General features: G+C 37.0%; 21 protein-coding genes and 2 non-coding genes across 29 annotated transcripts; 13 read left to right on the plus strand and 10 right to left on the minus strand.

Annotated features, from left to right (window-relative positions):
* The first annotated feature begins 3,798 nt into the window (after positions 1–3,798).
* LOC106374248 (counting factor 45-1-like) lies at positions 3,799–4,483 on the plus strand. Its single transcript, XM_013814320.3, has one exon. It carries the CDS (start codon positions 3,945–3,947, stop codon positions 4,269–4,271), a length of 327 nt encoding a protein of 108 aa, XP_013669774.1. The 5' UTR covers positions 3,799–3,944; the 3' UTR covers positions 4,272–4,483.
* Positions 4,484–11,261: 6,778 nt separating this feature from the next.
* On the minus strand, positions 11,262–12,091 carry LOC125580889 (uncharacterized protein At4g04775-like). The gene is made up of 3 exons (XM_048746143.1): positions 11,485–12,091; positions 11,351–11,405; positions 11,262–11,267 (listed from the first exon to the last, which is right to left on the minus strand). Exons 1-3 carry the CDS (start codon positions 11,973–11,975, stop codon positions 11,262–11,264), a joined length of 552 nt encoding a protein of 183 aa, XP_048602100.1. The 5' UTR covers positions 11,976–12,091.
* Positions 12,092–12,883: 792 nt separating this feature from the next.
* On the plus strand, positions 12,884–14,534 carry LOC106375449 (UDP-glucuronate 4-epimerase 1). Its single transcript, XM_013815360.3, has one exon. The coding sequence runs from the start codon at positions 13,183–13,185 to the stop codon at positions 14,470–14,472; it is 1,290 nt and encodes a 429-aa protein (XP_013670814.2). The 5' UTR covers positions 12,884–13,182; the 3' UTR covers positions 14,473–14,534.
* Positions 14,535–22,616: 8,082 nt separating this feature from the next.
* On the plus strand, positions 22,617–22,689 carry TRNAA-UGC. Its single transcript has one exon. It is a non-coding gene; the product is annotated as a tRNA-Ala (tRNA).
* Positions 22,690–28,679: 5,990 nt separating this feature from the next.
* On the plus strand, positions 28,680–31,475 carry LOC106372851 (tetraspanin-9-like). Its single transcript, XM_013813119.3, has 2 exons — positions 28,680–29,339; positions 30,994–31,475. The coding sequence occupies exons 1-2, from the start codon at positions 28,830–28,832 to the stop codon at positions 31,291–31,293; spliced, it is 810 nt and encodes a 269-aa protein (XP_013668573.2). The 5' UTR covers positions 28,680–28,829; the 3' UTR covers positions 31,294–31,475.
* On the minus strand, positions 31,383–33,074 carry LOC106374246 (WAT1-related protein At4g30420-like). The gene is made up of 7 exons (XM_048746144.1): positions 32,896–33,074; positions 32,729–32,797; positions 32,525–32,641; positions 32,244–32,431; positions 31,945–32,024; positions 31,684–31,835; positions 31,383–31,605 (listed from the first exon to the last, which is right to left on the minus strand). The coding sequence occupies exons 1-7, from the start codon at positions 33,072–33,074 to the stop codon at positions 31,383–31,385; spliced, it is 1,008 nt and encodes a 335-aa protein (XP_048602101.1).
* Positions 33,075–33,610: 536 nt separating this feature from the next.
* Positions 33,611–35,692, minus strand: LOC106372850. The gene is made up of 3 exons (XM_013813118.1): positions 35,513–35,692; positions 34,679–35,449; positions 33,611–34,621 (listed from the first exon to the last, which is right to left on the minus strand). Exons 1-3 carry the CDS (start codon positions 35,690–35,692, stop codon positions 33,611–33,613), a joined length of 1,962 nt encoding a protein of 653 aa, XP_013668572.1.
* A 5,585-nt stretch (positions 35,693–41,277) lies between these two features.
* LOC106374245 (transcription factor IBH1-like 1) lies at positions 41,278–42,688 on the plus strand. 2 transcript variants are annotated; one of them, XM_048745322.1, is made up of 3 exons: positions 41,278–41,632; positions 41,844–42,390; positions 42,473–42,688. In XM_048745322.1, exons 2-3 carry the CDS (start codon positions 41,852–41,854, stop codon positions 42,519–42,521), a joined length of 588 nt encoding a protein of 195 aa, XP_048601279.1. In that variant the 5' UTR covers positions 41,278–41,632; positions 41,844–41,851; the 3' UTR covers positions 42,522–42,688. The 2 variants fall into 2 exon arrangements, with proteins under 2 accessions (XP_048601279.1, XP_022550255.2); XM_022694534.2 differs by having other exon boundaries at positions 41,293–41,632; positions 41,844–42,688.
* A 1,792-nt stretch (positions 42,689–44,480) lies between these two features.
* Positions 44,481–46,322, minus strand: LOC106375447 (RING-H2 finger protein ATL13-like). Its single transcript, XM_013815357.3, has one exon. It carries the CDS (start codon positions 46,056–46,058, stop codon positions 44,637–44,639), a length of 1,422 nt encoding a protein of 473 aa, XP_013670811.2. The 5' UTR covers positions 46,059–46,322; the 3' UTR covers positions 44,481–44,636.
* A 4,512-nt stretch (positions 46,323–50,834) lies between these two features.
* LOC106375169 (putative EG45-like domain containing protein 1) lies at positions 50,835–51,681 on the minus strand. Its single transcript, XM_013815042.3, has 3 exons — positions 51,506–51,681; positions 51,056–51,329; positions 50,835–50,962 (listed from the first exon to the last, which is right to left on the minus strand). The coding sequence occupies exons 1-3, from the start codon at positions 51,603–51,605 to the stop codon at positions 50,956–50,958; spliced, it is 381 nt and encodes a 126-aa protein (XP_013670496.3). The 5' UTR covers positions 51,606–51,681; the 3' UTR covers positions 50,835–50,955.
* A 1,523-nt stretch (positions 51,682–53,204) lies between these two features.
* Positions 53,205–54,052, plus strand: LOC106374244 (RING-H2 finger protein ATL14). The gene has a single exon (XM_013814317.3). It carries the CDS (start codon positions 53,366–53,368, stop codon positions 53,843–53,845), a length of 480 nt encoding a protein of 159 aa, XP_013669771.2. The 5' UTR covers positions 53,205–53,365; the 3' UTR covers positions 53,846–54,052.
* A 797-nt stretch (positions 54,053–54,849) lies between these two features.
* Positions 54,850–59,157, plus strand: LOC106375446 (cyclic nucleotide-gated ion channel 17-like). Its single transcript, XM_013815356.3, has 6 exons — positions 54,850–55,125; positions 55,368–56,130; positions 56,762–57,063; positions 57,148–57,259; positions 57,331–57,567; positions 58,119–59,157. Exons 1-6 carry the CDS (start codon positions 55,097–55,099, stop codon positions 58,854–58,856), a joined length of 2,181 nt encoding a protein of 726 aa, XP_013670810.2. The 5' UTR covers positions 54,850–55,096; the 3' UTR covers positions 58,857–59,157.
* Positions 59,158–63,313: 4,156 nt separating this feature from the next.
* Positions 63,314–63,395, plus strand: LOC125581188. Its single transcript, XR_007318895.1, has one exon. It is a non-coding gene; the product is annotated as a small nucleolar RNA snoR28 (small nucleolar RNA).
* A 666-nt stretch (positions 63,396–64,061) lies between these two features.
* Positions 64,062–65,276, minus strand: LOC125580890. Its single transcript, XM_048746146.1, has 3 exons — positions 64,715–65,276; positions 64,448–64,576; positions 64,062–64,396 (listed from the first exon to the last, which is right to left on the minus strand). Exons 1-3 carry the CDS (start codon positions 65,274–65,276, stop codon positions 64,062–64,064), a joined length of 1,026 nt encoding a protein of 341 aa, XP_048602103.1.
* Positions 65,277–70,726: 5,450 nt separating this feature from the next.
* LOC111213131 (protein SMAX1-LIKE 2-like) lies at positions 70,727–74,191 on the minus strand. Of its 2 annotated transcripts, none has more exons than XM_022714799.2 (3): positions 72,672–74,191; positions 72,350–72,593; positions 70,727–72,259 (listed from the first exon to the last, which is right to left on the minus strand). In XM_022714799.2, exons 1-3 carry the CDS (start codon positions 73,826–73,828, stop codon positions 70,931–70,933), a joined length of 2,730 nt encoding a protein of 909 aa, XP_022570520.2. In that variant the 5' UTR covers positions 73,829–74,191; the 3' UTR covers positions 70,727–70,930. The 2 variants fall into 2 exon arrangements, with proteins under 2 accessions (XP_022570520.2, XP_022570521.2); XM_022714800.2 differs by having other exon boundaries at positions 72,368–72,593; positions 72,672–74,106.
* A 20,369-nt stretch (positions 74,192–94,560) lies between these two features.
* LOC106388809 (diacylglycerol kinase 7) lies at positions 94,561–97,692 on the plus strand. Its single transcript, XM_013828959.3, has 10 exons — positions 94,561–95,134; positions 95,644–95,766; positions 95,855–95,992; positions 96,063–96,312; positions 96,386–96,468; positions 96,552–96,622; positions 96,709–96,786; positions 96,869–96,956; positions 97,055–97,171; positions 97,252–97,692. The coding sequence occupies exons 1-10, from the start codon at positions 94,769–94,771 to the stop codon at positions 97,408–97,410; spliced, it is 1,473 nt and encodes a 490-aa protein (XP_013684413.3). The 5' UTR covers positions 94,561–94,768; the 3' UTR covers positions 97,411–97,692.
* Positions 97,693–97,850: 158 nt separating this feature from the next.
* Positions 97,851–98,579, minus strand: LOC125580891. The gene has a single exon (XM_048746147.1). It carries the CDS (start codon positions 98,577–98,579, stop codon positions 97,851–97,853), a length of 729 nt encoding a protein of 242 aa, XP_048602104.1.
* A 13,310-nt stretch (positions 98,580–111,889) lies between these two features.
* Positions 111,890–115,297, plus strand: LOC106404728. Of its 5 annotated transcripts, XM_048745326.1 has the most exons (4): positions 111,890–112,450; positions 113,338–113,511; positions 113,588–114,159; positions 114,240–115,297. In XM_048745326.1, the coding sequence occupies exons 3-4, from the start codon at positions 113,665–113,667 to the stop codon at positions 115,056–115,058; spliced, it is 1,314 nt and encodes a 437-aa protein (XP_048601283.1). In that variant the 5' UTR covers positions 111,890–112,450; positions 113,338–113,511; positions 113,588–113,664; the 3' UTR covers positions 115,059–115,297. The 5 variants fall into 5 exon arrangements, with proteins under 5 accessions (XP_048601283.1, XP_048601282.1, XP_048601284.1 ...); XM_048745325.1 differs by having other exon boundaries at positions 113,338–114,159; XM_048745327.1 differs by lacking the exon at positions 111,890–112,450 and having other exon boundaries at positions 113,110–114,159; positions 114,240–114,879; positions 114,961–115,297.
* Positions 115,298–115,831: 534 nt separating this feature from the next.
* On the minus strand, positions 115,832–119,822 carry LOC106446250. Its single transcript, XM_013887948.3, has one exon. The coding sequence runs from the start codon at positions 119,820–119,822 to the stop codon at positions 116,142–116,144; it is 3,681 nt and encodes a 1,226-aa protein (XP_013743402.2). The 3' UTR covers positions 115,832–116,141.
* A 3,224-nt stretch (positions 119,823–123,046) lies between these two features.
* Positions 123,047–124,166, minus strand: LOC106386486 (pathogenesis-related protein PR-1). The gene has a single exon (XM_013826324.3). The coding sequence runs from the start codon at positions 123,954–123,956 to the stop codon at positions 123,450–123,452; it is 507 nt and encodes a 168-aa protein (XP_013681778.1). The 5' UTR covers positions 123,957–124,166; the 3' UTR covers positions 123,047–123,449.
* A 342-nt stretch (positions 124,167–124,508) lies between these two features.
* Positions 124,509–127,650, plus strand: LOC106384162 (F-box/kelch-repeat protein At5g39560-like). Its single transcript, XM_013824170.3, has one exon. It carries the CDS (start codon positions 126,001–126,003, stop codon positions 127,186–127,188), a length of 1,188 nt encoding a protein of 395 aa, XP_013679624.2. The 5' UTR covers positions 124,509–126,000; the 3' UTR covers positions 127,189–127,650.
* Positions 127,651–128,315: 665 nt separating this feature from the next.
* On the plus strand, positions 128,316–129,738 carry LOC106385619 (probable xyloglucan endotransglucosylase/hydrolase protein 17). The gene is made up of 3 exons (XM_013825531.3): positions 128,316–128,793; positions 128,896–129,089; positions 129,186–129,738. The coding sequence occupies exons 1-3, from the start codon at positions 128,401–128,403 to the stop codon at positions 129,556–129,558; spliced, it is 960 nt and encodes a 319-aa protein (XP_013680985.2). The 5' UTR covers positions 128,316–128,400; the 3' UTR covers positions 129,559–129,738.
* Positions 129,739–130,674: 936 nt separating this feature from the next.
* LOC106394469 (probable xyloglucan endotransglucosylase/hydrolase protein 18) lies at positions 130,675–132,207 on the plus strand. The gene is made up of 3 exons (XM_013835040.3): positions 130,675–131,182; positions 131,286–131,479; positions 131,658–132,207. Exons 1-3 carry the CDS (start codon positions 130,901–130,903, stop codon positions 132,028–132,030), a joined length of 849 nt encoding a protein of 282 aa, XP_013690494.2. The 5' UTR covers positions 130,675–130,900; the 3' UTR covers positions 132,031–132,207.
* The last annotated feature ends 7,881 nt before the right edge of the window (positions 132,208–140,088 follow it).

The following is a 140,088-nucleotide window of genomic DNA, read 5'->3' on the forward strand; positions in this document are numbered from 1 at the left end:
AGCCAGCCATTTTTTTTTCTTTTACGTTTTTTGTTGTTGATGTGTTTAAAATGATGTTCAAACATCCATATTTATAGGAAATTTTGAATCTGGTAATTGTAATTTTCCTATGAATTTACGACGAAAATTAATTAGGTGCAAAAAAAAACGTGTAACACCTACAAAGTTGGTGGATTCAAAATTTCCTCGCTAAATCCACGTAAATAGTTTCCTCGTAAATAACACGCGAAGTTTACGTCCACTTTACGAGGAATGTACGTGAAAAATAATATCATCGTTATTTCCTCGTAAATGACACGTCACGTTACATCGACTTTACGACGAATGGTTTTTGTCGTTAGTTTATGAGGAAATAACGATGATACTGTTATTCACGTAAATTCCTCGTAAAGTTGACGTAAACTTACGAGGTTTGTTTTTCTTCTTTAATCTTCCTCGTTAAGCTTGAGTTTTCTTGTAGTGTATATGATACATAATTTAGATATGTAACAAAAAAAACATAATAATAAGAAAAGACCTCTTTATAAATTTGCTTCAAAGTCAAACCTAAGATTTACAAGTGGTTTATCAATAATGTATTTAACACTAAGAAAATGTTTTCTATAGATTTAATTTTGTCTTCGTGTTGGTATTGATTTAGATTATAGCTCATAAGAAAATTACGACTACCTTTAGAATTAATCTAGATCCAAAGAATTAAACACCTGTCATCATACAAAAATTAAGAATACAGCATGTAGTTTCTTAAGAATATAGCATGAAAAGATCATTACCGTGATAAGAATACTACAAAAGACTTAGAGTATCTGCATTAGTGAACCTCTTCTTGGAGTTCATAAAAAAAATTTAATATTTTTTTGGTGAGACCATAAATAGTATTGAACCTCTATTTATTGTGTTCTTGCATTAGTGAATCTCAAAAAAGGATTCATAGAAATAAAATATTATTATTTAAATTTTTTTAAACTTTCAATTAATTAACGATACATGAATAAAATATAATAATCTTTTATAATTTTTTAAAAAAATTTATTCATTACATTAAGAATAGATAACATAAAAATGACATAAAAATTTTATTCAATACATTGAATATTCTAGAACATACAAAGATTATTCATACAATAATTGGCATTATTAAAAATTAAAAAAATATATAAAATATAAAAATACAAATTTATATTAAATTTTTTATATATTGAAATTGGTTACATAGTTATATTAAATTAGTTATTATCAAACTTAACTAATTTTTTTAAAAACAATTAAACCTACACCTAAAATTCTAAACCCAAAGTTCTATCTCCAACGTCACCGTCTTCTAGTCACATACCAAAGCTTGGACCTTCTCCACTCTAAACACCTAATGTCCTCGCCACTAATGACTCACCCCTTTTGCCACCTTCTCCTCCATCAAGCTTCTCTGCCTTGTCTACCTTCCTGTAACACAATACACAAACTACAGAATATATATTATATAGAACGCAAAGAGTCAGAGGCAGATGTGCATGGTAAATCGGACGACTTGTCTCAGGCATTAAACATCATCTCCAACAATGGAAGACAAAAAAGACAGCATATTACCTTGTGTAGTTGCATGATTCTATCTCTCCCAACCGTAAGTGCACGCCTTGACACTTCGATCAAATGAACCAGAGTAGAGCTCTGCAGTTCTGTGTCTGAAACATAGGGAAAAAACAGTGTTCCTGTGACCTGTAAATGCCTGTAGACACATAATCATAAAAGCTGAGACAAATTGGACCTTATGAACATGGCGGTCAACTTCTCTAGTCGTCAAGTAACGACCATCAGAGTTAACAGCTAAAGCATCTACAATTACAACAAACAGCAATCATGAATACAAAATGAAATCTTAAGAGCGTTCGAGAATTTGGAAGTACCACTCTGAGCAATGGTTCCAAGACAGACAGTCTATAAGTTCTTCCTTTGTCACCACCATCTCCAAGCAAAGCAGACTCTGTCACACTCAAGAACCTCAGCTTATCAAAGCATCACTTGCATTACTGTAAACATATACAAAATACACATTCAATCAATTCTTGTGACTATATAAGCTATGAACTATCAAATCCAACAATCTGCTCACCTGCCAGTGATAAAGTCTCAAACTTTCACATTCAAATCAAGTTCCCATGACTAAAAATCAAAACTTTAGTAGAAACGAACCTCAGCTTGGCACTCGAACTTCTCACCGGACCCTTCACCGCGAACCAATTACATATCTTCTCGAGGTCCCAACTACATGAAGCGCCGGTTCTCAGACCACCACCACTGCGAGGAAGAAACACACAAGTAGATATATTGATTTCAATAAACATACACAAGGAATAAGGTCCAATTTGTCAGACCACCACCATTCTCCTCTGATTGTTACAAAAGAGAAATAAAAAACAGAGAAGAATTGAGATGAAAGGAGAAAGAATTGAATCTGATGAAATGAGGAGAGAGGAGAGAAGGGGACGAACAATGGAAGGAGATGGAGAGAGAGTGGAGGAAGCTAAAGCTAGACTTATTACCGAACTCCAGCTTCTGTAAGAGACGAGGAGAGGATGTGGAGAAGGAAAGAGAAGGCAGTGACTGATTGACACGTGGTCTGAACCGCTTCATACGAGTTCACTACTAAGGATCGGTTCAATGAATTAAAGTCATTTTTCATTTTTTTAAATCAATTCGGGCCTAGGAACTTGAACCCATGAACCCCATTACATCTTCTAATGTGCCTGCTCTTATAAATGGTTGAATCCTTAAAATGCAATGATTATAGTCTTACATTTGGAGTTCAGCATAGTTCAAAATATTTTTTTCTTAAATATGAAATCATACAATATTTTAAGAAAATAGTGTTTTAAAAGTTTTTTTTCATAGTGAGAACCATATAATTAATACTCACAGAGGGATTAGCTTCTGTGCTTAAAATAATCTTATTTTTATAATAAACTGATAGTGGTTCAGAATCGAAAACAGAGTTTTTATGTTAAAACTAATCAAATAAGTATTGGTCTAAAAAAAAGTATTGGTCAAAAAATATGCTTCTGTAGGGTAATAGGCGCCTGATTGAGAAAAAAAAAATGTCATTCATAGTAATAAAAACATAACCATTGTGAACGATCTTTCTCGAGCAATGATTTAAGCACGTGCATGTGCCTTCAACAATAATTCATAGTGGGGACTGGGGACTATAGATTAGTGACCATTAATAAATATGGGGGATTAGTTTCTGCGTGTATAAACCATTACCACTCCACTAAGCTCAGTGGACTGTCGACTCTCTGGTGGGTTGGTGGCAGCAAACGATAATGGCACACATCACATGCATCCGTACTTAAATTATGTGCACTAATTAACCATTTCTATTTAATTTATCGTTTCGTTGGGACTAAATTTTGGTAATAATAACCTCGCTATGCATTTTGGATGATCATGATATGGACTTGTGACTGAAACTGTGAATAGTAACGATGATGTGAGACCACAACAATCTTTGGTTCTTTGAACGTCTTATACCCCCACGGGTGAAAAACCTCACGAATTAACTCGGGTTAAGTTCGTTTCTTTTTATATAATTTCAAATCATTTTGCATGTATTGCCGATCAAAGATTGTTTTTTTTTTGAGCAAAGATTATATTTAGTCAGACTACCATGTGTTTGATTACTTTAAAACATGTGTTTAATTGGTACTCGTGGCTCTTTAGTTGAGAGTATGATCGTAAACTATGAATACAAAATGATAAAGTAGTGGAAATATATTTGGTGATGAACACGTAATAGCTCACTCTATCGCAAAGCTTCTATACATACCCGAACATGTTATTCTCTCTTGTATCCAACTAAGTTACACTACAAGTCTACAAACTCAATACACATTGACTGGCAAGTCCACAGACTATTTTTTTAAAAGGTTTCACACACGAAGAATTCCAAAATGGCTAGGGTCCAAGGTTTAGCTCTTCTTGGTTTATTAGTGATTTCAAGTTTGGTTATGTTAACCGAGAGCCGAGTCGCAAGAAAAGACTTGGGGCTTGACCTAGGTGGGATTGGGGTCGGTCTGGGCGTTGGATTGGGGATTGGTATTGGCGGCGGTTCAGGCTCTGGTGCTGGTGCTGGTGCAGGTTCAGGATCAGGTTCATCATCTAGTTCTAGCTCTAGCTCGTCATCAAGTTCGAGTTCTAGTGGTTCGGGTCGATCAGGAGCCGGATCATCTGCTGGTTCATTTGCTGGATCTAGAGCTGGATCAGGATCTGGTAACTAAATAATAAGTAACGATGTATTTCCTACTTAAAGTATGAACCAAAAAGTGTGTGTTTATGTTGTTGGTTTGTCGTGTGTATATACGAAGTTGGATGAATAAAATGTCGTCATAAGTTATGTTTGTTTGAGTCTGTATGTTTTTTTGGGTGCAATTTGAGTCTGTATGTTCCATACAAGTCTAAATTGTTATATAATCTCTTTAAATTTGGATCAGTGCATGTGCAATCGTAATTAGGTAATTCGAATTTGGAACCAAAGAAAACAAGCTTCAAACGATATCAATAAATCAAATCATATGATCACAAATTATAGTTCTTTTACTTCAAATGGTTAAACTCTTAAATTTCAAAGAATCAGTGCAGTGGTCTGTCACTTATGAAAGAGTTTCGTATTTTGTTAATCCTAAATCTCTAAATTGAATATTACTGTATATTTAATCGAGTTAGTCCACCTACCTTATGATAGTACATAATATTAACTTTATTTTTTCCATAATTGTGTCTGTATTAGACACTATTAATAGACAAAGTTGATGTGTTCCTTGTAATCCCAAGTTTTGAATATGGATGAATACGTTCAATTTTGATGAACCATTCCGAATATAATGATCAAAATTTTGACACTAAATCGCAACTGTAATTAAATCATTTATTTCTATATGTATCAAAACAATCGACACAAAACTCATACAAAACGTTGTAATATTGGCGTCTCCAGGTACATCTTGTTAACCTAATACATTGATTAAATTTTTAAAGGATCCTAGTTTTTGCTAATTATTGTTAATATAGTTTCAAATTTACGAAAAGTAAATGAACCAATGTATAAGATTTAAGCATGTTACGTCGCTTCTAGACAAAGACTCTAATAATAGCTAACTAGTGCTGTGAAAAGTCCTAAAAACTTTGTCTACCATAATCGCTTACTCCATTATTTTAAAAATAAATATATAATTTGAGATTCTAGCAGGATTTCGCAAATCTTTTCTTTCTCAAATTCAATCTTAGTCTGGATTCAAAGAATCCTCCCAAAAACTATGAATAGGCTTGAAGTAAGTGATATGTTTAAAAAAATGTAGTAAGAGGTGGTCCCCCATGCCTTCTCTTTTATGGTGAAACCGTGACTTGTGGAAGCGGTAGTGCTAGAGAAACATGGAAGCGGCACGCAGTTATTATTGCCATTCTCTTATCGCTTTCCCAAAACAGCCAGTGGTGAATGCTATGGTCAGCACGTCCTCTCTCTGCATTATCCTGTTTGAAAAAGTAGAGTTTTATTCTCTCAAATTATAAAAACTTTGTTATATGATTATAACATATTTTCATTGGTTCCAAATTATAGCAAAACTGATAAATGCACTCACACGTCTTTGTGCTAAAATTTGACTCAGTGCGGGCCAGTGCCAGTCAGTCGGGTTAATCATATAAAGAGCAGTAATTAGTAGTTCTAAATTTACTTTGCTAATTGAGTAATTACAATATCAAGAGAAAATTTATTATGTTCTTTTGCTATCTGGAATCCGAAGCCACACTCCTCTGAATGCATTCACCATTTACATATCACAAGATTTACAACTTATGGAGCTCTTTTTAGTGCTGATCGTATACGAATTGGATACGTTATCAAATTGTAACTATAATCGATTAACTAAGTATTTTTAATATGCGAATAAGGCATTAAAGAAAAACTATACTTTTTTTGCACGGACCACGTCTTGCGAACCAGAATTGATCTATTAGAAGATTCTACAAAACAAACCATACACAATGACCTAAGCATGTGGTCTTTTGAAGTTTATACAACATTAATTGTAAGTTGGTGGCACGTTCTTGTTTTCAGTTTTTTACGAATAACATGTGCTAATTGTTGAATAAGTGAAACTGATGAATTATTAGCTAGGAGATCTTAAGACTCTTCCACAGACAAGTATTTTTAAAGTGATGATCAAACTACCAACTAACATTTGTTCATGTCTTCTTTTTCTTCTTCTTGCTTGTCAGTGATAGATATGAGGAACACTTGTCTTATTACACAGCAGATGCATTCAGAAACATTAAGAAAAACTACACTTGTAAAACATGGGTTTGATCAAAAGAAAGGGCTTACACTTGCCAGGATGTAAACTAGTGGCAATATATGTGCGATCTAGAACAAAGATGAAAGAAGCAGCCACAAAGATAAGCATTGTCAGAAAAAATCATGTTGTTTGACAATACATCATCTATTACTCTACAAGAAAGTAAAAATTGAACCCGATTTTGAAACTAGATATCCTTTGCAATGTGTTTAGCAAATGAACTAACTAACAACTAACTTGGTTCATAGACCAAAATGTGGGTGCACTAGCGATACTAATCAAAAGAACAATATATCAATGATACTAAATCAACTGAAATATGTGTTCACATACAGTTGTGTAGTAAACATGTTAAACATGATAACTCATGATTGACAATTAGTATACACCAAGATATAACAACACGCTTCTCACACAAGACCGAAGAAACTATATAAAATTTCTCTAGATTTTTCAAATATGAATCTCAAATGAACTCTTTCAATTTAAATAGACATAATATTCTCGCATATTTATACTAAAAACAGTCGATGCTAATTTACCATGGCATAGTGGAATTAAAATGGCTGAAGATAAGTTAGATAACCCACAAGGCCACAATTATTGCAGTGATGAGTCCACTATTGTTTTGCTAGTTTACCCAAATAAATCGTTTATCTATATTTAGAGCATCCACAATGGTGATACCCATTGTGGAGTCCTTAGGAATAAATTATCTTTTTTTTTTAATAGTTACGGATTTTTGTGAAAAATGTGTGTACAATGGTGAACCCGAAATTGGAATCCTTAGGAATAAAAAAATATTATTTTTTTTTGTTTAGTGAAATATAATTTTTATATATTGAATGATTAAATAGAATAACTTAATATAAAATACTAGAAATAAACTTAAAAAATAATAATTAAACATATAAATATAACAATTAAAAATAAAAACAATAATTAAACATAAAGATAGAAAAATTCCTAAATAAAAACATGATTAAATATAAAGATTACACATAAGAGTGTACATAAGATGATTGAATATTAAAATCCAACATGATCATAAATGACCACCTAATGAAGACTCGCCACTCGTTCTGGTCAAGTATTTGCTCAGTATTTCAGAGCACTCTTTTCTTTCCGGACATACACACATCAATGGAGTAGTTTTCCCATCTCCAACCACATTGAACGCAAATAAGTCTCCTATCTCGCATCTGTTATCGAGACAGAACTTTCTCCAACCTCTTGTGATGTAATACTTGCCGGCTGATTCGCTAAATTGCAAACTTACATTCCATGAATTTCCCTCTTTGTTCACCAGTATCGTCTCTTTGCATTGTTTGTGCAAAGCAGTAGAACACGTAGCTCCCACAGGAAGATACTGCAAACAAATAATGTAAAGACACATAATAGATTAAACTATTTATTTTACTAACTAAATTGACTCACAAGTTTGTCTTCTTTTAGATTAGAAGCAGTGACCTCAGCCAAAAAACAGTAGTCAAATGAGAAAGAAGACATTGCCCCGATTCGTCCTGAAATAAAAGAAACAATTTCCCACAAAACAATCTCACAAAATTAATCCTTAAGAATATTATAGTAATTTTTTATAAATTGAAATTGAAATTTTATTAATTTCATGATACAAAAAAAGATACAATGATAAATATAAAGAAATCAAGAAACACTAATTATTAATCTTCATCACCAAATTTATTCCAAATATTTTCGATTAAATCATTTTTCAACCGTTCATGAATATGCTCATCCCGAAGATCATTACGATTGGGAAACATATTATTCAGATTTGTAGGCATGTTGGTTTCCACCTGTGAACTTCTCGTGACGTCTCTTTCTTCAAATTCAGATATATCGTACCGCATGTATCGATCTCGTTCATTTTCAACTATCATATTGTGTAGTATGATACATGCTTTCATAATCATCCCTATCTTTTCTTTGTTCAATGTACGAACCGGGTTTTTGACAATCACAAATCGAGCTTGCAATACTCCAAAAGCCCGCTCCACATCTTTTCGGGCTGCTTCTTGAGCTTTAGCAAATAACTCTTGTTTTGGAGATTGAGGGAGTTTGATAGATTGGATAAATGTTGACCATTTTAGATATATACCGTCTGTTAGATAGTATGCCAACTTATACATGTGTCCGTTGACCATGTACCTTACCCTGGGAGCTCGACCTTCAAAAATGTCATCAAACACAGGAGACCGATCGAGGACATTGATATCATTTAAGGTACCTGGAGGACCAAAAAAAGCGTGTCATATCCAAAGATCTTGTGAAGCAACAGCCTCCAAGACAATTGTCAGTTTTCCTGATCCTCGTGCGTATTGTCCTTTCCAAGCGGTCGAGCAATTTTTCCACTCCCAATGCATACAATCAATGCTCCCGACCATCCCAGGAAACCCTCGTTTTTCTCCAATATCGAGTAGTCGTTGAAGATCCTCCGGTGTGGGTCGTCGTAGATAGTCATTTCCGAATAACTGTATTATTCCGTCAGTGAAATTATGTAAACAGGAAAGTGCAGTGGTCTCACCAAGTCGGAGATATTCGTCAACCGTGTCAGCCGCAGAACCGTAAACAAGCATACGAATTGCTGCCGTACATTTTTGTAGTGCAGAAAGACCGAACCTCCCGGTTGCATCTCTTCTGTGCTGAAAGAATGGAAAGTTCTCGGATAGCCCATAGACAATACGCAAGAATAAATCCTTATTCATGCGAAAGCGGCGTCTGAATATTTGTGACGAGAATGTCGCATCTTCGCTGAAGTAGTCATTCCATAAGCGGTCTTGTCCTCCTTCACGGTTTCGTTCAATATAAGCAAGGCTCCTTTGGTTACTGGTTTGGGCCTCGACTATGTTGGTGAATGTATCTTCGGAGATTTCTTCGAAAACTTCGTTAAATCTTTCTTCGAAAACTTCGTCAGATGAAGATGCCGACATTTTCCTATAAAGTATAAATTTTATTTTTTTTAAAAAATATATAAGTTAAATTTAGTATAACTTTTTTTTTTTAACTTTTTTTAAAGCTATAAGTTCAAAGAAGGAATAAGTTTTAATTTTCCTATAAAAATGTGTATAACTTTTTTTTTTTAAGTATAACTTTTAGTTTTTAATATGGTTTCTATAAGTTTTATAAGTGTGATACAAGTTTTAAAACTATAAGTTTAACACACTAATTTATTTATAAGTTACAGGTTGATTTGGGTTGGTCATACATTTATAAGTGTGATACTTGTTGATTTATCAGTGTGATACAAGAATGACCAACTACTCGACCTACGCCTAGTTGATTTATATGTATGATCAGCTATAAGTTCAACAACAAGCAAGATCAACTACATGTAACTAAGAGTTACCGAGTTTATATGTATGATCAGCTACAAGCATTATCAACTACAACCATGATCAACTACAAGCATATAAGGAAAGCAGTACTTGTTGATTAAAAAGAGTTGCATATAAGAGAAGCATGAGGATTTCATTACAAGTTACCGAATTTAGAGAAGCAGTAGTAGTTGCTGGAGATAATAAGAGCATCCGCAACTTCTGAGTTACAGCAAAAGAGATTACAACTCCGACTGGTGGAAACTAAGCAAAAGAGATAGCTACCTAAAGACATGATAGAAGGGAAACTTATAGTACATTTCTTAGAATTACCCGTGACTTGGATTCACTTCAGCCAACCGACAAAACACTTTCAGAACCCGTGACTGGGTTCACATGTCGAACAGCTACACCTGAAAGAAAACAAAAGACACTTTCAGAACCCGTGACTAGCAAATAAATAAAGTAATACGACATGTGATACAAATAGAAACTACATCTAACTACATGTAACTAACCTAATACCTTAAATATCATCACAACATCTCAGTCATGAGTTTCAATTTAAGAGATTCTTCCATCTCGGAGAGAGGATCTTTTTTGGCAAGTAAACGTTCTAGAATCTTTTGTTTAGAGAGCTTTTCTTTCATTTCCATGATGGACTGAAGCTGTGACATCTCTTATTCCTTGCCACTCTTCTTCCTCTTACCAGCTGCTTTAGCAGCTTTCACACCAATTGGTCTGCTTTCAGGTTCGGTAACATCATCTTCTGTATCAACGTCCACCACTGGTTTGCGCTTCTCCTTCCCACCATCTTTAACCATATAGGTGGTGCACCATTTCTGGTCATGCCTCAGCTCCCTCCACGCATGTTCGAGGCTGAACTTGTGCTCATAAATGTTGAAGAATGAGTCGAGGGCAGCTTTCATCACATCGTCTTCATTCTGACCACTTCTCTGCCCCCTCAACGCCGCCTCATAGCATCCAACGAACTTACAAACCTACTCGTTAATCCTAGCCCACCGCTGCTTCGCTGGACCAAGCTCTCTAGGTACTGTCCCAACCAGTTGAGGGCTTGCGTTGTAGTAGTCAACAATTCTCTTCCATAAACGTTCAGCTTTCTGGTCACAACTGACAACGGGGTCTTTGCTGGTGTTAAGCCAAGCACCAATGAGGATTTTATCCTCATTAGGAGACTATTTCCTCCTCTCTTTGTTAGCAGACTCGACAATAGGCTGCACAGCAGATTGGACAGCAGGTTGGAAAGAAGACTCGACACCAGGGTGGAAAACAAACTCATCAGGACCTTGGGACCCGAACCAAGCTGGTTCGGGTGACTCAAGATCAACTGAAGATTGACTATACATTAGATTAACAAAGCCAGTTGTGGTATTCATGTTTAGATTATAGGTTTCTGTTACTCTAATAGCAACACAAACCCTTAAGTAACCAATAGAAAGTACGTTCGCATTTAGTTTCGGAGTTGTTAGGCAGATAGAAAGCAAACAAGCATTTACCACCACTCTAATCATACTAATAAGTTCTACACTAGCTACACTTAAACCTAACAAGTACGATTCTATCAAATCTAGCATTAAAAACAATTAAAGCATGAAGAGATAAGTTTTTTTTTTATTACTGAAACTAGTAAGTAAGCGTGAAACAAGTTACCTGCCAACCCCTTCTCGAGTTCGGACACTGATGTTTAAAACCTCCGAAGCTCTTCCTTGAATGACATAAGATAAAACAGTTAAATTTTCAAATTTTAAATCAAATTAATTATCTAAATAAGGTATGAAACTTACCAGCCCATAACGATGACCAGTATCACCAACACCAGTACACTAACTCCCTTTGCCAAACCATAGTTAATCACTGATGTCTTCTTAGTTAACACACCCACGATCTTGTCAAGCTTAGCCACCTTCTGGTCACTCTCAAAGAATTGATCCTTCACCATCCTAAGTTGTGTCTGCGTTTCACGAAGCTCTTCTTGAATCGCCACATCCCACCATTTCCAGATGTGGGAGTCTCCATCGTCAACGTTGTTGCAGGAGAAGTACCTCCTTCCTGGATCTTTACGAGTGTACGAGGTTTCAACAACAACCTCACTACCGCAATAGCATGTCCTCGGTATTCCTTCATCAGCCTCAGGTTCTGGTGGGTACTGATCCGCCTCTGCAATTATGTAGCTACTCTGAGCTTCATCCCCGTAGAGAGCAGCTTCTGCTTCAAGTAAAGAGTTGATGTCGAACTCCTCTGATGAAGGCTGCGTGTAGCTATAGTCTTGTCCCATGTTCGTTGGCCTGCACAAAAAACCAGAAACTATGTTAAGAACACATTCACTAGGGAGTTTAAGAACACATTAACTTAGATATATGATCAACTAAACAGTTTACTAGCTACACATTAAGCTAACAGAAAACCGTACAAATATGTTTTGAAACCAGAAAAATATAAGCCACAGGAAACCATACAGATACGTTTTGAAACCAAAAACGAATTGAAACCCTAACTACATCGATTGAAACCGAAAACGAAAACCAAATTGAAACCAAAAACAACTGATGAGTTTTTCAGCTAACTAAATCGATTGAAACCCTAACTACAAACCAAAAGATCCCCAATTGAAAACGATTTGAAAACGATTTGATAACAATTTCAAAACCCAGAAATTTTTGAAACCCTAAATGGAGAAAATCCCCAAATCGATTCAAAGGAAATACGAAGCATAGAGGGAGACGAGAACAACATGGAAGCTAACATATCCTTAAATCTACCACATAATTAGTTTATTTACCTTTGACGATGGAAGATCGACGATGGAGAGAAATCGAAGATGGAGAGAAATCGCCTTTCCTCGAGAGCTCTGATTTTTTTTTCTAACCTTCGGTCGCGAATGTTTTTTTTTCTCGACATAACCCAACACAACATATCGCCGGGCCAACCATCAGACGCCACGTGCAGTAAGGACTTGATCCTTCGAAGCCTTATTTACGGGCTGATCCATACCGATCCGTCTAAAGCTAAGTCCAATTCACATTTTTTTTATTGTAAAAATGCTAAGGATTTGGGCCACGGACCCGTGACGGACCTCCGTTGCGGTTGCTATTACTTCATCTACCTTGCTGTATTTTAAGACTCCTCCGTAAATCGCGGTAAATTGGTGAAAAATAGAGATTACGGTAGATCCTCACTAGATTTAAACACTAATCCAGATCATTTAATAAAAAAACTATTAGCGATATCGTTTTTTTCTTCTGTAAACAAATAATAACGAGTTAAAAAAGAAAATGCCAATCTGTAAATCAGAATTAACGCGGCTCCTTGTCCCCTGAGTCATCTGTATATATACTCCTCCGTCTCTTCCTCTCCTCCTTAGCAGATGCTTTTGGAAAATAACCAAAAAAACAAAAATCTGCATCTGTCTTCTCTCTTTTAAAATTTTAAAATCTTTTTCGTTTTTTCAATTCGATAAATCTTCCGTCAAAACGCCGTTAACCATGCCTTCTATCGAAGATGAGCTGTTTCCGTCAACTCCGGGTAAATTCAAAATCGACCGTTCAAACCGTCAGCTCCACCGCTGCTTCGCCTCCACGAGCACCATGTTCCTCTGGGCTCTCTTCCTCATCGCCCTCACCGCCTCCTACCTGAGCTTCCAGAGCTTCGTCGACTCCGGCAGCCGCTACCTCACCGCCTCGTGGGGCGGCATCCAGTGGGAGAAACAAGTCCGAACCTCCGCTCAGATCCACCGCTCCGGCGGAATCTCCGTCCTCGTCACCGGCGCCACCGGATTCGTCGGCAGCCACGTGTCACTAGCCCTGAGGAAGCGAGGAGACGGCGTCGTCGGGCTCGATAACTTCAACAACTACTACGATCCTTCGCTCAAACGCGCGAGGAGGTCTCTATTATCTTCCCGAGGGATCTTCGTCGTCGAAGGAGATCTCAACGACGCGAAGCTATTGGCCAAGCTCTTCGACGTCGTCGCCTTCACTCACGTGATGCACCTCGCCGCTCAGGCCGGGGTTCGATACGCGCTGGAGAATCCTCAGTCGTATGTTCACAGCAACATCGCCGGACTAGTCAACCTCCTCGAGACCTGCAAATCGGCGAATCCTCAGCCGGCGATCGTCTGGGCTTCCTCGAGCTCGGTGTACGGACTCAACGAGAAAGTGCCTTTCTCCGAATCGGATCGAACTGATCAACCGGCGAGTCTCTACGCGGCGACGAAGAAAGCAGGAGAGGAAATCACCCACACTTATAACCATATTTACGGTCTTGCCATCACCGGTTTAAGATTCTTCACGGTTTACGGTCCATGGGGTCGACCGGACATGGCTTACTTCTCCTTCACGAGGAATATTCTTCAAGGTAAACCGATCACGATCTACCGGGGGAAAAACCGGGTCGATTTGGCGCGTGATTTCACTTACATCGACGATATAGTCAAAGGCTGTTTAGGATCTCTCGATTCGTCGGGTAAGAGCACCGGGTCGGGTGGGAAGAAACGCGGATCCGCACCGTACCGGATATTCAACCTAGGGAACACGTCACCGGTTACGGTTCCGATTCTGGTGGATATATTGGAGAAGCATCTCAAGGTGAAGGCGAAGAGGAACTTCGTGGAGATGCCAGGAAACGGCGACGTTCCGTTTACGCACGCGAATATTAGCTCCGCCCGAAAGGAATTCGGGTATAAACCGACAACCGATTTGGAAACCGGGTTAAGAAAGTTCGTTAGATGGTATCTTTCTTATTACGGATACAATACTAAAGCCAAGCTTGTACATTAACGGTGAATTTTTTTTTGTACGAATTAATTTTTTTTTTAATATACCCAACATTATTATTATTATGATGATTTCTTAATTACTCATTCTAGGTAATTACTCCCAACATTATATATTGTTTTCTATTACGACAGTCAAAAACTAAAAAGACAGCGAATAAATTTGTTATTGTTATCAAAGATTAGCAGCAAACGTTGAAAAATATAAAAGATGTAGGGCCTGCTGCACTATTTGCACAGTGAATTTCTCTTCTATATAAACGTTCGTTTCGGTCGATTGTAAACACACCATCCTTCTCCTTCAATAACACATCATCTCTTCTTATCAGTATTATCTTCTTCGTACGGGTATAAAATTTTGCTTTATTTAAATTCCTGCGATATAATAAAATTCCAGTTCTTTTCATAACACGTTATCAGCACGATCACTCTGCGATTCGGTAAAATTTATTTGTATCATTTATACCCTGTTATAATGGTCGGTATACCGCCTCTACTATTATTTATATTATGTTATAATGGCCGGAATACCGCCTATATTATTTACTAATAATTTAATTTATTAATGGTCGGCCGAGCCGCCTTAAATTCTGTTTATTATTTATTGGTCGGCCAAGCCGCCTTATATCCTGTTTATTATTTATTGGTCGGCCGAGCCGCCTTATATTCTGTTTGTTATTAATTGGTCGGCCGAGCCGCCGTATAATTTATTTATTACTCTGCATTGATCGGCTGAGCCGTCGCATGATTTGTTGTCATAACATAAATATTTTATTGTCATAATTTTTTTACTTTTATGAAATTTTATAGATTTGATTGACCGTTTAATACGATATTTTCAGACTAATTTTTGGTGCACTCGATTTAACCCCAACGGTCACAAAGAAATTTTTTCAAAAATTTTCCCTTTCTCCAACGGTTATGAACAGTATTTTTCACCTATAAATACAACTCATTTTCACTCCATTTCATCATCCAAAACATTTCATCTTCTCTCAAAAATTTCAAATCGCTCTCCTCCGATTTTTCATTTCAAGAAAGATGATTCGCACACTTTTGTTTTTATGTGCCATTTTTATTTGTGTTTCTATTTATGGTTTATTTGTTGGAGAATTTACTCCGAGTGAATTTAAGATGAATATCGGTTTAATTTTCTTTACATCGCTTCTCCTTGTAATTGCTTGTATGATTAATGTAAACGGTTTTTAATTATGAAGTTCTAATAAATTATTATTTTGTGTTTTAGAATTACAAATGGCAAACATCGAGAAACTCCAGTTCCCGGCCCTGAAAATAACTGGCGAAAATTACGTCGGGTGGGTCACAAACGTGAAACCATATCTGGTGATGAAAAAGATAACCGAAACAATTGTAATCGGTAACAAATCACCACCCGAACATATAGCCGAAGCGATAATCTTCCTGAAGAAGCATTTAAATGAAAGTCTAACGCACGACTATGCAAACGTCGAGGACCCAGCTGAACTGTGGCAAACTTTAGAAGAAAGGTTCGATAACCAGAGACAAATCAACCTTCCTCACGCTCTAGAAGAGTGGAAAAATCTGAGATTCCAAGATTTTCAAAAGGTTGAGGATTACAATTCCGCTGTCCTGCGGATAGTTGCACTCCTGAAGTATTGTGGTAATCCTGTCTCTGAGGCAGAAATGATGAATAAAACATACATCACTTTCCACAAACAGCTTCACTTCTTACCCGAAATTTACAGAAAATGCGGGTACACGAGATTTTCTGAATTGATGGTTGCGCTCATGTCAGCTGAAAAGAACAATGAGCTCTTAATCAAAACCACAATTCCCGGCCTACGGGAGCCAAAGCATTCCCTGAAGTGAATGCTACGGCGATAGAAAATTCGGAAAGACGAAACCATACCAATCGAGGTCATGGCCGCCGTTTCAACAACAAACGTGGAAAAACTTACAATCCCAAATGGAGGGGATCTAATAAGTGGGTTAGCCCCGGGCAAGTTTCCAAGGGTAAAGAAACTCAAGAGGATACCACCCAGAAGCGTGAGACAGTGTGTTACAGATGTGGTTGTAAAGGACATTGGTCCCGTACCTGTCGTACTCCTTCACATCTCTGTAAGTTATATCAAGAGTCCACGAAAGGAAAGGCTAAAGAGGTGAACCTCACGGAAAATGTTGAAGGGACCTCATACCTTGAATCCTCCGACTTCGCTAATGAGCTGGACTAGATTACTCCTGAAGAGAATCGAAATGCCTATGATAAGAGTATTGAATAGTTTTCAGTATTACCATGTATAATTATTATATTTCATGTTTTAAACAAATAATGATGTTTTTAACGTCATCTTATTGTATAATTATTGTGTTTTTTTTCTTTATATGAATGAATTTTATGTTTCTTTTATATTTATGACAATTTCAGAAATGGATCATAATGCTAATGGAGCAAAATCCAAGAAACGGATTCGTGAAATATGCATACCAGATAGTGGAACAACGCACACTATTCTGAGACAAAAGAGATATTTCTCTAATATAAAACCGACAAGAATTGTCGTCAATACAATATCAGGTCCTGCAGACGTGATTGAAGGAACTGGTAAAGCAAACTTTACTTTACCGAATGGAACAAAATTTTCCATAAATAATGCTCTATATTCTCCAAGTTCTAAAAGGAATTTGTTGAGTTTTAAAGACATATATCTTCACGGATATGATACTCAGTCTGCAACTGAGGATGGAAAGAAATACATGTATGTAACTTCTGAGAAATGTGGCAGAAAACACATATTAGAAAAGTTTCCAGAACTTCCTTCGGGACTACATCATACTTATATCGATGAGATCGAATCAAATCTTTTAGTAAAACAGAACCCAGAAGAGTTCACATTATGGCATGATCGCCTTGGCCATCCAGGCACTACAATGATGCGTAAAATCATAGAAAGTTCACATGGTCATCCACTGAAAATCCAGGAGATTTCTCAAGGGAATAAAATGACATGTGTTGCATGTTCTCTAGGAAAATTGATCGTAAGGCCATCGCCAACCAAAATCGATAAAGAATCACCAAAGTTCCTTGAAAGAATTCAAGGCGATATATGTGGACCTATACACCCACCTTGTGGACCATTCCACTATTTTATGGTATTAATTGACGCATCCAGTAGATGGTCACACGTTTGTCTATTATCATCTCGAAATGTGGCATTTGCGAGATTTCTAACTCAGATAATCAAACTGCGAACACAGTTTCCTGATTATACTATTAAAAGAGTTAGACTAGACAACGCTGGTGAATTCACATCCCAAGCATTCAATGACTATTGTATGGTAATGGGAATTGAAGTTGAACATTCGGTTGCTCATGTTCATACGCAAAATGGTTTGGCTGAATCTTTAATTAAGCGTCTGCAATTGATTGCAAGACCATTGATCATGAGATCAAAACTTCCAACCTCTGTATGGGGACATGCCATTTTGCATGCAGAAGCACTCATTCGGATCAGACCGAGTGCATACCATAAGTATTCCCCACTACAGTTAGCGTTTGGTCGAGAACCAAACATTTCCCACTTTAGAATCTTTGGTTGTGCGGTATATGTGCCTGTAGCACCACCACAACGTACAAAGATGGGACCACAAAGAAGATTGGAAATATGTTGGTTTTGATTCCCCATCAATTATAAGATACCTAGAACCACAGACTGGTGACGTCTTACAGCACGTTTTGCTGATTGTCATTTTGACGAAAATGTATTCCCAGTTCTAGGGGGAGAAAACAAAAATGTTGGAAGTGATATAAAATGGAGTGTACCATCATTTTATATCTTGATCCTCCTACTAAAGAGTCAGAACTAGAAGTTCGACGAATTATGCATTTACAGAGTATAGCTAACCAGCTACCTGATGCATTTGTAGATACCAAGACGGTAACTAAATCTCATATACCAGCTGCAAATGCTCCTGCTCGTATCAAAATGCCAAATGAACAAGAAAAGGAGGATGACACACGAGAGCCAAAAACACGCCTGAAGCGTGGTAGACCTGTTGGTTCTAAGGATAAGAATCCTAGGAAACAGAAGAAAGCTGAAATATATGATGCACCCAAAATAGCAGAAAATATTTTGGAAGAAATAAATGATAAGGATTCTGATGAATCAGAGCATCATCAATCAGAGCATCATGAATCGAAAGATAATCATGAGATTTCTATTAATTACATCCATAATAAAAGGATATGGAATAGAAATGAACAAAATGACCTTGATGATGCTTTCTCATATATTGTGTCAAGTGAAATAAATGAAGAAATCGATGATCCAGAACCAAAATCTGTCTATGAATGTCAAAAGAGACATGATTGGGAACAATGGAAAAATGCAATACAAGCTGAACTTGATTCGCTTAATAAACGAAAAGTATTTGGATCTATTGTGCTCACACCTGCAGATGTGAGACCAGTTGGGTACAAATGGGTTTTCGTTCGAAAGCGAAATGAGAAAAATGAGATTACGAGATACAAAGCTCGTCTAGTGGCTCAAGGTTTTTCTCAAAGACCTGGAATCGATTATGAAGAAACGTATTCTCCAGTTATGGATGCCATCACATTTAGATTCCTGATGAGTCTAGCAGCTGATAAAAATCTAGAGATGCGTCTCATGGATGTTGTTACAGCTTATCTATATGGATCATTAGATATTGATATCTACATGAAAGTTCCTGATGGATTTAAAATGCCAGAAGCATTAAGTTCCAAACCTAAAGAGTTATGTGCAATAAAATTGCAAAGATCATTATATGGGTTAAAGCAATCTGGACGTATGTGGTATAATCGTCTCAGTGATCATTTAACAAAAGAAGGATATGTGAATGATCCTATATGCCCATGTGTTTTCATCAAGAAAACAATATCCGGATTTGTAATAATCGCGGTATATGTTGATGATCTTAACATTATCGGAACTCAAAAGGAAATACAAAAGGCATCAGACTATCTCAAAGGAGAATTTGAGATGAAAGATCTAGGACAGACACAGTATTGTCTTGGCCTACAAATAGAACATTCACAAAATGGTATATTTGTGCATCAATCCACATACACTAAAAGAGTGTTGAAACGATTTAACATGGATAAATCAACTCCTCTTAGCACCCCGATGGTCGTTAGGTCACTTAATATTGAAAGTGATCCATTTCGACCACCTGAGGAGAAAGAAGAGATACTTGGTCCGGAAGTACCATATCTAAGTGCAATTGGAGCGCTGATGTACCTTGCAAATTGTACACGGCCTGATATATCATTTGCTGTGAATCTTTTGGCAAGATTCAGCTCATCTCCAACTCGAAGACATTGGAATGGGATTAAACATGTTTTTCGTTACCTCCAAGGGACCATTGATTTAGGCTTGTTTTATCCTAAAAGTTCAAAAGGTCAAATGGTTGGTTTTGCAGATGCAGGATATCTTTCAGATCCACACAAAGCCCGATCGCAAACAGGATACGTTTTTACGATCGGAGGCACTGCTATATCTTGGCGTTCTCAGAAACAAACGCTCGTGGCTACTTCTTCAAATCATGCTGAGATCATTGCACTCCATGAAGCAAGTAGAGAATGTGTATGGCTAAGATCAATAAGCCGACACATCTGTTCAAGCAGTGAAATTGACGAAAATATAGAACCAACTATTTTATATGAAGATAATGCAGCATGTGTTGCTCAAACAAAGAACGGATATATCAAAAGCGATAGAACGAAGCATATTCATCCGAAGTTCTTCTCATACACTCAAGAGCTCGTGAAGAAGAAAGAGATTGAAATAAGATATGTCCAATCATGCGACAATGCAGCTGACCTCTTCACAAAATCACTTCCGACTTCGGTATTCAGAAAACATGTTCGTAACATTGGAATGCGTCATCAGAAGGATCTATGACTGCTCATTCGAGGGGAAGCTTACGTAGTTGTACTCTTTTTACCTTACTATGGTTTTTCCCATTGGGTTTTCCTAGAAAGGTTTTTAACGAGGCAACATAGACGTTAAGCGAGAGTGGATAGTGACACCGGTCCCCAAGGGGGAGTGTTATGAAAGATTAGCCGCAAACGTTGAAAAATGTAAAAGATGTGGGGCCCGCTGCACTATTTGCACAGTGAATTTCTCTTCTATATAAACGATCGTTTCGATCGATTGTAAACACACCATCCTTCTCCTTCAATAACACATCTTCTCTTCTTATCAGTATTACCTTCTTCGTACGGGTATAAAATTTTGCTTTATTTAAATTCCTGCGATATAATAAAATTCCAGTTCTTTTCATGACAGTTATATTAATTACTATATTTGTTCTTAGCAAATAATTACCTGCCAAAAATGTTGGTTACGGGATCTACGGTATATATAATCAGTGATATAATCTGGGGGAAATAAAATAAATAACTTAAAATAGGAAAATAGTTAGCTGGAAGATTGTGACAGCAGAGAAAGTGGGCTTTTAGTAGTGGGTGGGGTCAATCAGACTTTTATTTTTATAAAGAAGAAGACCTAAGCTGTACGGTAACTGTTGGATCCGATGAGGAATTTAATTTTTGAGTCGTAATCTTACGGTCCACCTGTGAAGTACTCATGCGACGTTATCTTCTCCACCGACACTAACGAGGACAATAAACCAATTCATCGTTTTGTGTATTTTGGAGGTAGCAAAGAATAGGAAGTGGAAGGAAGGGTGTTGAAGTTTTTAAAATATTGACGGTAATATTTGAGTCATGTCTTTTTGGTCTGTAGGTTTTCTTTTCTTTTTTTTGAACTAAAGGTCTAAGGTTTTCTAGATTTAACATGTTCATATATGTATATATAAATGTATTTCAAGAACTTGATTTTCTTCGAACAAATCTTTGTATTCTTTTTGTGGGTCATCAAGTGAAAAACAAGTACATTGTTTATGAATGATATGTTTATTTAATTAGTTGGTTGTGTTTGTAGGCCAAAACATATAGACAAGTTATAAGATATTGCAAACAATTTTATCAAAATAACAATAATAAAATATCTTACCATTTAGAGACCGTGGGACGTCGGCAAGCGGCCACACAAGACATTTTGTACCGAGTCTTTGTTTCTAAAAACTTAAGGATATAAAATGTAGAGGTATTTGATCCCAACAAAAAGAATGTAGATGAGCAATTGTTGAATTGTGAATTTTATGATTAATCGAGAGGTAACGTGGTGGAGAGACCAAATTATATCATTACTAATGAAAATACAAATGTAGAAATGATTGGGTATTAATGCTCGTTTATATATGTTTTAACACAAACATAGAATTTGATAAAGCGGAGAATAGTAACATATAGAAACACTTTATTTTACCCTATAGTCATTGTGTTATGGATTATGCTTATCAGCTTTGATCACAATGCAGCAAAATTAACCTAAAATCGGTCAATGCTTAGACCTCGGCCAAATGAAAATTTTGATGTCTACACACATGTTATGACATGGAGGTTCCGTTTCCTGTTATTGAGAAAGCTAGTTCGGTTTGTTTGGTTGATAAAAACCTATCCGTGCTTTTACTTAATTTTTAGGTTCATTGATCTTGGCTCTAAAATTAAGTAAAGATTAGTCTTTTGTTAATATATGGTGAAAAATCACGAAGGTAGAAAACGAGTTTAATTATCAAAGATTGTTTAGAAAGACGATAGTCTAATTTAACTGTAGTGACAGGTGTTCTAAAAATAAAAAGGTGTTTAGAAAAAATAAAAAATTTAACTGTAGTGACCAGACTCCTAACAAAACTGCTAACTGATGTGCTTTTATACTAAGCTACTTGAATTATTCTTTATGTTGAACACTGATTATTTGGAATTTGAGTATATCTATGGATATGTTACATGGTAGCATGGATGACGAACGTTGTTGTTGTAATCCATATATATGCTATTTTGGATGGGTGCAGCATGTTTTCTTTTACTCTGTATATTTCAAGTTTTATCCATATTTGGTACCATATTCTTTTCGCTCTTAGTCATAATTGTTATCATATTCTTACACTTTTTAATGTTATTGTTCTTACTATCTTTTCCTTCACCTTCACGGATGTTTTTTTCGACCAAAATGTTGATACGACTTATGAAATCCTTTTAAATGCTTCACAAAAAACTTGTCAGGGGATGTAGCTCATATGGTAGAGCACTCGCTTTGCATGCGAGAGGCACAGGGTTCGATTCCCTGCATCTCCACTTCTAAGTTTTGCTGACAAAAAAAAATTATCTACAACAACTGGTTTTTTAGAATTTTGGTAGTAACTTCCATAAACACGTAACGTATTTCACCCTTGACCTATAACAAAATCCGACATGGTGTAAAAGAAACGATAACAACAGAGAATGCATGTCACTAGTTATTTGATTTTAATATTGTTGATTTCTTTCCCAAGATATTGTTGAGTTTTGAATATTGTAAAAACTTAAATTGATGGCCTAATGGTGGTTCTAGATTTGCTCTCTCTTCTCTCTAGACTTCTTCATTTGAGCTTTGTCTTTCCGGCCGACGCAGGTGGGCTCCGACAGCCACGGCGTCGGTCCGGTTGTCTCTTTGATTTCTTATTTCTTTAGTTTGGGTAGTTTTTGGTTAAAGCTTAGATTCTCAGTTTCAGATTCTGATTTGATCGGTTAGATCTCAAGGTGTTTGGCTTGGTTTTGGGCGTTTGGGTGCTTGCATGCAGTGATCCTTCTGATTCTTGGATGTTATCAGTTTATCTGGTGACGTTGATGCTGGTTTCTTGGTTACAGCCGATCTTATTTGGGCTCAAGCTCAAACCTTTGTTGATCTTTCTGTGGTAATTTGATATGTATTTGGTGGTGAAGCTTCTGGGGTTGGTTGGAATGCTTATCCAAGAATTTGCATGCAACGGTTCAGGTTCCGTTGCAGTGAAGCTCGTTCTATCTCTGTCTTTGCGAAGACATTACCGGCTCAGTTCTTTGGATTTGGAGCCTCGGCTCTTTACTCTTCAAGTCGTTGGGAGTTCGTTTGGTCAAATCAGTGTCGTCTCACCTCGTCTCCCATGGTTAGTTCCAAGCGGTTATGCTCGTGGCTCCTTTGAAAGTTTGGAGCAATATAATGAGCTCTGTGTTTGGGCTTCCTCAATATAGTCGACTTAGTGGTTACGCTCAATCTAATCCTACCTTTCCCGGTTTGTTTTCATCGTTTGTCCAAAGTGCTAGTTTGTTTCATCAAATCTGTTTCTGTGTAATCTTAAGCTTTTGTTTCAATGTCGTTCTGGTGTTGTGTGTGTTTTGTTTCCCTCTTTAAGGCCTAGTCTCCAGAAGAAATTGTTTTCTTGCTGGCCTTGTATTTCACAAAAGCATCCTACCTTGTATCTTCTCTTGTTATAAATAAAATTCCGTTAAAAAAAAAAAAAAAGATGCCTATAATGGTGGTTACTTATTTTTTTATTACCTATATACAAAAACACGTTTTCATCAAATTAGCTTGTGTGTGTATCTGTATCATCTCTTTCCTTTTTAATAATGTTCTGTATATGTAGAAGAAAATATGGCTAAAAATTATCATTACTCTATTATGCATACTTAGCAAAATATACATTTAAAACAAATCAAAAGTATTTATAATTTAAATGAAATGATATTTTAATCAATAATTTTTTGACCTCTCAACAATGTAATTTCATTGTTATATTGCTATTAAGCAAGATAATTAACTAATCAGATTTTAAAATTTGAAAACTTTAAATCACTAGCTGAGAAACCGCGTGATAATTAAGGATCATTACTTAATGGTATTACTCAAAACATTTTGAAATAGAAACAACATCTGCATTACATTAAACTAGTTGATAATCCGCTCAAGTGCGCGGAGTGAATTTTTACTATAATATTTACTCATACAAAATTTTAATGTTATGCAATAACTATAATTTTATGAAGTCTAAAATCGTATATAACACTTGTGCATGAATATAAGGTTGATAAATAATATATGAACCATAGTTGTTGATAAGTTTTTATTTTTAAAGTCCACACTTTTAAATTTTGGCTTTAATTAACTTGACCCATTCCATTAATAATATTTTTGCCGAAAATAGAAAATGATATATAAATTTGATTGTGTGAGAATTAACCATCGCCCCCGCCTTTTTTTTATAAGAATTAGACATGAAATAGTTGTCATTATGTCTAGAAAATCACTATTTATTAAACGAAATATATACTTACCATATAAAAAATATTCAATCTTTTATGGAATAACATAAGCAATTGATTCAAGCTCATTTACGTAAACAACATGTACATAAGATATGTCAAATTTTCCTTTTTAACATACGATTGCATTTATCAGTCTTGAGAATTAATTAAAAACATTATAATTTTATAGTAGTGAACGGTCCATTCAATGGTTGTATTGTAATATTTCTATTAACATAAGAATTTTCAAATAAAATTTGTAAGGAAGGCTATGAAGCTAACACCGAAGCATTTAACTAAATGTTACAACTTAAAAAAATGTTTCTCTTTTAATATATAAGAGATTTGTGTTTTTTTGCTTATATTAAATTCGTGAGAGATCAGGAACTATTACATATTTAACTAAATTGGTGCAGACATATAGATCAAAATAATCATTATTATTTACAATCATTTTATGATAAATAGATTCAAATAATCATTTTTATATTTTATATTGTTAATAATTAAATTTAAATGATATGAACATCGATGTATAGTATATATTTTTTAATATGACTATTTATTAAATAAATATTTCATATTCACATGGTTTTACTATCATTTTTATTTTTATAACAAAAACATCTAAACATTGAAAAAAATCAATATGGAACTTTTATTATTTTTATTAATTTATAATCATTTTTACAAATTCAATGAAATTTTGAAACTAAAATATTAAAATCTTAGTATTTGTTCAATGAAAATTTTAAATTTATGCATTTATATAACATATAATTTTATTTAAATGATATTTGTATATATATATATATATATTTAATATGATATTTACTAAATAAGACATTCTGCTCATATAATTTATGAACATTTGTATCTTGTTTTATATAAAATTTAAACCACTGATCACAAATTTTCAAAGTGAGATTGTTAAAAGTTATTAATTTATATTTGTTTTTAAAATTCAAAATATAACATATATAGAAAAATTGAAATTTTTAGTATTTGGTTAATTTGATTGTCTAATTCATTCTAATAATATTAATATAAAACAAAAATGATAGAGGAAGTATAAATTATTATGAAATCTTTATTATTTAAAATCATTAATTATCATATATATTTTGATCATATTAGGTAATTTCGTATGTTCTATTTAAGGAAATAATGAAGAACTAGATTTTGATCTGCGCGTCCGCGCGGTTGTTTTCTTTAATTTTTAAACATTTTAGAATGACCCTATTTTATGGTTTTAACATATTAGAACAGCTTCACTCGGCTTCAACTTGTTTGTTCATGTTTATCTACTGAATTTATTTCGTAATGAGTATTTCTTATAACTGTGTGGGTTAAGTAATCATTTTATTTTGACAAATATAACACTAAAATGCAGCATATTTGAGTTTCAATTATATCTTTTATTATATTAAATCTAGAGATGGTTATTTAAATTTTAAAATTGTATATAAATATCAAATTTTATTTTTATTATATTCGAAAATATATTATTTAAAACTACTTAGATATGATTTAAAACAATATTATTTGTTGGTATATGTTTTGATAGATTAGATTTATCGTATAAATTTGTTGCAAAAAATAGGTAGTTTTTATATATTTAAATGTGATAAAATTATAATAATATAGAAATAAAATTAAGAATTGTTTTGATAATTTGTCGGCCCAACAAAAGAGAAATTGCCAAACATATTGAACTTCATCTATTATAAAGGCCCAAACCAAAATTGTATTTTTTGGGAAAAAATAGAAGAAGATTACCGGTTTACCGGTTTTTTTCGTTCTAAGGACTTTTCGTGGTGTCTTATCTCTTTGTATTCAGCTGATATTTTGCTGCTAACCGCGCGGATATTTGCTTACACTTTTATATACATAGAAATCTTATTTTTACATCGTTAGTAGTAAATATTTTTAACATTGAACATATTTTCAACGTTTATTATTTTTTTGAACAAAATAATGTTACAGTCAACATGTTCCAATCTAAGTAATTGTTTCAAACAGTTACATATATTTATAACTTAGTATTATGTATTTATTTCATTGGATATGCGTTTGAATACTAGACGTCTTCATATATTCAAAGATTAACTAATTCATTTGAGTTATTTTGTATTTAACACATATATTATTTAAATATATAAGTAATAATTTAATATAATAGTTTAAATTATATGGTTATGAAAATTATTATTGCTTAGCTAGATTATATAAAGTAGGGTTATGTAAGAAACGGAGTCCGGAGAACAATCTAATCCGTTCCGAATCCGAACCTAAACTGGTTAAATATCTGAACATAAAATTATGGTTTCTAGAGAAACGGAACCAAACCTGACCTGAACTGAAGTATTTCGAGTACCAGAATCCAAAATAGAATTATATACATAAATATATTAATTAGTTTAGATGTAATATATAAAAATATCCAAAATATTTTAGATATTTAAAGTTGTCTAAAATACTTGAAAATATATACAAATAGTCAAAAATAAATGTATAAAATAGCTGAAAAATACTCAAAATACCAAAAATACTTAAAATATTTATTGATTGTCTATTCAAATATTCAAGCCAGACCAATTTATATGTTAAGTTTATAAATTTAAAGTATACTATGCATTTAAATTTTTTTAAAATAATTTAAATAGATTATTCGAACCCGCAAAAATCCTAATAGAAGCCAAACAAAATTTTATAAGTATCTGAATGGGGCCGAAATTTTTAATTTCTGAAACCCGAATAGATTGGAACCAAATTTGATTTGACACCCGAATGCCAGCCCTTATAAAGTATTGCATAAATCACTTTATAGTTATGAAAGAATATTATGTATTTAATTCACTTGTGTTTGATTCAAACGAATTTTCAGTTTATAGTGATTTGTGGTCATATTTTAGATTGTCAAGATTAGTTACGATGCTAGCATAAAAATAGGTCAATTATAATGTTATTTGATTTAGGAAAATACAAAGTTATCTCCTTACCGTTTTTTTTTGTCAATCTGTTTTCATTAAATTTTAAGGCCCAAAAGCTTAGTACATGAAGATTGATGACATAAAGCCCAAAAAATCTCAAACACGTGAGCAAGGATGATTCTACAAACAAAACATGTGTACTATTGCAAAATAAATTTCACACGTGACTTCTGATGAAAGAAGATGAATTGCCCAAAAAAACAATTGTGGGTCGCCGGTGAACGTCTTTGCCCTCCGGTCATCTTCTCCGGTTACCATCACCAATCTTCAATTGCTTGGAGCTCCAGAAAACAGCAGTGAACATCAACCCCACCTCCTTTACTAAATGTCACTGGATTTAGAGACGCCATCGAAGACCCCTAATCTACTTTTCTGAAGCAAGAATTACCATGTCGATCCCTAACATCTCGATTTGATCAACATGGGAAAACTTACACTCAAATCCGAGATTCACATCAGACCCGAAAGTGAAGAATTACATCCATGTATAATCAATCTCAATCAAGCATAATCAAAGAAAATCGTGATCCTTTAAAGATCGAGTAGTTGTAAAGAGATGCAAAAGTAGAAGAGAACATCGGTAAGACGAAAAACGGAATTCGCGATGGAACATGATAATCCGATTAAACGGAAAGGAATCCGATCAAAATCATCAAAATCGGATTAGAAAAACTTAGCTATCATTCTCTCTCTGTCAATTATACACTGACGAAAAAAAACTGGTTATGTCGATTTAAGTTTGCTGGTTTTGTCAAGTTATAAAACGACGGTGTATAACACTCCATTGTACCGACGAGATTGGTTAACGTTTATTTGGTATAGGAAATGGGTTAAAGAAACTGTAAAACTATTGTGTTTTTGTTCAATGGCATTCCTTTGTAATTATTTAGAAAAACTCAGGACTAATTGTAATCTACCGTGGATTTTAAAGGTTATAATGTTTTTATTTTAGTCTACAGTGGATTTTTTTTTTTTAAAGCTGGATAATAATGCTAAGAAATATTACAGATGATTCTACCTGCCATATACAGGGATTACATTGCATATTCGTCGTGTAGTCACATAAGGAAATTTCTTGACAAATCTTCTTACCTTCCTCCACGCGTTTCACTTTCACTATATAAATCTTATTTTGTTCCATGCTGATTACATCTATTCTTCTCCATCACCAAACATCACAACATGATTCGTTGCAGTAACAGCCTCGTAGGCATACTCAACTTCTTCGTCTTCCTCTTATCCATTCCCATTCTCTCCAGCGGGATCTGGCTCAGCCTTCATGGCAATACGCAGTGCGAGAGGTTTCTCGACAAACCCATGATCGCTCTCGGCTCTTTCCTCATGGTTGTCGCAATCGCAGGAGTCGTGGGATCTTGCTGCAGAGTTACGTGGCTCCTATGGTTTTACCTCTGCGTGATGTTCTTGTTGATCGTCATCGTCTTTTGTTTCACCATATTCGCCTTTCTCGTCACTAATAAAGGCTCAGGTGAAACTATCCCCGGAAAGGCTTACAAGGAGTATAGACTCGGTGACTACTCTGAGTGGTTGCAGAAGCGTGTGAACGACAATCATCATTGGAAAAACATCAGAAGCTGTCTTTACGATGACAAGTTCTGTAATCGCTTGGAGATCTTCTCTGATATATATCGTAATGCTTCTGCATTCTCCAAGAAGGATCTCAATTCTCTTGAGGTAACCATTTTTGAAAATTCAGTAACGCTAATCTGATTACAAAGGTTCGATCATTCCAGAGATATGTAAAGAACTTGTATTTTTTAGGGTTTTACTCTGACGATCCTTTCTTCTTCGTCATGAATCATCTTCTCATTATACTATTCTCTAATTTTTTTTGGTTCATTCACAAAGTGTTTATTGATCATTGGTTACAATGAATCTAAACTTTTTAATAATAATAATTGATTGAATTTGACTGGTTCTCTTAACAGTCTTGAGGTAATAGTTATGAGTTGTTTTAGGCCAATTTGACTAGAATCTGAATCAATGGGTAAAAAAGATTTTATCCTTTTAGGGATTTTCAACTTAATATTTTAAAATTCTAATTAGTGGATTTCAGTCCTCCTTTCCCAATCTATTGAGTTAAAAAAGAATATCTAAACATTTAAAACAAATCACAATGGCTTTCCCTTATTAGAATGTATAAGAATCTTGATTTTAATAGTATCTTATATATTAAAATAGAATTCATGACTTCTTTCATGTGTGATTTTTTTTTAATTTGGACCACCACTTAGATATCTTATTAAATGTATTTTATTAAGACTAATAATACATAAAATCTTTAAAATACTTTAATCATAATATCTTTTGATATCTTTTCATTTTAAATATAAATATATTTATTTTAAAATTCTAACAAATCTGTTTTAAAAGATTTTTACAAAATCTTCATTTTTGAAATTATATTTAAATATTTTCACTAATTTTGAAATTAGTTTGAAATATTATTATACATTAATAAATTTAGTAATCGTTTATAAAATGAAAAATAAAAAATTCTGTAATATTTTATATATTATATAATCATAATCAATCATATTAAAAGAAAGTTATTATATTGAGCTAAATATAATTAAATTGTATTAAATTTATAAATTTTATATATTTTGTTTTCATAAGTATAAAATATTTATGTTCAAAAATAAAATCTAATACGTTGGTAAGATGTGTTAACATTAGCAAACTATATAATACATGTATAAAAATTAACATGTATTTCTTTAAAGCTTATAATATAAAATCTTTGTAACTACTTTAATCATAATATATTTTCATTTTAAATATAATATATATTTATATATTATATTTTAAAAATTCTAATAAATCTGTGTAAAAATATTTTAACAATAATTTAACGTATTTTAAGTTATAGTTTATAAAATTAAAAATAAGTAAATAATATCATATTTTATCTATTTTATAGTCATGATCATGTTAAAATAATTTATCTTATTGTATTTGCATTTAGTTATTAAGCAAATTAATATATTCATGAGAAAAAATATTTGAAAATTATTTTGTATTTAATCTATGCTAAATTTTGACCCGTGTTTCAAAGCTGTATTTCTTTTTAATAAGAACAGAAAATACATACGGTTTTAAACAATTGATTAATTATAACATGTAAATTATAAAATTATTGTATTTAAAATAGTTATATAAACATTTAAGTATATGATTAACGTTAAAAGTATATACCACTAATGTTTAAAAACAATAATTTATGTATAGAAAAGTGAAAACAAACATCCGCGCGGTTGCGCGGATCAAAAATCTAGTTGATATTATTATGATTGTTTTTATTTATTTGCTTTTGTTGTGTTTACAGTCTGGTTGCTGCAAGCCCTCTAATGACTGTAACTTCACCTACATAAGCCCAACAACTTGGAACAAAACATCAGGAACATATAAGAACCCAGATTGCAACACTTGGGACAACGATAACAATAAGCTCTGCTACGATTGCCAAGCATGCAAGGCCGGTTTTATCGACAACCTCAAGACCTCATGGAAAGTAGTTGCTATTGTCAACATCATCTTCATTGTAGTCCTCATGATTGTCTATGCTATGGCATGTTGCGCCGTCAGAAACAACATGAAAGACAAAAATAATTATGCGTCGTTCTAAAGACTGGGAGTTTGATTTTTCGTTTTATTAGAGTAAAACTCTTTCAAATAATTCTAGAATCAGAAGAAATAAAATATTCTTGAATCAGTTTAGTTGTTGATGTTTTGGATTTCTTCAGTTGATTTATGTTTGGACAGAAGGGGATTCTCTAAATCTTTATTACAGTTTGTTGTGTTTGAAGAATCTTCGATATGAATCTTTACTTCTGAGTTGTTTTTATTGTCTCTCTGTTCTTGATTCGTCATGGCATCTTTTGCTTTACCCCAGAGTACAATGTAAAGTCCCATTATCACACACAATCCTCCGATTAAGCTAAAAAGGATGAAAAAAATATAATGATGATGTTTATTGACTGTAGTAAACTTATATTAAGGAAAACTTATTATTTACCTTCCCGTGAAAATCTCTTCTTGGAGGAACAGAGAAGCCAAGATTGTGACAATGACTGTACAGAGTGGGTTAAACATTGAAGAGAACAAAGGGCCTCTTTTGTATACAACCCAAGCTTGGACGGTAAAAGAAAGCGCTGACGCTACAACTCCCTAACAATCGCATTTCACAACTAGAGCTGATCAGTTTATGTTAATATTATGATTAATAGATTGCTGAAAGTGAAAGAAAATATAACTGGAGAATGTTCTATGTACGTACAGCGTAGAGACATGTAGCAAACTCGGAAAAAGAATGGAGAATCCAAGCGTTTGGGTCTTTCTCAAGGAAGAAAGTGACGGCTGCACATTGTATCGTTCCGAACAAACACATCCATGCAGATAAAGAGAGGTGATCAGGGTAGTAGGCAGAGATTGGAACCTAGGGTATTGTTGAAACAAAGTTAACTTTTCTTGTGAAGCAAGAAACATTACCAAGGACAAAAGTAATGATCTTACTGAAGTTTACCTGAAGTATAAGCCAAAAAGACTAGCAAAGATTGCTAGAGAACAAGAACAAACAACCAATCAGCCACATGTTCTGGTCCTTGACATCTCCTAGCAACGATTTCGCTATGGAGAAATCAGATTCTGAGTTGAGAATCTTTGGTCCACGAAGCAGAGTCATGGAGATCGCTCCTAGTACACATAAGACCGTCCCTGCTATCTTCGCTAAGCCTCTGATATTCTTAATATTCACCTTCTCATATCTAAAGATCAGCAGTAATAGTTACAAATGAATCTTGTTTTCCAAAAAAAAAAATACATATAAAAAGAGATGTACAAATGTAGTTTATGTATACCCGACTAGAAATGAAATTAGGAAGGTGACAGCAGGGTTGATGTTACCCATGGCACTTCCCATCGACGATGAAGCTAAGTAAAGACCTTCAAAATACAGATTTTGATTGATTGTAATGCTGCAAAAGAAACAAGGCAAAAGAGTCCAAAATTCATCAAATTAGAGGTCTTAAGAAATAAATCACAAAACATATATATACACTTACCCTATAAGAGAGACCATGAATATCAACGAAAAGCTCTTTAAATCCAAAGAAGATATTTTCGATTTTCTCCTACAATCCCAAAAATACATACACATTACACATATGAATTAGCAAGAACTAGTTACAGATCCATATATAAATAGGGAGAGAGATATGAGTTTTGAAACCTTGAAAAGTAGAGAAATGGGAAGATGCAAATGGTGGCCAAGGCTTGCCTATAGAGGATAAAAACTCGAGGGCTTGTTCCATGAACCAAAGTAGCTCTCGAAGAAAGAGTCACTCCTGCGTAACATAGTTGCAGCCCAATCATCGCCATCACCGGCTTATACTCCTCTACCTTCCCCATCTCCCCTCTCTCTCTTTAGATGTTTATGTCATGAAGTATACACTACTAGGACGATCTTGCTAATTATATAACTATAATCATCCAATAACAGACTAGATGCTACGCGAATATTATTATGCCAAAAGGATTCGTTCGACAATACGTACTTCTTTGTCTAATGAAAAGATCTTAGACGAGAGACTACACCAGTTCAGATAGTTTCTCGTGTATTAACTCGTGTTAAAATCGAACTTGTACATAAGTTTACAATCGAACTTTGGTTCAATTTCTTTTTTTTGGTAAAAAATTGGTTCAATTTGTTTCTGGTTTCTAAGTTTTTGTCACGGCAACAATGTGTTTTATGGTTTTCTTGGTTTAAATGTTTTTTTTTTTTGAAAAAAGGCTTTCAATTTAAAACATAAACTATTACATGATAAGACCAGAGTCTTATAGTTAGGAAGAGTTTGCACGAAACATGCTTCATGATGTATTGAATCCCAAACCAATGAAACAAAAGTAGAGATTAGAGAAGCCATCAATGGTAGTAAAGACAATAGCTAATGATAAGAGCCACGGCCACGACGGCCACGTTTTCCTCTCCCTAGTACTGTCTGCCATTCCATGTTCTGGTACTTGATAGGAGATTTTGATTCTCTCCCACCTCTTGTCAAGCTAAGCGAGCTTGGAGGCTCAATCTCAACTTCATCCCCATCACCTAGCACTGTAAAACGAGAAGGACTCTCAAATGCACGATGGTTAGGTGTCGTGGTCACAGGATCAACAACGATAGATTCTAAGACCTCATTGTTGATAATGTTGGATGGAGTAGACTCCATAATCGGTGTATCAATGGGAATAGATTTTGAATCTATTAATGTGGTGAAAGTGGTAACTGAGTTATGCGGATCAACGGGCTTCTCATGTAGTGACTGAGAAGAAGAGGATGAAGTTATAATTATTGGGTTTCCTAAGCATACCTCTGAAGTATGTGAAGGACCATAAGGAACGTCATGAGCATGAGCAGCCTCCGTTTTAGATTGCATAACAGGAATGGGGTCATTTGCACTTGGACCTTCTAAGGCATTTGTACTTTGGAACACAAAAGATGGTGGAAAGGGGATTAAAGGATCCTTTTGTTGTAGAATACGGTCAATATCCACAACAGGGACTTCACTACTAACAATTGTTGTATGTGGCTGCAAGATTGGATTTTTAGCCGGCTTATAAGGTAAGGGGCACCTCTTCTCTTTGTGGCCAAGCTTACCACACCTCTCACACATGGATGGAATCCATATGTATTCAACATCAACCAGAAATATGCTACCTTGTTTATCATCAAGTGCAATAAGCTTTGGAAAATCTCTATCAAGCTCCATTTCAACCAAGACATTTGCTTCACCCATACTGGTAGGATCAAGTCGAGGTTTATGAGTAAGAATAGGCTCTCCAAGTCCTGAAGCAATGTGACTTATCCCTAGTCTAGAGTAGCAACAATCAGGAATATTCTTCAGATTGGCACATACCGGTAACGTAGATATTTCAGAGATTTTGAAAGAGCCTTCTGGAGTCTATGGCAGGACGAAAAGCAAGCAGTCATCAATATGTCAAACCCCTCGCTGAATAACCCAATGACGAATAGGTTCGTGTGGGATATGAAACATGAAGGATGACTCACCAATCTTCTTGCAACTAATCTTACAGCTTCTTCCCCAAATTCTATTAGCCACTGCATGAACCAGACCACCTGGGGGCAGAGAACACCTGTGGAATTTTCCTATGATATACTCTTCTTTATTTTCGGGACCAAGCTTTAGCACTTTAGAAGGAATAGAAATCTCTGGGGTACCGTCAAGTCTATAAGTCGGATAAGCTGCCCGGTATAGATTTCGTGATTGAGGGCTCAATCTTGCAGCCCACGGAAATCGAAGACTACCATCAGCTTTTAGCTCAGGAAGTGGAAGCTTCTCAACGGGAGGCTGTAAAGTACGAGTTTGATGTTTGCTCTTTGGCTTCTTGTTCAAGATCTCATCGGTTAAGGACGGCCAGAGAGCAGCTAACTGATTCCCGACTATCACTGGGTCATAATCTAATGGAGTACTTGGTTCGGGAGGAGTGGCAAGAGGTTTAAAGAGGAGAGGCTTTGCCCAAGCTCCCAAAGTAGGGACAAAAGCTCTTTCGCAAGGAGCATTTTCAGATGGCAGTGTTTGCGAATTGTTGATATCAGAAGTTTTAGTTTCCTGGTTCTGCAACTGCGCTGACTGGGGAGAATTAAGGCTAGTACTACCGTCTTGAGTAGCTGAGGCAAGTGTGACGTTGATTTCCGAAGTAGCCGAGGGTTCTGGAACTATGGAGCTAGCTGGTTTCATCAACAGAGAAGCAGTGTCACAGTCTTGGACCTTACCTGAAATCAAAGGAGGAACTACAACTCGATCTTGAGAAGTTCATGTTGCCGACATAACCAGAGACGATAAAGTCAAGGGCACAGACAGAGAGTTGTTGACGACGACTTGGGATCCATTGCTCAAGTCCATCAGAGCATTTGTCGAGTCCATCAGAGCCGGTGAGGACGACGACCGATTTAATGTCGAAAGCGACGAAGTTGATGATGGAGACGGAGGAGCATCAAACTCCGACGCCATGACAGGAGCCGGAAAGGAGGAGGGAGATTACCGGAGTGGCCTATTGGCGACGACTCACGCCGGAGAGCGTCGAGAATTGAATCGGAGAGCTTGTAAGGGTTGTCGCCTTTCTTTTCGCAAATTAGGGGCGCGTGCTTCTTGGTTTAAATGTTAAATAATGTGTTTTATGATTATTTTCAAGTACATACAATCGCGATCGTCCACAAACATAACATTTATATATATACATTGAATCTTTAATAATCTTCCGAGGTTAAACTAAGTCTTAGTACAAGAGATCCGATCATCTTAACATGACAGCTTTTTCCTGACGTAGTCTTAGGATAGTGCAGACGAGTGAGTCGAGTCCATGAGTTATCACTAATTTCTTGTTTTTTTTATTGTTTTTGTTTGATCATTTGTTATAGTCGTGCCAAAGTGCAGGCGCTTATTTAGATCTCTCTAATAACAATATCTGCTTCCACAGATCTAAAAATGAATTAAATTAATATTTAAGTACAATATTTATCGTGGAAGATATATTTCCAACTGGCCATTCTTTAATTATATTTTCACAACCTTCATTTTGTCAAATTTGGTGAAATTGCATAAGAGCAACACTAATCTCATTTCAATCTGGTCTATGCATATAACTCTAAATTTTTGTTTTTCCTAATTAACTTGAAACTGCGAGAAAAACATGTAAAGTTGTTACTTTAATAGGTGAATATAAATTTTGACCCGAGTTTAAAAATTACGGGAATATTATCTGTTTATCAAAAATTATATAGTATAGATATAGATTTTTGAATTTCAACCTGATCTGAAATTCGAATACATTGCCATTAGACTATGTTTAAGAGATGCAAACAATTTTTAAAACTAATATAATGATTACATGTATTACTAACAACCTCTCTAATAGATAGAATAAATATTCAACCAAAAAAAAGATAGACTAAATGAAGACCCAACCTTCTCCAGTCGATGGGATAATCATATTAAAATACACAGCATGTGAAAAGGGGACTTATGAGGTCTGAAGCCTTGATCACTAACAAAAGTTTGCACATGGAAGCAATCAGTTAACTAGGCCCATATATAATAATATTTGCAGGTCATATATATGCATGGTATGATAACCGTCTCAAAATTGTTACATTACCATACAACTAGGTGATAAACCGCGCCATGCGCGGAGTGAGTATATTTAAATAGATTATTACTTTGAATTTATAGACATTATAAAAGTAAAGTGATAGAAAAAAATACTACATGTTATAAAATAAGTGTTTAAACGAAATTGAGTATGTGAATATAAATTAAGCTTCAATTTTTATTTTAAACATGTTTATTAGTTTTGTTTAATTGAAGTATAGTTCATGGAAGTGAATCAATAAGAGTAAGCAAATACTAATATAAACTAAATTATAAAGTAAAGATAAAATGAAACATAGGCAATAGAATAATTGTTTTCATAGAATAAATTATAAATATAAGATAAAATGCAACATAAGCAATAGAGTAATAAAATATATAAGAAACAAAATATAAGAAAACAAAATTAAAATTAAAATTGAGAAAAAACAACTATCGTGAATATTGTCTTCAGAACTCTTCGTTTGCAATTCTGTTATGCGAAATACAAATATATATCACCATGCGAAATTAAACACATTATTTTACAAAATCTGTGAACGAAATGTATTATCTCATTCTGAAAGCATCGATTTCTGAAACACCATTGGGCTCAAAGACAATTTGAGAAAAACCATCAATGTATGCAAGGCGCCTAGGTTTAGGGTATATTCGATATCATAAATCGCCATTATGATAATTCGTAATGCTAAGTCGATACTGAATATATTAGTTACCTTGTTATTAAGGCATGCGATTTTTTTGCCATATTATAGGAAACAAACTGAGGATATATGGTCAATCATATTAAATTTGAAAATCAATCAGTGATGATTACATATGCATTTGAAATTTGACCTGAAGTAAATTTAGTTTCGAGCGGAAATATATTTTCTATATGAAATGTGATTCGGTTAAAATCAGAGCACTCATTTACTTAAACTCTGATATGTGATTCAATTTGAATTATCAATGCCATTACCAAAATCGTCCGTTATTAATGAGTACACATATAACCAAATTAGTGTTAACCAAATTAGTGTCATCTTCAAATATTATACATTCCTAATTTGGAATCGTAAATACGTGATCGACAATTCATATTTAATCTTTTGAAACTTAATTTAAGCGAATCAGTGCAACTAATTAACGTAGGAATATAAATAAGGTAGTCAATATATCAACTATACTGCATATTTTAACAATTACAAAATATAAATAAGGTAGTCAATATATCATTTTTGCGCCATGCACGTCTACAATTAATACATAGTGGACGTTGCAAATAAATGGATCGTTTGATGATATCAAGACATAACATCTTATAATATAATGATATAGACCGGTTTTGAATAAATTGTTTTCATATATTTTATAATGATATAAACCGGTTTTGAATAAACCGTTTTGATATATTGTGATATCGATTATACCATTTTATTTATCTTTTATAAACCGGTTTATAAAGATCCATTTATTATAGAAAGACATCGTTTTGAAAATAAAACACTACTATTTACAATCATTTTCGATTATACCATTTTATAAACTGATTTATACGTGTGTAGTGTATAGGTACAAACTACCGGATCCCCTTAATTATCTCCCATATAAACGCACGTAACCAATTAACATAACTAAAACATTATGTTAAGATATAATTAATGAATAATGGCAAAGAATGTAATAAATCTAGTAAGGAGAGGGTTTTTATTTAAAGAGGCTGAGAAGGAATGTGGTGTTACCACGTAAGAAATGTCATTCTTGTTAATAACACATAGACATAAGGTTAGTCTCTAAAAATGCTTCTACTTTAATATTAAAGGGATTACCATATGTCTAACGGTCTCATAAATTTCAGATGACTTGGGTAAACGACCCCAAGTCAACCTTTTTGTTAGCTTCCCTTAACAAGAGAAGATTCGTAAATGAAGACATCCCACACCTTCAATGTCGCTTAATAACGTTTACTAGTTTTAAATCTCAATAATTATCATTAAGGTTCTGCTCTAAAAACTTGTTTTTTTAACATGCTCTACGACCATTGTAAACATTCATGTGTCAGTTCACCAGTTTACATATATAACTTATGATTACATGTATATAATGACATCATTTTGATACTTAAAATGTATAGCTTCATAGTCAAGTCTTAATTAAGCTTTTTGACCTTTCAAACTTCACCTATAAACAACTAATTTAAGTAATCAGGGAGGGAGAGTTTTTACTTGTCCTCGGAAGCGTACGGCAGAAGCCCCTGCTAATATTCCCTTGATTTAAGGGGACATTAAAAGAAGATTATGTTTGTTGATTCTAGATTATACCCAAAGCATTATCCAACTATATATTAAAAGAGAAACAGTTATATTAAAAGAAATGTTCGAATACAAAAACAATCTTATTTAGCGAGCTAAGAGTGAACAGAACTGAATGGGTCCGTCAGTCCCTGGTGGACAAGGGTCCCTCCATGTGTGCACATGCGTTTGCGGTGGACGCGTGCGTGCAAGAACGTTGCCCCTCCCCCAGTGGCCAAGCTAAGGGAATATGTTAGGAGGGTCAATTCATAATCAACATATAATATATGGGTTAATTAACTAAGTTTTTTTTTTTTTTTGAAAAAAGGTTTTTAATTAACTAAGTTTTGCACTATTTTCCCAAATTTTCAAAGAAATACACATGTAACTGACCCGCATGCTCCAAGCTGGCTCCGCCACTGCCCCCCTTCACCTTCACAACGTCGTTTCAGTGTGTGTTTTTTTCTGTAACGCCAGTGTTTTTATTTTTGAATATGTGTGTATGTGCATCCGGATGTTAAGTTAAAGTATACAAAGCAATTTCTCGTATATATTTGCCTGTACGATAATATTTAAATCAAATAAAATCAGATTAGATTAGATGGTGACGACATGAGATGGTGGGCGTGTAGAGTTCGGAGAATGATTGTGGAAAGGTTCCCGTAAATTACGGAGGTCCATTGGATAAGAAATTCTCGCGTCCACGATCCACGTTCGATGTATTTTGTTGGATAAAACTTATAATTTGATATTATAAGAAAATGGTATATTACTGCAAATTTTATGAATGTACATCCATCAATATCAATATCAATATCATTCATGTGTAACGTTGTACAGCGTCTATCAAATCATTTTTTACGTTTTCTAGATTGAATTGCCCAAATAATAAAACGATTTAGTTATATATATCTTTAAATTATTATTTGCTTTTTTCTCTTTTCGACCAGGCTTTCCCAAAGTTTGCGGGTCGCCACGTTTCACCACTAAAACCATTGATGTTCTTTGTTTTTTTATAATCCAGGGTTCCCCAATTACGTGGATCATTCTCTGGGTCCGGTTAGGCAACGGTCCACTTCACCCGGGAGGATTATACTTGGGCTGGGGACAAGGTCCAACACTCAGTACCGCATTTGATGACAAGATGGGCAGTTCCCCTCCGCCTGGCGTCGAACCCGGAAGCATGATAATTGGCCCCCAAAATCCTTACCAAACGAGCTACCACGTCCAGTCAATTACATAAAAAGTTGTATGTTTATAAAAAGTTGTAGCAAGCACAGATAATGTGGTGATGTTAATATATATATATACGTTTATATTTGATACATAGCAAGTGAATTGATCACTATTTCAAGAAAATATGAAGAAGTGATTCACCGTATAACACGGGCTGGTGCAGTTGCAGCATAAAGTTTTCAATTTCCTTTTTATTTATGCAGAGATTATTAATCTATAATACACAAATTATTTAATCACTATAATAAGACGTACGTGATCCACCAAAACAATAAAATTCTTTTTAGAATAAGTTACAATAATAGTTTTTTTTTAAAAGGGCTAAGTTACAATAGTTTCAGCTATAAATTCACTATAAGCTCGTTAATTAACTAGTTAAAGAAAATAAATACATTTAATTCATGGATAATATTTTTTGAACTTTAACATGGATAATATTGCTAGTCTTGTAACATTATATTTGTTTGCGCATTTTATTTGTTATGATGGACGGATCTTGATAATTTATAAATAAAAGAGTTAACCGACGTAAGTGTATATATATAAACATGGATGGATGCCTCAATCTACAACATTGGAGAACTACTACGAATTTCTGTTTGTGCACTATATATTAGCCACTTTTTCTTATTAATAAACTTAACATTGTAGATGATAACCACGAGGTTTGGTGGTCTAGTGGTAAATGATTCGGGTGAATGAAGCGACTCGGATTTTTCATTACGCTTATCTCGTGACCACGCAGATATGATATCATACTTTTAAATATCCGGAGTGTAAATCTCTCCGTGAACTGTAACATATTTTTAGAAATTAGTCAGAGCATCCATTTAAAGATTAGTTTAGCTCTTTTCATGGATCTAGATACCTCAAAATTAAAAGACAACATTGACGATGTCAAAAAAACTTTATCATTAACCAAAAAATATCGGCATTAACAAAGATAAAAAAAAAAAATTGAAACAGCATAAACATATATCATCACAAATTTTCGGCGGAAACAAATAATAATCGACAAAAGTTTCCTAAATTATAGGGTAATACAAAAGGGTACGTGGGGCCATACACAGCATGTGCATGCATGTGCTTCTTTATCTCCAATTGCCCCACCATTTTCCCTCTCCTTTTGAAACAAATAAAATGGTCCATCTTCTCCTTTCTTCCTTACCTCTCTGTCTCTCTCTCTCTCTCTCTCTCTCGTCAATTTCAAGAACTCGTGAGGTGACCGCAGATATCCTCTAACTAATCTTTGAAACTCAACCAAAAGAAGAAGAACAAAAATTCTACAAAAAAGGTATTTGTTCATGTCTCTTTCTATTTTGATAAGGAACCCTAAAGGGAATATATATATCATGTGATTATGATTTGATGTATATTACATGTCTCCCTTTGATGCATACTTTGACCTATAAAGGCAACATGGATGAATTACTTTCTTAGAATTTGTTTATTTTTTGAAAAGAATTATTCAGAATTTTGAGTATTAATTAATTTTACTTGATTAGGATTTAAGATGCAACCCACGAGCTCAATGAAGGAAGAATTCCTACAGAAATGGCAAATGGGCCTTCAGATATACCGTCCTTTGATAGACAACACCAGTGTCTCCGAGAGAAGGAAAGCGATAAAGCTCTCTGCAGACGTTGCAATGGCATCTCTAAGGAGAGGAACAACTTGTTGGAGCCGAGCCCTAATCCAGAAAACTGCCACCGAGGACAATTTCCTCGTACGTCAGATGCTCTCTGGTATCAAAGCGGAAACGTTAATCAACAAGAAGTTGCCTAAGGTTATGTGTCATAGAAAGATAGTGAGAAGAAGCAAGAAGATCTTGAGGAGGAGGAAATCTAGATCAGCAATCGAAGAGGTCGCAGCAAAAGCTAGGAAGCTCGTCAAGAAAAAGACTCAAGGATTAAGAAACGTTGTCCCCGGTGGAGAGTTTATGAGCAATGACGTCTTGCTCATACAAGAAACCTTAGATTACATTGTCTCGCTTCAGACACAAGTGAATGTCATGAGGAGTATTGTTGATGCTGCTGAGGCCGGAAGTGAACGGTAAATGTTTTTTTTTTTTTGTGGAGATAATTTGTGAAGCATGATACTGATCGGATGGGATGGGATCATTGCTGGTTGATAGGACCGCGTATTATTTGGGGAAACTGAAATTTGCGATCGAGGATGGATAGAATTTTATAGTAAGTACAAAACAGAATTTATACACGCTTATGTGAATTTTTCTATTTACTTAATGGCGATTTTAATTGAAACATTTTGTTAGCATGCTTTTTATTGTTTGTGTATAGTTATGGTTGTCGTTCGGGTGCATTTAATTTACTGATATCATTTTGGTATATTTTTATGCTTCCATTGCTTTTCTTGGAAATATTATAGACATAAGATTCAAACCACGAGTTGTTCAAAAAAAAAAAAGATTCAAACCACGATTTTAAAGCAAAAAAAATTGATCAGATTTTAACTTACTAGAGGAAATGGTATTAGCTCATATGAGTTGTCACTATAAGAGTAAATTTGACTTGTTATGAAAGGTTATGTTTCAGCTTTCAAAAAGGATAGTAGCACGGGACAAACAATAATTTCAATTTCAACCTGTGAAAGAATCAGTTATTTGGCTTTTATGTACATACTCATGTTCCATCAATCAGCCTCAATTAATAGGGAAGAAATGACAACGAGAAAATCCAAAAAACATACATATTCTTTCATATATATGTGTATGCATTTGATTCTCAATTAAATCTTCAATTTAACTTTGATTGGTTCGGATTCCTTATTTGCTCAAATCTTTTCAGCTAGAGTGTAGGTAACATTTTCACTATAGAGTATTGGACGAAAATTAAATAAAAGATTTGGATGTCCATATCATATTACCCTTGCATATTTTAAGAAACATGTGTATTTCTTGTTAGGCCCAGCAGCCCAGTTAGTCACTGATTGGATTCTTATGTATTCTGTTAACAGTTGGACTCTTGTTAACCAGTCCAACTGAAAATGTCCATACACACGCACATAGAAAGCGAGGACATGTACTCTTCTCCTTTTACCGTCTTGTGGAGAGACGTGGAGCAGTGAGTTCTTATCTATGTGATATACATAATATATTTTCAACTAGGTACTGGCAATGGCATATGGTCCTATTTGAAAATATATTGTGGCTCATGTGTGTCAATATTTTTTTGAGACGATAGTATATCTCATGTAGACCCACTCGAGAACTAAATGAAAGAACCAAGACTCACTTTCACAAAATAAAGGCATCTCACTAAAACTGAAAAGAGGCTATAGTATATAACTTTTTTTTTACACTATAGTATATAACTATATAATATATGTTCACTTATTCTTCTTCTTCTTCTTCTTCTTTTCAATTCAAAAATGAGCTGAATTTATTCGCACATAACCCAATGTTATTAAAACTAGTATATGTCGTCACGCAATAAAGACCAAGTGACTAGTGGGCATGTAAGCCAACTGCTTCCATGGCCATTATTAATTCACCAATTAATGCAAAACTTATTCATTCAACATTAAAACATATATACGTATATCATACACACCCACATTTTAATATAGAACGTATCACAAGAATCAAAATGTCACTCTTTTGTCGGATGAAGAATTGCCTCACTTCAATGCAACTGTCTTACCACCACACCAAATTCTTATCTAATGCTCTATAAGAAAGAAAAATCCAAATAAACAAAGAGAAGATTATTCCTTCAAGATTCTTAGAATTATCGTTTGTATCTCAAGTGAAACGTATATGATTAATTGGTTATAGTTGTTTTTTAATTAGACAGAAAATATATTAGTAACTGTTCTGCTGAACAGATTTTGTTGCTGCTGGCTAAGCTAGTATGATTTTTAACCTAACAAGATAGGAGTATTTAGTTGTTGCTGACTATATAGTCATAGAGAGACTTTTATACGGTTTCTTCAACAAACATTCAAATGGTTTAGAATCTTTGGCAATTTTATTTTCTGTCTCTAATTGACTAATACAATCATTTCATTACATTTAATTGTGTCGTTTTCTGGTTAGATGGGAAGCTTTAATCGACAATTAATTGTTCTGGGCCAAATAATTAAGAACTGAAAAAGATTTGCAAAAACATGACGCACCAAAATGTTTAACAATCTATGCCTAACAATATTTATATTTCAACACCACGTTTCTACAATGATTCACCTGTTTTTGAACTTATGGGGACTAACACAAAATAACAATTGAAAAAGAAATTTAAATGTGAAAAAAAAAAGAAAAAGAAAAAAAGATATAGAAACTAGACATTAGAAGCAGAAGAAGAATGAACAACCCTGTTTTGTCTCCCTGCAAGCCAAAGCATAGTCCTCCTAGCAAAAGATGGTGTTTTCACCTCCAAAGATGATGCATTTTCGACCTTTTGATTATCTTCCTCACAACCGTTCTCGCTTTTCGCATTCTCTTTCGGGTTTGATAACCCGAAAGAGAATGCTCTTCTCGGAGACGAAGAAACCAATGAACTATCTTCTTTTCCTTGAACTTTACCCTGACTATCCCTCTTACCCCTTAGCCAAATTTTTGATACCGAAAAGCTCTCTCTTTCGACTACACTCTTCTCGGTCGCTTCTTCCATGATCCTCATCGAGCCGCTCCCATTAAACTTCAATCTCCCACTTGGATCAAACCCGCATTCGGACATAGCGGTCCTGTGGCCAGGCAAGCGAGGGTTCTTGCCTGACACTTTCTTGGTTGAAACATGAACCTCAAGAGCGGTTTCTTCATCCATAATATACTCATATGATCCCATTGAAAAACATCTCCTTTCATCTATAATGCTGCTAGTACCAATGTCATTGTTGATATTACTTCCTTCTCCAACATCTGTGTTCCTAAATTTCCCTAGCTTAACTGCAAAGGGAACAACCTTTTCGACCGAACCACCCAGTTCACCATCTTGGTATTGATCTTTACGACCCGAATCCACACGGGTCGATCCAAGATCATTGCCCAGATGAGAACTGGATCGTGAATGAGCATTAGGCTGCACATCATCAGCACCACTCGCACCCACACAAGCTGCACCATCTCTATCTCCAACAATCTCTCTCGAGCTATGATCACTGGCCGACTCAAGAACGAGGAGAAAAGAGGGACGAGGGTCTTGGTGAGGAGAGAGGTCGGAGAGGAGACTCGATCTGCACAAGGGACAAGTAGAGTGAGAGAGAAGCCACGTGTCGATACAATCCATGTGAAAGGCGTGGCTGCATTTAGGCAAAAGCCTGAGCTTGTCCTCTGTTTCGAACTCAGAGAGACAGACCGCGCAATCGAATGGGTAGTTCTTGAGACCGATGATGGACTTGTAATGGAAAACAGGTAACGTGTCGATGAAGGATTGGTCGACTCCTGAGTCGTGGAGGTGGAAAAGCTGCTGAAGCTGGCCTTGAAGAGCAGTGACGTTGTCGAAGTAATCTTCTCTGTCTCTTCTACGCGGTGTGAGGAGGAATCTGACTAAGAGATGAAGGAGACCCGAGAGGAAGAAGATGATGGAGAGGATTATGATTATCAGGAGAATGCTCGGATTGATCCTGCTGTTAAAGTCGGAGTTTGTGTTTGGTCGGATGGTTATTGGTGGTGGTCGGGGAAGTGATGAAGGAGAGAGGAGATTCTGAGTTGTTTTGATTTCTGAGAAAACCCAATTCATATTTTCCCGAGGAAACTTCATGGGTTTGCAAGAAAGAGGAGACTTGAGGGGAAAGAGTCAAGCTTTGTTGTTGTTGTTGGTTTCAGACATGGAAGCTCTCAGAGGAAGAAAGAGAGAGAGAGCTGCCCTGTTTTTCTTTTTTCTTATGAGATTTGTTTTGTAAGAGGAAAATGATGGAGAGAGTTATGAATAAGAGAATTACAGGTTGGACCATTGATGAGGACAGGAGAGAAAATTTTCATTTAAGATTTTTTAACAGTTACACCAAGAAGAGTGGTGCCTCTTGAATCTCCAGACTTTCCGAGACTGTAATTAATTGATTATAAAGTTCAAACAAAATTAATTGATTATAACCTCCAGACAACATGCAAAGTCAATCAAAGATTAGTTTAAAAGAAGAAACAAATCAGAGGTAATGAAGCAAATTAATTAGTAAATGATTTTCCATGAATAATATATTTGTGATCTCACCAAATCCCATGCATCCCCATTTAAATCAACAAGACAAAGAACACCACCACGAACTTCACGGGTATTTTCAAATACATAAAATAACAGTTCATTACTTGTCTTCATATACAAATTAAATAAATAAATAATAGTATCTTGAATATAACATGACTCCTATTTTTTAGCTAGACAACTAAATCCCAAACTATTATTCCCATTTCAAGATTGAACTTACTTATATATTTATTTTGTATTTTATTTTGTATTAACAAAAGAAAACATTTTATATCTTGCATTATTGTTTTTATAAAATTTTGGAAAAATGGAAAGTTCAGGAACGGAAACATAGGACAAGAGGACACGGAAGCGAGAAGCAGAGAGCAACTCTGTTTATCGAGATTTAGTGGGGTCCAACTTATTAAGTCAAACCAGAAGAAAACACTTTCCTTTTCCTTTTGTTCATTTCTTAAAACTGTTTACACTATATTTTAATTTTACACAAAAACCTATTTCAATTTGTTTACACGAATCTCTCAAAAGGCTGTTCTAGTTACTAGACGTCTACAAATAATGGTATTATCTTTTTGGAGGCAGTGGGTTAACTTTTAACTCTGCTGAAAAGGAGACTGGTCAGGGACGAAACAAGAGATCAGCATTATGAGAAGGTTCGATGCCTTTATGTTATGACTCGAGGTGAAATTTTTGTCCTATCTTATGCACTTTAACCAGTAGTAAACATATTTCCCCCAAAAAGTTCAAAAGAAAATACTATTCTTATTGTAATCATATTATTTTCATTGTCTACATTGACTTTTTATTTTCTTTCGGATTCACCTGCTTCCATTGACCAATAAAACCGAGTTAGTGACATAACAACTACATGAAATGTTTTAATCATTCACATGTCAAATTTATCATAAACATAATTAAATTTTAGCGAAACATGATAATGTACTCCTTCAGCGCTTCTTAATGTACGCATTCATGTATTTTTAGAAACTTATAATACTACTTCATAACAAACAATTTTTAAATATAAACTCAATTTTACATACTTAAATTGATTTTGTAGAACAACAAATAATCGATTGTTTGCAAAATATCTATAAGAATTATAGACTTATAATCTTTTATGTTGGCTCTTATCTGTGTGACGCTTTTTTCTTACTAGGCAGGTTTGCAAGATCCAACACGTTGACTTTAAGTTATTTTGTAAGCGTATCTACTTCTTCCTATAAATAAATGAATCACTAGTTCGATGAATATAATCATGATCCTGTAGTGATGCAACTCGTCTATCGACATATATATTTTGCATATTGTTTTTTTTTTTTTGAAAAAGGGCATTTTTTTTTTTGCATATTGTTTTTCTTTTTTTTTTTTCTAAATGAATCTTCCCAACCTTTAAAAAGGGTGACTAGTTGGAATTTAAACTCAAGAAATAGCTCCAAGATGGACCGAGGCAAGCCACTGGATATCTGATACTGTATTCATGTATATTACTCCCTCCGGTTTTTTTTAATATAAACCGTTTTAGAGAAATTTTTATTTTCCAAATTATATGACGTTTTCAGTTTTCTATGTAAAATTTATTAACACTTAATATTATATGACTAATGATAATATATCTTCTATTTTATTAGTGGTTGATTTGTGGTTATATAAATAATTAATGATGTTTTTGTTTAGAAAATATAAAAAATTAGTGATTTTCTTAATCTATGTGTACAATTCTAAAACGACTTATATTAAAAAACGGAGGGAATAATTTATTAATCTAAGGACTACCAGTCTACCAAGCACCAACAAGGCAACAAAAACTCAAAAGAAACTCATCCACCCAAAACATGATGGTTGATTTTTTTTATACAGAAAACATTTACAAAAAGAAAACCAAGAAACGTATATGCACAATTTAAATCATAGGTTACATAATTTGTTTGAGTGACAACGGTCAGGCAATAGACTATGAGCCAAATACATGGTAGACTTCATATACAGGAGAGAAGAGAAAAACAAAGATCAGTTTTTTTTGGTCGAACCTTTCACTACTTGTTTCAAAAGAAAAGAGTTTACACCATAGGTGAATTAAGAGAAAAACAAAGATCAGTTAGTTGAGCATTTTTCCAATGATAATATTACTGTGAAAATAATGGCAAACAGATCAGGGTTGGGATCAATGGGACAATGAACTTTCAAGTTAGATCTCCCATTTTTACAAAAAAAAAAAAGTTGTTAGATCTCCCACGATCTTGTAACCACTAATTTGTCATTACATGCTTTTAAATTCTTTAATAATTCGAACTAAATTTGAATTCATGAGTTCAGTCAATCGTTGAAATTTTCTCCATTGGACACCATTTCTCACGAAACAATATTAAAATGTGTCACAATACACGTATTGGAGATATAGGGTTCGAATGTTACGAACCGTCCCGCCCCGCACCGCAATCAACAGTAACAAAAATCTCTACATATACCATATATCTATATATTTTTATAACTGTTAAAACCGCATCGCAAATTAAACCGTTTGTTACGCACCGTTCAAACCGCAGTTACCAGGAGCCATATTTAATGAGAAATTGAACCTTATAAACAGGAAAGAATCCCCATGTGCATGTGCTATATTATACATTTATTGCTTTGCCAATAAGTTTAAGACCCTTGCTTAACTGTCCATCTTTATAAAATCTGTATAATAGAGATGTACAATATCATAATGTTTAAGCAAACCCATTAGGAAAGTACGTGACATATCAAAATATCATTGAAATGAAGACTTCACATTCTGTAAAGAACTCGAACACCACTGTAGATGTACGTACACATTCACCTAGGTCAAACCTCAAAAAGGTTTTCTCCACTGCAACTCACTTAACCGGTTTTATACACATAACATCATCTTAACTCGCCTTTGATCAATTTCTAGCGATTAGCTTACATAAAATTTCAAACTAAAGCGTTAGTCTTTTCATGGATTTCAGTACTAACAACTGCGTATACGTAGTATCGAAGTCACCTCAAAAGCAAAGAAAATCAACAAAAATAAATATTTCGAATCTCGAAATTTTTCAATTCTACGGTTTTCTGATTCAAATATTTTTCTTCCAATTCTACGGTTCGCTGATTCAAATATTTTTTTAACAGACAAAACAAAAGCCTCTATTTGGGGGGGGGGGGGGGGGGGGGGGGTCGTCAAAGCTATCCAAGGGCTCGAGTTTGCAGTTCGTGTATATGCCTGGTAACAAGCTTTTTACTAATCTCGGCCAACTATTTCTATTAATCTCGGCCCATCGTTAGCGAATGTTCAAATACCAACATGTAAGATTCGCCAATCTTTTTATTTTGGCCCATGTCTAAGACTATCTGCCAATGCGATATCGATTGATCTTCCTAAAAAAAAGTTCAAATGCAGCGACAGCGAGAAACCAAACATCCAAACCTTTGCATATAATCCCCAAAAAAAACTACAAATCGCTTCATACTTTATGGTCCATATTTAACAAAAAGGGTAGTCAAGTCTTCTTTTTTCTTCTTAATGCATAAACCTTCTTTCTCTAAACAGAGAGTCTTAGCTGGGTTATAAAATTTCATTTCAAATAACTAAATAAGAGATCCATACACACCACTGGCATGCATGAAAATATATTAACAAAATATTCTTTGCCAACTACTTAAATTTCATTTAAAATGAGATTATTTGTACAGAATTACAAAATTGTGTGTTTGGTCTTTACATGTGGAATCAATAAATAAATGTCATGTTCAACTAAGCTTGTTAATTAACATGTTTTTTTTTTAACATTAATAAACATGTTAATTGCCTATCGTATTTAAATAGGTTGTTAATAAACATGTTAACTGTCTACGCGTATTTAAATACTCTGGTCAGCATATTTCGTTTTTAGACTTGGATGTGTTATGCATACCTCCTAATTGTCTATCTTTAAAATCATGTTATGCAAACTATAAGGGGGTGTTAATCAAACTTAGCTTTTTATAGAGTTAGTTGATTTTAAAAGTTGGGAGATTTGTTAAATTTGAAAAGAGTTGTGAAAATCTATGAAAATAAAGTAATGTATTGATTCTAAAAATTCAAGAGAAACATGTAGTATTCTCAAAATTTTGTTTTGTGAATTAAAATATTAAGAATCTAACTCTCAATAACACTTACTTTAATAGATCTATAGAATCATTAACATCTAATTTCTTTGAATAACAAATGATTTTGTATAGAATTATCAAACCAATAACACTAGATTTTAATGAGAATGTGAGAATCTATAAACCAATAACACTACACTTGCAAATTCTTAGACTCATTAGGGAAAATATGCAATCTTATTTTTTGTATGAACCTCGGGGATTTTATTAGTATTTTGAATACAATTACAAATCTATAATGGCAATACAATTACGGTTTTCTAGATCCGAGCATTATTTTCCTTGAGAACTCCATCGACATTTAGGCCCTGAAATACAAAAACACAATCTCATCATTAAAATCCCGGATACAATTTATTCTAATGTGACATAAAATATGTATTAGGTTGTCGAATAATTACGGCGTATAATCAATGTTAATGATCCCAGCGACAGGATTAGCGATCTGAGAAAAAGCTTCAAAGGAGAGATCGATAGTAGAAGCACAGCCAGCGGGACAATGGTCAACAATTTTAACTGTCACAGTTTTACCGGTACAGGGGTGAGGCACGGGGTTACGAGGTCCGGTGCATGTCACATGGAACATTTTGCCACAAACTCGACCATTGTCCCATAATGTATCACTCGCTGCAGCTATCATCACTCCTTCTGGCGTATCTTTGTAACATGCCGATGCTATCAACACACATAATAAAACATCACAGGTCATTATACAGTTATAACATTTCGCTTTAGTTAGATATCAAAAGGTACATATAAGTTAAAAAAAAAAGAGAGGTACGTAATATGAAGTTTGTTTTTATATGTTCTTATATGGGTTACACAAAAACAGTGTAAAATAATATTCTTACGAATGTAACTTGTGTAGAAAGTTCCGATTCCAGAAGTTGCATATGCAATAGAGAAGAGAAAAACAATAACGACGGAGAAAACCAAAATTCTTTTACCCATGGCTCGTTATTTTCTTCTTTTTTTAAGCAAAAAAGATATTTAAGATTGTTTCTATACTTGATATGAGGAATACCTGTTTATATGTGTTATGTTTTTTAGCCACTTTATATAAGTGTTATGTTATATGTTAAATCTCCTGATAAGCATGCATTAATTGTAATATCTTACCATATAGAATTTTTGACTACTCTATATTTTGGTCAAAGTCAAATTGACTACTCCCACTTTTGCTTTCGTGTCGATTCCCAATTGAAAGACATTAAGAGCAAAAAAAAGAAAGACATGAAGAACTGTTTATCCTCTGTGTTGAGAGGTATGGACATATATGTCCATGTCAATTAGATCGAACCAAATTCGGAGTAAACCGAACGGTTTTGTTAGATGAAGAATGGACAGAAGCCATCATTTGACAGCCCAAATAAACTGCAACCTCTGCAGATTAGAATCCGAATGCTAATGGGCCGAACGGCAATATAGGAGACATTATTCTAAACCAAGTTCAACCGTAGATAACCGGATTCAAATCGCAAAGGGAAATGTATAAAAGAAGCTAGGAGATAATATAAAAAAAGCTGCAAAGAAAGAATGTAAAAAGGTGGTGGCTTGGTGAGAAAGCCTGTTACCGAGGAAGCTGCCATTGTCGGTCTGTCTCTATCTCTTCCCACTCTGTCTTACCACACAGGAGAGTTCAGAGATAAAAATAATAAGTGGAACAAAATCTTTTTTTTTTTTTAATTTTTAACTGTCATATGCTAGTTAACTTATTTTATAATTGGGACCAAAATCATTTATTCTTTTAAATCCGTATTATTTATCATAGGGCTAACTTTACACTTTTTAATCCTTAAAATGAAATATGGTCAAGCCGTTTGTTTTATGGGTTTATTTGCCAACTAACAAAGAATTTTTTGTTTAGATTTGTGGAGAAAAGGTTGAGAAAGATAGAAAGAGAAAAGCTAAATTCAAAAAAAAAAAAAAAAGATAAAAAGAGAAAGTACGAGATTTTCGGTTAGTTAGTAAATTATAGTTTTTGTTGTGTATATTTGGCCTAATTTACTTTTTATTTTATCTGATCTAGTTTTTTTTTTCTTCGGAAAACATTATGTATTACGTATGATAACCTTTGGTAAAGACCACAAGGTAATCTATTTTCTGATGTTGTTTCAAAAAGGTTTCTATGTTATTTCTTTATTAGTGTATTTAATCTCAAAATAATTAATCAATTATGAAAAATAAATTTAATTTTAAATATATACGTAAAAATATCACGAATCCTCAAGATACTTCACAAAGAATAGTTAGTTTTGCATCACAAACTAAAAAAAAATAAAATAAAGAGTTTTACGTCATTGTACCCAAAATATACGTACAACCTTTTGTGTTTGTGCAATTATGGTGGACCATTTTGTAACGTAAATTCTAATTAAAAACAATATACATATTTTCGAAGAAATTTAAAAAGAGACTTTCCTAGCGAAGTCACAGGGAGAGAAGAGAACTAGTTAAAATGTCCGAATATTCCCTCATATTCATAATTAACCAATTACAAATAATGAATAAAATAATACTACAAACAACACCCCTTGTATTGTTTGTTTGTATCCACAGTTTTCGATCCGATTCACAAACTCCATCAATATGGTATCCTTCTGATCGTAATACCCCTTCTCCTCATTTATCTTTCAAACAGAGTTTTCATTATTTAAGAGTCTCAAAACAAAAAAAAAAAAAAAAAAAGAGAAGATTTTTATCTCCGTCCGATGTCGATACCTATTCCTTACGATGACCCAATCACCACCACCGGCGAACAATCGCCGTATCCGGCGCCACCGAAGGGCGGCAACACGACGAATCTTCCAACGAAGATCCTCTCCAAAATCCTCGTGGGTTTCATCATGATCCCTGTAGCTTTAACCGCCCTGCTCTTCATCCTCATGTCTCTCGGCTTCTCTGTCTTCTTCTTCGCTCTCTACTGGTTTCTCCACCGTAACTACCGCCGCCGCCTCCGCCGCCACGAATCCTCGGATGGGTTGTCTCCCAGATGCGTGAAGAGCCTTCCGCAATTCAAGTTCTGCGAGGCGACAAAGTACGGAAGCGAGTGCGTGGTGTGTATCGATGGGTTCAGACAAGGGCAGTGGTGTCGGAGGTTGCCTGGATGCGGACACGTGTTTCATAGGAAGTGTGTGGACTTTTGGCTGGTGAAAGTTGGGACTTGTCCGATTTGCAGGGATAGGGTTTAAGATTGGAAGGGGGAAAGGTGAGAACTTTTTGATGGGAGAAGAAAGTACTAGTTTCTCTAGTAGTAGTAGATTTGTTGTTTGATAGTTAGTTGTTGGTTCACTTCAGTTTTTATTATGATGATGTTAAAGCAAATTTGGTTTTCATCAATAATCAATCATGTACAGTTATTACAGAGCTCAACAAATTGAAAGCTTGTTCCTTTCTTCCTTAACTGTTTTGATTTTGAGCGAATATAGACTGATGAATTGCTTCTCTCTCTAAGCTGAGTTTTTGGAGAAACCAACATAGTTTCAAGATTGGATACTAAGAATTTGAATATTACACCAATTGTGTAACTCAATCTGCTAAAGTTATAGACTGGATATCAAAGTTTTTACTCGCTGTTTTGTACACAATCCCTTTAGCTCTGCTCACTAGTAAGCAATATACGTTGTCTGAAAAGTTTCGATCTTTCCTCTGATCAGATTCAGTTGGATAACACATGAGACTAAATTGATATACAGATAAATTCAAGCAGAAGCGTTGTCCTCACTTTAAACATGTTGCTTCTGTTATAACTTGATGATCTAACAGTTATTCACTTGAGATTTGTCCATGATGAAGTGAAGTTTAGTCTTTTTCATCAATGTTTCCGTTTCAAACTATCTATAATGAAGTAAAACCTGGAATCTGTGTCTTCTTCAGTTTACCAGCTTCATATCCCTGAGTTATGTTAATTTTTTTTGTTTTATGAGGGCGATCAAAAGTTGTGATTCAGTTAGATGAGTGTGATTGGATCTAACGACAGGCCTATGAAAGTGTTCTTTTGTGACGTAGCGTTTCATAGTTTGATACCTTTAATAGGTACAATAACAAGGCAACACACATAAACAAACCTTTAAAAGTCATTAATTCCCCCACTAATAATGACTCTGATTAGCTAATTAAGTCATGTGGTCAAATATGTTGACTTTCTTGTTTTATTACATCGATGAGCTCTAAATATTCCTAAAAACACACAAATATCCTCTTCGATTTTGCTTTTTTTTTTATCTCTTAAAGGTGAGAAAAAAAAAAGGAAAGAAGATACGCTCTCTGACTCGTCCCGTGCCTCCCTCGTTTCAATTCCCCCAGGAGGAATTAACAGAGCTTCCTCAGATTTAGAGAGAGAGTGAGAGTGTCAGAGTCTGCACGAATCAAAGAAAGCCTCTTTCTTTAATTTGTTTGGATCAAAAGGGTTCTTCTTTCTCGAGCTTAAGCAGCTTCTTCTAATGGAGTTGAGCAAGGACAAGCTTCTTATGTAAGTTCTTCACTTCAATTTCACTGTCTTTCAGTTAGATTTCTTGTTCCGGGTCATATTAGTTCTCCTCAAAGTCGTGAACCTTTTTCTCAGCTCTCTGATTGGGTTGTCCAGGAATAAAAATCTAGACTTTACTTTAGTTTTGTCTTCTTTCTTGATGATAATACACAAGTGGTGTTTCTATTACATCAAAGCTCCAAGCTTTAATTTAGTCCCTAATAGTAAAGTTTCTATCTTTGTAGGTTGTATTCAGATAAGAAAGAACCCAAAGAAGCCATATGGGCAGTGAATGATCCAATGTCCAAATCATACAAACTCTCTCTACCTTCAGCACTCAAACCTCCTGACAATCTCTTGGCTGGAAACAGAATCAGTAGATACACTGACAACAACAAGTCAAAATCTTCCAAACCCTCATGGTACAAAACCATTCTCGACCCAGGGAGTGAGATCGTCTTGAAATGGAACTGGGTCTTCATCATCTCCTGCATGCTCGCTCTCTTCATCGACCCTCTATACTTCTTCGTCCCAGCCATCGGTGGAAACAAAGACTACCCCTGCGCCAAGACCGACACGAACTTAAGAATCCTCGTCACCTTCTTCAGAACCATTGCGGATCTTTTCTACCTGCTCCACATTTTCATCAAGTTCAGGACAGGTTTCATCGCTCCAAACTCGAGCACTCGTGTGTTCGGTAGAGGCGAGCTCGTGATGGATCCCAAGGCTATTGCTTGGAGGTATCTTAAGTCTGACTTCATCATCGACCTCGTCGCTACGTTGCCGCTTCCTCAGATAGTTATCTGGTTTGTTATGCCGGCTACGAGAAGCTACCGGTTTGATCATAGCAACAATGATCTTGCGTTGATTGTGCTCTTACAGTACATTCCTAGGTTCTATCTGATAATCCCGTTGAGTTCTCAGATAGTTAAAGCTACTGGTGTGGTTACGAAGACTGCTTGGGCTGGAGCTGCTTATAATCTCTTGCTATACATGCTAGCTAGTCATGTATGTGATCACGTTCCTTTATTAGTCTCATGTTTCATTCTTGGCCTCTGTTTATTTCGGTTTTCGTTGTTTTTTCGGTTCTAGAGATATAGGATCCGTAAGGGTATTTAGGAAATTCAGTTCGGGTAACAAAGTTGAGAACCTGCTAATATGTTGAGAACCTGCTAATATCTGAGATAATTCAGATAATTTCGGGTCAAGTTCGGTTCTGGTTTCGAGTTAATTCGGGTTAAGAAAGTGAGAAAATTCAGAGTTTTTGGATTAGATATCAGATTTTTTAGATTTTTCGGATTCCTGATAATTTTAGATATTGCGGATAAAAAAGTATTCGGATACTTTATTTTTCGGTAATTCGGTTTATAAATAGTCTTTTTAAAATATTTGATTATTTTAAACCAAATATAGTTAATATTTATAACTATATAAACTATATTATAAAAATCCGGCTACTTATTTGGTTTCGGTTCGATTTCCGTTTTCAGGTTTTAGAGATATACGATCAGTTCAGGTCATTGATAGAATCCGAACCTGAACCGATTTTTTTTTGGTTCCGGATAAATGTGCCCAAGCCTATTTTATTCTATATAATGATGATTATAATCTAGATAGGTTGGTTTTTGTGTTGGCACAGGTGCTTGGTGCGGCGTGGTATATACTATCGTTTGATAGATACACGTCATGCTGGAAAACGAGATGCAACAAAGAACATGGTGGAGTCAACTGTTATCTCTATTACTTAGACTGTGATTCACCACTCTATGACGCCAGGCAGCAACAATGGGCAAATGTCACAAACGTGTTTAAACTCTGCGATGCACGAAAGGGAGAGTTTAAGTATGGGATGTTCGAGAACGCAATCACTAAAAAGGTTGTGTCTTCAAACTTTAACGAGAGATATTTCTACTGCTTGTGGTGGGGGCTGCAACAGCTTAGGTAATTAATTACATAGGAACATCAAAACTCAGACTTTAGATATGTCATAATCTAATGGCTCTTTCTGTTACTATTATATCCCAGTTCTTATGGACAGAATCTGTCAACGACCACATTCATTGGTGAAACCACGTTTGCTGTGCTCATTGCAATCTTTGGTCTTGTCCTCTTTGCTCATCTCATTGGGAATATGCAGGTAAGTTCAGCAAAAGGTTTTCAAAATCTACTTTTATTCTTAAATCTCATGTTTCTTGGTTTGTTTGTCAGACATATTTGCAATCTTTGACGGTACGGCTTGAGGAATGGAGATTGAAGAAGAGAGATACGGAGGAGTGGATGAGACATCGCCAACTTCCTGAAGATTTGAGAGACCGTGTGAGGCGATATGAGCAGTATAAGTGGCTTGCAGCAAGAGGAGTTGACGAAGAGGTTCTCCTACAAAGTTTACCCACTGATCTTCGCCGTGATATCCAACGTCACCTATGCTTAGACCTTGTTAGACGAGTAAGTTTTTCAGTGTTTTTTGTTTAGGCCTGCGGGTTCAGGTAATTCGGTTTTTGGTTAGTTCGGTTCAACATAAATCTTACTGAATTAACCCGAAATAAAGTTTGGTTCGGTATTCGATTCGTTATCCTACCTAGGTTTTTTTAATTTCGGTTATGTTAGTTTAATTTTGTTAAAATTTGGGCTAAGTTTGGTTGAATTTAGTTAGTTCGGTTATTTTGGTTAGTTCGGTTTGGGATTTTTGGTGTGATTTGGTTATATTCTTTTTATAAGAAAACCGAAGTAACTGATTGCCGAACCGAAAACCGAACTTTAGAAAAACTACAGAATCAAATGGAACTCCTAACCAAACTAACCAAAAAATTTAGTTCGGTTTGGTTCTGTTGGGTTCAAAATCCCAGCCCTAGTTTTGGTTATCCTTCAAATGGTCTAACTCTTACAGTCCAGAGTTTGGTTTGGTTTTAGTTTCTCGAGTGTGGTGTTAGCTGCAAGCCATTTACACTGTAAAATCTTTTGTAACTCCATAATGTGTTTATGTCTGAATCATGCAGGTTCCATTTTTCTCACAAATGGATGATCAGTTGCTTGACGCCATATGCGAGCGTCTGGTCTCTTCTCTGTGTACGGAAGGGACTTACCTTGTCCGTGAAGGTGACTTGATCACAGAGATGCTCTTTATCATCAGAGGTAGACTCGAGAGTTCCACAACCAATGGAGGCAGAACCGGTTTCTTCAACTCGATCATACTAAGACCTGGAGACTTCTGTGGAGAAGAGCTTCTTTCGTGGGCTTTGCTTCCAAAATCAACCTTGAATCTACCGTCTTCTACAAGAACAGTTAGGGCCTTAGTTGAAGTTGAAGCATTCGCTCTTCGAGCTGAAGATTTGAAGTTTGTTGCCAATCAGTTTAGGAGGCTACACAGCAAGAAGCTTCAACATACTTTCAGATTCTACTCTCACCATTGGAGGACTTGGGCTGCTTGCTTCATACAAGCCGCTTGGCGGAGGTACAAGAGAAGAGCTATGGAGAATCATCTCACTGCGGTTGAATCAAAGCAAAGTGATGAAGAAGAAGAAGAAGAAGTAGTGGTTGGAAAAGTAGTAGAAGAAGAGGAAGAGGGTGTAGGGTCGAGTCCAAAGACGAAGATGAACATTGGAGTTATGGTTTTGGCTTCACGTTTTGCAGCTAATACAAGACGTGGTGTTGCAGCTCAGAGAGTTAAGGATGTGGAGATGCCTCGGTTCAAGAAACCTGAAGAGCCTGATTTCTCTGCTGAGCCTGATGATTGACTGCATTCATATAAACAGAAAAGAAGCTGACTTGGTTTTAGTTACACTGGTGATTTTCTTATGATTAAGTAACGCTACATATTGAGGTTTCCTGGTTATTGGGGAGTTATAAAGAAATCTAGTGTGTTTTGGTTTTTGTACATGAAAACATCTTTTGTAATCTAAGCTTTGGAACAAAAGATTCACTGGAATTATATCTTCTGTAGAAGCATTCTCGTACGTTGATTGTTTTTATTTTGACTGAGACTTGAGTCTGTCCTTTGCAACCTTCACATTCTTATAAAGGTTCTTTTAGCGTCGAGATATTAACTCCATGTTAAGAAAGGTTGTTTTCTTAGCATCTTCTGCATATTGCTAAAGAAGCAATTTCTTATTAGTCGATGGGAGCCAAAGACTATGAGAGGGCCACGGAAACATGGTTTTCTTTTAGATGAAATGGGTGTTTTTTACCATTTTCAGTATCATTTCAAAACACAAACTAGAGTAACATATATTGTAAAAGGGTGTTCAAAACACATAAACTAGAGTAACATATAGGGGTGGGCTTTCGGTTCGGATCTATTCGGATTTCGGGTTTTCGGGTTTAAAGATTCCAGTCTCTTTCGGGTATTTCTAAATTTCGGTTCGGATCTTTGCGGGTTCGATTCGGATTCGGATAACCCATTTAAATTATTTTTAAAATTTTAATATTCATTATATGCTTAAAATTTTTCAAAATCCGTAAAACAAAATAATATATTACATATAAATTTGTATAATATATGTCAAAATACCTAAAATTAACATATAAATTGGTTTGATTTGAATATTTGGATAGAAAATCAATAGATATTTCAAGTATTTTGGTGTTTTGAATATATTTTAGCTATTTTAGACATTTACTTTTGACTATTTATATATATTTTCAAGTATTTTAGACAACTTAAAAGTGTCTTATATATTTTGGATGTTTTTAATATATATTAAATCTAAAAATAAGTAATATATTTAAGTATATAAATATATTTCGGTTACATTCGGATATCCGATATACTTCGGTTTGGATTGGGTTCGGTTTCGGTTCTTTAGCTACCAAAATTTTGAACCCATTTGGATATTTAATCAATTTCGGTTCGGATTCGGTACTATTTTTTCGGATCGGGTTCGGTTCGGTTTTTCGGATCCGGATTTTTTGCCCAAACCTAGTAACATATCTATCTATCTATCTATATATATATATCTAATTATATAAAAAAATGTTGGAGTCTCTCCTGCTTTGCCACATCAGAAAGTCGAAGTCCATAGTGTTGACACGTGTCCGCGTACGCAGCGTTTCATTAAAACGTAAATACAATTTGTTTGGGCTTTTATTATATCTGGGCTTTCATGTTGTACGTATAAACCCAAGTATGTTTCCAGTTTTTATGTCTGCGTAAAGAAGACGTCACCGCCGCGTCGATCCAAGTACAGGCCACCGCCTCTTACCAGAAGAGGTGTACCGGTCTAAGCTTTCATTGGATCTCCGTCATCTACGTTCTCATTCACTCCATTAAACCACCACCTTCATTAACTCGCATTCAATAGCACCTTCACCCTCGATGGTTACAAAAGTTATTCTATAAATAAAGAGGTAAGCTTCGCCGAAATTCATCAATCATCATAATACTTTGCTTCAGTATGGAGATTTCTTCATAGAAATAATTGTTGTTATTAGTCTCTCTGTTTTATTCCCTCTTCTCTCCTCATACGTTCATCATTACATTACTTCGTTCGTCCCACACTTTCAAAATTTTAGGATCTATCTTTGAAGTGGTAATCAAAGTTGAAAATTTGATTAACGGATCAAATACAAAACCAGGAGAAGTAGCTTGGAAGAAAGAAAGGAGTATGAATTAGAGGGAGAAGAAACTGAGACAGAGCATCAGCAATTCGGATGGAATTAAGACCAAACGTTTTTTTTTTGTTCTCAAAAGTAGTCAAGGTTGTTATTATTATGTTGCTGTATCAATGGCGAGTTATACGATGGTCTTTGGTGGTCTTTGTGGACTAAGTTAAGAATAACGCTTCTGTTGGTGTGTTAATGGCGAGTTATACGATGGTTCCAGCTTCTGCCCAAGGTTTTGCCGTATTATTTTCCGAGTTCACCCTTAAAACAACTCAAACGTCAAAACAGGATATATGTAGGGAAACAAGATAGAAAAAAGAGTCGGAGAGATTTGGAAAACAAATATTTTTTGCAGGACTTACGATGGGAAGTCGTAGAGACGCAAAATATTGTCTTTGCAAGAGCACGGCAAAACTGGCTTGGTTTCTTCATCATGTACGCCAGAGGTTCTTCTCTGATGAATAGTTTATGGCGATGAGGTTCTTATTAGATAGAGTTCTTGGCACTGCTCTGAATCGCTGATGCTCTGCAGAGACTTAGTTCTTACTCTTCACCATCTGAATTTAGCTCTTACCCTGGTCTCAACTGCTCTCGGAACCATCGAATTCATTGGCAAGGCAACTCCGTCTCTCGCTGGAAAGCCGGAAACCAGGTAGGTATTACTGAGCTTACAACACTGTGGTTATGGATTATGACACTCATCTGTATTAAATTCCCTTGAGATACCTTTTCTTTGAAAAAAATAAAGTTCCCTTTAGATATGTGAGCTTGATTATAAGATTGATGTGAATATGCTGCTCGGTTCTCATTTTCATGTTCTTAATGACTTAGAATTCAGTGATACAACAATTGAGTTAGTGTTATACAGCTTTCTGGTTTCAATTCATTTTCATCTGTTTAGTTGTTGATTAATCTTATTCCTGTTTGTTTTTCATTGCCTTCAAACCCTCTACTTAGGCTTAGATTGACCCAAAGATGGTTGGAGGTATTGAGATTCCATTTATAATAAGTAACAGCTTATATTCGTATCATCCGGATCCTTATATTCGTATTCCTATGATTTCGTTTACAGGAACTGACAACACCCATTACTTGGCACTGGTACTTGAAACATCTCATTACTTGCAGTGAAAGCAACCGGCTCTAATGCTTGGATGTCTTGGATACAGGTTCACGAAGACACAATAGGTAGCATCCCACTAATTATCATCCACTCTAATGTTTCGGCAACAACATCAATTGCAAAACTACAATCACTATTATTTTGATACTCTTCACTCTGTTTACATTTTTACATTTCGTCCACATACAACTCTCATTTTATACTATAAATTATCTAACATGTGTGCAAACATATAAAAATAATAGAAATAGATTGTACACCCATAATATTGATAGGTAAAAAAGTATACATCGCAAATTCTAATGTAAGGACATGTATATTAATCAATAACATTTTTAAATTTCATAAATAATATATACGGAAAGAGTCAAAAAATAATAACCAACCCATAACATTCTCTTCCTACGATCAACACTCTAATCGACAATAAAAAAAAGTAAATATAAACATAGATTCACAATTACTTAAAAATAAAATATATAATTATATAGTCGAATAAGAGACACAATATAAAATAATGTAAAAATGAATAAATCAACAATTCTACATCACTGAAATAAAAACATAATAAAACTTCAAATAAACAATCTTATTAATCCTAAGAAAAAATTAGTTAATTGTAATGCGAATGAAAGTAAATAAATATTAACAATCAATAAAATGATGAATCATATTAATATAAAACAAAATATTTTAAAATAAAACAAATATTAGACAAAAATCAAACATATTTACTTTAACAATTTAAATTATTTTTTCTTTCTCCTTGCGCCACGTCAGCGCCATCTCAGAAAGTCGAGTGCTCTCGGCGCGACACCTGTCCAAGTCTAAAAAATTTTGTTGCTTTCAACTGAATATACGGGCTATCACGTTTTTATTGTTGGGCTTTCTGAAAAAGATTAGCTTCAAGCCCGCATGTTTCTTTTTTTCTTTTGCTGCCAACTTGCAATGAAAATCCAACTGTTTGTTGGGTTCGAATAATTTTCCATCAAGAAAAGTTAGGAGTCATCGTCTTTGTTTAGTCGATTCAAATTCTTATACCCAGGAATGAATCCCGGCACCACCGTTACGGTAGTCGAGCGGATTCATGCATCTTCACTAAGGCTTGAAGTAACTCTAAATTCACACACATCACACGATCCTTTATTCAATGAATCTACTCATTTATTCCATTGTGTGATTCCACTACTATAAATATGTAAGATTTCTTCCTAAAATTACATCAATTCATCGGCCAGAGAAGCTTCTCTCGAGTGCTATGGCTGCTCAGTTCGAGAAACTCTGGAGAGATGTTGATGGTATATATTGGATTAGATCTCATTGGCATATGATACCTGAAGAGACTTCTTCATACGTCAAGGGCGTTATCTCAAACGAGAGGTTTATTTAGTGAATGATTTTGCTGATGTAGAGATAGATGTATACTGAAGCATTGTTCCGTCAAGTGCACTAGAATTGGCGAAGGCGAGTGATGATGGAGATGATGTGTTTTTGTGTGAGTATGAGTACGACGTGAATTGGCGTAGTTTCAAGCCTTTGGCTGATGGAGATTGTGAGAATGACCATGTACGGAAAGAAGAAGAGGAGGTTGATGGTAGGGATGAACAGATGGATGTTGATGATGAAGAAAATGTCAAAGAGAAAAAGAGGTTTAAAGAGTGCAAAAGCTGTGAATTCTCTTCAAGGACAGTTCTTTGAACTCGAGAATGTGGGAGCGAATGAATTCCTAAACATGTAAGATGTCATAAGCAGACTGAGTTAGAGAAAACGAAAACTACTTTGTTTTTTTACTACACTTCCTAAGTCTCTTCCTTTTAGGAGCAATGAAGTGGAAGAGATCACTGCATTTATAAGAGGTTCCATCTTGGATGATCAGTGTTTAGGAGGATGTATGTACACACATGGTGTTCCGGGGACATGGAAAACTATTAGAGCAACTCCAATGGTGTTACCCACCATTGGAATCCTTAGCTATATTATAATGTTTTTTTTTTCAATAGTTAAAGACTCTTATCATAATTATAGGTCCAATGGTGTTATCCAAAATGGAGTCCTTAGAATTTTTTATTTTTTATTTTTTTTTAGTCTTAGAAATTTAAAATTTTAAAATTTGAAATTAAAAATTTTCATTTATTGAAAAACAAAATGTAAACATACAATAATTAGTCATCTTCATCATTACCAAACTTGTTCCAAATATTTTGAATCAAATCATATTTCAATTGTTCTGGTCACGAACACGACTCCGTATGTCAAGCATAGTACGGAGATTTGAAGGCTCCAGAGAATATGACATATCCACCTGTGAACTTCTACTCGAGTCTTCTTCTTCAAACTCTGATGTATCATACTGAGTGTATCCATTGCGTTCATTTTCTACTATCATATTGTGCAGTATGATACATGTTCGCATAACCATCCCTATTTGTCTCTTGTCCCACAAAATAGCCGGGGTTTTCACTATTGCAAATCGAACTTGCAAAACTCCAAAAGCACGCTCCACATCTTTTCGGGTTGCTTCTTGAACTTTAGCAAATAACCCTGCTTCAGGACCTTGAGGGTTTGAGATAGATTGGATAAATGTTGACTATTTTGGATATATGCCGTCTGTGAGGTAGTAAGCCAAATCATATTGGTGCCCGTTGACCACATATTGTACCCTTGGAGCTCGACCTTGTAAAATGTCATCAAAAACAAGAGACCGATCGAGGACGTTAATATCGTTTAAGGTACCTGGAGGACCAAAAAAAGCGTGTCATATCCAAAGATCTTGTGAAGCTACAGCCTCCAAGACAATTGTTGGCTTTCCTGATCCACGTGTGTACTGTCCTTTCTAGGCGGTTGGGCAATTTTTCCACTCCCAATGCATACAGTCGATGCTTCCTATCATCCCAGGAAAGCCGCGTATCTCTCCAATATCGAGTAGTCGCTGAAGATCCTCTAGAGTGGGTCTTCGTAGATACTCATCTCCAAATAATTGTATTACGCCTTCTGTGAAATTGCTTAAACATGAAAGTGCTGTGCTTTCACCAAGTCGGAGATATTCGTCGACGGCGTCAGCAGCACAACCATAAGCAAGCATACGAAGAGCTGCCGTACACTTTTGTAGTGGAGATAGACCTAATCTTCCGACAACATCTCTTCTTTGTTGAAAGAATGGAAAATTTTCTGAGAGGCGATCGACAATACGCATGAATACCGGTTTGTTCATGCGGAAACGCCGTCTGAATAAATGAGGTGGAAATGTAGGATTTTCACTGAAGTAGTCATTCCATAGTCTTGTATGGCCCTCTTCGCGGTTTCGTTCGGCATATGCACGTTTGCTTTGTTTCTTTGTTTGGTTTTTGACGATGTTGTTGTATGTGTCTTCAAAATATTCATCGACAGCCTTATCCAATGCCGCATTCAATCTTCGATCGACTTCATCTCCCATACAGCAAAAAAAAAAAAAAAAATTAGTAATCAGGTTTTAGAATCATGGTTAGAGTTAAAAAAAATCAAAAAAAATTACTAATCAGGTTTTAGAATCATGGTTAGAGTTAAGAAAACAAAAAATTACTAATCAGGTTTTAGAATCATGGTTAGAGTTAAAAAAAATCAAAAAAAATTACTAATCAGGTTTTAGAATCATGGTTAGAGTTAAAAAACAAAAAATTACTAATCAAGTTTTAGAATCATGTTTAGAGTTAGAGTTAAAAAAACAAAAAATTACTAATCAAGTTTTAAATTGGTTGAACTGTCTTGATTTGTTGGTTTAATTGTCGTGAAATTTAGAGAAGTAGAAGAGGAGGAAAGATTGGAGAATTGTTTGAAGTGTCTTGAGTTGAAATTTCATTGATCAAAGTTTGGAATAAGAGGAAAGAAATTTCATTGATGAGATGATACAAGTTCAGACTACAACAAGAGCAACACACACTGACTTATAAAGGGAAGTTCGAAATACAAAGCAACAACAACAACAACAAAGCAACCCGTGACACATACAACCCGTGACTCTCCGACATGGAGATACAAAAGACATACAGAAAAAGCAAACTTCTGACTCGGTTTACATGAAAGTTAAGACCCGTGACTGAACAAGGAAGGGACATATGTATCCTCTTCATCTACAATTTGCTTCGTGATTGATCCACAGGGGCACAGTTGGGGAATCCCCTGCAGCGAATTTGATACGAAATCAACCCTCTGGTAGTATGCTTTGTGTGCTTTCATATCTCGTTGTTCTTCATCCATTTCAGAATCTGAAAAAAATAAAAAATTCAAATCAATAACCAAAACCTTAATCGATTGTGAACTCAATCGATTAAACCTCTAATCGAGTCGATAACTACAAACAACCGAAGCGAAAATGAAAAAAAAAACATACAGAGACGATTCTTATAAAAAAATTTTTTTTGAAATCAAGAACCAAAACCTTAATCGATTGTGAACTCAATCGATTAAACCTCTAATCGAGTCGATAACTACAAACAACCGAAGAGAAAATGAAAAAAAAAACAAACCGAGTCGATTCTTATAAAAAAAAAATTGAAATCAAGAACCAAAACCTTAATCGATTGTGAACTCAATCGATTAAACCTCTAATCGAGTCGATAACTACAAACAACCGAAGCGAAAATGAAAAAAAAAAAAAAACCGAGACGATTCTTATAAAAAAAAAATTTAAAATCAAGAACCAAAACCCTAAATCAATTGTGAACCCAATCCAGAACCTCTAATCCAGACGATAACAACAAAGAACCGATGCGAAAATGCAAAAAAAAATCAAACCAAGACAAAAACCCTAAATCGAAAAAAATCCCCAATCCGATTTCAAACCCTAGATTTTCTAAAACACCACAATCGAACCCTAAAACGAGATTAAATCAACATGCATAAACTCGAAAAGGGAAAAAAGAAGAAGATTAAGATCGAATTTTACCTTCAGAAGTCGGGATCGCAAATCGCCTCTCTGTCGTCTTTCTATCGCCTCTCCGTCTTCTCTGCTTTTTTTTTCGGGTTCGAGATACAATGAGGTCGGCTCGCGTGTTTTTTCTCTGACCTAACGAGAGACAACACAAGCACGGACCAATCATACGAAGCCAACACGATAAGGACTACCGTGTTTTAATCCTTAATTAAGGATCATCCTTAACTTTGCCTTCCTCTTTTATTATTTCTTTATCAAAAAGCATTAAGGATTTTGACTAAGGATTGCACCTTTTTTACCGTTGTACATGCTCTTAGTGTACTATCAGTTATAAGAATCTGAAGGCTGAGGTTGAACCGGGAAACGTAAGCCCGTATTGCTTTGTGGAGATCAACGGTCTCATATTGGCTTCACCTGAGAAGATTTACACTGTAATCTATGAGTCATTGTCATGTTGGTTGGAAGAAATCTACACTCTCTAAATGACATATTTGTTGAAGGAAAACATATAAGAAAAGAGAAAGAAAAGCCTTGCATACGTCTCATCGACGAACTGATCTTTTGGTTACTAAAAATCAATCTGTTCTACACAACATTTTGGATTGGCCCACCAAGCCTAACTCCAAACTCATTTTGTTGGGAATAGCAAACATTATGAATCTTCCAGCGGAGCTGCTTCCTCAGATTTCAAATCGAAAGTGTATACAGAGACTATGTTTCGGTCCTTATAACCACACTCAGCTACAAAAAAATCATTTCCACAAGGTTCAAAGCAATTGATGCTTTCGAGAATCAAGCTATTGAGTTTGCTTCGAGAAAAGTAGTTGCCATTTAACCGATGGTATTTTTCATGATTTGCTTGCAAGCAACGAAATCTCGGTGAAATATTCCATCACATGCTCCATAGGAAAGTATAATGTTTAAAATAATACTTCAAACAATTCATATCCAACCCCGTAAGTAATAATGGCATCTCTCTAAAATAATTATCTATTCTGTCTCTAGCAATTCTAAGATTATAATACTAAAATACGGAGTAACAATCTGGACTCCTAAAAAATTATTTTTACATTATATATAAATAAAAATATTTTACAAATATAGTTGTTTATAATATCGTTTTCAATCTACAATGTTTTTTAAAATGCTTCATCAGATTACTATAAATTTATATAAATTAGTTTCTATTATAATTTCCGTCCGTAGGGATGGCCCTAGTATTGTAAAAAAAGGTGTTTGTTTTGGTTGAATAAATTTAATATTCAAAAAATAAAATAAAAAAGAAAGGATGGTCTATTGACAATTTGACTTGGTATCTACACATAAACACAAATGATGACCGAGATTTCTGGAACAAATCATAATCTATACTACACGATTACATACATATTGGGCTTTTCTTTTCATGATGGCAACATGGCCGACTCATTGTAATCATGGATTCTGGCATACGATTAAATTATTTACTTGATAATTATATTGAAAGCTTTCTAGAAATTTCGAGTTCCAAATATTAATAGAAAATTAAGGACTCTTGCATAAGAAGTTAGTTATACACATAATATGTCATGAAATTATCAGCCTTCTTAAAAACGGAGAAAATGCATTTTTGTTGAATAGTTATTCTATCTTTTTTTTTAATTTACAGCAACTGAACAATAATTATGAAGCTTAATATACATATGATATATAGACATGCATATGTCAAGAGATGCCAATATAGCAGTTGAACCTTAGTGTGTAAGTTGCTCACTGAAGAAGTCAAGTTCATGTCCCCTTTCCAAAAAGCTCAAATTCAACATGAGGTTTCAATCATGTAAGGTGGAGATTTGTGACCCCTTTTAATTATAATATAATACATATCTTATATTCGTAAATGATTATCTTCGCGCCCTTTTCATTGTTATGATAAAAGAAAGAAAGACTGGAAAATATATTAAATAGGAAACGGGTCTTTGAGTAAAGTTGCAGCATTTGCTGCATTATTTTAGTTTCCACTTGAAGATTATTCAATTACACTCTCACGTTGGTCTGTTATTATGAGTTTCTTTTTGTCACTTCAAGACCAAGTATTAGCATGGTGTATGATGAATCTTTTGTTTGAGATAAACTGAATCTATCTAAACTTTTAGAACTTTCAACTACTGCAGTGTCTAATGCGTATAATCTTTCTTACTTTTGGCTGATGATATTATTAACAATGAAATGAGGAGACATAATGCAAATCCACCAAAAGATAAAAGAGGCCATAAGGTCCATATATATAACTAAATAATTGAATGATATAAAGGCATGTTTTGGTTTGTCTTCTCCTTGTTCTAGTGCTTTTCTTTGGCTAAAATCCTTTATTTTAAATAAAATTAAAGTAATATCCCCACTAATTATTTTTTTGTCAATAATTAGGTTAAGGACTGCTTTATATATAACAAATACATATTTGATGACAATGAAAGGTATTGGACATGCTTTTATTAGTTATGTTATTATGTATAAACAAGTACCAAAAACGTCAACCTTATCTTCCACTCCTAAATATTAATACTTTAATGTAATATCTGAAAAGGTGAAAGGAAAACCAATATATTTTGAAAGCTTTGTCTTCAAATGTCTAGCAAGAAACGAAGTTATCCGTGAAAAAAACACAGATATCTATAACTAATGACTATTGCAGCAAAAGAAATTTTATAGAATAAATATTAAAATATCATTTTTGATTACTAAGTGATTGAGACATTAAACCAATAAAATGACATTACAATTTATGCACTGTGTGTCGAGAGATTTTCAATTTTTGTGCATTAAGATCGATTCTATACTATCACAACAATATTTGTATTTAGTTTGAAAACAGTCTGAATTTTGATAGAGAAATAATATATAAATACATAGGCATACATAGGCATATTGACTGACCACATGAAGTCACTTGGCATGCATATCCTTGCTAATAACTACTCTCATATTATCTTATGTATAAAAAGAATTGTGGATGTTTCCGATGTAGTTTTAAATTCGAGCTAGTAGTCTATATTGAACAAGAAAAATCATGGTGTCATGTAGTTTAGATCACTGGACTGAGTGTCCAATCGTTTCTTGTTATCATACGTTAATTAGGTTTAAATTTAATATCGATAGTTGACCGGTTTGCAGGTTGAGGCTTATAATCAATAGTCATAAATGATAAAATCAAATTAAGAACCCAAAGGGACCGATCACTACGTATGTATGGTCCGACCTACAGCTTTACATTTTGAAAATTTAAACATGTTTTCATTAAAGCCGATAGTTTTTAACTTTGTTTTTCAGTCCTCTGAATCGTGTATTGACCAAAGTGAAACTCTATTTAAAAATAGACGTCAAGATGTTAATTAAGATCCTAATTTAAACTTTTATAAAAACATGCTAAGTGTAAATCTTGTTGTCAATACACTACTCACTAGAAAGACTTCAATACTTGCTACATGAATTAAATATATTTAGCCTAATGCTTATTTCAAATACATAAAACCGGAAAATAATATCGCATTAAAGAAAAGCCTATGAGTTATTGAGTCTGATATTTGCAATTTTTTTAATAAATATTTGGTCCATCAGAGTGGTTGGATTTGCTGCTTTCATTCTAAAAAGGTGATATAAAGACAAGCCACATACTAGCCCAACCACTTAATACTTTTAAAAGTATAACTTTCTACTGAAATAAATGTCCTCTGAATATTATAAAGTATAAAATAGTAGTATAGTTTTTCTAAAATTCAGTATGCTACGGGAGACTAAAATATATTCCATTAAACTCCAAGGAGAAACATACGAAAGAATAATCAAATGTAACCCTGGACAAAGTATTATAAATCCACTATGTCACCAGTAACATCTCTGTATGTTAATTAATTTCGTATTTGTTTTCATATGTATAAGAAGATGCCTCCTTTTCTTTTAGTGGAAGTATCAGCTTTCTACTTTCATTTTTTCAAAAGAAACAAGAAATTATACTTTCATATCATATCTAAAGGCTGTAAGTTATTCTGAGCCGTTGATAACTCCTTTTTACTGTGATGTTTTTACCGAACTTTTCTCTCCCCGCCAAAGACGGTTTGTAGACAATAACACTATTTACATCTTTCCCCTTCCCCAATTCAATAATTACGAATCTACCCCTCACCGGAAAAAACAAAAACTACTCAAACGACCACCGTTCTTATACTACTCGGAAGATATCCTCCGGAGGTTCGATCACTTATATCATCTTCAAGCGCAATCCTAATCACAGAATCTTCTAAAGAGGAGGACACTCGAGACTTCACGCTATTCAAGCTCGAACCCATTGCTTCCTCAAGCCACTCCTCTAAGCTAATCTTGCTAAGCCAAATCGCGCCAGCGATTCTCTCCAGAGCATCGTCTTCAATCTCCACCGTTAGACCGTCAGAGAAACGTTTCTTTAAAGATTCTTTGGTCATGTTCTTGATCGAACCAAAATCAACCGGTCTAAAGACTATAGCGTCGTCTGCTAACGCCACTAGCTTGTGGAGGAAGTTACTATTATCTTCTTGATCGTTGTGCTCGACCGTTACATCACTAGACGAATCAAACTCGGCCGCTTCGTTCAAATCGAAACAAATCTCTTTCCTCTGCTTTGTTTGGTCGTTACAAAGCCAGTTTGGTTTTCGTTTTCTTGTATTGCTTCTGTTACAAACAGAGAGTTTTAACTTCCATCCTCTCCTCACGAGACTCTCTAGTCTTGTCTCGTCGATAGGAACAACGCTTTCAGCTAAACCGAGCGACGAATCCGTGGTCAGGATTATAATAACGTTCCCTAGACTAACCTCGCGTCCATACGAATCGCAGATCCTCCCTCGTTCCATCGCTAGCTTCACGTTGTTACGCAGCAACAAATCAGCTTCGTCGATGTCTTCCATTACAATAACCGCAAACGGGTTTCTCCTAACCGTTTCCGCTAATCTATCCAACGCCGTTTTGCCACGGAGGCTTAAACCATCGTTGGTCCGCGAACCGGAGCCGAGGCTGATGGTTATCGGTTGGCTTCCCGAGACGAGATCGGACAGCGCAGACGCCATTTTGGTTTTACCGGTTCTGTCTGGACCGGTGAACATTAACCAAATATCACCTTTTGATCTCCCGTTTCCGTGTTTGCATTCGGTGATCGCTGATGCTACCGAAGAGGCTGCGTCGTGCTGCCACCAGACGGTTTTGGCTAAGCCTTTGAGTAGCTTTTTGAATAGATCGATGTCGAATGAGTCTCCTAGCTTTCCGGAAAGGGCTTCACTAGTCTTCTTTTTCTCCGGTGAGGATACATTTCCGATGTTGGGATGTCCAAGAACCAAATCTGTACCGATTGGACTTCCTGGTGGAGTTATGTCCGGTCTTGGGTTTGGTTTCAACATAGACAAAGACGAAGGAGATATTGTTTCAGACAGAGACGGTTTTGGATGTAAACGTAAACACAAGTCGTTCCATTTCTTCTGCAACTCCACTATCTCTTGATCTTTTGTCTACAAGTACAAAAGAAACAAAACAAAAATTAATATTTCAATGCATAAAAGGGTTTATAATGTTGGAAACAATTCACCAATAAGACTTACAAGTTTCTTGTCACCGACGTTGTCGACTTTAGCGTTCTGCAGCCACTGTGGCAAGACCGACCGGTTATCTTCGGTTAATGATTTTTCCAATTTAGCGACGTCGTTTTCATAGCTCTGCAAGCACCGAGAGCAACAGCTCATTTTACTTGTCGGAATCTGGGAGCTTCTCGTCGGAGATATAGATTCCACTGAGATGATGTTACTGCTTAATAACATAGCGTTGTTGTTGTTATTGCTCCCGAGCCTAAGCAAAACAAAATAAAACAAAAACTTAAGCATTGTCCGAAATTTAATAGCGAAGTTAAACAAATAAAAGACACACCTTTGGAACATGGTCGGAAGAAGCGATTTAGCGGCGATCGGAATCGCTTGAAGATCGCAATCATTCTCCATCGAAGGATAATAAACTTGACAACGTAGATAAGTCTCACAAGTAGCCGTACCAATGAAGCATAACCTCCCTTTGTATCTCACCAAAAGCTTCCTCATCTCCGCCAGAGCTCCTCCGCCGCCGCCGTTCGCCGCTAACCATTTCAAATCGCCGAGATCAAGAACAACACCACCGGTTAAACCCGAATTCCCGATCCGGGTCTCCACCAACCCGGAGATTTCACCGAACCTCGTCGCCATTTGTGGTGACTCACTCTCCAACCGGATCACCTGAATATTGCGAAGCGGTCCGTCGGAGAACTCTCCGCTCTCGATCTTGGCGAGAATCTCTTTAACGAGAATCTGAGGCTCCGAGTCGCCGACGAGAACCGGGTTTCTTTTCCGGGTACGGGTCATTACATCGATGACCCGTTTAACTTCGTCTGTCCTTTGCACCATCCCACCACTACACGGCCCTGAGCCGTTTTGGTGTAACCGGGGATTAACGTAAGGATTCCGGTTAACCGGAACCGGTACAGGTCGATAACCGAACCCAATTGAAGACGGGTTAACCATCCCGCCTTGTCTAACGGAATTACCAGAAAGAGACTGTTCGATCGCGGATTTGACTGCGGGGCTAGAGAAGCTAGCCTCCCGCATGACCCGGCTTACGCTCGGGTCATCGAGAATCGAAATGATGAGCTGCTCGAGCTCAACTTTAACCGCCAAAAGCGGTTGCTGCTGCTGCTCCGGGCAACCGCGCCGCTGATGAGCCTGCGCGCGTTTCAAAGCCGCGGTTAGAGCGTTTGAAAGAAGAGGAGGCTCCTGCGTTTGCGATGGAGAAGAAGTTGTTGTGGTAGGGAGGCGTTCGAGGGCGACGCTGAAACAGAGCTCGAGAGCGCGACACTGGAGTGGGTGAGAGGAGTTTGGGTGGGACTTGATGCAAGCTTGTCGGAGAAAACCAGAGGAGGATGATAAGAGAGTTGCCGCCACGTGGAGGGGAGTCGTGTGGCCATGGTTGCGACGTGTCGCCTCGGCGATGGACTGGTTGAGAACAGTCGCTGCTTCGGGCGTCAGCGTTTGCTGTATTGTAATCAAATCTGCTCTCATCTCAACGAGAAGAAAGAAAAAGTCTTGGCTGCTGGTTTTTTCTTTCTCTTTGTTATCTTAATAAGAAGAAACCTTTGTATAAAGAGCTTTCTGGACCGGCCAAGATATTAAATTTAAAAAGAAGTGAAAGAAAGTTTTGGCAGAGAAAAATTGTTTATCAGGTAAAAAAGGAGCAACACAAAAGATGGCTTTTTACAGAAAAACAAAAGCGATCAACAGAAAGGTAAAATAGGAGCTTTTTCAAAAAGTTATCTCTGTCTCTGTTCTTGAGTTGCTGTGGACTTGCATTGTATCTGTCTTGTTAGTGTGAGCGCGTGGGAAAAAAAAAGAAGATTCGTGGAGAAAAAGAAAGATGGGATCATCTGCTTCACAATGACTTCAAAAACTTTCTCATAGCTTTTCAATGTCTATCTATCTATTTCGTGCCACCAAAAAATAAAATAAAATCATCTATCTATTTGAATTTATTTGACGCCAAATATTATAACATCATTAGAAATGACCAAGTTATTGTGTCTGCAGCTATAATGGGACAAAGGCCTCAAAGTCATTAAACTTGGTTTGAAAGTACCTTTTTAGACAATAAACATCCAACTAATATACGTAATTTGTAAGACTAAAATATTTGCTTTGACAGAGTTGCAGTGTTTTCCAAATTTTTAATGAGCGTTATTTTTTGGAGTGTAAACCATTATATGATTAACTTATTTGACGATTGGATGATTGTGGAAAAAAGGTTACCGACTAATAAAGTTTTGATGACGCAATAAAAGTTGAATCTAGTCAGAGAAATAAGACAAACTAGTTTCGCGCGTCTGAAACTAGCGCGTGTACGAGATCGCTTGAGTGTTTCGTTCCTGAACGTGAAGAGCGGTGTGCTCACGTGCCATTGAAAACGTGTTGGTGAAAAAACGTTGGTTACTTTTTATTTCTTTTATCATTCTTGGGTTTTACCTTTTTAAACGAAATATCTGTATTTCACACGCAATCCTGGCAAAAGGAATCACAAAAAAAAAAAAAAAAAAATTCACCTTTTCGCATTTGCCTTTTTACTCTCTTCTGACTCATTTCCGCCGTTACAAAAGTTATTCCTTTTCAACCTTTTTGTTAGATCTATAATTTTACTATCCTTATCCGGATCCGGATCCTTATTCGGCAGATCTATAATTTTACTATCCTTATCCGGATCTGAGGTTTTCGGATATTCGGACGTCGGATATCCTTATAAAATTTGTAATATCCGGCGGATATCCGGATTCGGATATGAATTCTTAAAATAAATAAAAATAATAATATTAATATATATAAAATATTAAAAATAATTTTAAATAAAAAAATATATAATGCTTTTAATTATTTCTACATATAATATTACAAAATTTACATAAAATTTATATATACTATTATAAAAATAAAAATATATTAAATAAAATTAGTTTTTATATATAGATATTACTATTTTTGAAATAGTTATTAATAAAACTTACGAATCTGGATATTCGGACTAAAAATCAAAATATCCAGATCCGGCTTTGACGAATCCAACATTTTACCATCCGGATCCGGATTCGACCCCTCCGGATATGCAGATTTTTGGATCGGATCGGATCTCGGATCGAATTCAGATCTCGGATAAAAGTCCTATATAAAACTATACTTGTATATCTTTAATTTATTTAAAAAGTGCCACCACAATGAATGGTCGTAATCCGATATCTGTATATTAATATCACATGTGATTCCGACGATTTTATTTTGATTCACAATCTTGTAAGAAATGTAATAGATTTGGCTAAAGGTTATATTTTACACAGCACCAAAAAAGAAAAAAAAATTACACAACGCTCGTTCTTAAACAGAAAAATATTCCCAAAACCAAATTTCACGGCTAGGTTAGTTTAATAAATGATTTGAAACAAATGAAATACATCTGAACTTCTCATAATGAACGACGATCCCAACGAACATATAACTTAGCTTTGAAGCTAATAGACTCGAGAATAATGATTAATAGATACAACACGAACATTTTTATGAGTTGCTATTTTGACTCGAAGATCATAATGTTTATAACATACCCAAAACTTTTAAAAGTAAGATTTCCCTAGACCAATTTGATATAAACTTGAATTTCAGTAACCAAATGCTTGGCGACAGCTTGACATCCTTTTGGAACAAGGAAGAAAATACAAAGATCATAACATTGATTTTGTTACCAACTCAAACAATACAATTCACTTTTTCATTGTTTGGATAGAGAATATTAAATGTAGAGACAAGAATTGTAAGTTCATCACATGTGCCGATGTGCGAGCCGACCCAATAAATTCAGAGACCATTTAATACACAATCTATTTTGTGCAAAAAGACTCTTACTTCTACACCAAACTCATTGTCTTTATTTCATTTGTTACCCTTCATAATTTGTTACATTTCATTTGTCAGAACCAATAATGCAAGGAAACTCAAATACATATTCATGTTTTTTGATTAAACATATGTTCATGTTTCAATAAAATAATTAGTGTAGGTATTGATTTGCCATAAGAACCATCTAGTTCAAGATGAATAAATTAGCTAATTTAAGTTGTTGACAACTCCAAAAAGGTGGAAAGAGAGAAAAAATCGTCCAAACAGTCGACCAAACTACTTGCATGCAATTCACGAGCGTAGCCTTTATTTAATTTACGAGAGCGTAAAGTAGAAAATATAAAAAGTAACCGGATAAGAGCATCTCCAACTAACCCGACAAGAGCATCTCCAACTAGTAACTTGGTTTTGAAGGTCACTGGCCCTTAAAATGAGGGTTTGAGGATGGGTTACTCCATCAAGTATCTTTAAATTTATCTTTAAAGTTTTATGTAATTTGCATTTTTGTCCTCAACTTTTATAAGTTAACTATAGTCATTATATTTTTCGTAGATAGATAATACATACACATTAAAGTTATTAAACACAATATTTATAAATACAATTTATTATAACACAAAATTACATAAAATAATAATAAAACACACATTAATTCATAAGATATATGAAAATACAAATTACTCATTATTGTTATTTCCATAGTATTCCCATATATGATCAATCAACGCATTTCAAAGTAAGAAATGAGCCTCTTGATTTTTTATCTGAAGATTACGAGTCAAAAATTGTTGGAATCAAGCATTTTCATTTCTCGCCATTTCAACGGTACTTTGGTTTCATCAAATGAACAAATCCTTAATTTCTTAAAAAAAGTGCAACAACTGGAGAAAAAGGTTACGAGATCGTTCAATTGCGTTAACAATATCAAAACAAAAAAATTAGCATTAAAAGAAATGGATCAAAAAAATAAAATATTGATAACGAGTTTAAGCTCTATCGATGATAATAATACACGTGAGTTTATTCGATCTGAACAATCAAGAATCATCCAAAAAGAAGAAAGCAACAACAACCTCCTATTACCACTACAAGAAAACAGCGGTATTCTGACGGACATTCCGACGGAAAATGAAATCCTCGGAATATACCGAGGAATTTCCGAGGAAATTCCGAGGAAACACAAAATTGGGGTTCCTCGGAATTTCCTCGGAATATACCGACGGAATTCCGAGGAAACCTCAGTCCGTCGGAATATTCCGAGGAAATTCCGAGGAACAATGTGTTCCTCGGAAAAAACCGATGAATTCCGAGGAAATATTATAGCCGTTGGAGAGCCGTTGAGGGATTTTACAAAATTCCGAGGAAATTCCGACGAACTAGCCTTTTCCGTCGGAATTCCGTCGGAATTTCCTCGGTATGTCGGCAGGATTTAAACTATAAATACAAGCACTCCTCTTCCTCTTCTTTCACTCCATATCTTCATCCTCCCTCTTACTCTATTTACACACGAATTTGATTCATAAAAAATATGTCTTCTTCAAATTATTTTCGTTCTTGGATCGATCGACCTCATTTGGATCCGAACACGAGATTGCTTACGGAAGAATACCAACGAGGTATAACCGAATTCATGGGGTTAGTTCACCGACAACCGGAAGCAAAAACAGGTATGTTAAGATGTCCTTGCTCTAATTGTAAAAATAGAAAGGTTATTAAAGAGTGGGATGTTTGGACTCATCTATATTTGAGTGGGTTTACACGAAGTTACAAAATTTGGTATCATCATGGGGAAACTGATTATGAACATGGTAGTACTAGCGAACCTCAGCCAGCGGTTAGATTAGAAGAACCAATTAGAACGGATGTAGATTATGGTGTAGGTACTGAGCAGATGGTAAATGATCATTTTAGAGGGGAAGATTTACCCAATGCAGAAGCTAGGAGATTTTATGATATGTTGGATGCTGGAAAGCAACCATTGTACGAAGGTTGCAGAGATGGTCATTCAGCTTTATCATCTGCTACAAGATTGATGGGCATTAAAACAGATTATAATTTGGCTGAAGACTGTGTGGATGCGATTGCTGATTTTGTAAAAGGTATTCTACCCGAGGATAATGTAGCTCCTGGTTCATACTACGAGGTTCAGAAACTCGTAGCTGGTCTTGGTTTATCGTATCAGGTAATAGATGTATGCAGCGACAACTGCATGATTTATTGGAGGGCGGATGAACAGCGGGTTACATGCAAATTTTGTGGAAAGCCTCGTTATAAAGATACGAGTGGAAGAGTTCCAGTGCCATATAAAAGGATGTGGTATTTACCTTTGACGGAAAGGTTGCAGAGGTTGTATCTGTCTGAACGCACAGCGCAACCAATGAGATGGCATGCGGAGCACTCAACAGATGGTGAGATCAGACATCCTTCAGATGCAAAAGCGTGGAAGCATTTCCAATCAAAGTATCCCGACTTTGCGTATGAGAGAAGAAATGTCTACCTTGGATTATGTACTGATGGTTTCAGTCCGTTTGGCAAGAGTGGAAGACAGTATTCTCTATGGCCCGTCATTCTTACACCATACAACCTCCCCCCAAACTTGTGCTTGCGACGAGAGTTTTTGTTTCTCTCGATTCTCGTTCCCGGACCAGAGCATCCTAAGAGATCACTTGATGTGTTTCTTCAGCCACTAATATATGAGTTGCAACAACTATGGGCTCAAGGTGCTGAAACATACGATGTTTCGTGTAAAGAAAACTTTCAAATGCGGGCAGTACTAATGTGGACAATAAGTGATTTTCCAGCATATGGTATGTTGTCTGGATGGACAACGCATGGAAGGCTATCATGTCCATATTGTCAAGATAACACTGATGCTTTCCAACTAAAACACGGAAGGAAAACGTGTTGGTTTGACTGTCACAGGAGATTCCTACCACCTGATCATCCATATCGTAGGAGTAGGAATTTGTTTACGAAGAACAAGAGGGTGTTTGACAGTCCACCTCCGGAAATTTGTGGGAAAGATTTGAAGATACAACTAAGAGATTTTGGTGCAGAAAGGACGCCAGAAGTCGGTGGACATGAGCGTTTTCCGGTAGATGCTGTTGGAGAACTACATAACTGGCACAAAAAAAGTATTTTCTGGGATCTGCCATACTGGGAGGATCATCTGCTAAGGCATAATTTAGATGTCATGCATATTGAGAAGAACTTTTTTGACAATCTCATGAACACGATCCTTAATGTTCAAGGTAAAACAAAGGATAATTTGAAGTCAAGACTGGATTTAGTCGATATATGTGCTCGTTCAGAACTTCATGTTGATGAGAATGGTAGGGCTCCTTTTCCCATATACCGACTTGATGCAGCGGGAAAAGATGCGTTCTTTGATTGGATTTCAAACGATGTGGAATTTCCAGACGGTTACGCATCAAATTTGCGTAACTGTATCGACAGAAAGGAAGGAAAGTTTACTGGCTTGAAAAGCCACGATTGCCATGTAATGATGCAGCGCCTCCTTCCGTTCGCCTTCAAGGAACTATTACCACGAAATGTTCATGAAGCAATTGCAGGGATAAGTGGTTTCTTCCGCGATTTATGCACGAGATCAGTGACTCTTGAAGGTATTGAAAATTTGAAGACTAACATAGCCGTGATTCAGTGCAACCTTGAGAAGATATTTCCTCCCTCATTTTTTGATGTTATGGAGCATCTTGTTATTCACCTGGCAAGAGAATTGGAACTTGGTGGTCCTGTGCAGTATAGATGGATGTATCTGTATGAGCGGTATATGTTCCATTTGAAGAAGATGGTGAAAAATTTAAGTAGGGTGGAAGGTTCTATAGTCGCACAGATGATCAATGAAGAAACTTCAAACTTTGCCGAGTACTACTTTCCAGCAGAAGTTCAGACCAAAAACAGAAGACCTGCTCGGCATGATGATAGAGGCGAACGGGCAACATATCATGTTACGGTTCCAGACATTTTCACAGATGTTGGACGACTTAGCGGAAAACCAAAGGACCGTCGACTTACTGAGCAGGAGCGCAGTCATTTGCAAACATATTTGCTCACCAACTGCGAAGACGTTCTTCAATATGAGAGGTAAATAAATGAGCTTACAAATTTTTATTTTAACAAGTTGAAATTTAAATCTTAATTAATTACATTATTGTCATCATATACAGGATTTTCATGGCAGAAAAGCGGTTCGAGTATAGATACGCCACAGAGGACGAACTAGAAGAAATGAAGCAGAGAGAATTTAGTGGATGGATGTTTACTTATGTGAGTGCTTTAAACAAATTAAAATATATTTTATCACATATTTATACTAATTCACATTTATTGATATAATATATATATATATGTGCTATTAATAGGTGTCTGCTGGTTTGGCCAGAGGTGAAACATTTGACGATTGGATACGTGAGATGGTCGTTGGACCAAACTTTGTTGTGAAGTCATATCCGAGATTTTGTACTCGAGGATATGCATTCACAACTCAGAAGAGGAGACGTTCGAGTACGACTTATGATGCTGGCGTTTGTTCTGCATCAGGAGATGATGTATACTACGGACACATACATGAGATTTTGGAAATCAAGTATTTGGGCATGGTTGGATTGCGCTGTACTGTTTTCTATTGTGATTGGCACGACAACACCCCAGATCGAGGTGTGAGAACAGATGCATTTGGTGTTACATCAGTAAATTCGAGGCGAAAGCTGCAATATTATGATCCTTTCATTCTTGCTTCTCAGGCCGATCAGGTAATTAAATGTTAATTATTCAGAATGATTCATCATCATGTGTATTAATTTATAATTTTTCTAAATGTTACAGGTTTGTTATATCAAGTACCCCCGGGTAAGGAACAGAGATGATCCATGGGTTACTGTTACAAGACTCAACCCGAGAGGCCGAGTTCAGGGAAGTTCTGAGCTGGAAGACCCACTACAACCAAGCACATCCGGCAACTTAAGTGCAGCAGAAGATTTAGCTGGAGTTGGCCTTGTAGTCGATTTAACCGACTTTGGAGAGGAAGCCGTCGTTCACGTAGAGGATGAACCAGTGATTGGAGAGTTTCACCAAGATCCAGATTCAGATTCATCTGGTGATGATGACTCGGAAACAGACTACCATTGAACTTATTATTTTTTTTTTTTAAGAAATACCGAGGAAATTCCGAGGAACACTTGATATAACCTCTTTCCTCGGATAATAGTTATTTGGTTTATCTAGCAAGGCAAAGCTGAATACGAATTAAAAACTACTCAAAACACAACCAAATAAAACGAAGAAACCATGTAAAAGAAATACGAACTCATAATTAAGAAACCAAAAAAAAAACTCAGTTCAAAATTAACAGAAAATAAGACCATAAAACGTTAGAATAGAAAAGAAAATAAAATAGCCGGTGATAGCTCCTACTCCTCGTCTCCTGCTCCAGATGTTCCTGCATCGTTGGGTCTCTTGGACCTCTTTCTTACCCTGTGTGTACCACTCGAACCCGAACCAGAGCTGGATGGAGAGTTGTCCCGATGAACTACATCATCCTTTTGGCAACGACACGGCCTGATACGTGAAATGGCAGCCCAGATCTTGTGTAGCATGTCGTTGTTTGTCTTTATGCTCTGATCTCTCCAATGTTGTTGCTGGCGCGAAGTGGCGTTCGGTGGAAGCTCTTGCAGCTTGTACTGGCTGGAGTCTGATGGGAGTAGCTGATGGGGTTGTGAATCATCTGGAATGGCTTGTGCAGCCTCATCTTCTCCTTCTTCATCAACCACGCCCTTGCCTTTGGTCTGATATTTTGGCGTGAAGAAGGATGGCTTGTCTACTAGTGCGGTAGCAGGGGGTAGGAACTCAACTGCAGCCTCTGAAAGTAGAGAAGTCAGACCGATCTGAGGCAGGTGGCAGTAGAGTGTTTTCTTCGCTCGGTCCTGGAATACGTAGACGTAAGGACCATCCCGATGGATCCTCGAGTGGGGACCAGCTATGAACTCCTTACTTACTAGAGAAATGACATCCAGGTAGTTCCAAGCAATGTTGTTCGATCTGTCCAGTGCTACCTGCTGGTTCTTGCAGTCTACACCCACATGTCTAAGGATCCGAGTAATCACTGCACCAAATCCACATGCATTGCTCTTGGATTTGGTTACTTTCCCCTTGTATCCTGCTAAGTTTGCGGCCAGCACCGCTCCCATGTTGAAGGCAGTAGCAGGTGGGAATGTAGAGTTTCCAAATGCCGGTAGCAAATGCCTCACACCTTGGTACAGGAGGCACAACTCCCATTGCGTGACTGATGCGGCTGTGGTTGTCCCGTATAGCAATGAGCCAATGAGGCGTGTGGCATATCTCAGTACTGGGCTCCGGATAAGTGACTCCTTTGCCTGAGAAGATCTATAAACCCCTGTGCCAATCGTTTCCCAGAAGTTCAACAGCTCTGAAGTCCAATAAAGACCAGATGTCCTCTCCCCTGCACTCAATCCAAATAGTCCGCAGAGGTCTGTGAAAGATACCTCATAGTATACTTTCTGCACTACGAATGCCAGAAAACCTTCCTGATGGCTATCATCGGGACGGGTGACGTATGCGGATGCTATGAACTGGCGTACCAACTCCGGATAAGTGGGTTCGTTGAGGTTGCATAGTTGGCCTAGACCCATGTTCTGGAACAGTCCTTCAATGTCTGCTTGGATTCCCAATATTGTCATCGTCTCAGGACATGCTAGTTGTGTAGCCGGAACGGCTACCTTCTTCATGTTGTTGTAGTGGGTGGTATCAGACTTATCCCACTTCTTTGGCCTTTGCTTCTCCAGCTGAGACGAACCCTCTTCTTGTGTGTTCTTCTTTGCTGACATTTTCGTGCGCTTCATTCTCTACAAAATAGAATCATTGCTCTCAACATGGTTATAATCAATTAAGAACTCAAAGCAACATGAAAATGAAAAGCGAAATCGAGTTGTGATAAAAAAAAACCAAATTGAAAAAAATTCTCAATCCCTAAATCATCTCAAATCCTGTTCCAAACTCGTTGATCACAGACAATTGTGTTCTATTCCATGTTTAAACATCTGTTTCATGCATATTTGATCAAGGAATCAACACGGAAATAAGAAATTCACAAAACCCAAAAATTGCTCAAGAACACGATTTCAGAATGTGGAGATTCGCGGAGTATACCTGTCTTAGGGTGAAGACGAGTGTAGGAATCAGGTAGAGCTCGAAAAATCAAGTGGAATGGAGCCCAAAATTGTTCAAATCGGATGATTATAGAGAGAGAAAGGGGGGGGCGAATTATAGGGGAAATCGGAGGGGATGAGAGTTCTAAGGTTTAGATCCAGAAAAGGTCGGGTTTTGCCTTATAATTCTGTTTTCCGAACACGCATCGATCGATGCGTTTTTGTTCTATAACACATCGATCGATCACAATCTTACGGCCCGGTCCATCTTTGTAATCGATCGATTTGTTTTTGTTCAGAAACGCATCGATCGATGCGTTTTTAAAAAAACATACAAGATTTTCCGAGGACATTCCGAGGAACAATTGAGATTCTCGATCGATCGATGGGATACTCTCATCGATCGATCACAATCTTACGGCCCAGTCCATCTTTGTAATCGATCGATTTGTTTTTGTCAAGAAACGCATCGATCGATGCGTTTTTAAAAAAACATACAAGATTTTCCGAGGACATTCCGAGGAACAATTGAGATTCTCGATCGATCGATGGGTTACTCTCATCGATCGATCACAATCTTACGGCCCGGTCCATCTTAGTAATCGATCGATTCGTTTTTATTCAAAAACGCATCGATCGATGCGTTTATTTAAAAAAAATTACGTTTTGAAACCCCAAACACTAGTTCCTCGGAATTTCCTCAGAATATTCCGAGGAAATTCCGAGGAAGAAGAGGGTTTCCTCGGAGTTCCCTCGGAATAATCCGAGGAAATTCCGAGGAAATAGGGTTTTTAAACCGAAAACAACGTTTTGCCGTTTGAATAACACCTATATAACCCTTATTAAGTGTCTTACGTTCATTATGAAGTCAAAAATTTGTTCCTTACCGTATAATTAACACTTTTCGAATTGTATGAACGAAATCTCGCAACATAAGACAAACACTTATACCTTTTAATGAACGGTAAAGGGAATACTTTCAATTAGTTTTGAAATTTTTTATTTCATGGTTTATGCTCATCTATACAAAGAATCCTCAATGGTATGCATTACAATTGTATAAGAAATGAAATACGGCAAAAAAAATTGATGTTTTGAAACCCCAAACACTAGTTCCTCGGTATTTCCTCGGAATATTTCGAGGAAATTCCGACGGATATTTTACTATCCGTCGGAATTTCCTCGGAATATTTTCATTTTACCGGGCAAATATTTCGCGAAAATTGAAATTATAATTCCGACGGAATTCCGACGGATAATGTCCGTCGGACCCTAGGTTTTATAACCACAAGCCCGTTCTTCTTCCCCATTTCTCTCTTCTTCCTCTGCGCAAATCCTCTCTTCTCTCCGGCGATTTCCCCCTGAAATCCGACGATATCTCCGGCGATCTCCCTCTTCTCTTACACAAATCATGTAAGGACCCTATCCCACTCTCTTAGGTTCTATTTGTTAGGTTTTTGTGTGGTTTTGATAGATTTTTTTTAGGGTGATTGGTTAGGATTGTGATTTGGTTGTATAATAGGTTTAGAATTGTGATTTGGTTGAATGATTTGTTTTGTTGAATTGATTTAGAATTTTTTTATAATTTTTTTTTTTTGTATTTATAAAATCGATTTTTGTATATAAAATCGATTTTTGTATTTTACAAAACGATTTTTCTATATAAATTCGATTTTTTGGACTTTACAAAAAAAAAATTTCTATATAAATTCGATTTTTTGGATTTTACAAAACATTTTAAATATCTATAAAACTTTTTTTGTGATTAAAAACTATTATTTGGGATTTAAAAATATTTTTAATATATATATATTATTAAAACTATTTTTTTGTAATTATTAAACTATTTTTATTTATTACAACTATTTTTTGTTTATTAGAACTATTTTTATATTTTTATTAAAAATTTTAAATATATATAAATCTTTTTTTGTGATTAAATTATTTGGGATTTTTTTTTTAAAAAAAAATTAATTTATATATTTCTGTATTTATTAAATATATTTTTTAAATTTACAGGTCTCATGATGATCAGACCCGGTCTCGACAGCGTCGTGGTCGTGGTGGTACGGGGAGCCAGTCTCGGGATTCCAGCCATTTTCAGGATTCCCCTTCGCCCCACAGCTCCAACCATACATCTCCCTCTGCTGCACCCGCTCCTGCTCCTCTCGCTCCCGCTGCTGCATCCGCTCCTGTTCCTCCGGGTCCTCCGGGAGTGATGCGTGTTGTGGAGTTGGTTCAACAGCCCGGTCGTGACCTTCTTCCGTATCTCACTCCGTATCCACATGGACGGGGTCAAACATGGTAATTAAACATTTTTTTTTCTTTAAATATCATTATTAACCGTTTGTTCTTTTAATAAGGTTCAACCGATCCGGGAACGGGATCAGCGCATGGATCAACCGTATGATGTACTCGGTCCTCGACAGTGGACATCCGACTTTCACTCACTTCCCAACCGACAAGCAGGTTCTGTGGTTTCGTCAGTTTGCGGTAAGTATTCTAATTTTTTACTTATATTTTTAATCTTTAATATAAATTTTCTACTAATTGTGTTTTTTTTTCAGCAAGAGTTCAACTGGAATTCCGATGAGACGCTCTTTATCTATCACCACTTCGTCCATAAAGTAATGGACAACTATGAGAAGCAGATCCACGAGTGGAAGAAGAAGTGGAAAATCAATAAGGTTCGATTTAATTTATTAAACCATTTTTAATTTATTAAACTATTTTTTAATTTATTAAACTTTTTCTTTTTTTTTTATTAAAGGTCCCAAAGTCGATGAACGACACGGTCTGGAAGGAGTTGTGTGCGCATTGGGATAAGGAAGAGACGAAAGAAACTTCTTCCACCAACTCCACCAACCGCAGGAGCGACCGTAAAGGGAAGGACATCTACAAGCATAACTTGGGTGCTCAATCTATTGCCACTCTCGGAGATCGCATGGTAAGTTCAACCGCTTTTTCTTCAATTATTTGAGTTTCAGAATTTAAATTTATTGTGCATTTCTTCTAATTTCTAATGTTTCTTTAATTTATGTTTTTTTCAAGGCGGAAGAAAATGATGGCGAGCCGGTTGATGATCTCGCCCTAATGAGGAGGGCGTATACCAACAAGAAGACCGGCCAGATTGATGACGGTCTTGTGAGGGACGTGGTCGACCTGGTCCAAACTCAGGTGGTAGACGAAGTGTCTCAGCTTCAAACCGAGGATGACGCTTCGACGGCTTCGACCAACTTGTCCCGGTTTCGAATCAACGAAATCGTTGAATCCGTAAGTTCTTTGTTTTTAAAAGTTCAATTCATTTATTTCTTGGTTTAAATTTCTAAATTTGGCTTTTTTCTATTCAGTCGGTTCCAAAGAAGAAGGGACGTTTGGTCGGTTTGGGTCGTCGCACCCGGTCGGTTCCCCCTTCTTCTGCACCACCGCCCTTTGTTGATCCAGAAGTACTTACGGCCCAGTTGAAGGACAAAGATGATCGTATATCTTTGTTGGAGACCCAGATGGCGGCTCAACAGGCGGGCTATGAGGCACAGAGGAGGCTGAACCAGCAAATGATGGAGATGATGCAGAGGATGTACCCGAACGAGGTGTTCCCGGACGTGCCAGACCCGTAGTTTTTTTTTTCCACAAACTCCGAATGTTTTATTTTTATTTGTGAAACTTTGAATATTAATTAATATGATTTCAATTTTACTTTTAATTTCATATTTTCGAATTTAAATTTCAGAAATTTTATTTTTTTAAAAAAATTAATATTTTTTACATTCCGAGGAAATTAATTATATTTTTCACTAGATCGATCGATGCGTTTTTGAACAAAAAAGCATCGATCGTTGCGTTTTTTAAAAAACGTTCGGGCTATACCGAGGGACAGGTTCCTCTGTTTATTCCGAGGAACCAGTTCCATCGGTATATTCCGAGGAATAAACCGAGGAAAAGGTCCGTCGGTATACTCCTATCGATCGATGTATATATGTCCAAACACGCATCGATCGATGAACTTCCGAGGAATTATACCGACGAAGTTCTCCCTCGGTATATTCCGAGGACATTTCCGACAAACTAGTGATCCTCAGAATTTCCTCGAAAATTTATTTCCTCGGAATTCCGTCGGAAAATTCCGAGGGATTTCTGAGGAAAAAAGAAATTCCGAGGAATTATTTCCGACGGCGTGTTTCGTCGGTATGTCGTCGGAATAACGTTATTCCGACGAAATTCCGACGATTTTTTCCCTCAGAATCCTTGATGTTTTCTTGTAGTGTACACCAAATTTCTATGGACCATATTTTGGTGATCTTGGAGGCTCGGGATCAAATCTACCTGACTATTAATATCAGTGTATGGATTATAATTTGTGTAATATTTATGTGTGTAATATTTGTTGTAAAATATTTAGTCTTGTACTTTTGATCTTTAGTTTGTAATATATTGTTCAATGTAATATAATTGTTGTGAGAAATAATAATTATATTTTAAGTAATATTATATTTTATTACTTTAATTTTAATTTTAACATATTATATATCTTATCCATTAATATATATATAATATAATTAAATATTTAAGTGAAATATAGTTATGACTTATGAGGATTAAAGTGATAAAAAATTAATACTAGTTCACATATACGTGAGTTAAAAATTTATAAGGACTAAACTGAAAAATAAATAGTATTTTGAGGGCTTGAATAGTGAAACTTTAAATTTGAAGTTTTACTATTTAGACCCTCAAAATTTTAGGATTTTAGAGTCTATCGGTGACTCAAAAACTTAAAAATTTGAAGGTTCGAAGGCCTATTGGAGATGCTGGAGTAGCGCACGCTTTGCCTTTGGGGTTACGCGTTTATCGAGTTCACTCACTTTTTAACCAACCACTCCTTTGCAGCCTTTTTACACTAAACTTTTCTCTGTTATACTCTTCTCTTGTCCATATTCCACACACCTCTTATTTTAACTTCCGAATGTTTCATTGATATTATTGATGTTATATATGATTACGACTAACTAAATAGGAGTACTACATACATCGATAGAAGATATATCCCTTGTTTCCAAAAAACAAAAGGTTAACCAGGTAGACATCTGCAGTATACTAGTGTATATTTTTGGTGTTACATTCTATATTAGATATTATCACATCAGATACTATATGCATGTCCAATATTAGTGAGTTTTGGTTAGTACCGATTCTTACATTATCATAACAAAATCCATAATCACCGCCCAAATATCATATACGCTCCTAACAAAACACACATATAAAAATGAGTTTCAAATCTGTAAGTGAAGGGTTAAATTAAGATTTGGACTATATTTGAATATCCTAATTGTTCCGGAGTCATTCTGTACAGGTCTACGATGGGGTTTTTGGGTTCTTGGATCCAAAATAATGGTCTTAGACGAGACGGAAATTGTCGTGTAGAGATGGAATAAAAAGCTGACGCAGAAGAATAGTTTTATCGCAAAGGCCGATAAACATAAAAGTGCAAGTTTGAAAAAAGTGAGAGTTTCAACTTTCTGCATTTATTACAACTACACGTACAATTCTTGTCGACCTACTGTTTCTACGCGATGACAACTTTGCCCTTTAATTGCTTTAAATACCACTTTTTCATACGAATTCTGGACAGATGAGAAAAACTTTCTTCAAGATTACTTAGACTATCTTCAACCCATCCATATTTTCTATCTTATATTTTCCTCTAAATAGAAATTTTTTATTATAAATATGAAAATAATCTAATGTATACCTCTATTATAGAATTCATCTATTTATATGAAAAAAAATAGAGATATATTATTTTCACTTCTAAATATAGAGGTAAAAATCAATTTTTTTCTATATTTTTCTCAAAAATAGAAGAATTCTATTATAGAAACATACACACATACACACATTGGAGCATTTTCACCTCTATGACAGAAATCTCTATTTTAGAAAAAATTATAGAGATATGTATGTTGGAAATGATCTTATAAAACTTATTATAGGTAGTCGTAGAAGTTAGACAGCGCATTTCAGTTTTCCATTTGTGCAAAGTTATTCGATTGATGAATTCACCAAAGTACAGATGAACATCATATTACTAATACTAACCAAAAAAAAATACTAACAAAATATAGATTAAAAAACAATAGATCAACGTTAAACCGAATCATAAATTATTCAAAATAAAGTTCTTGTTTTGTTATTTTACTTTTTTCCCTCTTATAGTGTTTTTGGTGTATTATTTCTCCAAAAATATATTTACAATATCTAAACTTTTTACCAAAAAATAATATTTCGAGAGTTAATAATTGCGGTGTCAAAATAAATCTATCAAATTTTCAACTGAGGTGAACTAAAAAAAATCCGATTGAGCTTTTGGTTATCATTTCATGAAGTTAACCATATCTTGAGAAATTTCAATAAGATTTATCGACCACAGACAAAAAAAATTGAATTTTTTTGTTTTGTTCAGCTATTTTAGACATTTTGGAGTCCATAGGAACATTACACCTAACAAAAAAAAGTCCCCACGTTTACATAGTTAAAGAATAATAACATCGCTGTTCCAAACCCCATTGTTCTTCCACGATGGTGGCATAAACCCCTCTATTTTCTGTGACAAAACATATTCGTTCAAAAAGCCTGCAAATATCTAATTATAAAATGATGATTTCATCTTTTGTTTTTGTAACACTGATGATTTCATCTTTATTTCTTTATAAGCGAGGAAATGCTAACGTTAATAAGAGGCACTGTAAGTTGTTACCTGCTTTATAATGTTACTGAATTAAAAAATTGTGTCAGTGACGTTATAAGATATCCCCTCAAGTGGAGTAAGAAGTCTAATCCCCTGATTTTGAGGCTGCTTAATTAGGAAGGGTGAGAAAATTCATTTAAAGATTGACTCCAGATAAGGAAGACTACGTACAGTCTTTGTCAAAAATGTATTTGTCAAATACATGATACCCGCGCAAGGCGCAACAAATACGAAACATGTCTGATTACTACTGATGAACATATAGAGTCAAAATTGCTAACGAGAAGATTGACTAACCTGATATTATGATTGTAAATCCCAATTTTAAATATAAGCTAATTAAACCCATTAATGGCTCACTTTTCTTTTGTACAAATTCTTGGTGTACTTTGAGTGATTCAAGTGTCACATGATACCACGCTTATTTGTTTCAAAACATCCTTAATTGCAATATTTTATGCATTTCTTACGATCAATATTTTTTATAGTAATTAATTAGACTAATCTATTGGATTACGTATTAGAGAGCCGAGTCGAACTTTATTGCCAAATGCAGAGTGCTATAAGCAAAACGTATTTGATTCAATTCAAAATAACGAATTGAAAACAAGTTGAATCATTTTTTTGGACGCGGTTTCGAAACTTTGACGCTAAGAAAATGTGAATATGTATGTACATGATGACTACATGTCCACCTTTCCTTCTCAAGGCGACGGTCCACAACAATTTGGCAGACTTCCAATTTCCATGTCTATCACTGTATGCCTCTTTTTCTTTTGGCAGCCACTAATATTACTTTTCTTTTGGGGGTCAAAACCAGTTATATATGCGAATCTACACTTTTATATGATATTCACTAATATCCAATTTATTTGAAAGACACCAAAAATTGTTTATGGTGTGAAAATGATGCACAACCAATAACAAGAATGATTTTGATAAGAAAATTGTTTTATTAGAATATTGAAAATAGTAATGCTGGTTTAAGATCTATTATATTAAAACAGCAGTGTGACCCATTGATATAGGTTCAGTCCAACAACAATTTTTTCCAACCTATTTAAAAAATAATAATAAACCAACTCTTTTATAACTACATCTAAATCTACATATTTCTTCCTCTTACGTGACCTCTTCATTTTTTCCTATATTCTAGGAACCCTCAAAACTTCTTTTTTTGATAACTATCATCTATGAGAACTTATAATTTATTTATTTCATTTTAAAATTGTTTTGTTTAATTAACCAATGCAAATTTTGTAAAAATTATATTTTATTCTCAGCGTAGAGATCTTTGATGGGGGTGGTTCGTCGTGACTTCTTTCTACTCAGTTAAAAACGCAGAATGTTGAAAAAATTATGTATAGTGTTAGTTTGTGTAAAATCTTTTTTGTTCTTAATTGTTTGTGGTTTTCTTTGTAAATTTAAGAACTATAAAGAAAAAATGATGAGAAAACTAAAAAGAATAAAGAAAGATGGGCTGAATTAAGTTTACATGGAGAGAGAAAAAAGAAAACTTTTTAATGATTTGACTTTTCTATTTTCTTTTAATGCGAACATCATAATGAAAAATATATATTCTCTACGTTTCATTTTATTTGTCGTTTTAAGTTTATACATACAGATTAAAGAAACATATGATTTTGTATATTTCTAAAATAAAAACACGATTACCTATACACCTAATCATATTTCAACCAATAGAAAAATAAAGTGAAGAATCTTATTTATAAATTTTGCATTGAAACTGTAAAACAACACTAATTTGAAACGAAAATTTTTCCTTGCAACGATAATTAAATCAAAACGGAAAGAGTATAAATTGACCTAAAGTTGGACAAATTTTTGGCTGTTTAGCGAACCCAGCTTCATATTTCATTAAATAATGAATAGCTTTTCACTGGCTCATTTAATCAACACATGTTACATTGGAAGCAAATGATATAAATCCACTTCGCAAACCCGGTAAAATTAAAATTATTTTTGTTACATAATCAAAAATCCAAACAATAAATGTATAGATGTAATAAAGTACAAAAAATGAAACTTGCAATTTATAGAAATAAAAAGTTTTTAAAAATAATAAAATAGGTTTTCAAAACTAAAAAATACGCATTTTTATTATAAAAGAATAAACTTTCTTAATACTTACACAAGAATTTGGCATAATAATTAAATTAAATTTATAAAACAGTTTTAAAAAAAATTAAAATGTTAAAAATGAAATTAATACACTGACCCTAAACGTATACAATTAATATACTTACAATGTGTATATATATATATATATTTAACAGAATAAATTAAAATTATTTTTTTTTTACATTTTTCAAAAAAATGTTCGTTCTTTGGAGCGGGTTGGGACGGGTTGGATTTAATATTGGTTTTCGAATATAAAATTTTAAAAATTATCCGGGTATATAGTTCATGTCTAATTGAGTACAAGACTTGATTTTCCGGTCGATTCCAAAAAAAACATTTATACAAATATTTTTGACTAATTATGTTAGGTAACTATTAAGAAAATTTAATATGTTACAGGAATAAAGTTTAAAAATAATTTCTGAAATACATATAGCACAGTGTATAGTTATGCAACTTGACATATTTAATACTTCTACCAAAATTTAAATTAAATTAATTTAAGATTAAACACAAATAGGATTACAAAAAAACACAAATATGATTAAAACATAAATATAAAAATTAAATGTTTCAAAAAAAATTAGAACAAAAATATACCCGCCCTTCTAAGGGCGGGTCAAAATCTAGTTCAAAACTTAAAATAATTCATTGCAAAATCAGATAGGTTATTGTTTTCCTGTTCTATAAATATCCAACCAATACGAAGGGGATATAAAAAGTGATTTGATAATTATCCGATGTGTAGTTGAAACATCTCCGCAAATTTGAATTTTAGTTTGGTTTTTAAATTTGTTTTAAAAGTTTTAGATATATAAAAGTATACAAATTTTAAACCAACTTGTTTTTGATCGGTTTCTTCAGTTATGCGGGGTTGGGTCCATTTCGTTTATTCGGATTTCTTATATAGTTAATTAACTAATTGAATTCTTTTCAAGGTGAGAAGTAAATTATGAGAATTAAGTGTAGGCCCTTTACACCACTAGTGGGCTATAAAACCATGCACCCAAAGCTATTATGGGCTTTAGTTAGTTAAGACATGGATCCAAAAACCCGCTCCATATTACTTCTGTTGAATTGAAGACGCCAACACCATGTAATCAATTGAATATACTTTTTTCTTCTTTTCGTCTACTCACTTAGGTTCAAATGTTTTGATGATTTTTGCTTTTTAACGAATCATTTTCACAGGCTGCCTCTCTTGTCTTTGGTAGTGACAGTTTATCAAATGAGATATAAAGTGAAACTTGGTTAGGGTTTAGGTAATCTCACAAATTATCTCTCTCAGCTCTAGGAAGTTTTTTTTTTAACACACTCTCAACTTATGATATCTAGACTCTTGCTAGATTTTGTCTGAAAATCAGACGTGGTTGTACTTGTGGTAATGTTTTTGACAGTTAAAAAGAGAAAATCATTTCTAGACTCTAGTAAACTTAAAAAGTGGTTATGTTGCACACCGTTGATAAGATGCAATAAATATCTGGATATGACAGCTTCGCGATCCAACAATACCAGTAAGTAAGACAATAATAATCATAAATATGCACATATGTCATCCTGACCCAGCCCACTGATATATTGATTGTCCTTTTTACCCTTTTACATTCACAACGTGCGACAAGTACCTCGCATTTAATACACTGCTTTATAGTACAAAATTACAAACCATATATCAAATCTGCCGTTCATAAGATCTTAAAAGTTATTAGGGCAATAATGTTAAAAACAAAATTGAGGATTAACTCATAAAACAATGGTGGAAGCACTATGGCCCAGTGGTCAAAATTTAAAGGCTTCTACACCCATATCTGGGGTTCGAACCCCAAACAACGCAATTTCTACGGAAAGAAGTCTGAGCTTCAATTCCCGGAAAAAACGAATTATGCAGAAAATTAGAGAAAATGCTTATAAGAGATCTTCAGCATGGCGTAAGGAGTACCGTCAGAAATGGATCTTATAGGGCTATTCAAGGTGATGCAGTCATGCGTGAATCTTCACAAGACAGTTAGAATTCTCGACTGTAATATCGTCTATGTAATGTTTCTAATATCATAATTAACCAGATAAAAAAAAACTCATAAAAAAAAAAAGAAACATCTTGTTATTGTATTGACTCTAGTAATGTTATGTAAACTCAGTCTAAAATTTCAAAAATGCTCGCAAGAAAGGAAAAAAATCAAGTAAACTTTATAAAGCTTTAAGTGGCAGTTATGTAAATGTGTACTCCCCATGTGGGCATTTTCTAGTTACAGTTTAGAAAACTCATAAATAAAGCTTTTCGGGGAAATCTACTAAACACATGCACATCGCATCGAACATACAGATTAGCTCTGTCTTCGAAACACTTAAATTTTTTAAAACAAATTAAAAAAAAAAAAGCTTTTGAATTGTCTCGGGAACAAAACTCAAGTCTTCGAAGTTCGATCAAGTTTCAGTTTTTTTTTTTATATTAATTTTAATCTGTTGTTCCCTAACGAATTTGATCACCGGAGATATATGGAGGAGACACCGAGGTCCGTCGGCGAGGCGTCGACGACTAACTTCGTGGTTGCACGACCGTCTGCGAAGACTGATGACGCGGTGACGATGAGAGGCTGCGGTTTCGGTAACTTCGGTGTAGACAGAGAGGAGCTTCGTCGGAGGATAGTGATGCCTGAGTATCTCCGCCTCGCCATGCAAGATTGCATCAAGAGGAAAGACTCCACCGCGGTTCCGGACCATTTGGTACTTCCCGGCGCCGCCGCCGCCACGGAGGAGTTAGCTCATCATGCACCGATGGTTGTGTTTATTAATCCTAAAAGCGGAGGTCGTCATGGACCTGTTCTTAAAGAGAGGCTTCAACAGTTGATGAGCGAAGAACAGGTCACTGTTATTCTTTTTGTATATCAGAAATTAAAGATCGTAACTTTTGAACTGACTTTACTTCAACTTTGCGTTTAGATTGATGTTATTTGAAATGAACTTAGTTCATTGTTCTGGGTCATTACTTCTTTTCTTTATTTATGTGAAGAGGATCTCAAATCTTGATTTGGGTTTAGATTGTGAATGAATCACTCTGATCTAAATTATATGGTACAAGTAGGTTTAGTGTTCTGTCATGATCAAATCTTCTCTCTTTCTCTGATTCTAATCAGTTGAGCTTATTATACACTGTTTTGGCTTAAAAGATTCTGATTCCTGTGTCAAAAAGTTTCCTGGTACTTGAAAAAGGTTAAAACTTTTCTTGTCTTGTAATAGAAAAGACAGAAACTTTGTAGTTTTATTGTTGTTGATGTTTGAAGGGTAGAATAATTTGGTGAAGTTTTTTTTTTCTTTTGCTTTTCTGATTATTGTACTTGCTTTGTGAGCTCATTGTGGTTATACAATTACAGGTATTTGATCTCACAGAAGTGAAACCACATGAATTTGTAAGGTACGGCTTGGCCTGTTTGGAGACGATTGCAGCGAAAGGAGATGAATGCGCAAGAGAATGCAGAGAAAGGATGCGCATCATGGTGAGTAATATATATACACATCTTTTGTGACCATATTCAGCAATTGGAATCGGATTTGTTAAGTTAGTGGTTATAATGATGATGATAGGTGGCAGGTGGTGATGGTACAGTTGGTTGGGTACTTGGTTGTGTCGGTGAGCTTCACAAAGAAGGAAAATCACATATTCCTCCCGTTGGTGTCATTCCTCTCGGTACAGGAAACGACCTCTCTAGGAGTTTTAATTGGGTGAGTCTAATAACGTTTCTCTTAGGTAATGCTTTTGAACAACTGTTTCTCACTCTTTATCTCTCTTTAGGGTGGTGCATTTCCTTTTGCTTGGAGATCTGCTATGAAGAGAACACTACATCGAGCAACTCTAGGCCCCGTTGCTAAATTAGATAGCTGGAGTATTGTAGTGTCGATGCCATCTGGAGAAGTCGTGGATCCTCCTTATTCTTTGAAACCTTCAGAGGAAACTGCACTTGACCAGGCTTTGGATGCTGATAAGGATGTACCTCCTAAAGCAAAGTCCTACGAAGGAGTGTTCTACAACTACTTCAGCATAGGTAACTTACTCTTTTCAGTATCACTGTACACATTTTATCTTTTTTGAGGTAACACTTGTATTGTTTTGTTAAGGTATGGATGCTCAAGTTGCATATGGATTCCACCATCTTCGCAATGAGAAACCGTATCTTGCTCAAGGTCCCGTTACAAATAAGGTTGTTTATATATATTGAAACTTGAACTTTGTCCGTGTTGCACTGGTTTGGGGTTTGTAATGAGATTATGAATCACACTGCAGATTATTTACTCAAGTTACAGTTGCACTCAAGGTTGGTTTTGCACACCTTGTGTCAGCAATCCGGGGTTAAGGTTAGTATTTCCAGTGAAGAGTTCTTATGAGTTTACTCATCTATCTTTTGTTGTGTTGACATGTTGTGGTAAGATGTATTTTGTAGGGGACTAAGAAACATAATGAAAATCCATATTAAAAAGGCAAATTGCTCCGAGTGGGAAGAGATCCTGATTCCTAAAAGGTACAAATAGTTTAATTACATACAATGGTTAAAAACATTATCATTCACTTTTAAAATCTCTCTGTTTTGGGTTTGTGTATAGCGTGAGATCCATTGTGGTATTGAATCTTGATAACTATGGAAGTGGAAGACATCCATGGGGTAGTCTGAAACCAAACTATCTAGAGAAGGTAATGTTTTTCTAAAATAAATTCAGTACACTAATGTTTTGTTTCTTTGCTTGCTCTTCAAGCTTCAACAAAATAGGTTTTCTTTTTCTTGTTCACAGAGAGGATTTGTGGAGGCGCATTGTGATGACGGGCTGATCGAGATTTTTGGTTTGAAGCAAGGTTGGCATGCGTCTTTTGTAATGGCTCAAATCATCACGGCTAAGCACATTGCTCAGGTACAGAAAACACTCTACCCTCGGTCCTGTCCCCGGTTTAGCCTCGGTTTCATCTTGACCGGTTTTATCAATATTTTCAGGCGGCTGCGATTAGGTTTGAACTAAGAGGAGGTGACTGGAAAGATGCGTTTTTGCAAATGGATGGTGAGCCATGGAAGCAACCGATGAAAACTGATTATTCTACTTTTGTGGAGATCAAAAAGGTTCCTTTTCAGTCGCTAATGATCAATGGTGAATGATCTAAGCCATTTTCCAGAGGTTTGATGAGATGATGCGATAAAAAAAAGAGGAGCCTGATTCTATTTGTATTTTAATTAATTAGTCAAAATAGCCATATATTTGTAGAAGAGATTATACTTTATGATGAAGTTTCAGTATCTATTCAAAAAAAGTCAAGATTCAAGCAATCATTTGAAGGTGGTCTTGTCTTGAAATCTTGTAAACTCGTATGTTTCATTTTTTTTTTTTGTAAACTGCTTGCTTAAATTAAAAGAAAGAAAATAAAAATTTACTAAAGCCCATAGACTTTAGTTTTTTCTGGAGCCATTAAACACATATCAGAATGGTTAAACCCATGTTAGTTAAGCCCAGGAAGTGAAAAAAAAAGTCCTTTGTGATTAAGAAAAAGAGTACGATGGGAGTGGGAGCGACGATCGGGAGGAATAGATCATCGCCGGAATCAACCAAATCGAAACCAGCTCTGCAGCATGGTGGAGGAGCGATTCGGGTTAGAGTCTCTAAAGCTATTGATCTTGCTCCTGAGTTGTCTATCCAATAGTTTGAAGATCTGATCCACGGTCCTGAAAGTATTTGTATGTTGGCGAGCGTTGCGTTCAGTCCAAAGCCAATACAAGGTCGCCTGCCACGCTAGGAGAGTTAGGATTTGCTGAGGAGTCTGAGTTGAGAGCGAGATCATTTGGTCCAGAGTAGCTTGCCAATCCCTTTGAGGAAGTAGTTGGAGTCTTCTAGCTATGATTTGCCACAAGTCATAGCTGTAGTTACATGTGAAGAACAGATGATCTCGAGACTCTTGATTCGAATTGCAGAGGAGACATCGATCATCGACCTGAATTCCCCAATTTATCAGCCTATCCCGAGTTGGTATTCGGTTCAGTACTACCAGCCAAGCATGAAAGTTATGGCGTGGAATGGCTCGAGAGATCCAAACTGCCTTATGCCAAAAGACATCTGGTCTCGGTTCACAAAGGTAATCATATAACTGACCTGTCTTGTAAGTTGTGTAAACTTGGCCATTGATCTCCCATTCGTAATAGTCCTGAGTTGGCGCTAGCTGAATCGTTGTTAGGGAGGAATACAGCTCGACCTGCGCCTCCGAACGAGCTGGTGGGAGACTCCAAGTGCCATCTACGAGCAGTGAGGAGACAATAGCATGTAGAGGTATCCCCATCCTCGAGTTAGTTGCTGATAAGTAAGTTCTGAGATCACCAAATGGTGTCCAATTGTCTGACCAAAATCTTGTTGTTTCTCCATTTTGCAGCCTCAACTTCATCAACAGAAACACAACACTCTTAAGCTTGAGAAGCTTGTTTACGAGCCAGGAGTAGGATTGCCGGGTTGGTGTTGTCCAGTAGTTATAAACCTAGCCTTTGAGTATTACTTCCTTGAACCATTGGACCCAAACCGATTCCGGCCTGAAGAAGAGGAGCCAGAGTAGACGAAGAGTGCATGCCTTGTTCTAGGTTTGTAAGTCTTTAACTCCAAGACCACCTTGCCTTGTTGTCAATACCACTGTTTCCCAAGAGACTCTAGCAGATTTGTGACCTTCTATGCTACCTTTCCACAGGAAAATGCTACAAAGAGAGTTGATACGCTTGATGCACGCCTTCGGGAGGATGAATGCAGGGCACCAGAAGGTTGTGATACCTGCTATTATCGTTTTGATGAGGAGAAGCCTTCCTGAAAAGGAGAGAGACTTCACTGACCAGGAAGAGAGCCGAGCTTTGATTTGATGAAGCAGAGGCTCACAGTTGGTTAGCGTCAGTTTCCTTGAGTTCAACGGAACTCCTAAGTAGCGGAACTGGAGAGATCCTTGAGACATGCCAGTAGAAGCTTTGATCGTGTCTATTTCCCCTGATGACAAGCCTGAGGCATAGAAGCTAGTCTTTTGCATACTGACAGCCAAGCCTGACCGTAATTCAAACTCTTTTAAAGACTTGTAGCACCTGTTGGACAGAGTCAATTGAGCCATCTATAAAGATGAGGAGATCATCAGCAAAAGAGAGGTGGGTGAGTTTAGTAGTTGAGCAGTTCATGTGATACTTGAATCTATTTTGTCTAGCCGCTCTGTTAAGCATATGTGACAAGCAATTCATAGCCATGACAAATAGATAAGGAGAGAGAGGGTCTCCTTGTCTGAGCCCTCTTTTACCTTTGAAAAACCCATGAACTGAGCCATTATAACCAACCATATAACTTGATGTGCAGACACAAGCTCTGATCTGGCGGATAAAGTGTGTTGGAAGTTGAAGTCCTTCAAGGCAAGCGAACAAGAATTCCCAAGATAAGGTATCAAAAGCCTTAGCAATGTCTACTTTGATGGTAATCCTCTTAGTGCCTTGATTTTTATGATAGTCGTTGATCAGTTCGCCTGCTAGAGTAGTGTTCTCAACTAAGAGCCTTCCTTTTACTAATGTTGTTTGACTAGGGAAGATTAGCGCATATAGCAGTGGCTTCACCTCTTGACTAGGAGTCTAGATATAACTTTGTAGATCGTGTTGAGGCAAGAGATAGGTCTGAAATCGCTAATCTTTGTTGCACCAGGGAACTTAGGTACTAAGGAAAGGATGGTAGCATTTGTAGTAGCCGGGAGGAAGTTGGTTGCGAAGAAGTTTCTGATGGCTGAGACTGCGACAGACGATTTCTGTCTGAAGAACATCTCCTCTATTTCTCGCAGAAAATTTCATTTTTGATGGAGGTCTCTTTCAGCTTGGAATGTAGTGGGATTGGGATCTTGAAGAGCTTGTACCTGCGCAATTTGCAACAAACTGTTAGTCTCACTAACTCTCTCTTGAATTTTGGAATAGTTGTCTTTATTTAGAAGTTTAAGATCACTCTTGATTAGTTTAAGCTTCCAGCACAGCTGTGAGAGAGTTTGGCAAGTGTTTCTAGTGTGAATCCATGCATCTTTAAGTAGCTCAGCAAACCCAGGGTGTTTAGTGAGGTAGTTTTGGAATTTATAGGGTTGAGTACCAGCTGAAGGGAGGGTAAAAGACAGGTCAAGGATACACGGTGAGTGGTCAGAGAATAGGGGAGGGAGGAAGGTGGACATGGCATGGGGATAAGAGGCAACAAAGTTACTGTTCATTAGTAGTCTATCAAGCTTCTTAGTAATGGGATTTGATGGTTGGGAGTTGATCCAAGTATGAGAAGGACCAATGTAGCGCAAGTCAAAGAGCCCTAGCTAAGTGAAACAGTCACGGAGTTGATACATTTGAGAATCAGGAACAACCACACTTGGATCAGAACGCTCCATAGGATGGATGATTTTGTTGAGATCTCCTCCTAATACCCAATTATTTTTTTCCAGATCGAGTGTAGACTGAAGTTGGATGAGTTCAGTCCATAAATCAATACGCTCCGAGCTCCGATTGGAGGCATAGATAGCTGAGTATTAGACTGGTCGCTGGTTGGAAAAGGAGATCAAGCAGGTGATACACTGCCGACTCTGTGATAGAATTTGGACATTTAGGGAATCTCTCCAGATAATGATGATACGACCGTCGGGGTCAGAAAGATGATTAGAAAAAAACTTCCAGTTAAGGCAGATTGAAGATAAGATAGGGCTAAAAAAAGGCTGCTTAATATGTGTTTCAAGAATGGCTCCGAAGACAAGTTTGTTTATATTAAGCCAAGATACAAAAGGTCTATGTTTTGCCGGGTCATTTAGACCTCGAACATTCCAAAAAAAGAGTTTAACACTCATTGAGAAGAGCAAAGAGAATCCTCCAAAGGAATGGAAGAACCTCTAGAAACAAAAAGATTAGTTTTTGAGAAAAAGAGATCGGATCAGGAGGGTTGGAAAAGGGAGGATCAAAAAGGGCCAAAGTCTGAGAGAAGGGGTTTGGGTTGGAGGATAAAGGCGGAGAGAGAGAGTAGGAGAGGAGCGGGATCTTTTTAAAGATGGTCTAGTGGTTGGCTCGGGTGTTAAAATGGAGGTAAGGTTTTCTGGAAACTGGCGGGTGTTAGAGGGATTTAAAACAAGGCAGTTCAGTGACAGGGTTGAGGGGTTCATTGGGTTTTGAGGTGGGTGAGGAGGATGAGTGGTGATGGGTAAAGAGGGTGTAGGAGTTTGGGCGATGGAGGCTGTAAGACCCGATCCCGGCCGACTAGGCCGCGGTCGATGCCTCACGTCGCTCAGTCCATACCCAGACCGAACCTCTAAAAATTTTGCCCTTTATTTAAAATATCGCCCATTGGCGAGGGCTAGCTCAGATCCTAGCTCAAGACTACCTTAGTCATTCCCTAGCTAGATCAATACAACACATACGCAACGGAATAATATCTACTTAACCATTCTATCTAGATCTATGCAACATTGCTAGATCATACTTTTGCCACATCCACGGAGCTTGTTAGCTCATCGGCCCAGCTACACTAGCTGAATGAACTCATAAACCAGCTGATCGAGCTGCGAGGTAGCCTTTCCCAGCTCCCCGTCCACTCGTCCAACTCCCTTATACCTTCATAAACTCTTCTCTTGGGTACTTAGTCATTCAGCCAACCATCCCCACAGACATAAGTAACCCTTGAGAAGTCTTCAAACAGCTAAGGACATGCATCTGGCCCTTACCGGCTCATGCACTGTCCCACATCCTTTTTGCCTTATCAACTTATGATACCAAGTCCAGCTCATGGACTAACAATGCCCATCAGATCCTGGGTCAATGAACCAACCACCCCACATGACTCAGAACTGATGAGTCTTCATACTTCCTAATCAGTCATGGAACCATGTCCCACTGAACCTGATTAGGGTTGCTCTTACCACCGGTGCATCCTTTGATCAATCAGATCAGACACCTTGATCCATCATCCAAGGATCAGGTCGTCTATCCTTGCCCATGATCATATCACACACGGCCTGCCTTACCAACACCAAGGTTGATAACCAGCAATTCCTTATGATCAATATCATAAGTGACAATATGTTCTAGCACACAAACATATGATCAGATATCCTAACACAAGGATCTGACCCCAATATGCCCTCAGGTGCAATTTCGACCGCAAGCAAACCTGCTCCAAAAACATAGCCAATGCTTTGCACGTAGCTTACCAACCCAAGGTTGATAACTAACATTCCTTATGATCAATAATCATAAGTGACAAACATTTCACAATACACAAGCATATGATCCGATAACCTAACACAAGGATCTATCATTGCATGGCTGGTTCCATAACTAACCGATCATTTTCTCATTAAACCCAAATCTGGCCGATTTCAAATGTGATCCAAAAATCAATTAAAATTCATGACAATTCATGATAAATCATAACTAAGAGAATGGTCCAATCGGATTTCCCAGAACCGGCCTCCAGCCCCTAGATCTCAGCCAAGATCAACCAAACCGGCCCGAGGGACCATCTCTAAATCAATCCCTAAAAACTCATTAGGATTCATGATAATTCATGATAAATCTTAACTAAGAGAATGGTCAAGTCAGAATTCCAAGAACCGATCTCGATCCTATAGATCTTGACCTAGAACAGCCCCACCGGCCACCTTGACCATCTCGAAATCAATTAGATAAAAATCCCCAAATACCATGATAATTCATGATAATTCACCACTAAGAGGATTCCAAAGTCAGATCGCCATAAATCCATCAGGAAGTAGGAGATCCGACTTAGCTGCCAAACCAAGGCCATGGAGGGTTCTTCTGAACCGGCCAAGCCATGGTTCAGTGTCATCAAGTCTGATCCAACAGACTACACCATAATCATTCATAATATATATATTCCTCAAGGACGTACCATACTTGGCCATGATCAATTCCACAGTCAACAGCATTGTAATTCAAAAGGTAATCATAAAACCGGTTACCTTATTCATGATCTGATTAGATCATGTGCCTTCCCTTATCATGGACGGCCATGCTCCTCCAGGGCACGCCTCCATCATTGTCCTATCACATACCTCCAGTATTGATAAGATCTATTCAAGGGTCGCACCAACTTCCCATCCATGGAACTTCCATGAAACCAGTTTCTACACTGCATCCGCCTTCAAGGCTGTCTTGGCCTGTAAGAGTGGAGTCTGGCCTTCTCCCTTCTCTCCTGGTTAATTGCGTGTGTTCCCAAGACACAGAGGAAGCCCAGGATGTGATCATCCATGATCAAACATCCTCACAGGGTCGTCCATCACTTCCCCCTTCAGTGCCCATGAAACTGCCTTTCTACACACATCTGCCCTTAAGGCTGTTCATGCCATTGAGAGTGGAGTCCGGCCTTCTCCCTTCCCTCCTGACCATTTGAGTGTGTTCCCAGGGCACAGAGGAAGCCTAGGACATGATCATCCATGATCAATCACCATCAAAGGGTCGATCTCAACTCCCCTTGTGATTGCCCACAAAACTGCCTCTTTGCTGCCTTCACACCACTCTTGATCTTGGATGGAGCAATCCGACTCTCTCTCTCTTTTTCTCTGGTTTTCTTTGTGTTTCAGGGTGTAGAAGGAAGCCCCTGGTGTGCCTGCAAAGGCACGGACTTGCCTGCCTTTTATAGAAGAAGGGGTGGTTACTTTTTGGTGGTTACTTTTTAACCATTCCATCCCTTCGGTTTCAATCCTGGCCATTGATTTAAATCAATGGTCCAGATCACACCCTTTCGCCTCTGGCAGTTACCACACGCCCTGGAACTGCCAATCCACTCCTGGACAAGGCCAAACAAGGCCCAGACTGATTGCCCACGCCCCTGGCTCAATCCCAAGAGCCCACCAGCCCATCGGCACACACGGGTCACCCACATGGCCCGGCCACTGTCCAGACCCGGCCCAACTGCCCATGACTTGAACACTCAGTCCAGCTGAGTTGAGCTGATCCCCAGCTGTCCCAGCTGAGTGAGCTAGTCCATCTAGCTCAGGGAGCTGACACACTCTTCAGTGAGCTACACTGAGCTGCACTACACTTCACCTAGCTGGTCGAGCTTGCTTACTGCATCGCCCAGCTGTTATACACTGTGTCCAGCTTGTTTCCTTTATCTTCTTCAATCCTTCTAAGTCCCTTGGTCAATTTCCAGACCTAGACTTAGTTTTCCCATGATCCATTCTGATCACTCACTTCATCGAGCTTCACCTGGATCTTGTCCAGCTACCAGCTCGCTTGTCCAGCTCCTTTGAGCTTGTCTCCTTCTTGGATTAGCTATGCCTTAGCTTCCTGATGCCCTTAACCTTACTTCCAGGCTATGACACGCTTGTCTTTGGGCCATATGACCATACTGGTGCATTTCCACGCACCGCAGTCCGTCCGGACGATCCTATCCAGAATCGGGGACATGACAAGTCTCCCCCACTTACGAAGGATTCGTCCTCGAATCCAGTGGTGTTAACCTCTTGTCTCATGACAAAGGTTCCATACGAACTCCTTTATACCCGGAACATGGAGCATGCTCAATTGGTTCTTTCTAACCAATTCGTTGCATCTCCCACCTTGTTCCTTCTCACTGACCACGTCCTGGTCATCATATACACAACAAGTCTCCCCCACTTGATAGATATTTAACCCAAAATCTTATCAAGTGGTCCATCAAGCACCCATACAAAGACATGACTTGTGTCACTGACCCAACTCTCCAGGTTGGGGTCCTGGTAGACACCAAGTCTCTTACTCTCTGACCCTAGTCCATGACTAGATCATCTTCAGTCCCTAAAAACTTACTGCATACCCGAGTCTTAGTAGATTTACCCAATCTCCAAGCCACTCAATGTATCAGTCAAGTCTTAATGAACTCGTTCCAATCTTTAGGCCGCTTGTTGTACCACAAGTCCTAACAGATTGTTTTGTTTCCTTATGTCCTTCCCGGACACTAAGGTTTATGATTTCCAGCCTAATCGTACTGGATCATCCCTTAACCGACCACAGCCTTTTCTAGCTTGGCCATATTGCGATCTTAGTCCCTACTAGACTAAACCACCTTAACTTTACTTCTGTCCATCACTGGACTTTGTCATATTTCGATCCTGGTCCATTTAGGACGTGATCATATTCCGGTCCTGGTCCACTCAAGGACTCGACCGTGCATTCCGACCATAGGTCCATCTCCGAGTAGGTCGTGTCCTGATCCTCGTCCCTTACCGGACTTGATCATATTACGGTTCTGGTCCACTCAGGGACTCAACCGTCTCAATCAATACACAGCCTGAAGCTACCATCTTTCTGTTTCACAAAAAGAACTGGTGCTCCCCAAGGCAATACACTAGGGCATATGAACCCCTTCTCAAGCAACTCCTCAAGTTGCTTCTTCAGCTCTGCCATCTGAGCTGGTGCCATTCTATATGGACTTTTAGATAATGGGGCCGTTCCAGGTTCCAATTCAATGATGAATGGGTCAGCCCTATCAGGGGGAATGCCCTGTAGTGCCCCAAACACATTCTGAAATTCCCGAACCAACGGTATACCCTCTGGGTCACAGGCCCCTACAACCTCATCAGTGTAAATGGTAGCCAAAAGGCCTCACAACCATTTCCAAGCATCCGTTCTATTGGACTGCTGAAACCACCAAACTACAAGAGGTTGGCTTGATTCCTTGGTACTTAATCGGGGTCCAAACTCGTTCTCAAGTTGCACCCTTCCCAGGTGACAATCTAGAGTTGCCCGATACTTTCCCAACCAGTCCATGCCCAAGATCACTCCATGATGCTTGAGGGGGACCACAATCAGATCTATAGGCATCGGCCTATCCAAGATCACCACAATCAGATCTATAGGCATCGGCCTATCCAAGATCACCACAATCAGATCTATAGGCATCGGCCTATCCAAGATCACCACAATCAGATCTATAGGCATCGGCCTATCCAAGATCACCACAATCAGATCTATAGGCATCGGCCTATCCAAGATCACCACCGATCATTAAGTACTTAGATGAGTAGGATCTCGGTTTGATCACACATTTGGAAAATGTCCCATACCATTCTCCAAAGCATCACACATTTGTGAACGTCCCATACCATTCACAAAAGTGTTTATAGTATACCTCAATCCTCATCATACTAAGATACTTAACATCGTGTTTCCAATTCCTCTTGGAATTGATCCATTCCATTCATTCAATCTTAAGGAATCCTACCTTGACTTACACTGAGTCCAAGCTGATCCATCTGATCACAAGCCCACTCATGTACTAGCCATGTAGCGTCTCCCTTAGACTAACATGAACATTGCATATGCTCACTTGTTTTGAACGGCCACCAAGGGATAACATTTACCTCCAAGAGAGTGCTGCACGTTTCTTTCAACCTAAGCCACTCTCTGGTCCATGTTACTTCCTTTGTCCAGGTCGTCCATACAAAGATCTTGCATTGCTCCATCATCCAATCCGTCCATTATTCCCAAATAACTAGATAAACTAACCTTTATGTTTTCAGGGTCTTGCCGTGGAAGAGTGTATCTTGGCTAAGCCGGCTCATCTTGGAACTTCCCCGTTCACAAGCATGAAACCCAAACTTACCTCAACTCTCACTTGGCTCACCACAACTAAGGTTCCAAGTCATCTCAGTTTTCAGAAATAATTTCGGTTTGGAACTCAACATCTTTGAGCACTGTCCGTAACAGGATCAAGCATGCTCTGATACCAACTTGTAAGACCCGATCCCGGCCGACTAGGCCGCGGTCGATGCCTCACGTCGCTCAGTCCATACCCAGACCGAACCTCTAAAAATTTTGCCCTTTATTTAAAATATCGCCCATTGGCGAGGGCTAACTCAGATCCTAGCTCAAGACTACCTTAGTCATTCCCTAGCTAGATCAATACAACACATACGCAGCGGAATAATATCTACTTAACCATTCTATCTAGATCTATGCAACATTGCTAGATCATACCTTTGCCACATCCACGGAGCTTGTTAGCTCATCGGCCCAGCTACACTAGCTGAATGAACTCATAAACCAGCTGATCGAGCTGCGAGGTAGCCTTGCCCAGCTCCCCGTCCACTCGTCCAACTCCCTTATACCTTCATAAACTCTTCTCTTGGGTACTTAGTCATTCAGCCAACCATCCCCACAGACATAAGTAACCCTTGAGAAGTCTTCAAACAGCTAAGGACATGCATCTGGCCCTTACCGGCTCATGCACTGTCCCACATCCTTTTTGCCTTATCAACTTATGATACCAAGTCCAGCTCATGGACTAACAATGCCCATCAGATCCTGAGTCAATCAACCAACCACCCCACATGACTCAGAACTGATGAGTCTTCACACTTCCTAATCAGTCATGGAACCATGTCCCACTGAACCTGATTAGTGTTGCTCTTACCACCGGTGCATCCTTTGATCAATCAGATCAGACACCTTGATCCATCATCCAAGGATCAGGTCGTCCATCCTTACCCATGATCAGATCACACACGGCCTGCCTTACCAACACCAAGGTTGATAACCAGCAATTCCTTATGATCAATATCATAAGTGACAATATGTTCCAGCACACAAACATATGATCAGATATCCTAACACAAGGATCTGACCCCAATATGCCCTCAGGTGCAATTTCGACCGCAAGCAAACCTGCTCCAAAAACATAGCCAATGCTTTGCACATAGCTTACCAACCCAAGGTTGATAACTAACATTCCTTATGATCAATAATCATAAGTGACAAACATTTCACAATACACAAGCATATGATCCGATAACCTAACACAAGGATCTATCATTGCATGGCTGGTTCCATAACTAACCGATCATTTTCTCATTAAACCCAAATCTGGCCGATTTCAAATGTGATCCAAAAATCAATTAAAATTCATGACAATTCATGATAAATCATAACTAAGAGAATGGTCCAATCGGATTTCCCAGAACCGGCCTCCAGCCCCTAGATCTCGGCCAAGATCAACCAAACCGGCCCGAGGGACCATCTCTAAATCAATCCCTAAAAACTCATTAGGATTCATGATAATTCATGATAAATCTTAACTAAGAGAATGGTCAAGTCAGAATTCCAAGAACCGATCTCGATCCTATAGATCTTGACCTAGAACAGCCCCACCGGCCACCTTGACCATCTCGAAATCAATTAGATAAAAATCCCCAAATACCATGATAATTCATGATAATTCACCACTAAGAGGATTCCAAAGTCAGATCGCCATAAATCCATCAGGAAGTAGGAGATCCGACTTAGCTGCCAAACCAAGGCCATGGAGGGTTCTTCTGAACCGGCCAAGCCATGGTTCAGTGTCATCAAGTCTGATCCAACAGACTACACCATAATCATTCATAATATATATATTCCTCAAGGACGTGCCATACTTGGCCATGATCAATTCCACAGTCAACAGAATTGTAATTCAAAAGGTAATCATAAAACCGGTTACCTTATACATGATCTGATTAGATCATGTGCCTTCCCTTATCATGGACGGCCATGCTCCTCCAGGGCACGCCTCCATCATTGTCCTATCACATACCTCCAGTATTGATAAGATCTATTCAAGGGTCGCACCAACTTCCCATCCATGGAACTTCCATGAAACCAGTTTCTACACTGCATCCGCCTTCAAGGCTGTCTTGGCCTGTAAGAGTGGAGTCTGGCCTTCTCCCTTCTCTCCTGGTTAATTGCGTGTGTTCCCAAGACACAGAGGAAGCCCAGGATGTGATCATCCATGATCAAACATCCTCACAGGGTCGTCCATCACTTCCCCCTTCAGTGCCCATGAAACTGCCTTTCTACACACATCTGCCCTTAAGGCTGTTCATGCCATTGAGAGTGGAGTCCGGCCTTCTCCCTTCCCTCCTGACCATTTGAGTGTGTTCCCAGGGCACAGAGGAAGCCTAGGAAATGATCATCCAGGATCAATCACCATCAAAGGGTCGATCTCAACTCCCCTTGTGATTGCCCACAAAACTGCCTCTTTGCTGCCTTCACACCACTCTTGATCTTGGATGGAGCAATCCGACTCTCTCTCTCTTTTTCTCTGGTTTTCTTTGTGTTTCAGGGTGTAGAAGGAAGCCCCTGGTGTGCCTGCAAAGGCACGGACTTGCCTGACTTTTATAGAAGAAGGGGTGGTTACTTTTTAACCATTCCATCCCTTCGGTTTCAATCCTGGCCATTGAGTTAAATCAATGGTCCAGATCACACCCTTTCGCCTCTGGCAGTTACCACACGCCCTGGAACTGCCAATCCACTCCTGGACAAGGCCAAACAAGGCCCAGACTGATTGCCCACGCCCCTGGCTCAATCCCAAGAGCCCACCAGCCCATCGGCACACACGGGTCACCCACATGGCCCGGCCACTGTCCAGACCCGGCCCAACTGCCCATGACTTGAACACTCAGTCCAGCTGAGTTGAGCTGATCCCCAGCTGTCCCAGCTGAGTGAGCTAGTCCATCTAGCTCAGGGAGCTGACACACTCTTCAGTGAGCTACACTGAGCTGCACTACACTTCACCTAGCTGGTCGAGCTTGCTTACTGCATCGCCCAGCTGTTATACAGTATGTCCAGCTTGTTTCCTTTATCTTCTTCAATCCTTCTAAGTCCCTTGGTCAATTTCCAGACCTAGACTTAGTTTTCCCATGATCCATTCTGATCACTCACTTCATCGAGCTTCACCTGGATCTTGTCCAGCTACCAGCTCGCTTGTCCAGCTCCTTTGAGCTTGTCTCCTTCTTGGATTAGCTATGCCTTAGCTTCCTGATGCCCTTAACCTTACTTCCAGGCTATGACACGCTTGTCTTTGGGCCATATGACCATACTGGTGCATTTCCACGCACCGCAGTCCGTCCGGACGATCCTATCCAGAATCGGGGACATGACAGAGGCCATTTCCAAAACAAGGTTAGAAGGATGATAAGGCAAATCAGACTCTGCTATAGGTGGCGTCGACTGAGCAGTGATAGAAACAGTAGTTTGAGATACTGGTCGATATTTTTTACTTTTCTTAGTAGACTCCTTAGCCACAGTTTATTTTTTCTTTGCAGCTTCTGTTTCAGCAGGAGGAAGAGTATACAAAAGACAGTTTCTCACTATGTGGCCAAGCTCATGGCAATGAGAGCAGGTTGGAGGTACTCATGGGTAATGAACCGAGACCTCAACAACTTCACCATCTTCCTTTTCAAACTCAACGATAGAAGGTAGCGGTTTAGTTAGATCAACCTCCACCTTTACATGAGATAAGGTGAGACTTACTAAGTTCTTAGTGAAGTCATCAGTTTCTTTTGGTTCTCCAACTAAACCTGCAACTAAGCTCATGCCTTCATCGTGCCTCAGGTCCAACGGAACTCCGGTGAGGTGGGCCCAGATCTAGGTGGCCTTTAGCGGTGGAGTAGCTTTGGAATGGGCAAAGGACCACTGAGCAGTATGGAACATTGAATCACCTACATACCAGATGTTCTTTTCCAAGATCTTCTGCCTAAGGTACTCGCTTTGAATCCTAACAATAGCTGAGTGATTGAGAGGGTTGTTGTGTATTTCAAGACGCTTTCCTTTCCCCCACATGTGATTAAACACACTTTGAATCTGGTTGAAAGGTGGAGCTTTACCATTAAAGTAGCAAATGATAAAATCCTTGTGTAATTCTGCTTCTTTTTGTAACACAGAATCAAGGATTAGGACTCGAGGCCTTCCTGACGGAGCAACCAGAGCAAGACGACGAAGAGTATTGTTCTCGGAGAGATGGATTTTCTCAACTAAAGTTGGTGGAGAGGTCGTGGGAGAGGGTTTATTATGGGTAGGGTGTTGGCTAGTTTCAGGCTGTTTAGAGAGGTTATGGCTTGGTAACAGGGGAGTTGTGGAAGAGGCTTTATTAGTTTGGATAGGGGATGAGGATTGCAGAGGTAGTATTGTGAAATTAAGGTTAGGGTTTGGCTCAGTTCCAGATTGAGGAGCAGTGATTGTTCCAAAGCACAGATCTGGAACAGTTGTAGTAGAAATTGTAGGAGCATCTGCCACAAGCTCAGTTGAGGAGGTAGTTTCAGCAGATAGCTTTGTGAGCTCCTGCAGTAGAAGGTTGAGTTCCTTTACGTACTGTAGAAAGAACAATTACAGATTTGTAGTTGGAAGGTTTGAGAATAGTTTTGGCATCAGAAAGTGAAGGGAAATTGTGTGGTGAAAGGAGAGAAGAGGGATCAGGAGGGTCGGGGGGGGGGGGGGATGAGAGGTGGGTCTGGGGGTTCGCCGGCAGCTTCAGACGCAGGATTCTCGCCGGAAAAGCGAGCAGGGACTCGCCACACGGAGTGTATTGGAATTTGTGTCAAAGAGGTTTTGAATTTTTAATATTTTAGTTTATACACTCCTTTATCCTATATCCATGTCATTTCTGTGAGAGACAAGGTTTCACTTCTTAGATTTAGGTTAGGTCAAGAGAGATGAATGAGAATCGTGGGCTGAATCCCGTAAATAAACTTGAAGAATGAATATGATTTTATTGATGAGTTGAAAGATGATGAATACAAAAGAATGTATCTTGAGATGACTGCTAAAGAATACGTAATGCTTTTAATCTAGTACAAAAGTTGATATATGGAAAAGAGATCCCTTGTCTTTTATCTTCTCCATCTTTATATAGTCTAGGTTTCGTTGGCAACCCTTCAACTGTTCTCCTAGATATTTGGCTTCAATTACGGAGCTCGCTTTAGGCTCCTCTTGACCGAGTCTCTTAAGGTGTTAGCTCACTTTCTGTCGTGACCTCTGCTATGATGTCTCCCAGGTCCAGTCGTCAGCTCGGCTTTCAGCTCCCTTTGTTATGATGGGCTTATCGCAACCCACATGCTAGCTCACGCTTATCGGTACCTCACCTGAGGGTCATATTCGGGTCCAACAGTTGCCCCCAGCTTCCGAATAAAATCCTTTGTCTCGGAAGCTAGAATCTAGCTATCGATCTTATCTTTTCGTTAAGATAATGATTAGTTCTTATCCTATTTAGATTCAGCTTACTCGATCTAACGGTCTTTATTACGTTTGGCAGAATCTATGGTTCAGATGGAGAGGGTTTGAAATGACTTTTCCGAATCTCGAGAGGTGATGGGATATAAAGCGGTGAACATTAACTGCTAGCCTTCCACTTTCTCCACGCCTCCGTTCGGTTTTCAAGGTAACTTCTCTCTCTTTATTTTACTGCGATTTTTTTTATCTTCCTCGTTACTTTTCTCTGCAAATTCTCTCCCAAACCTTGCAATCGATTTTCTCCTTAACCTTCCCATACTATGGATCATCCGAAAGAAGGTTCCGGGGAATCCGGGATGCCTCCCTCTGCTTCTGGAGCTAAACTACTGAAAGTTAAGCAAGAAATCGGAGCCAAGATGAGGAAGGGGAAAAAGACAGCCAGGGAGGCAATCGCGACCAGAGTTTCTAAACGGAAGAAGAAAGACGATTCTAGTGGGAGCAGTCCTCACTCGCCTTCGTTGCTGAAAAATCAAGACGTGGTTAACCTCATGGTTCAAGCTCTCGCCCAAAAGGAGCTTGGCCGTGCCTGTAATTCTGACGAAACCCCCGAGACCGCTCCGGAGGGTTGGTTCTGTTGCCATGAGAAGTACATCTCCAAGTCTCACTTGAGATTTCCTCTTCCGACCCTACTGCTTGATCTACTAGATCATTATCAGTTAGCCCTTTCCCAACTCTGTCCCTCGGTTATCCGGGTGATAAACGGCTTTATCACTAGGTCCAAAGAGGAGGGGGTTAGCGTCGGTCTTACCGAACTTATGAGCCTCTTTTCCCTGAAGGAAAGCGCCTCTAAGGAGGGTGGTACCGGGACCTACTACCTCCCTAGTCGTCCCAATCATGTTATCTTCAGATTCTCTAGTAGTGATGATGACTGGAGGAAGAAGTATTTTTACGTTAAAGTTGATCCTTCGACGGTTCCTGTGGGTCGGAACCTTAGGGTCACTTGGACTAATCCATCTGGTTAGGAATTCTAGGGATATGCTTTTTTCGTTTTATTCATTTATGGCCGAGTAACCTTTTGCTCTGATTTACTTGCAGAAATCGAAGATCCCCCGAAGCTCTCTACCAAGCTCACCAGGGCTCTATACCGCAAGTTGCAACAGAGTCCCTGTACCTGGGTGGCCTACACCACTTCTCGAATAAGTGCAGCCAGATTCCCAGATACCTACAACGCCTCTTTCCAAGATCCCATTCCTGCTGAGAACCTTGAGAGTGAGTTCTTGTCCGAACCTTTTCAATGATTTTATCGCTTTGAAGTTTTTAAACTTAAGGATTTCCATTGTTCCAGTTTCGGCAGGCGATTCGGTTGTATCGATCTCAACTGGTGCTAGTGCTTCGGGAACTGAAAAGTCTCAGCCAGGTGACATGACTCTGCGACCGTCATTCCGTTCTAGGGGTAACCCCTCTAAAGCTGCCAGTGCTTCTCGTGGAAGCGACAGGAACCAAGGAGGATCGTTCCTTATCTCAATGAAGGAAGTTTTGGACGACGGAGGATCCAAACCTGTTGTCGAGACTACTCCAACTGAGGTTGTAGCTCAGGATGCTGCTCCTCTCCCTGAGGTCCAGGTGCCGGAGGCTGACTACCAGGCTCCGAAGGGTACCTCTGAGATCGAGCCGTCGAGACACAAGAGGCCCAGGATCGATCAGGGCGGAGCTTCCATCCGTTCTTCTTCCTCGTCCTCTAGAGGAGGGACTGTTGGGTGGAGCTTTACCCATTCGAAGCCTGGGTCGATCCTGGATGACTCTTGGGGCCTAGCTGCGATAATGAGGCACCTGAAGAGCGTGGGATGTCCCCTTCCAGCGCTCAAGGACCTGACTAACCGAGATGAGTATCTCGATATTGCCCACTGTATGGGTCAGGTACGTGATCTCTATCTGTTATTTGTTTACATTCTTTGGAGACGATGATATATATATATATTTCTTTGGATTTATTGCAGTTGGCTGGGGCTGTTAACAGGGCCCAGCTCAGGTTTGAGAATGCTCTGTGTGCTGCCCCCAATGCTGGTGAACTTGCTGAGGTTACCGAGATGGTTAAGGCAGCCAAAACCGATCTTGACCAAGCCCGGGTTCGAATTTCTGAACTCGAAGCCGAAGTGACGAGGCTAGGCTCGAAGGCCGATGCTCAGCAAGGAGAGATCGAGAGTCAAAAGCTCGATATCCAGGTGAAGAGCAGGAGGATCAATGATTTAGAGGCTGCTCGAAAGATAGCTGAGCATCAAGTACGTGAGCTCATTGCCTCATCCCGGGATAGCCAGAAGAACAAGGAAGCTGAAGTCAAGCTGGCTGTCAGGGAAGGGAAGAAAGAAGTCGCCGAAGCTTACGGCAAGATCCTGGTCTGTGTTAAGGAGAAGTTTGCTAGGAAGAAAGATGAGGTCGACGCTTTGGTGTACGCTCAGGAGCTCCAAGCTAATGCCGACCTCTTGAAGGATATGCTGAACAACAAGATCCAAAGCGTTGAAGAGGAGTACAACCAATTGGTGGCCTTATTACCAGAAGCGACAACTGCGTATGAGAAGGCTCAAGTCTCTGACTTCTCGGTCAGCAAGCTTCCTCTTCCCCAGATCTCGGAGAGTTCAGGTACTTTCGAGATTAACATGTTTAATCCATCCTTTTCTGGGGAGTATGGCTCTAATTTGGGTTTGATGGCTCCTGACTTAGCTCCAGTCGAGGCAGCAATAGGAGGTGACGGCAATGTGGTCGATGAGGGAGTTCCTGCCGGTGCTGGTGATCCGATTCAGGAAGAGAAGGAAGATTGAGAGCTACGGCTCTTTTAACTTTATGTTTTGTGTTTTTAAGACTTCGGCCTAAGGGCTTTGTTTCGTTATGTTTTGTGACTTAGTGCCTGAGGAGGCCTTTAAACCTTAACGCTTGCTGGATTTCAATAGCCTGGGGAGGTTTTTAAACCCTTTCTTATGTTTAAATCGTGGCTATTATTTCTGTTTTAAGTTTTTGAACTTAACCTCGTTTCATTTAATCATAGTGATTGCGAATCTCAGATGAGTTGTGTGCCGTCATCGTTGAGTCGGATTAGGACCTTTAGTCTTTATTTATGATAAGCATTTAGCTTAATGGATATTCGGTCGTGATAACCTTAAAGAGAAGTTCTTGATTTTAGCTCGGGGACCTGAGTCCGATTCGAAAGGTTCTGGGACCTGGTTGTTCAGGTTCGTAGGAACCTGGATTTAGATTCATAGGGACCTGAGTTAATTCGAAGGACTTCGAGGCCTTTGAAGTTTAACGGATGGAATTGAGGAATTTCGGGATTTTCCTGATTCTTTAGGATTTTAAGACTTTTCGATTTTGATAAGGGTTTCAAGACCTTTTGGTTTTGATTAGGATTTTAGGACCTGGTTGATTGTTAAGGATTTTAAGACCTTGCTGATTGTTAAGGATTTTAAGACCTTAGTTTATGTTAAGGATTTTAAGACCTTGCTGATTGTTAAGGATTTTAAGACCTTAGTTTATGTTAAGGATTTTAAGACCTTTGGGTGTATTAAGGATTTTAAGACCTTAGGTTCAGGTTTTAGGGACCTGAATGTATTCGAGATTGTTGAGCTTAGGTCCCGATTTAGGGGGACCTAAATTTTCTTGGAGGGTTTTAAGACCTTTGATGTTTATGAAACTGAATCAATCGTTTTATTAATATCAGATATCAGAGAATACATGATTCAGATTATTTACACAGTAACTATTTTTAGGCTAAGTGTTCTTGGTAACACCTGCCCCTTTGGCTTAGGTGAGGAGGTTGGTGAGAAGAGGTTGGGGCTGCACTCATGACGGAGTTGCCTACGTACCCAGTCAAGGGATCAAGCCAAACGTAGTTCAGGGGTTTTAGGTACCTAATGATAGTATCTTTTGAGGTTCGTGGCATTCCACGATCGGATTTCAGGTACCCCGGTTCGTACCTTCTGGAGTTTGTAAACTCCGGGTCGTACTATGTGGATAATTCGGTAGGGTCCTTCCCAGTTGGTTCCTAACTTTCCAGCTCCCGGTTCCTTTGTTCCTTCGAACACTTTCCTAAGCACTAGGTCCCCTACGGCGAACTGTCGGGGCCTTACTTTGGAATTGTAGTGTCGTGCCATTGCTTGCTGATAATTTTGAATGCGAAGCAAGGCTTGGTCTCGTCTTTCCTCGATCAAGTCGAGGCTATCCATCAGGAGCTGGTTATTAGCTGCGGGATTTGAGGTGCAGAGCTCCCGTCTGAGGCTACCTGCGGTGGTTTCTGCTGGGACGACAGCTTCCATCCCATAAGCTAAGGAGAAGGGAGTTTCCTCTGTAGCTTTTCGTGGGGTGGTTCGGCAGGCCCATAGTACTTCGGGTAGTTTTTCCGACCAAAGCTCCTTTTGGGCTCCTAGGCGTTTCTTGAGGTTTGCTAAAACTGATTTGTTGGCAGCCTCCGCCTGTCCGTTCCCTTGAGGTCGCCGAGGTGATGAGAAGGTGAGGCGGATGTTCCATTTATCGCAGAAACTTTTGAAGTCGTGGGATATGAACTGTCCTCCATTGTCGGTTACGATTTCGTATGGGACGCCATGCCTGCATACGATGTTTTTCCAAACAAATCCTTCGACCTCGAATCTGTTTATTTGTTGGAAAGCTTCAGCTTCAATCCATTTCGTGAAGTAGTCGGTTAGGACCAGGAGGTTTAGTAACTTCTTTCCTTTCCCTGAAGGTACTAATGGACCTATAATGTCCATAGACCACCTCATGAATGGGTAGGGAGCTGATATGTTAGACAGCTTTTCCGCTGGTTGGTGTATGATCGGTGCATGCCTTTGGCATTTGTCGCACGATGAGGAGTAGACCTCACAATCTGCGATAATGGTAGGCCAGAAGTAGCCTTGTCTTTTTATTCGGATGGCTAAGGCTCTGCCTCCGGAATGGTTTCCACAGGAACCGTCGTGCATTTCCTTCATGAGTTTCATAGCTACTAGGCCGTGAACGCATTTTAGGTAAGGTCCGGAGACACTTCGTTTGTGGAGGGCTGACTCGATTATACAGTATCTTGCTGCTAAAGCTTTGAGTTTTCGAGCCTCCCACTTGTTGGGTGGAATTTTTCCCTCTAGGATGTAATCCATGATCGGTATTCTCCAGTCTTCTCTCCCTACAACTTTGTTGTGAAGAGAGGAGGGAGATTCCTGTTCGGGACCTGGTGCCGTGGTGCCCCCGGAGATATTCGTTGGAGTAGGTTCTGGGTTCTGAGGAATATCTCCAATTTCCTCGTTATCCCCTGTGGTTTGTGTAGCGTTCCTAGATGCGTTTTTAAGAGCGGTGCGGCTTCTTGTTTGGACTTTATAGACAAGTGGCTCCGAGGTCTGGATGGTGCCCCCGGAGGTACTCGTAGAGTTAGGCTCTAGGGAGTCTGAACTTCGGTGAGTACCTTCACTTTTGTCGTTGTTTTCCGGGTTCTGGGTTGCTTTCCTGGAGGTGTGCTTTCTAAAGCTGCGTGTTCTAGTTTTCGGGAACCAGAATGTCGTGAAAACTTGGGTAGCTACCGTCGGGAGGCTGTTATCCTCTATTTTTTCCTTTGGTTTGCTATCCATCTCAGCCTTGGTAGCTATGTCGATACTTGGCTTCTCGATTCCTTCCACGGGTATAATTCGTTTTACGAGAGGGTCGGATGTGGAAGCTAATGCGGCGAGCGCGTCTGCTGAGGAGTTCTCCCCTCGTGGGATCCTCGTTAGCTCGAACTTGTCAAACTGCTTTGTGAGGTTTAGGACGACCTCGAGGTATGCCCCCATTCTTTCGTCCCTTGTTTCGTATTCCCCGTGAAACTGGCTAGCTACCAGCTGCGAGTCGCTGTAGGCGTTTAGCTCCCGAATTCCGAGGCTCAGGGCGAGCTTTAATCCAGCGATTAGTGCTTCGTACTCGGCCTCGTTGTTGGAAGCGTTAAATCCAAGTCTATAGGATTGTTCGATGGTTTCTCCGGCTGAGGAGGTTAGTCTTAAACCGACACCGGAGCCTTGCCTTGACGAGGCTCCGTCCACGTATAGGCTCCATTTCGGAACCTCTGTTTCCTGGTCTAGATGTTCGGATGCTAGCTCAATAACGAAATCGGCGAGGACCTGAGCTTTTGCTGCTGCTCGGGGTCTGTACTCGATGTCGTACTCGCTGAGCTCTATAGCCCATTTTGCTAATCGTCCGGATTGGCTAGGGCTATGCAGAATCGTCCGTAATGGTTGTGAGGTCATTACGATGATCGAGTGCGATTGGAAATAAGGTCGCAGCTTCCTGGCAGCTGTCACGACTGCTAGGGCTAGTTTTTCCATGGTGGGATATCTCGTCTCGGCGTCTATTAAGCTTTTGCTAGTATAATAGACAGGTCTCTGTTCGTTTTGTTCCTCTCGTACTAGCACTCCGCTGACTGCAGCTGCCGACACGGCGAGGTACAGGTACAGTGGTTCTCCTACTACAGGTTTGGATAGTATCGGAGGTTCCGAGAGGTAAGCCTTCAGCTGTTTGAAGGCTTCTTCGCACTTTTCATCCCATAAGAACTTCTTATTATTTTTCAGAAGTTTATAGAATGGAAGGCATTTATCGGTGGACCTGGAGATGAATCGATTTAGTGCTGCGATCCGTCCGGTCAATCTTTGTACCTCTCTGGTCGTTTTAGGTGATGGCATTTCCAGGAATGTCGCTATTTGTTTCGGGTTGGCTTCGATGCCTCTTTCGGTTACGAGGTAACCTAGGAATTCGCCGGAAGGTACTCCGAAGGTACACTTAGCTGGGTTTAGCTTCATGTCGTATTTGTTGAGGATTTCGAAACATTCTCTTAGATGGGAGATGTGGTCCTCCCCCTTTGAGGATTTGACTAACATGTCGTCGATGTAGACTTCCATGGTTTTTCCGAGTTGTCCAGCGAACATTTTATTTACTAACCTTTGATAGGTAGCTCCCGCGTTTTTCAAACCAAACGGCATGACCTTGTAACAATAGGTTCCTCGTTCAGTTATGAATGCGGTTTTCTCTTGATCCTCAGGATCCATCATAATCTGGTTATATCCTGAAAAGGCATCCATAAAGGACAAGAGCTGGTGTCCAGCCGTTGCTTCGACCAAACGATCGATATGAGGTAACGGGAAGCTGTCCTTAGGACAGGCTTTGTTTAAATCGGTGAAGTCTACACAGATTCTCCATTTCCCATTCTTCTTTTTTACTACCACTGGGTTAGCTAGCCAATCGGGGTATTGTACCTCTCGGATGGACCCGGCCTTTGTTAGTCGATCGACCTCGTCGTTGACAGCTTGGGCTTTTTCTAGACCTAGCTTACGACGTTTCTGTTTGATCGGTTTAAAAGTAGGGTCTACATTGAGCTTATGAGTGGTGACATTTGCATCTATGCCTTTCATGTCGCTGGTGGTCCATGCAAAGGTTTTGATATTCTGTTTTAGGAATTCGACGAGCTCCTTTTTGGTTTCGAGAGGTAGCTCGGATCCGATGCTCACCTGTTTCTCAGGATTTGAGTCGTCGATGCTAACTTTTTCGGTGAGGTTCTTAGGGGGACCTCGGATATTTCGTTGCATTTCGCGACTCTCCTGGATCTGTAATTGCTATTGGGGGGATTCTTTTATGATCTCGAATCCTCCCAGGTAACAGATCCTTGAAATCTTTTGGCTACCGTGTATGGTAGCTATTCCGTTGGTTGTTGGAAATTTCACGCATTGGTGATAAGTTGAAGCTACTGCTTTCATCTTATGAATCCAAGGCCTTCCGAGGATTGCGTGGAAAGGGGATGGTTTGTCGACAACTATGAAGTTGGTCATTTTCATGACTCCGCCAGCTATAATTGGGAGCTTAATTGTTCCCAATGAGGTGGCTGTTTCACCTGAGAAACCTACGAGGTTGGATTTCTGGTCGACAATTTCGTAGTCGTCTATTTCCATTCCCTTTAGTGCGTTGTAGAAAATAAGATCGACGGAGCTTCCGGTGTCGATCATGAGCTTAGGTACCTCGTACCCTGCTATATTTAATGTTATGACAAGGGCATCGTCGTGAGGTCTATCGAGGTCTAATGTCTCACTCTCCCAGAAAGAGATCTTAGTGTTAGACTCAGGCTTGGTCGGTTTGGACTGAGTGTTTGACACAGCTTTCCGTACGTGACTTTTAATAGAGTTAACGGAGTCTTGACACACATCGGACCCTCCAAGGATGTAATCGATCCTTGAGCCAGGGCTCGATTGGGGAGGTGGTTTACTCAAGAGGGCCTCGATTTGTAGGCTTTTTCCTTGTGGAAACTTTCCAAGGATCATATCGACTCTCTTTTTGGGAGCTGGGGGTGGTGAGTCTGTTTCTTTTTCAGGTGACCTCTCGCGTTTTGGAGAGCTATCTCTGGGACCTCTCTTCTGATAAGGTTGTGGCTTTTTGAGGTCCACATCTTTTATTTCTCCGGCTGCGAATTTAGCAGCCAGTTGTCGTTGGAGGTCCCAACATTCTTCGGTTGAATGTCCCTTTCGATCGTGGTAAGAGCAATGTTTGCTCTCGTCATAACCTTTGGACCAGGGGGCTTTAGCTGTCGCGGCGACAGGTTTTTCTTCCTTGTCTTCCTCGACTACGTAAGAATGTTCTCCCTGGGTCTGATTATTTCGGGAGCTACCTCTTTTGTGAGGTCCCTTTCCATCGGAGGCTTCGCCTTTCGGGTGACTCTGGGGTTTTCTGTGGAGCTTATCTAATGCTGCCATTTCCTCCTCCAAGGTAATGTATCTAGAGGCCTTATGGAGGGCGTCATCGATAGTTGGAGGGGGATTTAGCGTTAGCTCCGAGAAGAAACCTGATTTATACCAGAGACCTCTCCTAAGAGCCTCAATGGCTACCTGATCGTTGGGATTCGAGAGTTTAGTTCTTACTGCTCTGAACTTTTCGATGTAGACTCGCAGTGAGTCTCCCAGTCCTTGTCTGATCTTCCAGAGGTCAGCCTCAGACGCTTGTTTCAGGATGTGAGTTGAATATTGCTTCATAAAGGCGTTAGCCAATTGATCGAAACTGTCTATAGAGTTCGGCTCGAGGCTGGAGAACCATTCGAGAGCTGTTCCGATCAGGTTTTCGGCAAATGTTCTGCAATATCCTGCATCACACTCTTCCTTTGTGAAGTGAGCTTTAACGATAGCTAATCGGAAGGCTCTTAAATAGGCCTTTGGGTCTGCGTTCCCATCGTATTCAGGAATCTTAATTTTTCGAGTATCTCTTATGTAAGAGTTGGCAATTCTATCGGTGAACGGAGTTCCACGAGTCTCCTCAATTAAGCTCTCGATTTCGGGAGCTGAGCTCGTTACCTTGTGAACTTGAGCTCCCAATTTCTGGAGAGCTGCGTGGGTTCGCTCCATGTACCTGCGAATTGCGTCAGGTCCCTCGAAGGGAAGGACATTTGGGTCATTATCAGATACTCGGCGAGCAGGTTCCTGGTGAGACCGAGCTCGGTCGTCTTCCCAGCTAGCTGGCGAAATAGGTCGCTCATTGGTCCTTAGGCTCCGAGCGAGGTTAGTGCGGAGAGCTGCAGGATCAGCATCCGTCCTTTGGTATTCGTCTGTGCTTGGGGTTGAAACCCTAGCTTGAAACACCGAAGCTGATGTTCTGCCCCCGGACGGTATGTTGGTTCCTGCTCCAGACCCGGAAGGAGGTGGCGGTGGAGGCAAACGGGTGCTCCCACCGGTGTTTCGATCAGGCATGGAGCTAGTTGTAGCTACATTGCTCCCCATGGTGCTGGTGATAGGAGGGGTAAACGCAGGAGCTGTCCTAGCGCGAGGCGTTTGGAAAGCAGGTTCCTGCCCTTCTGCACCTGGGCTATCAGGGGAGAAGTTCAGGCGCTCTCTAGGGAAGGAAGGGTCAGCTAACCGTTCATGGAAAGTGACTCCTCTTCCCTGGTGGACGGACGGTTGGGTCGTTGCGGATTGAGATCTGGTTATCTCTTCGAACTGTTGCTGCCGTTCGGCTAACTGTTGCACCGTTCGCTCGGTCTCTTGAGCTTTGTCCACTAACTGGAGCATCATCCGACGGATCTCAGAAAGCTGATCTTCCGTTTGGTTCGGAGCGGATTGATGCGATGGGTTATTGAGGGCTGAGGACCCAGAGTTGGTCCCTCCGGAGGCTCTCGGGTTATTTGCCCCCGGAGCAGTGCGATTCGGTGAGCTATTGCTCTGGTTCGATTGATCGGGGTTAGATGGATTCGTTCCGTCTAATGGATTCATCCTTTAAGCTTTAGAGAAAGGGATTCGATTATTTGTCCCCACAGACGGCGCCAATTGTGAGAGACAAGGTTTCACTTCTTAGATTTAGGTTAGGTCAAGAGAGATGAATGAGAATCGTGGGCTGAATCCCGTAAATAAACTTGAAGAATGAATATGATTTTATTGATGAGTTGAAAGATGATGAATACAAAGGAATGTATCTTGAGATGACTGCTAAAGAATACGTAATGCTTTTAATCTAGTACAAAAGTTGATATATGGAAAAGAGATCCCTTGTCTTTTATCTTCTCCATCTTTATATAGTCTAGGTTTCGTTGGCAACCCTTCAACTGTTCTCCTAGATATTTGGCTTCAATTACGGAGCTCGCTTTAGGCTCCTCTTGACCGAGTCTCTTAAGGTGTTAGCTCACTTTCTGTCGTGACCTCTGCTATGATGTCTCCCAGGTCCAGTCGTCAGCTCGGCTTTCAGCTCCCTTTGTTATGATGGGCTTATCGCAACCCACATGCTAGCTCACGCTTATCGGTACCTCACCTGAGGGTCATATTCGGGTCCAACAATTTCTTCACTGTTGTGTAATCTTTCTAGTGACAACATTGGGAATAAAAGGACTTGGTGATCTAACTATTCTATGGCATGGTTAAGGATTCTCGTTTCCCCTTGAGCCCTACGAGTCTCATTCACAAAAAGACATAAAATTTAAATCTCTAGAAGATATAGTAGCTGTAGATTAATATAGTTTATAGTCCAAAATTTAAGATATGTATAGTTACTTAGTCTTATTAACCAAATGAATTTCCCTCACAGAAACATACATAAGTATCGGAAACAAACGTTGTGGTTTTGCCGACCGCACGTTAAAACTTGAACAAATAAAATATAATATTGTATACAAAAAGGAATAGTTAAGAAAACGCACGAACAACTTCCCTTGGTATGAGCTTTTTATGAGATATAAAAATGGATCATACTCAATAAGGCCTCACCCCAAGAAAATTCCCCGGTGGAAAGTAATTGCAAGCGAATAACACACCGCGTCGGCCATTGCAAATCACATGAGCGCAGCCAATCCTCTGCGTGTTCCTCCACACAATCTGCGTGTAATGGCCACACATCTCGGCCCTACACGAGTTAGAGTAATAGTTATAGCTCCTTGCTTCTGACAACCACCCATTAGCGGCTTGAACAGGGCTCCATCTTTTGCCTGAGCCCCAGAATAGATTCTCACCGTACGGTCCATTCGAATGGATCAAGGCGCAGTCACGACGTCTCTGGTTGGCCCACCATTGCGCGTAGCGGGCTAGTTTGGGGTCCCACCTTAGTGGTTTGAGCCTCAAACGAGCTCTTGCTGCGTTTTGTGGACCCATGAATTGTTGTTGGTAGTTTGCAGCATCAACACAATGAAAACATGCTACGATTATTAGTATAAGAGCCGCTATTGCAGACGAAAACCCATTAATGTGTTTAGGAGAAGCCATGGCGGTTGAAGCTTCACCTAATGGTGTTTGCTTTGGTTTTATATAAGCTTCAAATCGTGAAGGGAAATTTTGTTTATATGATTTTTTAGTGATATATATGTATTTACTTTATATACTAAAATAAGTTTTTAGTGATGAAATTTCAACTCTATAATTAGTGGTGTACATGTTCGATTATGATAGCCACATTTGAACTTGTTTTGAATTCTTAGATTTTGTATTATACTACCTCTGAAAGTAGGATTTTCTAGATTTATTATTTGTTCCAAAATGATAGATTTTCTAAAATTTTAAGGTACTTTTAGTAGTTAATGCTGAAAAATTGTATAATTTTAAGAAACATTAATTGAAAATATTTGAATTGATTGAATACTAATGGTTGATATTTATTGGAAAATGTATAGTAAAATAAATAATAAATTTAATTGTAAAAAATTAATTGTTTTCTTAATATGCGTTAATATTCTAGAAAATCATTTTTTCAGGAACACAGGGAGTAGCACTTTATATATGCTTAACGTATATTTTATGCATAGTAGGTAAGTTATATATTAATATTGTAGACTACCCCAAAAAAAGTCTTGGGAGGCGAGATGATTTAATGTAAAGAACTGTTCGTTAATGGTATAATATTATTTAAATAAGCGATAATTGTTTTTTAACTAAGTCAGCCGGCAATATTTAGGCATAAAGTTATGTTTTAATTTATTATTACCATTTGACATTTTATATAACTGATAGTATAAGTTTCAAAGTGGTTCTCACTTCTCACTAGACCAGGTTGGAGTTATGTTGGATCCAAAATGCAAATGAGATAAAACGCCTAAAAGCCCACATAGTGCAACAAATGTATAACTCTAATGCACTACATGATCAACAATGAAACATTCTATTCTATGCTGATTGTCAACAAGTGCAATTAATTCAAAGCCAAGTTTTATTATTGTATAAGTAACGAAAAGAAAGATAAATGTTGCAGAGTACTATACAGATTATGTTGATCAGGACACTACGCAAGAGCTTGAGCGAAGATGGACCGATGAGACAATTGCTGTTCGTAGGGTCACGTAAGATACGGTATTTTGCACCGTGATACTTCTTAACCTTAGGGTTTGATGTTGAATGAACCACCTAAATTTCATCACATTTGTCTCATAAATGACATGATAAATGTATGAATTTGGGTACTAATGAAGTTAGATAAGCGTATACTCGTCCAGCTGCATTCAAAGCTTTCATAGCATCATGGAGAATATTGCTACTCCCAAAAGAGTATTGTCTCTTTCTTGGGGAAGAATAATTATAGGACAACCTGCTAGACCTATCCAAAATCATTACTACGTTTTTGTGTGTGAGTGATTATACATCGTTCTTTTTGTCAGTCCCCCGTCGCATCGTTATGTTATTGATCCTATTTCTGTTCAGGGCTCAGTTGGTCGTTGCTATCTTGATTTGTGTACGTTATTAACATTGAGGTAGAACGATGCATTTTAATTTCAAGTTCATTAAACGGATGCCTAGGAAAATACAAATGGAGTTTTATGTAGTTTTTTCAGTTTGTGTATTCATAAAAGTTTGGAAACAAACGTTCAATTAAAAAAAAAAATATCAATTTTTTTTTAAAAAAAATCACTTCAGTTAGTAAAAACTTAAAAAAGACACATTAAGGATCCGTATTATCTCTTTAGATCTTTTTTTTTACTCTTGCCAAATTATGACTACTTAATATTAAGTAATAAATCTAATAAATCTGCAATTGTTTTCTTTTAGAAAGAGAAGTTTCAGTTATAAATTTTGTAAAATTATTTAGAAATATAAGTAGAAATAAAATCTGCCAATTCTATAACTTTCAAATTACTAGATTTTTTTCTCTCTCTTATTTTTTAATGTTTTGAGATTTACTGATTTGTTAGGAAAAAGTCTTCATAATTTGATTTTGTTGGGTCCATATAAAAGCTAATTGTACTCTTCCAAGACCTTGAAGTCTAACACAATATTTATAGGGCTTCTTCTCCAATCGACATGTACGTAATTCTTGCTGAATATGATCCGCCAAGATGAACAACCGCAGGAAAATAAGAACAGCAATCCTCCACCGGAGCTTCCGCCGCTCAATCTACAACCTCATTCGTTTTCTTCACTCCCAGATGTAATCGTTGAGAACATTCTTGCTCGTATCTCGAAATGCAATTACCCTAACCTCTCTCTCGTCTCCAAGAGATTCCTATCTCTCCTCTCTTCTCCTGAACTCTACACGACACGATCTCGCATCGGAACAACAGAGCCATGCATCTATATCTGCATGGAACGTTTCAAAGACCTTGGTCTTAAATGGTACACTCTTTGGACGAAACATGCTCATGTTGAAACATTAACCGTTGACGATGCTCAAGAAGATAATCTTCCATGTAACGAATATTCGCTGGTTCCCCTTCCTGAATCTAATTCTCTCGTACCATTTATGGATCGCACTAATGTAGTGGTTGGTTCGGAAATCTATTTATTCGGTGTGACCTCCTCTGAACAGCCTTCTTCATCTGTTCGTATTCTTGATTGTCGGAGTCACATGTGGCGTGATGGCCCTAGCATGTTGGTGGCTCGAAGGTGTCCCTATGCTGTTTTCCTCGATGAGAAAATATATGTGTTTGACGGTTGCGGGGAAGATGAAACTTGGATGGAAGTATTGGACATGAAGACTAAAACTTGGAGCCCCTTGCTTAGACATAGAGTTGCTGTGCTAGAAGGGGGGTGGTTAAATACCGTTGGGCTTCAAGGAAAGATTTACCTAATTACTAAAATAAACTACTGTGCTTATGACCCAAAACAAGGTACGTGGGAAGTCGTGGAAGTCCACGATAATTTGGGATATCTAGGCAAATGGTGTGTGAGTGTGGTAGAGGATGTAATGTATAGTTATTCATACTACTCCGATAATCTAGTCTGGTATGATTCCAAATGTAAAAAATGGATAGACGTCAAGCTCTCGAATTTCGAACTATTGTATAAGTGGCGTATGGTTAATATACTCAACCACGGTGGGAAACTTTTAGTTATGTGGCTCTACAAGTTTGAGGAATACGACGGGATAGAGGTATGGAAAATTAGGTGCGCGAAAATAGTCGTAGAGAAGCGCCATGGAAATGAGGTTTGGGGTGAGATAGAATGGCCTGTTACTGAGGTTAAGCTCCCCGAGTTGTCTGAGCGCTTTAATTCTCTAGTCATTTCGATTTGATGATTCGTGAAAGATGGTGTGTTTGAACTAGTTGACCTTACTAGTCGTTGTGTTCTTAAATGAGCATGTTGTTTTTATGGTCTCTCATGAAAATAGTTTGAGATTTAAAATATGATTTTATATATATGCATCATTATTGTCACAATATTAAGTTGTAATGCTTTAGAAACATTTCCTTATCAACATTAAGAATGGAGTATTTACTCTCGTGTCGTAAGAGCACCTTTATCGCAGAACCCAAAATGGGTTTCTTCATCAAATAAAGGTGTGGGTCCCACGTTTTTTTGAAAAAACGGTCTCCAAAAGTTCTAGTTACGGATTGCTCTTTGCTAGTTTGTTACACTATTTTGTGGGCCCCACGACACGTGACGGTCCGCGATTGGTTCCGTTTTAACTGTTTTTTTAAATCAGATAAAACCAAAAAAAAAAAAAAATTTAGAAACCCTCACCCGATAATCATGCTCTAAGAGCATGTTCAACGCTGAATCTTAGCATGGGGTTCTTATTTGATTTTTTTTTTATTATTTTTTTTCTGATAAAAAAAAAATTAAAAAGCTAATTAATCGCGGACCGCCACGAGTTAATGGGGCCCGCGAACAGTGCAAGAAACAAAGAAAGAACGTTCCTTATTTTGCATACGCCCGAGTTATGCAGCTCTTCTGCAAGTTTCTCTTTTCTATCTTTTCATTACTTTTAGTTGTTAATAGAGTAGATACTCATACGCCCGATAATGCTGTTCTTAGTCGTGTGATGCAACGAGAGAGTTTATAAAGCATAGTATACTTCAACAACGAACATATTTGAAACTGAGTACATGAAACTTTCAGTCAAAAAAACTCTTAAGAAATGCGCTCTCTACCACAGTTAATAATTTCCTACCTGTTACGATATCTATAATGCAATAGACCGAATTTAAGGATACTTCAATGTGTATGACTTACTGTTACGTTCTAGACTTATAGGTGGGCTACGTTTGGAATTAATAAAACACAGGCGAACTTCTCTATAGGCGGTGCTCAAGAGTCGAAGCCGCGTTTACACATCAAAACATTGGAACCAGACATTTTGAAACAATAATGAAATTAATATTTTAATTGGATTCGTTTTGCAACAGCCAACAACGGATCAAATCATTAATGTAATACATTACTGTATTATTAGAAATCTCATCCAGTGAGACAAAAGCACATGCACCATTAATGATCAAACTCCATGAAACTTCCATCTCTCTATCTCTTTTGCTTCATTTCTAGCAGCTATATAAACCAATGTCACATACCTCAATTTCCATCAACGATATACATCAGAGATCTACAAATTAAAATGAAGTCTTCTTGCGGTACAAGGTTTGCGTTCTTGGCTCTCTTCCTCTTTGCGCTACAATCTGTGTGCGTCTATGCGGGTAGCTTCCACAAAGACGTTCAGATACATTGGGGTGATGGCCGTGGAAAGATTCACGACAATGAAGGAAAACTTCTTTCACTTTCGCTTGACAAATCTTCTGGATCCGGTTTCCAATCCAACCAAGAGTTTCTTTATGGCAAAGCCGAGGTTCAAATGAAGCTTGTCCCTGGCAACTCTGCTGGAACAGTCACAACTTTCTATGTAAGTAACATATTGTCTCTAAGCATTTTTGTCATATTTTACTATACGTTTGATTACATTTAGTTATTAAGTGTGTTGGTGTTTTATGATGACTTTGTGTAGCTTAAAGCGCCTGGAACTATGTGGGATGAGATCGATTTCGAGTTCTTGGGAAACATAAGTGGTCATCCTTATACTCTTCATACCAATGTTTACACAAAAGGCACAGGAGACAAAGAACAACAATTTCATTTATGGTTCGACCCAACCCTTGGCTTTCACACTTATTGCATCACATGGAACCCCCAAAGGATTATGTAAGCCCTTCCTTCGATCCCTTATAGTCTCATATCTTTTGAGGTTATGTGTTCGTGAATCAATATTCTCTTCTTCTTTTTTGTTCGCTTTATCAGCTTTACAGTTGATGGTATTCCCATTAGAGAGTTCAAGAACTCTGAGTCAATGGGAATTCCATTCCCAAAGGACCAACCAATGAGAGTCTACGCGAGCCTTTGGGAGGCCGAGCATTGGGCTACAAGAGGAGGATTAGAGAAAACAGATTGGTCCAAGGCTCCTTTTACTGCTTTCTATAGAAACTACAATGTGGAAGGATGTGTTTGGGCTAATGGAAAATCATCTTGTCCAGCGAATTCGCCATGGTTCACTCAGACACTCGACAAGAATGGCATAGATAAAGTGAAATGGGCGCAGAGTAAATACATGGTCTATAACTATTGCACCGATACAAAAAGGTTTCCTAAAGGTGTTCCTAAAGTGTGCACTTAAACTGTTGATTCTTTGATTTGTCAATAAGTTACTGGCGTTCTCTTTGTGATTCAAATAAGTTTTATTTATTCTGTTTCATTCATTTGTTGCTCATGTATGTGTGTGTGGTGGTGTATGTGCAAAAATTTTAAATTAATAAGTGAATAATAAATTATGGAAACAAGGGTTTTCGTTACTTAATTGGATCCACTTGATTTGTGAAATTTATAAAATATTGAGAGCATTGATAAGTTCATTACTAAAATAGTAAAATTACACATCAATTCTTGGGAAGCACAAATAAAATAGTTTTATGAGAAATGAGAAAACTATAGTATCGGTTTTGTCTACGCATAATTGAGTAGAAACAAAACAATGTAGCCAGAAGTAATGTGTCTCTTAAGTCTTAACGTGTGGGGAAGTTGATGATTTTGTAGACTCAACGTCAAAATCGGATCATGAGCTTTCGTGTTGTTTAATACTATTATATGGCCAGGCTACAATGCGTGAACAAGATTACGTTAAGACAAGGACCATGATCTTGAAAGTGGATCACAGGTGGTTTCTTAATCTCATGATTAATTTTTTGGTATGGTAGTTTGTCAACGTAGGGACTAATTTTATTTTATTTTGGTAAAAACGTAGGGACTAATTTGTCAAACTAAATTTCATATACTAATAAACTGACGCGTCCAGGCTTATTCATAAAATCCAGCTAACTAAATTATATTACCCGTAACGTTATACTAATCGTCAAAGATTTTGCTATTATTTATACCCGAACAAAGTAATTTTCTTATGTTTTTAGTTTGGCAAGCGGTTTCAACCATTAAGAGAGTGAAATATTATTTCCTCTGGATCGAGATATGATTTTATGCAACATTTTAAATGGGGATGTACCATGTCTTTATCATAAATCATGGTGAAATGAAAGTAGTGGATATTGTTAGAATGCAAATATTAAATATATCGACAAAAAAATATTTAATATACACGAACCCTCTATGCGGCGGGGAGGGTTAGGCTCAGGTCAAAAGTCGAAGCCGTGTTGACGAAATGATTTCGGTACATTCAGAACGCGGGACCAGCATGTAATATACAAATTGTCCATATACATTATTTTCTCTTCTTTGTAACAATAAGCGAGTAATGAAATTATATGTTATTGAATTATTTAGTAACAACCAGCAAGAGGTCGAATGCGCCAACTAGAATACAGCACACTATCAATCATCAAACCATGAAACTTCCCTCTCTTTTTCCTTTGCCATTTTCCAGCAGCTATGTAAACTCATGTCACTTATCTCAGTTTTCCATCAACAAAAACATTCGAGATATCAATACTACTCAAGAAATATAAAAAATGAAGTTTTCTTGTGGTACAAGATTCGCGTTCTTGGTTCTCTTTCTCATTGCCGCACAATCTGTGGCTGTTTATGCCGGTAGCTTCCATAAAGACGTTCAGATACATTGGGGTGATGGCCGTGGAAAGGTTCGCGACAGAGATGGAAAGCTTCTTTCTCTCTCCCTCGACAAATCATCTGGTTCGGGTTTTCAGTCCAATCAGGAGTTTCTCTATGGCAAAACCGAGGTTCAGATGAAACTTGTCGCTGGTAACTCTGCTGGAACAGTCACAACATTTTACGTAAGTAACATACTATTTCAAAGAATATTTGGTCATCCTTTCCTTTTCGCTAGATTACATATAACTAATGAGTATCTTGGTGTTATATGATGATTTGGTGTAGCTTAAAGCACCTGGAACTATGTGGGATGAGATCGATTTTGAGTTCTTGGGAAACATAAGTGGTCATCCTTATACCCTCCATACTAATGTTTACACACAAGGATCAGGAGACAAAGAACAACAATTTCATTTGTGGTTCGACCCAACAAAGAACTTTCATACATACTGCATCACATGGAACCCCCAAAGGATTATGTAAGCAGATCATTCCATCCTTTGCACATTAATATTACAAGTTTTGAGGCTACACATAATCTCATTAGTTTATACTTTGTTAAGGTTAATAAACTTCTCTTAGATGTTATTCTAGGTCTCAATACATTCTTTCGATGTAGGATTCCTAATAAGTTTTCTTTTATTTCCTCTTTTTCAGTTTTACAGTCGATGGTATTCCTATTAGAGAGTTCAAGAACTCTGAGTCGATTGGAGTTCCATTCCCAAAGAACCAACCAATGAGGCTCTACGCGAGCCTTTGGGAAGCAGAGCATTGGGCCACAAGGGGAGGATTGGAGAAAACAGATTGGTCAAAGGCTCCTTTTACTGCTTTCTACAGAAACTACAATGTGGAAGGATGTGTTTGGGCTAATGGAAAATCATCTTGCCCTGCGAATTCCCCATGGTTCACTCAGACACTCGACCAGAGAGGCATAGATAAAATGAAATGGGCGCAGAGTAAATACATGGTCTATAACTATTGCACCGATACAAAAAGGTTTCCTAAAGGTGTTCCTAAAGTGTGCACTTAACCTATCGATTCTTTGATTCGTGAATGAGTTACTTGGCGTTGTCTTTGTAACTCAAATGAGTTTTATCTATTATGTTTCATTCATTTGTTGCTCATATTATGTGTGTGTGTGTGTTTGTGGAAGATTTTTTAAGTAATAACAAATAATAAATTATGGAAAGAAAAGGTTTCGTTACTACAACTTTATTGATTTCACTAGAGTTATAAAGTTCTTAACATTTACAGAGGTTCAAAATATATAAGAAATACTTGGGTGGAACATTAAAAATTTATGCTTAGGGTTGGTTTCAAGTTTGGTCGTAGGAATGGCTTTGCTTAATAGTAAGACGATAAAAGTGATATATATTATTTATAGGGGATAGGGATTAGGGTAAACTTTTTACATATTAACAGTATATTAGGTGACAATAAATCACAGTAGATTCATATATATTAAGAACTTCTACTAATGCACAAGAGTAACGAGACATTATGGTAAAGAATAGGAATAACAACATGGGTTTTCTTAGGGTGGAGTTCTTAGCGGAATATAAAAATTCGTCTCTTAATTTATAACTAAAAAAAATAAGAACCAGTTCTTAAAAAAACTATAAGTCCAAGTGATACTAGGTACTCAGAACAATCTAGTCTTTTGCGTCTTAGCACTAATTTGAAGTTAGTGTCACAAAAAGGATAAAATAATATGTAGATTTCAATAGTATAATCTAGCTTTTGTTGTTTTCGATTTTTGTTCTCTTCTTCTTTTTTCTGTTGGACTAGGATGGATGTAAACAAATCTTCATTCAGAAAATGTCAAATCAATCAAAAGAGTGGAAAATAATATGTGACGACATGGAAAAGAAGCACAGTTGCAAGATTTTATGCATATGATACATTGATACCAGTTAAGAGAATATCACCAAAAAATTATTACCCTTATCAAAAACTAGTGACAACAATTTAGAATAAGAACTCGTCTTGAGTATTACCCTTGCAGGGCTTCAGGAGTTGATCAATATTTACAAAACAAATATGTGTTATTTCGCTATTCTAGCAGACTGGGCCTATGGGCTGGCTAAATAGCTTTACTAATGCTTGTACGACAAGAAACTAAGAAGACTTAAAATTGTGTTAGAAACAGCAATAATAAAAGCTTGGCCACCATCATACCAAACAACAATGTAATTTAGCTACTTATGAATTGCTTTATCGTGTAGATAAATAGAAAATTGAGAAAGTTGCACAGAAGAAAAGAGGAAGTTGGAAAATAACGTATGATCATGAACTTATGCATTAAATTATTTCCAAAGAAAATTAACATCTATATATCGCTACAATCGGTTGCACATACTGGTGTTTAAATTAGGCATATGGACATTTTGGGTATAGATTCGATTCAGGCGGACATTTTGGATATCAGATAGTTTGGCTAGTGGGGCTAGAAAATCCATATAGGAACCAACAAAATTATTGGTTCAAATCGGTTTTAATAGTTTCTGGTTCATGTCGGTTCAGATAATAAATTAGGAACTGCTTAATATACAAAAAAAATCGGTTTTCGTTTTGATTTCAGTTCTACTTCCGTTACTTCGGGTAATTAGGCTAATTCAGGTAAAATATATGTTATTTGGGTCAACTTTTGAGTAACTAAGATGAGTCAGATAAAAATATCAGATTATTTGGATATTTCAGATAAAATATCTGAACATTTTTTGATAATTTTGGGTAGTTCGTATATTTTTGATAATTTTTTTTTCTCAAATACATTGGATATTTTTAATATTTTTTAGGTATTATAAATATATATATATATATAGTTATGTTATATCTAATATATTACTAGAAAATTTATATATTTGAATATATGTTCAGTTCTGTTCGGTTATTTTAGATATACAAATATAAGAACCATTCGGTATATGAAGATTCTTTTCATGTTCCGGTTTCAATTATTTTGGTTTGGTTCATATTAGGATCTGCAGTTTTGATTTTTTTGCCCAAAACTAGTTTAAATCATCAGATTAGCGTTGTGGGTTTATATGAGTTTTGTTTATGCCACTATTTAAAGGATCTCCAGCAAGAAACATATTTTTGAGGGTGGATGATTCTCAAATGAAGATTTGAAGGCGGGTTGCTCCAACAAGGAACCTCAAATATATATTTAAAGTTATTTTGTATATTACATTTTAATCTTGAACCTTCATAATAATTAATTATAAGCACATTTTTTTAATAAAGAAATAATAAATACATATTAATATGCAAAAAAAATTATAACTCATATATATATATACATTGGGTTAACCAAATAAACTTTTTTTATTTTTTATTTTTAAAAAGGCATCAATTAGCAAAAGAGTTACAAAATGGTTAAATTAAGTATGCATAATATTTCTATTTTACATAATATTAGTGTATATTAACAATTTTGATTTAAATTTGGACATATTTAAGTATTTTATGTATCAATAATAACATATATGTAAATATATATTTGAATATTTAATCGAAATATATTTATAAAGATTAAAGTGGTACAAAAATAGTATTAATAAAATTATATGTAAGTTACATAATTGTAAAGACTAAATTGAAAAGTAAAAAGTGTTTTGAGGTTTTAACTATTTAGACTTTTAAAATTTGAAAGTTTGAGGACTTGTTGGAGAATAAAAACCTTGTTGGATATGCTTTTAAGCATGACAGAATATTATACTCCATCTGTTCCAAAATATATGATGTTTTAAAGAATTTTGATGTTACAATATAAGATGTTTTGATTTTTCTATGTAGTTTTTACTTTATTAAAAACTGTGTAACCAATCATATTTAATAATCTATTTTGTAATGGATTGAATACTATTAATTTATAGTTTAAATGATATTTTTTAGACAAAATTAATATCGATTTTTTTATCGAGTCATTTTATATTTAGGAATAGAAGGAGTATTTGATTTGAAAAGAAAACGATAAAAGAGAAATGGTTGATGATTATCCAATAAGGTTGTTATCGAAACAAGTGGATAATAGCCCTGTTCTAAAACTCGGCCGCCTAGCCGTCTAGGCGTTACGCGTCACTTTTCCGTCCCGATTTATGTCAAATCGGTTTAAAAAATCGGATATCCGATTTTTTTCCGCCTAGACCGCCTAAATGACCGCCTAGCCGCCTAAATGACCGCCTAGCCGCCTAGGCGGCCGCCTAATCTATTTTTTATTTATTTTTTATTTTATTTTTTTATTTTTTTTTATTTTTAATAATATTTTTATTTATTTATTTGATCTAAAATTTTATAAATATCATTTATATTCATAATTTTGATGAAAATTACACTATATTAAGTTTATATATTCTATTTGTGTGTTTTATACAATCTTAAACATGAAAATGTATTAATGTTATACACAATTAAAGATTAACATGTTTATAACATAGTAAACCATCTAAAAATTCCGCCCCGCATAATTTCTGATTAATCCCCGATTTTCTCTTTAGGCGCTAGGCCCAACCTGACCGCCCGACTAGCGCCTAGCGCGTTCCCGAACAGGGGATAATAGTAATAGATATTTAACTGCTGAGTGCTGACTGCTGAGGATTAGAGTTCAGAAAAGTGATCATAGTACCATTATTAATATATAACCACTGGCAATAACCAAGTATGAAAAGGACATAGCGACCTACAAGACAAACCAAAATAATTGATGTCAGTTGCTAATTACGCTTATCCATTGAGATCAGCTGGTTTATGAAAACGACATTCAAGCAATTATTTTAGTAGAATAACATATGAACTTATTTGGTTAGGCACAATATGCTCGGTAACAAATGTATATGGACAGTTTATCTGGTTTAAATAATTGTGTGGTCGTGAGGTGAGACTACAGCTCTCTCTCTCTTTTATAATTTTGTTGCAATGACGAATCTATCGTTATCACTCATCAGTCTCATCTTCCGTGACACTTGACCAATAGAGAAATTTCTAGAACAAAAACTATAGTATGTAACAATGTTGAAAAATTTCATAATTTACCAGAGAGTAGTAAGTTAGTAACTCAGAAAGTCAGAATAGCAGACCTTTAGTACATTATATAACGTTTCAAACAATATTCTGAAACATCTAATCGCTTAAATATGCAATGGGGGTGATTTTTTTTTTTTTTTTTGACATCAAACATCTACGTAATCATACTGACTCTCTAAACCAAACCGGTAACTTCGCATCTATGTGAACGACGAAAGACGGTTGTTTCCTAACACTGTGTGCTAAGCTATTTGCCTTTTGATTCTCCATCCGAGGTACATAAATTATCTCTGAGTTTAAGAAGCTTCTTTTCAAAAGCTTAATGTTAACTGTCAAACGCTGACCATTCTTCTGGTTCTGAAACCATCTTTACCAATTGAGAATAATCCATCACAAAACTGACCTGAAATTGCAATGGAGGTGATAAACGTTCTAAAACATACATATGATATTAAGTTGACCTCGTCTATATTGTTTGTTTAATCTCGAATATATCCAAACACAAAATTTTGGTTTTGGATTACAAAAAGAAAGTTGTATATCCACAAATTAATTAATTAATTGATTTATTAAAATTTACAAATTTGTTTTTTCAAAATAAAATAAAAATCTTTTGTCTTCTCAAAAAAATTAATTGGTAAATAAAATATTATTTTTATTTACCAAGTCGCCTTGGCATATTGGTAAATATCTCTAGCTGGAGTTTCCGTCTTGGGTCAGAATAGTATTGACCACCTGGCTGCATCCTTAACGATGGGATTTTGTATACATGGATGCAAGGTTTCGTGAGATTAGTTTTTAGACCTAAAAGCGTTTCGGATTTTCACGGTTACCAAAAAAAAATATACTACTCCTTCCGTTTCATAATACATGATGTTTTAACTCAATGTACAAAGATAAAAAAAATTATTTTTTCTAAAAAGTAGTTTTAAAAATATAATTTAAAAATCATTTAACCGATTACATAAATGATTACAATACCTAATTGGCTACACGGTTATCAATAATGTTAAAAATAACATTAAAATATCAAAACATCATCTATTTTGAAACAACACCAAATCTTTTAAAACATCATGTATTGTAAAACAGATGGAGTACTTCTTTTAGGTAAGCCGGAAGATATGGTTACCAAGAAATTTGAATGTAATTTCAATAATGACTATATAACTTTTCTAAAAATCAATACGAACCTGCAACATTTATGGAGGCCGGAATTGACAAGACCATACATAATATGGTTGAGTTGAACTAACAGTGAGATTAGGCCCCTGATTAAGAATTATGATGAGCCATTACACTAAGAAATTAATTTTGTAATGCTACAGCTGTAAAGCTTACTGGGACCAAGTTGACGTTTGGTTAGGCGGTCCAAATCAAAATTTCCGTGTCAGGAAAATTCATCCAATGAATCATATATATTCATATGTAACTTCTTGTAAAAGTATTCGCTTTAATTGCGTAGCTATCCTATCTCAATTCTTATGGTCCATAGATTCCATACTATTACATACTCAAAACTCCAAAGTATGTATGCATGCTACTTTTTTAAAACCAAACTGTCTTTTGTTTTTACCTCAAGTATGTCGGTGTAATAATAAAGTTAAATTGTGTTTGACAAGGACTTTCATAAATGTGTCCATGCTTTCTGTTACAGAACTCTTAACCTCTAAAATGGTGGTTCTTTAGCCCAAAAATAAAGTGGTCTCTGTGATCTGAATAGTTTTACATTCAATCTAATGGTCAAGTTCCACATGCCATGCATATTTTACCCAAGAAGAAGGGTAAAATATTAAATATTAACGCGTAGGAAATTTTCAACAGGTAATGGCTTCAAGTGTTGGATACTCCTCGTTGACCTACATGCATATATGAGTTTTTTTTGTCACAATCATATATGAATTTTAACATGTTGATAATCTATAATTGTATGATATTATTTGACTAAAAAATGTGAAAAGACAATGTTTTTTGGGGAAAATTCGACAATTTGTTAGTACTTTTTGGCGTAAAAACAGAAGAAAAAAATTAGCAAAAAAAAAATTGGAAATACCAAATGTTGACAGTTCCTGTAAATGAACAAATGCGGATGGAAATAGTTTTGGAGCTTGAAGAAAACAGCCTTCGAGTTTGGACCACTCATATTCATTAGTCATTTCGAATAAATATCAGTAGTTGTCCTCATAGACAGGCATTAAATTTATTTTGTTTGTGGTTTCCTCGATTTAATTCTACCTGAAATATGGACTAATAGCTGTTCTAATTTGTCATATGTGTATTCCAACAAGTGTTGGGTATTGTTATACTATACGGGTGTAACTGGTAACAACTAAAAAAAATATATGGAATGATAGGAATTATAATTTCTGGAATTTAATGGAATGAAATCAGCATTCCACTTATTCCAAAACGTTTTTGATTTGGAATGATTTTTCAAATGATAGTTATTTTTTTTTCTGGAATGTTATGGAATGATATGGAATACACATTCCAATTTTTAGTTGTAACTGGTGAATTTTTTTTGGAATGCACATGAATCAAGCATTCTGAAAGTTTTTATTCCAAAAAACTGCATTCCAGTTGCAGCCTACATCAATATTCATTATACTATACGTATGGTTGCATATATTGATTTATAACTTTACATTTCTTTGCAATGGAACATCTTATTGAGTCCTTCCATTGATTAGTGACCAACCAAAAGAAATTGACCTTTTTGATTTACAAGAAAAAGAGAGGAAGAAAACGTGTATATGCTACTACTTGCACCTTTGCTAACGCAACCACACCTTTAACCCATACAATTAAACTTTTCGTAGTTGTCTCTATGCTCCATTCACATAATAACAAAATCATACTGAATCACATCGTTTCATAATATACTAGGCCGGTCCGCCCTACGGGCGGAAAATTATAATAAAAGTGATTTTATAATAATTTATGAAGTAATTTAAAATTATGATAGATTAAAAAATATTATAAACGAAAAAATAATGAAAGACTTATGAGAACATTATAATTATTTTTTTGTTTTGAATTATAATGACAGTAAATTTCACTATTCTCTGATAAATAACATTATATTTTTAATATTTATTTTAATTCAAATGTTTTGTTTTATAATATTCTTAATTAAACTAACTTATTTAAGGTTTTTTTTTCTGAATATGATTCAAAACTTGAAGTAATTCCTAAAGTAATTCATGCTTTTTTTTGTGATGTAATTGTATATTCCGTTTGTATGTATGTTTTGTAAAATTTTGTTAAGAGAAGTATATAATAATGTTTATGGTTTTGAGAATTTTAGGGTGTCGAAGGATTATTTATGTTAAGATTAGTTATATTTGAGTTAAAATGTTTTAATGAGGGGGTTCATTGAATGATTTAATGTGATAGTCAATGAGGATGCATGAATCCAACCGACTTCCATAACGGTTCCAAAATTCAACCAAGGGTAACCAAGGGTAGAAGAAGTGGAATCGAACAGCCAAATACGACGCCTTCCAACTGACCTTGATCGGAATTCAGCGTGGCCGGTGCAGCAAATCTTCATTGGCCGTAGGTTTGAACCGGAGTTGTTAAAACGCAGCAGATTTGTCTTTCGTTCGTCGACATTATTTTTGGAGGAGAAGCCGTCTCATGTGGGACCCCCTCATGTGTTACCCTAGAACCCAGAAACCCAATTATGTTAAGCCCAAAATACTGATCTGAAATATTTATTAACAAAAAAAGAAAAGCCCATTAATAATTGTGATTAAGTGAAACGGTGAGTATCATCCAACCCGGACACGTGTCGGCCTGTCAGGAACCGACTTTATGACGTGGCGCAACATGAGTGAGGCGAAAATATTTTTATATGTATAGATACCAGTTGCTAGGAAAATATGTACGATCGAAAACCTATGTTACATGCACTACAAGAAAACAGGGGGATTCTGATGGCCGAAATCGTCATAATTTCGTCGGATAGATCGATTCCGACGAATTTCTCACAAATCAATTCGTCGGTATCATTTTGTCGGAAAAAAAGTATTCGTCGGAATTTCGTCAGACCTTCCGACGA

This window comes from Brassica napus, chromosome C1 (genome assembly GCF_020379485.1).
Source record: "Brassica napus cultivar Da-Ae chromosome C1, Da-Ae, whole genome shotgun sequence".
In the NCBI taxonomy this organism is placed as follows: Eukaryota; Viridiplantae; Streptophyta; class Magnoliopsida; order Brassicales; family Brassicaceae; genus Brassica; species Brassica napus.

Excerpts from the sequence above, each read along its gene's own strand:
- LOC106374248 (XM_013814320.3), top strand. The coding sequence starts at position 3,945 with ATGGCTAGGGTCCAAGGTTTAGCTCTTCTTGGTTTATTAGTGATTTCA.
- LOC125580889 (XM_048746143.1), bottom strand. The coding sequence starts at position 11,975 with ATGGGACAAGACTATAGCTACACGCAGCCTTCATCAGAGGAGTTCGAC. Across the intron at positions 11,406-11,484 it reads CTGGTCATCGTTATGGGCTG|GAAGAGCTTCGGAGGTTTTA; the intron begins GTAAGTTTCATA and ends ATGTCATTCAAG.
- LOC106375449 (XM_013815360.3), top strand. The coding sequence starts at position 13,183 with ATGCCTTCTATCGAAGATGAGCTGTTTCCGTCAACTCCGGGTAAATTC.
- LOC106372851 (XM_013813119.3), top strand. The coding sequence starts at position 28,830 with ATGATTCGTTGCAGTAACAGCCTCGTAGGCATACTCAACTTCTTCGTC. Across the intron at positions 29,340-30,993 it reads AGGATCTCAATTCTCTTGAG|TCTGGTTGCTGCAAGCCCTC; the intron begins GTAACCATTTTT and ends TTGTGTTTACAG.
- LOC106374246 (XM_048746144.1), bottom strand. The coding sequence starts at position 33,074 with ATGGGGAAGGTAGAGGAGTATAAGCCGGTGATGGCGATGATTGGGCTG. Across the intron at positions 32,642-32,728 it reads TTCATGGTCTCTCTTATAGG|CATTACAATCAATCAAAATC; the intron begins GTAAGTGTATAT and ends TTTCTTTTGCAG. Across the intron at positions 32,432-32,524 it reads CTAATTTCATTTCTAGTCGG|ATATGAGAAGGTGAATATTA; the intron begins GTATACATAAAC and ends GCTGATCTTTAG.
- LOC106372850 (XM_013813118.1), bottom strand. The coding sequence starts at position 35,692 with ATGGCGTCGGAGTTTGATGCTCCTCCGTCTCCATCATCAACTTCGTCG. Across the intron at positions 35,450-35,512 it reads CCTTGACTTTATCGTCTCTG|GTCCAAGACTGTGACACTGC; the intron begins GTTATGTCGGCA and ends ATTTCAGGTAAG. Across the intron at positions 34,622-34,678 it reads ACGAACCTATTCGTCATTGG|ACTCCAGAAGGCTCTTTCAA; the intron begins GTTATTCAGCGA and ends GTCCTGCCATAG.
- LOC106374245 (XM_048745322.1), top strand. The coding sequence starts at position 41,852 with ATGCAACCCACGAGCTCAATGAAGGAAGAATTCCTACAGAAATGGCAA. Across the intron at positions 42,391-42,472 it reads GCTGAGGCCGGAAGTGAACG|GACCGCGTATTATTTGGGGA; the intron begins GTAAATGTTTTT and ends GCTGGTTGATAG.
- LOC106375447 (XM_013815357.3), bottom strand. The coding sequence starts at position 46,058 with ATGAAGTTTCCTCGGGAAAATATGAATTGGGTTTTCTCAGAAATCAAA.
- LOC106375169 (XM_013815042.3), bottom strand. The coding sequence starts at position 51,605 with ATGGGTAAAAGAATTTTGGTTTTCTCCGTCGTTATTGTTTTTCTCTTC. Across the intron at positions 51,330-51,505 it reads TTTCTACACAAGTTACATTC|CATCGGCATGTTACAAAGAT; the intron begins GTAAGAATATTA and ends GTGTGTTGATAG.
- LOC106374244 (XM_013814317.3), top strand. The coding sequence starts at position 53,366 with ATGTCGATACCTATTCCTTACGATGACCCAATCACCACCACCGGCGAA.
- LOC106375446 (XM_013815356.3), top strand. The coding sequence starts at position 55,097 with ATGGAGTTGAGCAAGGACAAGCTTCTTAT. Across the intron at positions 56,131-56,761 it reads TATACATGCTAGCTAGTCAT|GTGCTTGGTGCGGCGTGGTA; the intron begins GTATGTGATCAC and ends GTGTTGGCACAG. Across the intron at positions 57,568-58,118 it reads GCTTAGACCTTGTTAGACGA|GTTCCATTTTTCTCACAAAT; the intron begins GTAAGTTTTTCA and ends TGAATCATGCAG.
- LOC125580890 (XM_048746146.1), bottom strand. The coding sequence starts at position 65,276 with ATGGGAGATGAAGTCGATCGAAGATTGAATGCGGCATTGGATAAGGCT. Across the intron at positions 64,577-64,714 it reads GATGATAGGAAGCATCGACT|GTACCTTAAACGATATTAAC; the intron begins GTATGCATTGGG and ends TTGGTCCTCCAG. Across the intron at positions 64,397-64,447 it reads GGCTTACTACCTCACAGACG|GTCCTGAAGCAGGGTTATTT; the intron begins GCATATATCCAA and ends CAAACCCTCAAG.
- LOC111213131 (XM_022714799.2), bottom strand. The coding sequence starts at position 73,828 with ATGAGAGCAGATTTGATTACAATACAGCAAACGCTGACGCCCGAAGCA. Across the intron at positions 72,594-72,671 it reads CTTCCGACCATGTTCCAAAG|GCTCGGGAGCAATAACAACA; the intron begins GTGTGTCTTTTA and ends TGTTTTGCTTAG. Across the intron at positions 72,260-72,349 it reads ACGTCGGTGACAAGAAACTT|ACAAAAGATCAAGAGATAGT; the intron begins GTAAGTCTTATT and ends TTGTACTTGTAG.
- LOC106388809 (XM_013828959.3), top strand. The coding sequence starts at position 94,769 with ATGGAGGAGACACCGAGGTCCGTCGGCGAGGCGTCGACGACTAACTTC. Across the intron at positions 95,767-95,854 it reads GAGAAAGGATGCGCATCATG|GTGGCAGGTGGTGATGGTAC; the intron begins GTGAGTAATATA and ends TGATGATGATAG. Across the intron at positions 96,787-96,868 it reads GAGATCCTGATTCCTAAAAG|CGTGAGATCCATTGTGGTAT; the intron begins GTACAAATAGTT and ends GTTTGTGTATAG.
- LOC125580891 (XM_048746147.1), bottom strand. The coding sequence starts at position 98,579 with ATGGGGATACCTCTACATGCTATTGTCTCCTCACTGCTCGTAGATGGC.
- LOC106404728 (XM_048745325.1), top strand. The coding sequence starts at position 113,665 with ATGACTCTGCGACCGTCATTCCGTTCTAGGGGTAACCCCTCTAAAGCT. Across the intron at positions 114,160-114,239 it reads TTGCCCACTGTATGGGTCAG|TTGGCTGGGGCTGTTAACAG; the intron begins GTACGTGATCTC and ends GATTTATTGCAG.
- LOC106446250 (XM_013887948.3), bottom strand. The coding sequence starts at position 119,822 with ATGCAACGAAATATCCGAGGTCCCCCTAAGAACCTCACCGAAAAAGTT.
- LOC106386486 (XM_013826324.3), bottom strand. The coding sequence starts at position 123,956 with ATGGCTTCTCCTAAACACATTAATGGGTTTTCGTCTGCAATAGCGGCT.
- LOC106384162 (XM_013824170.3), top strand. The coding sequence starts at position 126,001 with ATGATCCGCCAAGATGAACAACCGCAGGAAAATAAGAACAGCAATCCT.
- LOC106385619 (XM_013825531.3), top strand. The coding sequence starts at position 128,401 with ATGAAACTTCCATCTCTCTATCTCTTTTGCTTCATTTCTAGCAGCTAT. Across the intron at positions 128,794-128,895 it reads GAACAGTCACAACTTTCTAT|CTTAAAGCGCCTGGAACTAT; the intron begins GTAAGTAACATA and ends GACTTTGTGTAG. Across the intron at positions 129,090-129,185 it reads TGGAACCCCCAAAGGATTAT|CTTTACAGTTGATGGTATTC; the intron begins GTAAGCCCTTCC and ends TCGCTTTATCAG.
- LOC106394469 (XM_013835040.3), top strand. The coding sequence starts at position 130,901 with ATGAAGTTTTCTTGTGGTACAAGATTCGCGTTCTTGGTTCTCTTTCTC. Across the intron at positions 131,183-131,285 it reads GAACAGTCACAACATTTTAC|CTTAAAGCACCTGGAACTAT; the intron begins GTAAGTAACATA and ends GATTTGGTGTAG. Across the intron at positions 131,480-131,657 it reads TGGAACCCCCAAAGGATTAT|TTTTACAGTCGATGGTATTC; the intron begins GTAAGCAGATCA and ends CCTCTTTTTCAG.